General features: G+C 38.9%; 45 non-coding genes and 3 pseudogenes across 45 annotated transcripts; all 48 read right to left on the bottom strand.

The window, feature by feature from the left end:
- Positions 1–194: 194 nt before the first annotated feature.
- Positions 195–268, bottom strand: TRNAN-AUU (transfer RNA asparagine (anticodon AUU)). Its single transcript has one exon. It is a non-coding gene; the product is annotated as a tRNA-Asn (tRNA).
- A 62104-nt stretch (positions 269–62372) lies between these two features.
- On the bottom strand, positions 62373–62535 carry LOC134990620 (U1 spliceosomal RNA). Its single transcript, XR_010195388.1, has one exon. It is a non-coding gene; the product is annotated as a U1 spliceosomal RNA (small nuclear RNA).
- Positions 62536–62687: 152 nt separating this feature from the next.
- Positions 62688–62851, bottom strand: LOC134990581 (U1 spliceosomal RNA). The gene has a single exon (XR_010195354.1). It is a non-coding gene; the product is annotated as a U1 spliceosomal RNA (small nuclear RNA).
- Positions 62852–63522: 671 nt separating this feature from the next.
- On the bottom strand, positions 63523–63685 carry LOC134990602 (U1 spliceosomal RNA). Its single transcript, XR_010195374.1, has one exon. It is a non-coding gene; the product is annotated as a U1 spliceosomal RNA (small nuclear RNA).
- A 152-nt stretch (positions 63686–63837) lies between these two features.
- Positions 63838–64001, bottom strand: LOC134990596 (U1 spliceosomal RNA). The gene has a single exon (XR_010195368.1). It is a non-coding gene; the product is annotated as a U1 spliceosomal RNA (small nuclear RNA).
- Positions 64002–64672: 671 nt separating this feature from the next.
- Positions 64673–64835, bottom strand: LOC134990609 (U1 spliceosomal RNA). The gene has a single exon (XR_010195379.1). It is a non-coding gene; the product is annotated as a U1 spliceosomal RNA (small nuclear RNA).
- A 152-nt stretch (positions 64836–64987) lies between these two features.
- Positions 64988–65151, bottom strand: LOC134990592 (U1 spliceosomal RNA). The gene has a single exon (XR_010195364.1). It is a non-coding gene; the product is annotated as a U1 spliceosomal RNA (small nuclear RNA).
- A 671-nt stretch (positions 65152–65822) lies between these two features.
- LOC134990600 (U1 spliceosomal RNA) lies at positions 65823–65985 on the bottom strand. Its single transcript, XR_010195372.1, has one exon. It is a non-coding gene; the product is annotated as a U1 spliceosomal RNA (small nuclear RNA).
- Positions 65986–66137: 152 nt separating this feature from the next.
- On the bottom strand, positions 66138–66301 carry LOC134990587 (U1 spliceosomal RNA). The gene has a single exon (XR_010195360.1). It is a non-coding gene; the product is annotated as a U1 spliceosomal RNA (small nuclear RNA).
- A 671-nt stretch (positions 66302–66972) lies between these two features.
- LOC134990598 (U1 spliceosomal RNA) lies at positions 66973–67135 on the bottom strand. Its single transcript, XR_010195370.1, has one exon. It is a non-coding gene; the product is annotated as a U1 spliceosomal RNA (small nuclear RNA).
- A 152-nt stretch (positions 67136–67287) lies between these two features.
- Positions 67288–67451, bottom strand: LOC134990590 (U1 spliceosomal RNA). Its single transcript, XR_010195363.1, has one exon. It is a non-coding gene; the product is annotated as a U1 spliceosomal RNA (small nuclear RNA).
- A 671-nt stretch (positions 67452–68122) lies between these two features.
- Positions 68123–68285, bottom strand: LOC134990611 (U1 spliceosomal RNA). Its single transcript, XR_010195381.1, has one exon. It is a non-coding gene; the product is annotated as a U1 spliceosomal RNA (small nuclear RNA).
- A 152-nt stretch (positions 68286–68437) lies between these two features.
- LOC134990586 (U1 spliceosomal RNA) lies at positions 68438–68601 on the bottom strand. The gene has a single exon (XR_010195359.1). It is a non-coding gene; the product is annotated as a U1 spliceosomal RNA (small nuclear RNA).
- A 671-nt stretch (positions 68602–69272) lies between these two features.
- On the bottom strand, positions 69273–69435 carry LOC134990605 (U1 spliceosomal RNA). The gene has a single exon (XR_010195377.1). It is a non-coding gene; the product is annotated as a U1 spliceosomal RNA (small nuclear RNA).
- Positions 69436–69587: 152 nt separating this feature from the next.
- LOC134990580 (U1 spliceosomal RNA) lies at positions 69588–69751 on the bottom strand. The gene has a single exon (XR_010195353.1). It is a non-coding gene; the product is annotated as a U1 spliceosomal RNA (small nuclear RNA).
- A 671-nt stretch (positions 69752–70422) lies between these two features.
- On the bottom strand, positions 70423–70585 carry LOC134990616 (U1 spliceosomal RNA). Its single transcript, XR_010195386.1, has one exon. It is a non-coding gene; the product is annotated as a U1 spliceosomal RNA (small nuclear RNA).
- Positions 70586–70737: 152 nt separating this feature from the next.
- On the bottom strand, positions 70738–70901 carry LOC134990582 (U1 spliceosomal RNA). The gene has a single exon (XR_010195355.1). It is a non-coding gene; the product is annotated as a U1 spliceosomal RNA (small nuclear RNA).
- A 671-nt stretch (positions 70902–71572) lies between these two features.
- On the bottom strand, positions 71573–71735 carry LOC134990610 (U1 spliceosomal RNA). Its single transcript, XR_010195380.1, has one exon. It is a non-coding gene; the product is annotated as a U1 spliceosomal RNA (small nuclear RNA).
- Positions 71736–71887: 152 nt separating this feature from the next.
- On the bottom strand, positions 71888–72051 carry LOC134990585 (U1 spliceosomal RNA). The gene has a single exon (XR_010195358.1). It is a non-coding gene; the product is annotated as a U1 spliceosomal RNA (small nuclear RNA).
- Positions 72052–72722: 671 nt separating this feature from the next.
- Positions 72723–72885, bottom strand: LOC134990604 (U1 spliceosomal RNA). The gene has a single exon (XR_010195376.1). It is a non-coding gene; the product is annotated as a U1 spliceosomal RNA (small nuclear RNA).
- A 152-nt stretch (positions 72886–73037) lies between these two features.
- Positions 73038–73201, bottom strand: LOC134990579 (U1 spliceosomal RNA). The gene has a single exon (XR_010195352.1). It is a non-coding gene; the product is annotated as a U1 spliceosomal RNA (small nuclear RNA).
- Positions 73202–73872: 671 nt separating this feature from the next.
- On the bottom strand, positions 73873–74035 carry LOC134990615 (U1 spliceosomal RNA). The gene has a single exon (XR_010195385.1). It is a non-coding gene; the product is annotated as a U1 spliceosomal RNA (small nuclear RNA).
- A 152-nt stretch (positions 74036–74187) lies between these two features.
- Positions 74188–74351, bottom strand: LOC134990595 (U1 spliceosomal RNA). The gene has a single exon (XR_010195367.1). It is a non-coding gene; the product is annotated as a U1 spliceosomal RNA (small nuclear RNA).
- Positions 74352–75022: 671 nt separating this feature from the next.
- LOC134990599 (U1 spliceosomal RNA) lies at positions 75023–75185 on the bottom strand. Its single transcript, XR_010195371.1, has one exon. It is a non-coding gene; the product is annotated as a U1 spliceosomal RNA (small nuclear RNA).
- A 152-nt stretch (positions 75186–75337) lies between these two features.
- LOC134990584 (U1 spliceosomal RNA) lies at positions 75338–75501 on the bottom strand. Its single transcript, XR_010195357.1, has one exon. It is a non-coding gene; the product is annotated as a U1 spliceosomal RNA (small nuclear RNA).
- A 671-nt stretch (positions 75502–76172) lies between these two features.
- On the bottom strand, positions 76173–76335 carry LOC134990597 (U1 spliceosomal RNA). The gene has a single exon (XR_010195369.1). It is a non-coding gene; the product is annotated as a U1 spliceosomal RNA (small nuclear RNA).
- Positions 76336–76487: 152 nt separating this feature from the next.
- Positions 76488–76651, bottom strand: LOC134990583 (U1 spliceosomal RNA). Its single transcript, XR_010195356.1, has one exon. It is a non-coding gene; the product is annotated as a U1 spliceosomal RNA (small nuclear RNA).
- A 670-nt stretch (positions 76652–77321) lies between these two features.
- Positions 77322–77484, bottom strand: LOC134990614 (U1 spliceosomal RNA). The gene has a single exon (XR_010195384.1). It is a non-coding gene; the product is annotated as a U1 spliceosomal RNA (small nuclear RNA).
- Positions 77485–77636: 152 nt separating this feature from the next.
- LOC134990593 (U1 spliceosomal RNA) lies at positions 77637–77800 on the bottom strand. Its single transcript, XR_010195365.1, has one exon. It is a non-coding gene; the product is annotated as a U1 spliceosomal RNA (small nuclear RNA).
- A 646-nt stretch (positions 77801–78446) lies between these two features.
- On the bottom strand, positions 78447–78609 carry LOC134990603 (U1 spliceosomal RNA). The gene has a single exon (XR_010195375.1). It is a non-coding gene; the product is annotated as a U1 spliceosomal RNA (small nuclear RNA).
- A 152-nt stretch (positions 78610–78761) lies between these two features.
- Positions 78762–78925, bottom strand: LOC134990621 (U1 spliceosomal RNA). The gene has a single exon (XR_010195389.1). It is a non-coding gene; the product is annotated as a U1 spliceosomal RNA (small nuclear RNA).
- Positions 78926–79623: 698 nt separating this feature from the next.
- LOC134990608 (U1 spliceosomal RNA) lies at positions 79624–79759 on the bottom strand (annotated as a pseudogene).
- A 152-nt stretch (positions 79760–79911) lies between these two features.
- On the bottom strand, positions 79912–80075 carry LOC134990578 (U1 spliceosomal RNA). The gene has a single exon (XR_010195351.1). It is a non-coding gene; the product is annotated as a U1 spliceosomal RNA (small nuclear RNA).
- Positions 80076–80767: 692 nt separating this feature from the next.
- LOC134990619 (U1 spliceosomal RNA) lies at positions 80768–80909 on the bottom strand (annotated as a pseudogene).
- Positions 80910–81061: 152 nt separating this feature from the next.
- LOC134990588 (U1 spliceosomal RNA) lies at positions 81062–81225 on the bottom strand. Its single transcript, XR_010195361.1, has one exon. It is a non-coding gene; the product is annotated as a U1 spliceosomal RNA (small nuclear RNA).
- Positions 81226–81897: 672 nt separating this feature from the next.
- LOC134990617 (U1 spliceosomal RNA) lies at positions 81898–82060 on the bottom strand. Its single transcript, XR_010195387.1, has one exon. It is a non-coding gene; the product is annotated as a U1 spliceosomal RNA (small nuclear RNA).
- A 152-nt stretch (positions 82061–82212) lies between these two features.
- LOC134990613 (U1 spliceosomal RNA) lies at positions 82213–82376 on the bottom strand. Its single transcript, XR_010195383.1, has one exon. It is a non-coding gene; the product is annotated as a U1 spliceosomal RNA (small nuclear RNA).
- Positions 82377–83047: 671 nt separating this feature from the next.
- Positions 83048–83210, bottom strand: LOC134990606 (U1 spliceosomal RNA). Its single transcript, XR_010195378.1, has one exon. It is a non-coding gene; the product is annotated as a U1 spliceosomal RNA (small nuclear RNA).
- Positions 83211–83362: 152 nt separating this feature from the next.
- On the bottom strand, positions 83363–83526 carry LOC134990601 (U1 spliceosomal RNA). Its single transcript, XR_010195373.1, has one exon. It is a non-coding gene; the product is annotated as a U1 spliceosomal RNA (small nuclear RNA).
- Positions 83527–84191: 665 nt separating this feature from the next.
- On the bottom strand, positions 84192–84354 carry LOC134990612 (U1 spliceosomal RNA). Its single transcript, XR_010195382.1, has one exon. It is a non-coding gene; the product is annotated as a U1 spliceosomal RNA (small nuclear RNA).
- Positions 84355–84506: 152 nt separating this feature from the next.
- Positions 84507–84670, bottom strand: LOC134990589 (U1 spliceosomal RNA). Its single transcript, XR_010195362.1, has one exon. It is a non-coding gene; the product is annotated as a U1 spliceosomal RNA (small nuclear RNA).
- A 692-nt stretch (positions 84671–85362) lies between these two features.
- Positions 85363–85504, bottom strand: LOC134990618 (U1 spliceosomal RNA; annotated as a pseudogene).
- Positions 85505–85656: 152 nt separating this feature from the next.
- Positions 85657–85820, bottom strand: LOC134990594 (U1 spliceosomal RNA). Its single transcript, XR_010195366.1, has one exon. It is a non-coding gene; the product is annotated as a U1 spliceosomal RNA (small nuclear RNA).
- A 6983-nt stretch (positions 85821–92803) lies between these two features.
- TRNAN-AUU (transfer RNA asparagine (anticodon AUU)) lies at positions 92804–92877 on the bottom strand. The gene has a single exon. It is a non-coding gene; the product is annotated as a tRNA-Asn (tRNA).
- Positions 92878–95141: 2264 nt separating this feature from the next.
- Positions 95142–95215, bottom strand: TRNAN-AUU (transfer RNA asparagine (anticodon AUU)). Its single transcript has one exon. It is a non-coding gene; the product is annotated as a tRNA-Asn (tRNA).
- A 9282-nt stretch (positions 95216–104497) lies between these two features.
- Positions 104498–104571, bottom strand: TRNAN-AUU (transfer RNA asparagine (anticodon AUU)). Its single transcript has one exon. It is a non-coding gene; the product is annotated as a tRNA-Asn (tRNA).
- Positions 104572–108002: 3431 nt separating this feature from the next.
- Positions 108003–108076, bottom strand: TRNAN-GUU (transfer RNA asparagine (anticodon GUU)). Its single transcript has one exon. It is a non-coding gene; the product is annotated as a tRNA-Asn (tRNA).
- A 10436-nt stretch (positions 108077–118512) lies between these two features.
- On the bottom strand, positions 118513–118586 carry TRNAN-GUU (transfer RNA asparagine (anticodon GUU)). The gene has a single exon. It is a non-coding gene; the product is annotated as a tRNA-Asn (tRNA).
- Positions 118587–142128: the final 23542 nt, after the last annotated feature.

Here is a 142128-nt window from a genome sequence, read left to right as displayed (position 1 = left end):
CTGCCAGCATATTTTTTTTTCTCTGCAACCCACTGCTAAATTGTGCTTCCTAGCTGTTTTTTTTATAAAATAACTGAATAAAATCTAACTCTGATTACATCAGAGAAGGCCATGTACCCTACACCATAAGAGGGGGTTTGAAATTTTGACTTGTCTACTTAAATATCACCAAAATCTGATCACAAGTTTAATTACATCCCTGGGTGGGATTGAACCACCAACCTTTCGGTTAATAGCCGAACACACTAACCGATTGCGCCACAGAGACACTTTGCAAAAAGTGCATACTGACAAAGGCTAATAAGCATAAATCTAGAACGTTTCCTAGAAAAACATTAAAAAATCAATAATCTGGAGAGTTTTTGTAAGATGTTTCTTCCATCAACCAACGAATAAACACATTGGTACTTTCCCATGATGAGTGAGTGCTTCAGGATCTCTTGCACTTACATGTGCAGCAGAGTACAGCAATGGAAGCATGCTGGACCCATAACCCAGAGGTAGGCAGATTGAAACTATCCTTTGCTATATGCATTTTTTTTTGTTAATTTAAGTAATCAAAACTGGGATTGATATTTTTGCTCTTTTATTTTTACTTAAAGTACAATAACTTTTACCATTTTAATTTGTTTTAATAGTATATTGACAGTATAGTTTTCTTTCAAAAATCCACTTAATTTTCTTTACCCTGTTATTAAAATGGTAATTGAAAAAAAAACTACATTGTCACCAGAAGAGCAATACAAAATGTACAAGTGATATATTAAAATCTTCTTTCCAGCTTGAATTTCAATGATGCATTGGGGCAACAATTTTGTGAGAAACATCTTCACCCTTAAATAAAGATTTTCGGAATTCCTTACCTGTGTGCTACTTAGATATCACCTTGTTTTCACATTAAACAGACTTCCACATGAGAAAGCAGCAAGGATGCAGTGGCGTTAATGTTTCCTGGTGTCAACCTGTATTATTTCAGTAGACATTGAAATGAGGATGCATCTTGCTGCCTTTCCAATGAAGCAAGTATAATTTAGTAATAGGTGAAAAACCATCCTTACAAAGGTGTTAATCAGAGACTTGGCTTTGTGGACACTTTTCAGAGAACAAATTTGTTAGCATAAAAATAAAGCCAGAAAATGAAGAGCTGTTTAATCACTCAATTGGATTTTTCTGCCAGCATATTTTTTTTCTCTGCAAACCACTGCTAAATTGTGCTTCCTAGCTGTTTTTATAAAATCAATGAATCAAATCTAACTCTGATTACATCAGAGAAGGCCAGGTACCCTACACCATAAGAGGCGGTTTGAAATTTTGACTTGTCTACTTAAAGATCACCAAAATCTGATAACAAGATCAATTACATCCCTGGGTGGGATTGAACCACCAACCTTTTAGTTAACAGCCGTACACACTAACTGATTGCGCCACAGAGACACTTTGCGAAAGTGCATACTGACAAAGGCTAATAAGCATTCATCTAAAACGTTTCCTAGAAAAACTTTAAAAAGTCAATAATCTGGAGAGTTTTATAAGATGTGTCGAATACTGTGACAGAGGCAACCTGCTGAAGGCCTAACAGTTATGTGTGTGCACTACGGGATAGTACGTATATTATGTATACATCCAATAAGCAAAGGGTTCTCATATTCACTAGTATAATATGAAAGCATAACAGAATCCATTTTGATTCTAGCTAGATGATATAGCAAATTCATCTTGAACTTTTTACACACCCTGAGAGAAAAACAACTTTGTTGGCTAAGTATTGTTTCCACATACGCACTTTCTAAAAGCTCATAGAGACCAGATGTAATTCCTAATATGGACACAGTTGAAGCTCACGAGTATCTTTTTAGTATTCTTGACAATTGTCCCAATATTGCATAACTCTATTGCCTAACATTGTATTCCTGGGGTATGAAATCATATGGGAGGAATATACAAAAGGGGTGTAACTGTGTATTATATAAAACTCATTGTTGATACGTGTATGTTGTTGTTAAATGATTTGACACAGGACGAGAGAATGCTACTTCTCCCCTGTATACGGGCGTGGCCCTTTGAATAAATAATAATTGATTTTTATAAATCCATTTTCAATTCATTCTTTTACCTAACAACCCAAACAGCAACAAGATGGTTAATTTAGTTAATCCAAGAGAATTCAACAGATGGGGGCTATGTCCTTGGAACTATAGATCTCGATCTCTTCATCAAATTCTCAAAGGGGTGTGCCAGCCAGCCAGCAGCTGATGATGGAAGGAACATCCCAAGTCATAACAGCACTGGTAAGTATAGAATACCATGGTATGTGCTGTATTCCAGTACATGCTGTTTCTATACCTGCCAGCTGTCTGTGTGATTGTATTTTTTATAATATGAGAATGAGAAGTGGAGAGATTGAAAAAAAACTAGTAAAATAACTCAGGGACCTGTTTGTTGTTGCTTGTTTGTAAAATGAATACCAAAATTATGTCCAAATCGGTTGAAGGACCAAGTAACTCGGAAATGATGATTGACAGATGCTGTTGCATGTAAATAAGAATACCAAAATTAATTCAAAGATTTGAGCAAAGAAACAGTGACCTGTGTTTTTCACTCTATGAATGATTGCATGAATAAGTGCTTTGGACCAAGAGCCAAATAAAGTAAATAGCACATAGATCACCTCCACTTGTTAGTCAGCTACACGTGTATAAGAAGGGTACATTAGAAAAAAATAGAGTGAACAACCCGAGGTTATAGGGATTATATGTAACTGAGTGTAAGTATATATTGCAATACTGAGCTGCTAAGAGCTGCTGGTTGTTTTAAGCATAACCTAAGCATGTTGCTTTGTGATTGTAGTTGTGATAAGAGGATCTACTGCAGCTTCCCAGTTGACAGACGTGTCGCGTGTGTGAAAAATTGCAGGGATTGCGAATTTTTCCAGCCTATGGGAAGGGCAGGGAGGATTAACCCTAAGTGTGCATATCATGTATGGAAGAAATATTCCATAGAAGCACAAATTTTGTATAGTACTGTGACAAAGGGTACAGTATATGTTTTGCATTTCAATCATGCTGTATAATATTGGCCTGATCAACCAATACTAAGCGTATTTTGAAATCGGCAAACTGTTGAAATCTGCAAGAAATTGAAGTTTGCAAACTGTATTTAAATTTGTGTGTTATGGTTTTGTGTGTGGGACATAATGTTCAGTTAAGTATATTCTCAGATCTGTGTCTAATGGAAACCTTCTGTCTGTGATTGGCATGGTTACAAGTTTTGAAATAATAAGGTTTGTGGTACCGAAACCGGACGGTTCGGTGAGACCCATTTTAAATTTTAAATCTTTGAACACGTATATAAAACGGTTCAAGTTCAAGATGGAATCGCTCAGGGCGGTTATCTCAAGCCTGGAGGAAGGGGATTACATGGTATCACTGGACATCAAGGATGCTTACCTGCATGTCCCCATTTACTCTCCTCACCAGGAGTACCTCAGATTTGTGGTACAGGACTGTCATTACCAATTCCAGACGCTGCCGTTTGGTCTGTCCACGGCACCGAGGGTGTTTACCAAGGTAATGGCCGAGATGATGATACTCCTGCGAAAAAAGGGAGTTATAATTATCCCGTACTTGGACGATCTCCTGATAAAGGCGAGGTCCAAGGAACAGTTGTTGATCGGAGTAGCACTAGAATTAAAATTTTAAAGCCTCCTGTTAGGCCATCATCTACACGACATAGCCCTGAATTTTCCAATGCGCAGCTCTTTGCAAAAGAGAGATATTGGCAAGGAAAAGCTGTCTTGTACCTTTGCATTTTTCTCCCAAACGAAGGACACTAGAAAGAAAATTTTAAAGCCTCCTATTAGGCCATCATCTACACGACATAGCCCTGAATTTTCCAATGTGCAGCTCTTTGCAAAAGAGAGATATTGGCAAGGAAAAGCTGTCTTGTACCATTGCATTTTTCTCCCAAACGAAGGACACTAGAAAGAAAATTTTAAAGCCTCCTGTTACGCCATCATCTACACGACATAGCCCTGAATTTTCCAATGCGCAGCTCTTTGCAAAAGAGAGATATTGGCAAGGAAAAGCTGTCTTGTACCTTTGCATTTTTCTCCCAAACGAAGGTCACTAGAAAGAAAATTTTAAAGCCTCCTGTTAGGCCATCATCTACACGACATAGCCCTGAATTTTCCAATGCGCAGCTCTTTGCAAAAGAGAGATATTGGCAAGGAAAAGCTGTCTTGTACCTTTGCATTTTTCTCCCAAACGAAGGTCACTAGAAAGAAATTTTTAAAGCCTCCTGTTAGGCCATCATCTACACGACATAGCCCTGAATTTTCCAATACGTAGCTCTTTGCAAAAGAGAGATATTGGCAAGGAAAAGCTGTCTTGTACCTTTGCATTTTTCTCCCAAACGAAGGACACTAGAAAGAAAATTTTAAAGCCTCCTGTTAGGCCATCATCTACACGACATAGCCCTGAATTTTCCAATGCGCAGCTCTTTGCAAAAGAGAGATATTGGCAAGGAAAAGCTGTCTTGTACCTTTGCATTTTTCTCCCAAACGAAGGACACTAGAATAAAAATTTTAAAGCCTCCTGTTAGGCCATCATCTACACGACATAGCCCTGAATTTTCCAATGCGCAGCTCTTTGCAAAAGAGAGATATTGGCAAGGAAAAGCTGTCTTGTACCTTTGCATTTTTCTCCCAAACGAAGGTCACTAGAAAGAAAATTTTAAAGCCTCCTGTTAGGCCATCATCTACACGACATAGCCCTGAATTTTCCAATGCGTAGCTCTTTGCAAAAGAGAGATATTGGCAAGGAAAAGCTGTCTTGTACCTTTGCATTTTTCTCCCAAACGAAGGACACTAGAAAGAAAATTTTAAAGCCTCCTGTTAGGCCATCATCTACACGACATAGCCCTGAATTTTCCAATGCGCAGCTCTTTGCAAAAGAGAGATATTGGCAAGGAAAAGCTGTCTTGTACCTTTGCATTTTTCTCCCAAACGAAGGACACTAGAAAGAAAATTTTAAAGCCTCCTGTTAGGCCATCATCTACACGACATAGCCCTGAATTTTCCAATGCGCAGCTCTTTGCAAAAGAGAGATATTGGCAAGGAAAAGCTGTCTTGTACCATTGCATTTTTCTCCCAAACGAAGGACACTAGAAAGAAAATTTTAAAGCCTCCTGTTAGGCCATCATCTACACGACATAGCCCTGAATTTTCCAATGCGCAGCTCTTTGCAAAAGAGAGATATTGGCAAGTAAAAGCTGTCTTGTACCATTGCATTTTTCTCCCAAACGACGGACACTAGAAAGAAAATTATAAAGCCTCCTGTTAGGCCATCATCTACACGACATAGCCCTGAATTTTCCAATGCGCAGCTCTTTGCAAAAGAGAGATATTGGCAAGGAAAAGCTGTCTTGTACCTTTGCATTTTTCTCCCAAACGAAGGTCACTAGAAAGAAAATTTTAAAGCCTCCTGTTAGGCCATCATCTACACGACATAGCCCTGAATTTTCCAATGCGCAGCTCTTTGCAAAAGAGAGATATTGGCAAGGAAAAGCTGTCTTGTACCTTTGCATTTTTCTCCCAAACGAAGGTCACTAGAAAGAAATTTTTAAAGCCTCCTGTTAGGCCATCATCTACACGACATAGCCCTGAATTTTCCAATGCGTAGCTCTTTGCAAAAGAGAGATATTGGCAAGGAAAAGCTGTCTTGTACCTTTGCATTTTTCTCCCAAACGAAGGACACTAGAAAGAAAATTTTAAAGCCTCCTGTTAGGCCATCATCTACACGACATAGCCCTGAATTTTCCAATGCGCAGCTCTTTGCAAAATAGAGATATTGGCAAGGTAAAGCTGTCTTGTACCTTTGCATTTTTCTCCCAAACGAAGGACACTAGAATTAAAATTTTAAAGCCTCCTGTTAGGCCATCATCTACACGACATAGCCCTGAATTTTCCAATGCGCAGCTCTTTGCAAAAGAGAGATATTGGCAAGGAAAAGCTGTCTTGTACCTTTGCATTTTTCTCCCAAACGAAGGACACTAGAAAGATAATTTTAAAGCCTCCTGTTAGGCCATCATCTACACGACATGGCCCTGAATTTTCCAATGCGCAGCTCTTTGCAAAAGAGAGATATTGGCAAGGAAAAGCTGTCTTGTACCTTTGCATTTTTCTCCCAAACGAAGGACACTAGAATTAAAATTTTAAAGCCTCCTATTAGTGCTTCATCTAAACGGCATAGCCCTGAATTTTCCAATGCGTAGCTCTTTGCAATAGAGAGATATTGGCAAGGAAAAGCTGTCTTGTACCTTTGCATTTTTCTCCCAAACGAAGGACACTAGAATTAAAATTTTAAAGCCTCCTGTTAGGCCATCATCTACACGACATAGCCCTGAATTTTCCAATGCGCAGCTCTTTGCAAAAGAGAGATATTGGCAAGGAAAAGCTGTCTTGTACCTTTGCATTTTTCTCCCAAACGAAGGACACTAGAAAGAAAATTTTAAAGCCTCCTGTTAGGCCATCATCTACACGACATAGCCCTGAATTTTCCAATGCGCAGCTCTTTGCAAAAGAGAGATATTGGCAAGGAAAAGCTGTCTTGTACCATTGCATTTTTCTCCCAAACGAAGGACACTAGAAAGAAAATTTTAAAGCCTCCTGTTAGGCCATCATCTGCACGACATAGCCCTGAATTTTCCAATGCGCAGCTCTTTGCAAAAGAGAGATATTGGCAAGGAAAAGCTGTCTTGTACCTTTGCATTTTTCTCCCAAACGAAGGTCACTAGAAAGAAAATTTTAAAGCCTCCTGTTAGGCCATCATCTACACGACATAGCCCTGAATTTTCCAATGCGCAGCTCTTTGCAAAAGAGAGACATTGGCAAGGAAAAGCTGTCTTGTACCTTTGCATTTTTCTCCCAAACGAAGGTCACTAGAAAGAAAATTTTAAAGCCTCCTGTTAGGCCATCATCTACACGACATAGCCCTGAATTTTCCAATGCGCAGCTCTTTGCAAAAGAGAGATATTGGCAAGGAAAAGCTGTCTTGTACCTTTGCATTTTTCTCCCAAACGAAGGACACTAGAAAGAAAATGTTAAAGCCTCCTGTTAGGCCATCATCTACACGACATAGCCCTGAATTTTCCAATGCGTAGCTCTTTGCAAAAGAGAGATATTGGCAAGGAAAAGCTGTCTTGTACCATTGCATTTTTCTCCCAAACGAAGGACACTAGAAAGAAAATTTTAAAGCCTCCTGTTAGTGCTTCATCTACACGGTATAGCCCTGAATTTTCCAATGCGCAGCTCTTTGCAAAAGAGAGATATTGGCAAGGAAAAGCTGTCTTGTACCTTTGCATTTTTCTCCCAAACGAAGGACACTAGAATGAAAATTTTAAAGCCTCCTGTTAGTGCTTCAGCTACACGGCATAGCCCTGAATTTTCTAATGCGTAGCTCTTTGCAAAAGAGAGATATTGGCAAGGAAAAGCTGTCTTGTACCTTTGCATTTTTCTCCCAAACGAAGGACACTAGAAAGAAAATTTTAAAGCCTCCTGTTAGGCCATCATCTATACGACATAGCCCTGAATTTTCCAATGCGTAGCTCTTTGCAAAAGAGAGATATTGGCAAGGAAAAGCTGTCTTGTACCTTTGCATTTTTCTCCCAAACGAAGGACACTAGAAAGAAAATTTTAAAGCCTCCTGTTAGGCCATCATCTACACGGCATAGCCCTGAATTTTCCAATGCGCAGCTCTTTGCAAAAGAGAGATATTGGCAAGGAAAAGCTGTCTTTACCTTTGCATTTTTCTCCCAAACGAAGGTCACTAGAAAGAAATTTTTAAAGCCTCCTGTTAGTGCTTCAGCTACACGGCATAGCCCTGAATTTTCTAATGCGTAGCTCTTTGCAAAAGAGAGATATTGGCAAGGAAAAGCTGTCTTGTACCTTTGCATTTTTCTCCCAAACGAAGGACACTAGAAAGAAAATTTTAAAGCCTCCTGTTAGGCCATCATCTATATGACATAGCCCTGAATTTTCCAATGCGTAGCTCTTTGCAAAAGAGAGATATTGGCAAGGAAAAGCTGTCTTGTACCTTTGCATTTTTCTCCCAAACGAAGGACACTAGAAAGAAAATTTGAAAGCCTCCTGTTAGGCCATCATCTACACGGCATAGCCCTGAATTTTCCAATGCGCAGCTCTTTGCAAAAGAGAGATATTGGCAAGGAAAAGCTGTCTTTACCTTTGCATTTTTCTCCCAAACGAAGGACACTAGAAAGATAATTTTAAAGCCTCCTGTTAGGCCATCATCTACACGACATAGCCCTGAATTTTCCAATGCGTAGCTCTTTGCAAAAGAGAGATATTGGCAAGGAAAAGCTGTCTTGTACCTTTGCATTTTTCTCCCAAACGAAGGACACTAGAATTAAAATTTTAAAGCCTCCTGTTAGTGCTTCATCTAAACGGCATAGCCCTGAATTTTCCAATGCGTAGCTCTTTGCAATAGAGAGATATTGGCAAGGAAAAGCTGTCTTGTACCTTTGCATTTTTCTCCCAAACGAAGGACACTAGAATTAAAATTTTAAAGCCTCCTGTTAGGCCATCATCTACACGACATAGCCCTGAATTTTCCAATGCGCAGCTCTTTGCAAAAGAGAGATATTGGCAAGGAAAAGCTGTCTTGTACCTTTGCATTTTTCTCCCAAACGAAGGACACTAGAAAGAAAATTTTAAAGCCTCCTGTTAGGCCATCATCTACACGACATAGCCCTGAATTTTCCAATGCGCAGCTCTTTGCAAAAGAGAGATATTGGCAAGGAAAAGCTGTCTTGTACCATTGCATTTTTCTCCCAAACGAAGGACACTAGAAAGAAAATTTTAAAGCCTCCTGTTAGGCCATCATCTACACGACATAGCCCTGAATTTTCCAATGCGCAGCTCTTTGCAAAAGAGAGATATTGGCAAGGAAAAGCTGTCTTGTACCTTTGCATTTTTCTCCCAAACGAAGGTCACTAGAAAGAAAATTTTAAAGCCTCCTGTTAGGCCATCATCTACACGACATAGCCCTGAATTTTCCAATGCGCAGCTCTTTGCAAAAGAGAGATATTGGCAAGGAAAAGCTGTCTTGTACCTTTGCATTTTTCTCCCAAACGAAGGTCACTAGAAATAAAATTTTAAAGCCTCCTGTTAGGCCATCATCTACACGACATAGCCCTGAATTTTCCAATGCGCAGCTCTTTGCAAAAGAGGGATATTGGCAAGGAAAAGCTGTCTTGTACCTTTGCATTTTTCTCCCAAACGAAGGACACTAGAAAGAAAATGTTAAAGCCTCCTGTTAGGCCATCATCTACACGACATAGCCCTGAATTTTCCAATGCGTAGCTCTTTGCAAAAGAGAGATATTGGCAAGGAAAAGCTGTCTTGTACCATTGCATTTTTCTCCCAAACGAAGGACACTAGAAAGAAAATTTTAAAGCCTCCTGTTAGTGCTTCATCTACACGGTATAGCCCTGAATTTTCCAATGCGCAGCTCTTTGCAAAAGAGAGATATTGGCAAGGAAAAGCTGTCTTGTACCTTTGCATTTTTCTCCCAAACGAAGGACACTAGAATGAAAATTTTAAAGCCTCCTGTTAGTGCTTCAGCTACACGGCATAGCCTGAATTTTCTAATGCGTAGCTCTTTGCAAAAGAGAGATATTGGCAAGGAAAAGCTGTCTTGTACCTTTGCATTTTTCTCCCAAACGAAGGACACTAGAAAGAAAATTTTAAAGCCTCCTGTTAGGCCATCATCTATACGACATAGCCCTGAATTTTCCAATGCGTAGCTCTTTGCAAAAGAGAGATATTGGCAAGGAAAAGCTGTCTTGTACCTTTGCATTTTTCTCCCAAACGAAGGACACTAGAAAGAAAGTTTTAAAGCCTACTGTTAGGCCATCATCTACTAGACATAGCCCTGAATTTTCCAATGCGTAGCTCTTTGCAAAAGAGAGATATTGGCAAGGAAAAGCTGTCTTGTACCTTGCATTTTTCTCCCAAACGAAGGACACTAGAAAGAAAATTTTAAAGCCTACTGTTAGGCCATCATCTACAAGACATAGCCCTGAATTTTCCAATGCGTAGCTCTTTGCAAAAGAGAGATATTGGCAAGGAAAAGCTGTCTTGTACCTTTGCATTTTTCTCCCAAACGAAGGACACTAGAAAGATAATTTTAAAGCCTCCTGTTAGGCCATCATCTACACGACATAGCCCTGAATTTTCCAATGCGCAGCTCTTTGCAAAAGAGAGATATTGGCAAGGAAAAGCTGTCTTGTACCTTTGCATTTTTCTCCCAAACGTAGGACACTAGAAAGAAAATTTTAAAGCCTCCTGTTAGGCCATCATCTACACGGCATAGCCCTGAATTTTCCAATGCGCAGCTCTTTGCAAAAGAGAGATATTGGCAAGGAAAAGCTGTCTTTACCTTTGCATTTTTCTCCCAAACGAAGGACACTAGAAAGATAATTTTAAAGCCTCCTGTTAGGCCATCATCTACACGACATAGCCCTGAATTTTCCAATGCGTAGCTCTTTGCAAAAGAGAGATATTGGCAAGGAAAAGCTGTCTTGTACCTTTGCATTTTTCTCCCAAACGAAGGACACTAGAAAGATAATTTTAAAGCCTCCTGTTAGGCCGTCATCTACACGACATAGCCCTGAATTTTCCAATGCGCAGCTCTTTGCAAAAGAGAGATATTGGCAAGGAAAAGCTGTCTTGTACCTTTGCATTTTTCTCCCAAACGAAGGACACTAGAAAGATAATTTTAAAGCCTCCTGTTAGTGCTTCATCTACACGGCATAGCCCTGAATTTTCCAATGCGTAGCTCTTTGCAATAGAGAGATATTGGCAAGGAAAAGCTGTCTTGTACCTTTGCATTTTTCTCCCAAACGAAGGACACTAGAAAGATAATTTTAAAGCCTCCTGTTAGTGCTTCCTCTACACGGCATAGCCCTGAATTTTCCAATGCGTAGCTCTTTGCAATAGAGAGATATTGGCAAGGAAAAGCTGTCTTGTACCTTTGCATTTTTCTCCCAAACGAAGGACACTAGAAAGATAATTTTAAAGCCTCCTGTTAGTGCTTCATCTACACGGCATAGCCCTGAATTTTCCAATGCGTAGCTCTTTGCAAAAGAGAGATATTGGCAAGGAAAAGCTGTCTTGTACCTTTGCATTTTTCTCCCAAACGAAGGACACTAGAAAGATAATTTTAAAGCCTCCTGTTAGGCCATCATCTACACGACATAGCCCTGAATTTTCCAATGCGCAGCTCTTTGCAAAAGAGAGATATTGGCAAGAAAAGCTGTCTTGTACCTTTGCATTTTTCTCCCAAACGAAGGACACTAGAAAGATAATTTTAAAGCCTCCTGTTAGGCCATCATCTACACGACATAGCCCTGAATTTTCCAATGCGCAGCTCTTTGCAAAAGAGAGATATTGGCAAGGAAAAGCTGTCTTGTACCTTTGCATTTTTCTCCCAAACGAAGGACACTAGAAAGATAATTTTAAAGCCTCCTGTTAGGCCATCATCTACACGACATAGCCCTGAATTTTCCAATGCGCAGCTCTTTGCAAAAGAGAGATATTGGCAAGAAAAGCTGTCTTGTACCTTTGCATTTTTCTCCCAAACGAAGGACACTAGAAAGATAATTTTAAAGCCTCCTGTTAGGCCATCATCTACACGACATAGCCCTGAATTTTCCAATGCGCAGCTCTTTGCAAAAGAGAGATATTGGCAAGGAAAAGCTGTCTTGTACCTTTGCATTTTTCTCCCAAACGAAGGACACTAGAAAGAAAATTTTAAAGCCTCCTGTTAGGCCATCATCTACACGGCATAGCCCTGAATTTTCCAATGCGCAGCTCTTTGCAAAAGAGAGATATTGGCAAGGAAAAGCTGTCTTGTACCTTTGCATTTTTCTCCCATACGAAGGACACTAGAAAGAAAATTTTAAAGCCTCCTGTTATTCCATCATCTACACGACATAGCCCTGAATTTTCCAATGCGCAGCTCTTTGCAAAAGAGAGATATTGGCAAGGAAAAGCTGTCTTGTACCATTGCATTTTTCTCCCAAACGAAGGACACTAGAAAGAAAATGTTAAAGCCTCCTGTTAGGCCATCATCTACACGACATAGCCCTGAATTTTCCAATGCGTAGCTCTTTGCAAAAGAGAGATATTGGCAAGGAAAAGCTGTCTTGTACCTTTGCATTTTTCTCCCAAACGAAGGACACTAGAAAGATAATTTTAAAGCCTCCTGTTAGGCCATCATCTACACGACATAGCCCTGAATTTTCCAATGCGCAGCTCTTTGCAAAAGAGAGATATTGGCAAGGAAAAGCTGTCTTGTACCTTTGCATTTTTCTCCCAAAAGAAGGACACTAGAAAGAAAATTTTAAAGCCTACTGTTAGGCCATCATCTACAAGACATAGCCCTGAATTTTCCAATGCGTAGCTCTTTGCAAAAGAGAGATATTGGCAAGGAAAAGCTGTCTTGTACCTTTGCATTTTTCTCCCAAACGAAGGACACTAGAAAGAAAATTTTAAAGCCTACTATTAGGCCATCATCTACAAGACATAGCCCTGAATTTTCCAATGCGTTGCTCTTTGCAAAAGAGAGATATTGGCAAGGAAAAGCTGTCTTGTACCTTTGCATTTTTCTCCCAAACGAAGGACACTAGAAAGATAATTTTAAAGCCTCCTGTTAGGCCATCATCTACACGACATAGCCCTGATTTTTCCAATGCGCAGCTCTTTGCAAAAGAGAGATATTGGCAAGGAAAAGCTGTCTTGTACCTTTGCATTTTTCTCCCAAACGAAGGACACTAGAAAGATAATTTTAAAGCCTCCTGTTAGGCCATCATCTACACGACATAGCCCTGAATTTTCCAATGCACAGCTCTTTGCAAAAGAGAGATATTGGCAAGGAAAAGCTGTCTTGTACCTTTGCATTTTTCTCCCAAACGAAGGACACTAGAAAGAAAATTTTAAAGCTTCCTGTTAGGCCATCATCTACACGGCATAGCCCTGAATTTTCCAATGCGCAGCTCTTTGCAAAGGAGAGATATTGGCAAGGAAAAGCTGTCTTGTACCTTTGCATTTTTCTCCCAAACGAAGGACACTAGAATGAAAATTTTAAAGCCTCCTGATAGTGCTTCATCTACACGGTATAGCCCTGAATTTTCCAATGCGCAGCTCTTTGCAAAAGAGAGATATTGGCAAGGAAAAGCTGTCTTGTACCTTTGCATTTTTCTCCCAAACGAAGGACACTAGAAAGATAATTTTAAAGCCTCCTGTTAGGCCATCATCTACACGACATAGCCCTGAATTTTCCAATGCGCAGCTCTTTGCAAAAGAGAGATATTGGCAAGGAAAAGCTGTCTTGTACCTTTGCATTTTTCTCCCAAACGAAGGACACTAGAAAGAAAATTTTAAAGCCTCCTGTTAGGCCATCATCTACACGACATAGCCCTGAATTTTCCAATGCGCAGCTCTTTGCAAAAGAGAGATATTGGCAAGGAAAAGCTGTCTTGTACCTTTGCATTTTTCTCCCAAACGAAGGTCACTAGAAAGAAAATTTTAAAGCCTCCTGTTAGGCCATCATCTACACGACATAGCCCTGAATTTTCCAATGCGCAGCTCTTTGCAAAAGAGAGATATTGGCAAGGAAAAGCTGTCTTGTACCTTTGCATTTTTCTCCCAAACGAAGGACACTAGAAAGAAAATTTTTAAGCCTCCTGTTAGGCCATCATCTACACGGCATAGCCCTGAATTTTCCAATGCGCAGCTCTTTGCAAAAGAGAGATATTGGCAAGGAAAAGCTGTCTTGTACCTTTGCATTTTTCTCCCAAACGAAGGACACTAGAAAGAAAATTTTAAAGCCTCCTGTTAGTGCTTCATCTACACGGTATAGCCCTGAATTTTCCAATGCCCAGCTCTTTGCAAAAGAGAGATATTGGCAAGGAAAAGCTGTCTTGTACCTTTGCATTTTTCTCCCAAACGAAGGACACTAGAAAGATAATTTTAAAGCCTCCTGTTAGGCCATCATCTACACGACATAGCCCTGAATTTTCCAATGCGCAGCTCTTTGCAAAAGAGAGATATTGGCAAGGAAAAGCTGTCTTGTACCTTTGCATTTTTCTCCCAAACGAAGGACACTAGAAAGATAATTTTAAAGCCTCCTGTTAGGCCATCATCTACACGACATAGCCCTGAATTTTCCAATGCGCAGCTCTTTGCAAAAGAGAGATATTGGCAAGGAAAAGCTGTCTTGTACCTTTGCATTTTTCTCCCAAACGAAGGTCACTAGAAAGAAAATTTTAAAGCCTCCTGTTAGGCCATCATCTACACGACATAGCCCTGAATTTTCCAATGCGCAGCTCTTTGCAAAAGAGAGATATTGGCAAGGAAAAGTTGTCTTGTACCTTTGCATTTTTCTCCCAAACGAAGGACACTAGAAAGAAAATTTTAAAGCCTCCTGTTAGGCCATCATCTACACGACATAGCCCTGAATTTTCCAATGCGCAGCTCTTTGCAAAAGAGAGATATTGGCAAGGAAAAGCTGTCTTGTACCTTTGCATTTTTCTCCCAAACGAAGGACACTAGAAAGAAAATGTTAAAGCCTCCTGACAGGCCATCATCTACACGACATAGCCCTGAATTTTCCAATGCGCAGCTCTTTGCAAAAGAGAGATATTGGCAAGGAAAAGCTGTCTTGTACCTTTGCATTTTTCTCCCAAACGAAGGACACTAGAAAGAAAATTTTAAAGCCTCCTGTTAGGCCATCATCTACACGACATAGCCCTGAATTTTCCAATGCGCAGCTCTTTGCAAAAGAGAGATATTGGCAAGGAAAAGCTGTCTTGTACCTTTGCATTTTTCTCCCAAACGAAGGACACTAGAAAGATAATTTTAAAGCCTCCTGTTAGGCCATCATCTACACGACATAGCCCTGAATTTTCCAATGCGCAGCTCTTTGCAAAAGAGAGATATTGGCAAGGAAAAGCTGTCTTGTACCTTTGCATTTTTCTCCCAAACGAAGGACACTAGAAAGATAATTTTAAAGCCTCCTGTTAGGCCATCATCTACACGACATAGCCCTGAATTTTCCAATGCGCAGCTCTTTGCAAAAGAGAGATATTGGCAAGGAAAAGCTGTCTTGTACCTTTGCATTTTTCTCCCAAACGAAGGTCACTAGAAAGAAAATTTTAAAGCCTCCTGTTAGGCCATCATCTACACGACATAGCCCTGAATTTTCCAATGCGTAGCTCTTTGCAAAAGAGAGATATTGGCAAGGAAAAGCTGTCTTGTACCTTTGCATTTTTCTCCCAAACGAAGGACACTAGAATGAAAATTTTAAAGCCTCCTGATAGTGCTTCATCTACACGACATAGCCCTGAATTTTCCAATGGGCAGCTCTTTGCAAAAGAGAGATATTGGCAAGGAAAAGCTGTCTTGTACCTTTGCATTTTTCTCTTAAACGAAGGACACTAGAAAGATAATTTTAAAGCCTCCTGTTAGGCCATCATCTACACGACATAGCCCTGAATTTTCCAATGCGCAGCTCTTTGCAAAAGAGAGATATTGGCAAGGAAAAGCTGTCTTGCACCTTTGCATTTTTCTCCCAAACGAAGGACAATAGAAAGAAAATTTTAAAGCCTCCTGTTAGGCCATCATCTACACGACATAGCCCTGAATTTTCCAATGCGCAGCTCTTTGCAAAAGAGAGATATTGGCAAGGAAAAGCTGTCTTGTACCTTTGCATTTTTCTCCCAAACGAAGGTCACTAGAAAGATAATTTTAAAGCCGCCTGTTAGGCCATCATCTACACGACATAGCCCTGAATTTTCCAATGCGTAGCTCTTTGCAAAAGAGAGATATTGGCAAGGAAAAGCTGTCTTGTACCTTTGCATTTTTCTCCCAAACGAAGGACACTAGAAAGAAAATTTCAAGCCTCCTGTTAGGCCATCATCTACACGGCATAGCCCTGAATTTTCCAATGCGCAGCTCTTTCCAAAAGAGAGATATTGGCAAGGAAAAGCTGTCTTGTACCTTTGCATTTTTCTCCCAAACGAAGGACACTAGAATGAAAATTTGAAAGCCTCCTGTTAGTGCTTCATCTACACGGCATAGCCCTGAATTTTCCAATGCGTAGCTCTTTGCAAAAGAGAGATATTGGTAAGGAAAAGCTGTCTTGTACCTTTGCATTTTTCTCCCAAACGAAGGACACTAGAAAGAAAATTTTAAAGCCTCCTGTTAGTGCTTCATCTACACGGTATAGCCCTGAATTTTCCAATGCCCAGCTCTTTGCAAAAGAGAGATATTGGCAAGGAAAAGCTGTCTTGTACCTTTGCATTTTTCTCCCATACGAAGGACACTAGAAAGAAAATTTTAAAGCCTCCTGTTAGGCCATCATCTACACGACATAGCCCTGAATTTTCCAATGCGCAGCTCTTTGCAAAAGAGAGATATTGGCAAGGAAAAGCTGTCTTGTACCTTTGCATTTTTCTCCCAAACGAAGGACACTAGAAAGATAATTTTAAAGCCTCCTGTTAGGCCATCATCTACACGACATAGCCCTGATTTTTCCAATGCGCAGCTCTTTGCAAAAGAGAGATATTGGCAAGGAAAAGCTGTCTTGTACCTTTGCATTTTTCTCCCAAACGAAGGACACTAGAAAGATAATTTTAAAGCCTCCTGTTAGGCCATCATCTACACAACATAGTCCTGAATTTTCCAATGCGCAGCTCTTTGCAAAAGAGAGATATTGGCAAGGAAAAGCTGTCTTGTACCTTTGCATTTTTCTCCCAAACGAAGGTCACTAGAAAGAAAATTTTAAAGCCTCCTGTTAGGCCATCATCTACACGACATAGCCCTGAATTTTCCAATGCGCAGCTCTTTGCAAAAGAGAGATATTGGCAAGGAAAAGCTGTCTTGTACCTTTGCATTTTTCTCCCAAACGAAGGACACTAGAAAGAAAATTTTAAAGCCTCCTGTTAGGCCATCATCTACACGACATAGCCCTGAATTTTCCAATGCGCAGCTCTTTGCAAAAGAGAGATATTGGCAAGGAAAAGCTGTCTTGTACCATTGCATTTTTCTCCCAAACGAAGGACACTAGAAAGAAAATTTTAAAGCCTCCTGTTAGACCATCATCTACACGGCATAGCCATGAATTTTCCAATGCGCAGCTCTTTGCAAAAGAGAGATATTGGCAAGGAAAAGCTGTCTTGTACCTTTGCATTTTTCTCCCAAACGAAGGACACTAGAATTAAAATTTTAAAGCCTCCTGTTAGACCATCATCTACACGGCATAGCCATGAATAATCAGAGTTAGATTTGATTCAGTGATTTTATAAAAACATCTAGGAAGCACAATTTAGCAGTGGGTTGCAGAGAAAAAGAAATATGCTGGCAAAAAAATCAAATTGCGTGATTAAACAGCTCTTCATTTTCTGGCTTTATTTTTATGCTAACAAATTTGTTCTCTGAAAAGTGTCCACAAAGCCAAGTCTCTGATTAACACCTTTGTAGGGATGGTTTTTCACCTATTACTAAAATAAACTTGCTTCATTGGAAAGGCAGCAAGATGTATCCTCATTTCAATGTCTACTGAAATAATACAAGTTGACACCAGGAAACATTAACGCCACTGCTTCCTTGCTGCTTTCTCATGTGGAAGTCTGTTTAATGTGAAAACAAGGTGATATCTAATTAGCACACAGGTAAGGAATTAAGAAAATCTTTATTTAAGGGTGAAGATGTTTCTCACAAAATTGTTGACCCAATGCATCATTGAAATTCAAGCTGGAAAGATGATTTTAATATATCACTTGTACATTTTATATTGCTCTTCTGATGACAATGTAGTTTGTTTTTGTCAATTACCATTTTAATAATAGGGTAAAGAAAATGAAGTGGATTTTTGAAAGAAAACAATACTGTCAATATACTATTAAAACAAATTAAAATGGTAAAAGTTATTGTACTTTAAGTAAAAATAAAAGAGCCAAAATATCAATCCCAGTTTTGGATTACTTTAATTAACAAAAAAAAATGCATATAGCAGAGGATAGTTTCAATCTGCCTACCTCTGGGTTATGGGCCCAGCATGCTTCCATTGCTGTACTCTGCTGCACATGTAAGTGCAAGAGATCCTGAAGCACTCACTCATCATGGGAAAGTACCAATGTGTTTCTTCGTTGGTTGATAGAAGAAACATCTTACAAAAACGCTCCAGATTATTGACTTTTTTAAGTTTTTCTAGGAAACGTTTTAGATGAATGCTTATTAGCCTTTGTCAGTATGGACTTTTGCAAAGTGTCTCTGTGGCGCAATCAGTTAGTATGTACGGCTATTAACCATAAGGTTGGTGGTTCAATCCCACCCAGGGACCTAATTGACCTTGTTATCAGATTTTGGTGATCTTTAAGTAGACAAGTCAAAATTTCAAACCCCCTGTTACGGTGTAGGGTACCTGGCCTTCTCTGATGTAATCAGAGTTAGATTTGATTCAGTGATTTTATAAAAACAGCTAGGAAGCACAATTTAGCAGTGGGTTGCAGAGAAAAAAAATATGCTGGCAGTAAAATCCAATTGAGTGATTAAACAGCTCTTCATTTTCTGGCTTTATTTTTATGCTAACAAATTTGTTCTCTGAAAAGTGTCCACAAAGCCAAGTCTCTGATTAACACCTTTGTAAGGATGGTTTTTCACCTATTACTAAATTAAACTTGCTTCATTGGAAAGGCAGCAAGATGCATCCTCATTTCAATGTCTACTGAAATAATACAAGTTGACACCAGGAAACATTAACGCCACTGCATCCTTGCTGCTTTCTCATGTGGAAGTCTGTTTAATATGAAAACAAGGTGATATCTAATTAGCACACAGGTAAGGAATTAAGAAAATCTTTATTTAAGGGTGAAGATGTTTCTCACAAAATCGTTGCCCCAATGCATCATTGAAATTCAAGCTGGAAATATGATTTTAATATATCACTTGTACATTTTGTATTGCTCTTCTGGTGACAATGTAGTTTGTTTTTGTCAATTACCATTTTAATAATAGGGTAAAGAAAATGAAGTGGATTTTTGAAAGAAAACAATACTGTCAATATACTATTAAAACAAATTAAAATGGTAAAAGTTGTTGTACTTTAAGTAAAAATAAAAGAGCCAAAATATCAATCCCAGTTTTGGATTACTTTAATTAACAAAAAAAAATGCATATAGCAGAAGATAGTTTCAATCTGCCTACCTCTGGGTTATGGGCCCAGCATGCTTCCATTGCTGTACTCTGCTGCACATGTAAGTGCAAGAGATCCTGAAGCACTCACTCATCATGGGAAAGTACCAATGTGTTTCTTCGTTGGTTGATGGAAGAAACATCTTACAAAAACTCTCCAGATTATTGACTTTTTAAAGTTTTTCTAGGAAACGTTTTAGATGAATGCTTATTAGCCTTTGTCAGTATGTACTTTTGCAAAGTGTCTCTGTGGCGCAATCAGTTAGTATGTACGGCTATTAACCAAAAGGTTGGTGGTTCAATCCCACCCAGGGACCTAATTGACCTTGTTATCAGATTTTGGTGATCTTTAAGTAGACAAGTCAAAATTTCAAACCCCCTGTTATGGTGTAGGGTACCTTGCCTTCTCTGATGTAATCAGAGTTAGATTTGATTCAGTGATTTTATAAAAACATCTAGGAAGCACAATTTAGCAGTGGGTTGCAGAGAAAAAGAAATATGCTGGCAAAAAAATCAAATTGCGTGATTAAACAGCTCTTCATTTTCTGGCTTTATTTTTATGCTAACAAATTTGTTCTCTGAAAAGTGTCCACAAAGCCAAGTCTCTGATTAACACCTTTGTAGGGATGGTTTTTCACCTATTACTAAATTAAACTTGCTTCATTGGAAAGGCAGCAAGATGTATCCTCATTTCAATGTCTACTGAAATAATACAGGTTGACACCAGGAAACATTAACGCCACTGCATCCTTGCTGCTTTCTCATGTGGAAGTCTGTTTAATGTTAAAACAAGGTGATATCTAATTAGCACACAGGTAAGGAATTAAGAAAATCTTTATTTAAGGGTGAAGATGTTTCTCACAAAATTGTTGACCCAATGCATCATTGAAATTCAAGCTGGAAAGATGATTTTAATATATCACTTGTACATTTTGTATTGCTCTTCTGGTGACAATGTAGTTTGTTTTTGTCAATTACCATTTTAATAATAGGGTAAAGAAAATGAAGTGGATTTTTGAAAGAAAACAATACTGTCAATATACTATTAAAACAAATTAAAATGGTAAAAGTTATTGTACTTTAAGTAAAAATAAAAGAGACAAAATATCAATCCCAGTTTTGGATTACTTTAATTAACAAAAAAAAATGCATATAGCAGAGGATAGTTTCAATCTGCCTACCTCTGGGTTATGGGCCCAGCATGCTTCCATTGCAGTACTCTGCTGCACATGTAAGTGCAAGAGATCCTGAAGCACTCACTCATCATGGGAAAGTACCAATGTGTTTCTTCGTTGGTTGATGGAAGAAACATCTTACAAAAACTCTCCAGATTATTGACTTTTTAAAGTTTTTCTAGGAAACGTTTTAGATGAATGCTTATTAGCCTTTGTCAGTATGGACTTTTGCAAAGTGTCTCTGTGGCGCAATCAGTTAGTATGTACAGCTATTAACCATAAGGTTGGTGGTTCAATCCCACCCAGGGACCTAATTGACCTTGTTATCAGATTTTGGTGATCTTTAAGTAGACAAGTCAAAATTTCAAACCCCCTGTTATGGTGTAGGGTACCTGGCCTTCTCTGATGTAATCAGAGTTAGATTTGATTCAGTGATTTTATAAAAACAGCTAGAAAGCACAATTTAGCAGTGGGTTGCAGAGAAAAAAAATATGCTGGCAGAAAAATCCAATTGAGTGATTAAACAGCTCTTCATTTTCTGGCTTTATTTTTAAGCTAACAAATTTGTTCTCTGAAAAGTGTCCACAAAGCCAAGTCTCTGATTAACACCTTTGTAAGGATGGTTTTTCACCTATTACTAAATTAAACTTGCTTCATTGGAAAGGGGTGTACGGAGAGAAATAATCCCATTAGACAGCGGACTCCCATCTAAGCCATGCATGGTGACACACCTACCCAAAGGTAACTGAGGAATGCCTAAGGCCTTAGCCCAAGTTAAATCCATAAAGTTTCCTGCAGCTCCACTGTCAACAAAAGCCGACACCAAAGAACTGAGGCTGCCAAAGGAAACTTTAACTGGGACTAAAAGGGAGTTATTCGAGGAGATAAGCTGCAGACCTAGGTGAACCCCCTCACAATTCACCTGGTCAAAGCGTTTCCCGACTTGTTCGGACAATTACGAGCAAAATGTCCCTTACCCCCACAGTACAGACAAAGACCAGAATTTTGCCTTCTGGCTCTTTCTTCAGGAGACAGCCGGGAGAGACCCATCTGCATGGTCTCCTCTACGTCTTCAGGAATGGAATATACACACGGACTTGTCCTTACAGGTGCTCCTTTTTCAGCCCTCCGCTCTCTGAGACGACGATCAATCTTAATAGAAAGCTCCATGAGTTTATCGAGAGTCTCAGGAGCAGGGTACTGAAGGAGACTGTCTTTTATAGACTCTGATAAGCCGAGGCGAAACTGACTGCGCAGGGCTGGGTCATTCCAGCCACAGTCGTTCGACCAACGGCGAAACTCCGTACAATAAACCTCTGCAGGATTTCTACCCTGTCTGAGAGGGCGCAACTGACTTTCAGCGGACGCCTCTCTATCAGGGTCATCATACAAGAGCCCTAAAGACTCAAAAAAAGCGTCAATTGACAACAATGCCGGATCCTCTGCTCTTAAACCAAATGCCCAGGTCTGAGGATCCCCCTGGAGCAAAGAAATAATAAACCCGACCCGCTGAGATTCAGTACCCGAGGAAGTCGGTCTTAAACGAAAATAAAGTTTACAGGATTCTTTAAAATTAAAAAACTCTTTTCTATCACCAGAAAAACGGTCAGGCAAATGCATCTTTGGTTCAGGGACTACCCTTGGGGAAGCTCGCAAAAGATCTTCCTGCGACTTCACCCGAAGAGAAAGATCCTGAACCATCTGAGTAAGTTCTTGAATCTGGCTGACTAAGAGCTGACCAGGATTTGGCCCTAAACCTGTTGGATTCATGAGGCCGATAAACTCTCACAAAACTGAATGAGAAAAAATTAAACCCCGTTTAATTTTAAGTTTTGGTATGGCCGGTAATAATGTTATGATTCCAGCACTCTGGTCAGAGAAGATCTTATGGCAAGGACTGGAGCACTGGAACGGAATGCTGGGGAAGGGAGCAGGACAGGAAAATAGCCCCTGGCGCCCTAACTCTGTTGTCTCACCCGTGTTGTCAGAAATCCCCTGCAAGACTATGGTTTCTTGAGCCCTTGGCAGCCGCGTTTGAAGGGCGGATTATGTCTGCCCAACTTCGATGCCCCCCCGGTCTTAATGAGAGACAAAGGGAAACCTGAGACAGGGTGATAACAAGAGGCCCTCTAACTAAACAACCAGGCCAGGGGCTAAGCAAACTCAAAACTATAATATGTGCGGAGAAACCGCCAGGAAACAGGACAACCAAAATATCCACTTGTCCAATTCTCCTACCCGGCACCGCCAAGTACCAGAGAGGACTTGTGGAAGCGGAACCATCCGCAAATGCTCCAAACACAAAATATAAAAGGTAAAGCGGCTTAGCCGCAACACACGGCAGAGCCGCAACTCACGAACACCACTGGATATAAAACGGTGATCAGTCAGGACTCCAGGGAACCAAACGACCTCTTGGGATGAGATGACAACTCCCGAATACCGGACTTCTGCGGACTGGAATGACCGGATACAGCAGGACTGGAAACAGACTCTCAGCAAACAAAGGCAGCATGCAGGAAGCTATTACCGGCGTCTGTGAGAAGCCCTGGGAGTGTATTTAACAAGGAGTCCTCCAATCAGCTGCTAAAGGCTGATTAGAATAAATGCCGTGCAGCTGCCTTGCTGCACGGCCAGAGAGCAGGTGAATATCTTAATTTCCTAAAGCCTAGCAACGGGGAACGCGGTCCGCCAGTGGCGTCCCCGTTGCTAGGGTCCGTGCGGCTCAGCGCGCCCGGCGTCTAGCGTTGCTAGGGAGCCGGCGGCTGTACGTGCACGGCGTCTCTAGTTGCTAGGCGCCGGGCCGCGCAGACCATCAAGCGGACCCCGGCGCCTAACAGTATGACTCCCAAAAACAACAACCGCATCATTGGGACCAACTGCGATTTTGGCAAGTTTAGGAGCCAACCATGTTGTTGAAGAACTGTCAGGGAGAGTGCAATGTTTTGCACCAACTGGTCCCTGGATCTCGCCTTTATCAGGAAATCATCCAAGTACGGGATAATTGTGACTCCTTGCTTGCGAAGGAGAACCATAATTTCCGCCATCACCCTGGTGAAAATCCTCGGAGCCGTGGACAGACCAAACGGCAATGTCTGAAATTGGTAATGACAATCCTGAATTGCAAACCTTAGGTAGCTTGAGGCAGTGGCTAAATGGGAACATGTAAGTAGGCATCCTTTATGTCTACCAAAACCATGAAATCTCCGTCCTCCGGACTGGAGATCACTGCCCTGAGAAATTCCATCTTGAAATTTAATTTCTTTAGGAAGAAATTGAGGGATTTCAGATTCAAGATTGGTCTGACTGAGCCGTCCGGCTTCGGGACCACGAAGAGGCTTGAATAAAAACCTTCTCCCTGCTGACTAAGGCCAATTTGAACAATCGGTGAGGGGGAACGTCTTGAAACCCCAGTTTGTACCCTTGGGACACTATTTGTAAAACCCACGAGTCCAGGTCCGAATGAATCCAGAACTGACTGAAGAGTTTTAGACGTGCCCCCACTGGTGTGGGCTCCTGCAAGAAAGCCCCAGTGTCATGCAGTGGATTTGGCAGAAGCAGAGGACAATCTCTGGTCCTGCGATCTTGAAGAGGCTACAGACCTCTTCCTTTTCCTTCCTCTACCTGCAAAGAAAGGGGAATCTAAACTTCTTGCATATCTATTGGGCCAAAATGACTGCGGTAGATAATGATGCGTCTTCATCCGTTGACAGGGAACATAGGGCAAGAAGGTTGACTTACCATTGAAATGAGGATGCATCTTGCTGCCTTTCCAATGAAGCAAGTTTAATTTAGTAATAGGTGAAAAACCATCCTTACAAAGGTGTTAATCAGAGACTTGGCTTTGTAGACACTTTTCAGAGAACAAATTTGTTAGCATAAAAATAAAGCCAGAAAATGAAGAGCTGTTTAATCACTCAATTGGATTTTTCTGCCAGTATATTTTTTTTCTCTGCAACCCACTGCTAAATTGTGCTTCCTAGCTGTTTTTATAAAATCACTGAATCAAATCTAACTCTGATTACATCAGAGAAGGCCAGGTACCCTACACCATAACAGGGGGTTTGAAATTTTGACTTGTCTACTTAAAGATCACCAAAATCTGATAACAAGGTCAATTAGGTCCCTGGGTGGGATTGAACCACCAACCTTATGGTTAATAGCCGTACATACTAACTGATTGCGCCACAGAGACACTTTGCGAAAGACCATACTGACAAAGGCTAATAAGCATTCATCTAAAACGTTTCCTAGAAAAACTTTAAAAAGTCAATAATCTGGAGAGTTTTTGTAAGATGTTTCTTCCATCAACCAACGAAGAAACACATTGGTACTTTCCCATGATGAGTGAGTGCTTCAGGATCTCTTGCACTTACATGTGCAGCAGAGTACTGCAATGGAAGCATGCTGGGCCCATAACCCAGAGGTAGGCAGATTGAAACTATCCTCTGCTATATGCATTTTTTTTTGTTAATTAAAGTAATCCAAAACTGGGATTGATATTTTGGCTCTTTTATTTTTACTTAAAGTACAATAACTTTTACCATTTTAATTTGTTTTAATAGTATATTGACAGTATTGTTTTCTTTCAAAAATCCACTTCATTTTCTTTACCCTATTATTAAAATGGTAATTGACAAAAACAAACTACATTGTCACCAGAAGAGCAATACAAAATATACAAGTGATATATTAAAATCATCTTTCCAGCTTGAATTTCAATGATGCATTGGGGCAACGATTTTGTGAGAAACATCTTCACCCTTAAATAAAGATTTTCTTAATTCCTTACCTGTGTGCTAATTAGATATCACCTTGTTTTCACATTAAACAGACTTCCACATGAGAAAGCAGCAAGGATGCAGTGGCGTTAATGTTTCCTGGTGTCAACCTGTATTATTTCAGTAGACATTGAAATGAGGATGCATCTTGCTGCCTTTCCAATGAAGCAAGTTTAATTTAGTAATAGGTGAAAAACCATCCTTACAAAGGTGTTAATCAGAGACTTGGCTTTGTGGACACTTTTCAGAGAACAAATTTGTTAGCATAAAAATAAAGCCAGAAAATAAAGAGCTGTTTAATCACTCAATTGGATTTTTCTGCCAGCATATTTTTTTTCTCTGCAAACCACTGCTAAATTGTGCTTCCTAGCTGTTTTTATAATATCACTGAATCAAATCTAACTCTGATTACATCAGAGAAGGCCAGGTACCCTACACCATAACAGGGGGTTTGAAATTTTGACTTGTCTACTTAAAGATCACCAAAATCTGATAACAAGGTCAATTAGGTCCCTGGGAGGGATTGAACCACCAACCTTTTGGTTAATAGCCGTACATACTAACTGATTGCGCCACAGAGACACTTTGCAAAAGTCCATACTGACAAAGGCTAATAAGCATTCATCTAAAACGTTTCCTAGAAAAACTTTAAAAAGTCAATAATCTGGAGAGTTTTTGTAAGATGTTTCTTCCATCAACCAACGAAGAAACACATTGGTACTTTCCCATGATGAGTGAGTGCTTCAGGATCTCTTGCACTTACATGTGCAGCAGAGTACAGCAATGGAAGCATGCTGGGCCCATAACCCAGAGGTAGGCAGATTGAAACTATCCTCTGCTATATGCATTTTTTTGTTTGTTAATTAAAGTAATCCAAAACTGGGATTGATATTTTGGCTCTTTTATTTTTACTTAAAGTACAACAACTTTTACCATTTTAATTTATTTTAATAGTATATTGACAGTATTGTTTTCTTTCAAAAATCCACTTCATTTTCTTTACCCTATTATTAAAATGGTAATTGACAAAAACAAACTACATTGTCACCAGAAGAGCAATACAAAATGTACAAGTGATATATTAAAATCATATTTCCAGCTTGAATTTCAATGATGCATTGGGGCAACGATTTTGTGAGAAACATCTTCACCCTTAAATAAAGATTTTCTTAATTCCTTACCCGTGTGCTAATTAGATATCACCTTGTTTTCATATTAAACAGACTTCCACATGAGAAAGCAGCAAGGATGCAGTGGCGTTAATGTTTCCTGGTGTCAACTTGTATTATTTCAGTAGACATTGAAATGAGGATGCATCTTGCTGCCTTTCCAATGAAGCAAGTTTAATTTAGTAATAGGTGAAAAACCATCCTTACAAAGGTGTTAATCAGAGACTTGGCTTTGTGGACACTTTTCAGAGAACAAATTTGTTAGCATAAAAATAAAGCCAGAAAATGAAGAGCTGTTTAATCACTCAATTGGATTTTTCTGCCAGCATATTTTTTTTCTCTGCAACCCACTGCTAAATTGTGCTTCCTAGCTGTTTTTATAAAATCACTGAATCAAATCTAACTCTGATTACATCAGAGAAGGCCAGGTACCCTACACCGTAACAGGGGGTTTGAAATTTTGACTTGTCTACTTAAAGATCACCAAAATCTGATAACAAGGGAAATTAGGTCCCTGGGTGGGATTGAACCACCAACCTTATGGTAAATAGCCGTACATACTAACTGATTGCGCCACAGAGACACTTTGCAAAAGTCCTTACTGACAAAGGCTAATAAGCATTCATCTAAAACGTTTCCTAGAAAAACTTTAAAAATGTCAATAATCTGGAGAGTTTTTGTAAGATGTTTCTTCCATCAACCAATGAAGAAACACATTGGTACTTTCCCATGATGAGTGAGTGCTTCAGGATCTCTTGCACTTACATGTGCAGCAGAGTACTGCAATGGAAGCATGCTGGGCCCATAACCCAGAGGTAGGCAGATTGAAACTATCCTCTGCTATATGCATTTTTTTTTGTTAATTAAAGTAATCCAAAACTGGGACTGATATTTTGTCTTTTATTTTTACTTAAAGTACAATAACTTTTACCATTTTAATTTGTTTTAATAGTATATTGACAGTATTGTTTTCTTTCAAAAATCCACTTCATTTTCTTTACCCTATTATTAAAATGGTAATTGACAAAAACAAACTACATTGTCACCAGAAGAGCAATACAAAATGTACAAGTGATATATTAAAATCATCTTTCCAGCTTGAATTTCAATGATGCATTGGGGCAACGATTTTGTGAGAAAACATCTTCACCCTTAAATAAAGATTTTCTTAATTCCTTACCTGTGTGCTAATTAGATATCACCTTGTTTTCACATTAAACAGACTTCCACATGAGAAAGCAGCAAGGATGCAGTGGCGTTAATGTTTCCTGGTGTCAACCTGTATTATTTCAGTAGACATTGAAATGAGGATACATCTTGCTGCCTTTCCAATGAAGCAAGTTTAATTTAGTAATAGGTGAAAAACCATCCCTACAAAGGTGTTAATCAGAGACTTGGCTTTGTGGACACTTTTCAGAGAACAAATTTGTTAGCATAAAAATAAAGCCAGAAAATGAAGAGCTGTTGAATCACGCAATTTGATTTTTTTGCCAGCATATTTCTTTTTCTCTGCAACCCACTGCTAAATTGTGCTTCCTAGCTGTTTTTATAAAATCACTGAATCAAATCTAACTCTGATTACATCAGAGAAGGCCAGGTACCCTACACCATAACAGGGGGTATGAAATTTGACTTGTCTACTTAAAGATCACCAAAATCTGATAACAAGGTCAATTAGGTCCCTGGGTGGGATTGAACCACCAACCTTTTGGTTAATAGCCGTACACACTAACTGATTGCGCCACAGAGACACTTTTCAAAAGTACATACTGACAAATGCTAATAAGCATTCATCTAAAACGTTTCCTAGAAAAACTTAAAAAAGTCAATAATCTGGAGCGTTTTTGTAAGATGTTTCTTCTATCAACCAACGAAGAAACACATTGGTACTTTCCCATGATGAGTGAGTGATTCAGGATCTCTTGCACTTACATGTGCAGCAGAGTACAGCAATGGAAGCATGCTGGGCCCATAACCCAGAGGTAGGCAGATTGAAACTATCCTCTGCTATATGCATTTTTTTTTGTTAATTAAAGTAATCCAAAACTGGGATTGATATTTTGGCTCTTTTATTTTTACTTAAAGTACAATAACTTTTACCATTTTAATTTGTTTTAATAGTATATTGACAGTATTGTTTTCTTTCAAAAATCCACTTCATTTTCTTTACCCTATTATTAAAATGGTAATTGACAAAAACAAACTACATTGTCACCAGAAGAGCAATACAAAATGTACAAGTGATATATTAAAATCATCTTTCCAGCTTGAATTTCAATGATGCATTGGGTCAACAAATTTGTGAGAAACATCTTCACCCTTAAATAAAGATTTTCTTAATTCCTTACCTGTGTGCTAATTAGATATCACCTTGTTTTCACATTAAACAGACTTCCACATGAGAAAGCAGCAAGGAAGCAGTGGCGTTAATGTTTCCTGGTATCAACTTGTATTATTTCAGTAGACATTGAAATGAGGATGCATCTTGCTGCCTTTCCAATGAAGCAAGTTTAATTTAGTAATAGGTGAAAAACCATCCTTACAAAGGTGTTAATCAGAGACTTGGCTTTGTGGACACTTTTCAGAGAACAAATTTGTTAGCATAAAAATAAAGCCATAAAATGAAGAGCTGTTTAATCACTGGATTGGATTTTTCTGCCAGCATATTTTTTTTCTCTGCAACCCACTGCTAAATTGTGCTTCCTAGCTGTTTTTTTATAAAATCACTGAATAAAATCTAACTCTGATTACATCAGAGAAGGCCATGTACCCTACACCATAAGAGGGGGTTTGAAATTTTGACTTGTCTACTTAAATATCACCAAAATCTGATCACAAGTTTAATTACGTCCCTAGGTGGGATTGAACCACCAACCTTTCGGTTAATAGCCAAACACACTAACCGATTGCGCCACAGAGACACTTTGCAAAAAGTGCATACTGACAAAGGCTAATAAGCATACATCTAGAACGTTTCCTAGAAAAACATTAAAAAATCAATAATCTGGAGAGTTTTTGTAAGATGTTTCTTCTATCAACCAACGAAGAAACACATTGGTACTTTCCCATGATGAGTGAGTGCTTCAGGATCTCTTGCACTTACATGTGCAGCAGAGTACAGCAATGGAAGCATGCTGGGCCCATAACCCAGAGGTAGGCAGATTGAAACTATCCTCTGCTATATGCATTTTTTTTGTTAATTAAAGTAATCCAAAACTGGGATTGATATTTTGGCTCTTTTATTTTTACTTAAAGTACAATAACTTTTACCATTTTAATTTGTTTTAATAGTATATTGACAGTATTGTTTTCTTTCAAAAATCCACTTAATTTTCTTTACCCTATTATTAAAATGGTAATTGACAAAAACAAACTACATTGTCACCAGAAGAGCAATACAAAATGTACAAGTGATATATTAAAATCATCTTTCCAGCTTGAATTTCAATGATGCATTGGGGAAACGATTTTGTGAGAAACATCTTCACCCTTAAATAAAGATTTCTTAATTCCTTACCTGTGTGATAATTAGATATCACCTTGTTTTCGCATTAAACAGACTTCCACATGAGAAAGCAGCAAGGATGCAGTGGCGTTAATGTTTCCTGGTGTCAACTTGTATTATTTCAGTAGACATTGAAATGAGGATGCATCTTGCTGCCTTTCCAATGAAGCAAGTTTAATTTAGTAATAGGTGAAAAACCATCCTTACAAAGGTGTTAATCAGAGACTTGGCTTTGTGGACACTTTTCAGAGAACAAATTTGTTAGCATAAAAATAAAGCCAGAAAATGAAGAGCTGTTTAATCACTCAATTGGATTTTTCTGCCAGCATATTTTTTTTCTCTGCAAACCACTGCTAAATTGTGCTTCCTAGCTGTTTTTATAAAATCAATGAATCAAATCTAACTCTGATTACATCAGAGAAGGCCAGGTACCCTACACCATAAGAGGGGGTTTGAAATTTTGACTTGTCAATTTAAAGATCACCAAAATCTGATAACAAGATCAATTACATCCCTGGGTGGGATTTAACCACCAACCTTTTAGTTAATAGCCGTACACACTAACTGATTGTGCCACAGAGACACTTTGCGAAAGTGCATACTGACAAAGGCTAATAAGCATTCATCTAAAACGTTTCCTAGAAAAACTTTAAAAAGTCAATAATCTGGAGAGTTTTTGTAAGATGTTTCTTCCATCAACCAACGAAGAAACACATTGGTACTTTCCCATGATGAGTGAGTGCTTCAGGATCTCTTGCACTTACATGTGCAGCAGAGTACAGCAATGGAAGCATGCTGGGCTCATAACCCAGAGGTAGGCAGATTGAAACTATCCTCTGCTGTATGCTTTTTTTTTTTAATTAAAGTAATCCAAAACTGGGATTGATATTTTGGCTCTTTTATTTTTACTTAAAGTACAATAACTTTTACCATTTTAATTTGTTTTAATAGTATATTGACAGTATTGTTTTCTTTCAAAAATACACTTAATTTTCTTTACCCTATTATTAAAATGGTAATTGACAAAAACAAACTACATTGTCACCAGAAGAGCAATACAAAATGTACAAGTGATATATTAAAATCATCTTTCCAGCTTGAATTTCAATGATGCATTGGGGCAACGATTTTGTGAGAAACATCTTCACCCTTAAATAAAGATTTTCTTAATTCCTTACCTGTGTGCTAATTAGATATCACCTTGTTTTCGCATTAAACAGACTTCCACATGAGAAAGCAGCAAGGATGCAGTGGCGTTAATGTTTCCTGGTGTCAACTTGTATTATTTCAGTAGACATTGAAATGAGGATGCATCTTGCTGCCTTTCCAATGAAGCAAGTTTAATTTAGTAATAGGTGAAAAACCATCCCTACAAAGGTGTTAATCAGAGACTTGGCTTTGTGGACACTTTTCAGAGAACAAATTTGTTAGCATAAAAATAAAGCCAGAAAATGAAGAGCTGTTTAATCACTCAATTGGATTTGTTTTGCCAGCATATTTTTTTTCTCTGCAACCCACTGCTAAATTGTGCTTCCTAGCTGTTTTTTATAAAATCACTGAATCAAATCTAACTCTGATTACATCAGAGAAGGCCAGGTACCCTACACAATAAGAGGGGGTTTGAAATTTTGACTTGTCTACTTAAATATCACCAAAATCTGATCACAAGGTCAATTACGTTCCTGGGTGGGATTGAACCACCAACCTTTTGGTTATTAGCCTTACACACTAACCAATTGCACCACAGAGACACATTGCAAGAAGTACATACTGACAAAGGCTAATAAGCATTCATCAAGAACGTTTCCTAGAAAAACTTTAAAAAGTCAATAATCTGGAGAGTTTTTGTAAGATGTTTCTTCCATCAACCAATGAAGAAACACATTGGTACTTTCCCATGATGAGTGAGTGCTTCAGGATCTCTTGCACTTACATGTGCAGCAGAGTACTGCAATGGAAGCATGCTGGGCCCATAACCAAGAGATAGGCAGATTGAAACTATCCTCTGCTATATGCATTTTTTTTTGTTAATTAAAGTAATCCAAAACTGGGATTGATATTTTGTCTCTTTTATTTTTACTTAAAGTACAATAACTTTTACCATTTTAATTTGTTTTAATAGTATATTGACAGTATTGTTTTCTTTCAAAAATCCACTTCATTTTCTTTACCCTATTATTAAAATGGTAATTGACAAAAACAAACTACATTGTCACCAGAAGAGCAATACAAAATGTACAAGTGATATATTAAATTCATCTTTCCAGCATGAATTTCAATGATGCATTGGGTCAACAATTTTGTGAGAAACATCTTCACCCTTAAATAAAGATTTTCTTAATTCCTTACCTGTGTGCTAATTAGATATCACCTTGTTTTCACATTAAACAGACTTCCACATGAGAAAGCAGCAAGGATGCAGTGGCGTTAATGTTTCCTGGTGTCAACTTGTATTATTTCAGTAGACATTGAAATGAGGATGCATCTTGCTGCCTTTCCAATGAAGCAAGTTTAATTTAGTAATAGGTGAAAAACCATCCTTACAAAGGTGTTAATCAGAGACTTGGCTTTGTGGACACTTTTCAGAGAACAAATTTGTTAGCATAAAAATAAAGCCAGAAAATGAAGAGCTGTTTAATCACTCAATTGGATTTTTCTGCCAGCATATTTTTTTTCTCTGCAACCCACTGCTAAATTGTGCTTCCTAGCTGTTTTTTATAAAATCACTGAATCAAATCTAACTCTGATTACATCAGAGAAGGCCAGGTACCCTACACAATAAGAGGGGGTTTGAAATTTTGACTTGTCTACTTAAATATCACCAAAATCTGACCACAAGGTCAATTACGTCCCTGGGTGGGATTGAACCACCAACCTTTTGGTTAATAGCCGAACACACTAACCGATTGCGCCACAGAGACACTTTGCGAAAAGTTCATACTGACAAAGGCTAATAAGCATACATCTAGAACGTTTCCTAGAAAAACATTAAAAAATCAATAATCTGGAGAGTTTTTGTAAGATGTTTCTTCCATCAACCAACAAATAAACACATTGGTACTTTCCCATGATGAGTGAGTGCTTCAGGATCTCTTGCACTTACATGTGCAGCAGAGTACTGCAATGGAAGCATGCTGGACCCATAACCCAGAGGTAGGCAGATTGAAACTATTCTTTGCTATATGCATTTTTTTTTGTTAATTTAAGTAATCAAAACTGGGATTGATATTTTTGCTCTTTTATTTTTACTTAAAGTACAATAACTTTTACCATTTTAATTTGTTTTAATAGTATATTGACAGTATAGTTTTCTTTCAAAAATCCACTTAATTTTCTTTACCCTATTATTAAAATGGTAATTGACAAAAAAAACTACATTGTCACCAGAAGAGCAATACAAAATGTACAAGTGATATATTAAAATCATCTTTCCAGCTTGAATTTCAATGATGCATTGGGGCAACAATTTTGTGAGAAACATCTTCACCCTTAAATAAAGATTTTCGTAATTCCTTACCTGTGTGCTAATTAGATATCACCTTGTTTTCACATTAAACAGACTTCCACATGAGAAAGCAGCAAGGATGCAGTGGCGTTAATGTTTCCTGGTTTCAACCTGTATTATTTCAGTAGACATTGAAATGAGGATGCATCTTGCTGCCTTTCCAATGAAGCAAGTTTAATTTAGTAATAGGTGAAAAACCATCCCTACAAAGGTGTTAATCAGAGACTTGGCTTTGTGGACATTTTTCAGAGAACAAATTTGTTAGCATAAAAATAAAGCCAGAAAATGAAGAGCTGTTTAATCACGCAATTTGATTTTTTTGCCAGCATATTTCTTTTTCTCTGCAACCCACTGCTAAATTGTGCTTCCTAGATGTTTTTATAAAATCACTGAATCAAATCTAACTCTGATTACATCTGAGAAGGCCAGGTACCCTACACAATAACAGGGGGTATGAAATTTGACTTGTCTACTTAAAGATCACCAAAATCTGATAACAAGGTCAATTACGTCCCTGGGTGGGATTGAACCACCAACCTTTTGGTTAATAGCCGTACACACTAACTGATTGCGCCACAGATACACTTTGCAAAAGTGCATACTGACAAATGCTAATAAGCATTCATCTAAAACGTTTCCTAGAAAAACTTAAAAAAGTCAATAATCTGGAGAGTTTTTGTAAGATGTTTCTTCTATCAACCAACGAAGAAACACATTGGTACTTTCCCATGATGAGTGAGTGCTTCAGGATCTCTTGCACTTACATGTGCAGCAGAGTACAGCAATGGAAGCATGCTGGGCCCATAACCCAGAGGTAGGCAGATTGAAACTATCCTCTGCTATATGCATTTTTTTTTGTTAATTAAAGTAATCCAAAACTGGGATTGATATTTTGGCTCTTTTATTTTTACTTAAAGTACAATAACTTTTACCATTTTAATTTGTTTTAATAGTATATTGACAGTATTGTTTTCTTTCAAAAATCCACTTCATTTTCTTTACCCTATTATTAAAATGGTAATTGACAAAAACAAACTACATTGTCACCAGAAGAGCAATACAAAATGTACAAGTGATATATTAAATTCATCTTTCCAGCATGAATTTCAATGATGCATTGGGTCAACAATTTTGTGAGAAACATCTTCACCCTTAAATAAAGATTTTCTTAATTCCTTACCCGTGTGCTAATTAGATATCACCTTGTTTTCACATTAAACAGACTTCCACATGAGAAAGCAGCAAGGATGCAGTGGCGTTAATGTTTCCTGGTGTCAACTTGTATTATTTCAGTAGACATTGAAATGAGGATGCATCTTGCTGCCTTTCCAATGAAGCAAGTTTAATTTAGTAATAGGTGAAAAACCATCCTTACAAAGGTGTTAATCAGAGACTTGGCTTTGTGCACACTTTTCAGAGAACAAATTTGTTAGCATAAAAATAAAGCCAGAAAATGAAGAGCTGTTTAATCACTCAATTGGATTTTTCTGCCAGCATATTTTTTTTCTCTGCAACCCACTGCTAAATTGTGCTTCCTAGCTGTTTTTTATAAAATCACTGAATCAAATCTAACTCTGATTACATCAGAGAAGGCCAGGTACCCTACACAATAAGAGGGGGTTTGAAATTTGACTTGTCTACTTAAATATCACCAAAATCTGACCACAAGGTCAATTACATCCCTGGGTGGGATTGAACCACCAACCTTTTGGTTAATAGCCGAACACACTAACCGATTGCGCCACAGAGACACTTTGCGAAAAGTACATACTGACAAAGGCTAATAAGCATACATCTAAAACGTTTCCTAGAAAAACTTTAAAAAGTCAATAATCTGGAGAGTTTTTGTAAGATGTTTCTTCCATCAACCAACGAAGAAACACATTGGTACTTTCCCATGATGAGTGAGTGCTTCAGGATCTCTTGCACTTACATGTGCAGCAGAGTACAGCAATGGAAGCATGCTGGGCTCATAACCCAGAGGTAGGCAGATTGAAACTATCCTCTGCTGTATGCTTTTTTTTTTTAATTTAAGTAATCCAAAACTGGGATTGATATTTTGGCTCTTTTATTTTTACTTAAAGTACAATAACTTTTACCATTTTAATTTGTTTTAATAGTATATTGACAGTATTGTTTTCTTTCAAAAATCCACTTAATTTTCTTTACCCTATTATTAAAATGGTAATTGACAAAAACAAACTACATTGTCACCAGAAGAGCAATACAAAATGTACAAGTGATATATTAAAATCATCTTTCCAGCTTGAATTTCAATGATGCATTGGGGCAACGATTTTGTGAGAAACATCTTCACCCTTAAATAAAGATTTTCTTAATTCCTTACCTGTGTGCTAATTAGATATCACCTTGTTTTCGCATTAAACAGACTTCCACATGAGAAAGCAGTAAGGATGCAGTGGCGTTAATGTTTCCTGGTGTCAACCTGTATTATTTCAGTAGACATTGAAATGAGGATGCATCTTGCTGCCTTTCCAATGAAGCAAGTTTAATTTAGTAATAGGTGAAAAACCATCCCTACAAAGGTGTTAATCAGAGACTTGGCTTTGTGGACACTTTTCAGAGAACAAATTTGTTAGCATAAAAATAAACCAGAAAATGAAGAGCTGTTTAATCACTCAATTGGATTTTTTTGCCAGCATATTTTTTTCTCTGCAACCCACTGCTAAATTGTGCTTCCTAGCTGTTTTTTATAAAATCACTGAATCAAATCTAACTCTGATAACATCAGAGAAGGCCAGGTACCCTACACAATAAGAGGGGGTTTGAAATTTTGACTTGTCTACTTAAAGATCACCAAAATCTGAACACAAGGTCAATTACGTCCCTGGGTGGGATTGAACCACCAACCTTTTGGTTAATAGCCTTACACACTAACCAATTGCGCCACAGAGACACTTTGCAAAATTACATACTGACAAAATCTAATAAGCATTCATCTAGAACGTTTCCTAGAAAAACTTTAAAAAGTCAATAATCTGGAGAGTTTTTGTAAGATGTTTCTTCCATCAACCAATGAAGAAACACATTGGTACTTTCCCATGATGAGTGAGTGCTTCAGGATCTTTTGCACTTACATGTGCAGCAGAGTACTGCAATGGAAGCATGCTGGGCCCATAACCCAGAGGTAGGCAGATTGAAACTATCCTTTGCTTAATGCATTTTTTTTGTTAAAGTAATCCAAAACTGGGATTGATATTTTGGCTCTTTTATTTTTACTTAAAGTACAATAACTTTTACCATTTTAATTTGTTTTGATAGTATATTGACAGTATTGTTTTCTTTCAAAAATCCACTTAATTTTCTTTACCCTATTATTAAAATGGTAATTGACAAAAACAAACTACATTGTCACCAGAAGAGCAATACAAAATGTACAAGTGATATATTAAAATCATCTTTCCAGCTTGAATTTCAATGATGCATTGGGGCAACGATTTTGTGAGAAACATCTTCACCCTTAAATAAAGATTTTCTTAATTCCTTACCTGTGTGATAATTAGATATCACCTTGTTTTCACATTAAACAGACTTCCACATGAGAAAGCAGCAAGGATGCAGTGGCGTTAATGTTTCCTGGTGTCAACCTGTATTATTTCAGTAGACATTGAAATGAGGATGCATCTTGCTGCCTTTCCAATGAAGCAAGTTTAATTTAGTAATAGGTGAAAAACCATCCCTACAAAGGTGTTAATCAGAGACTTGGCTTTGTGGACACTTTTCAGAGAACAAATTTGTTAGCATAAAAATAAAGCCAGAAAATGAAGAGCTGTTTAATCACTCAATTGTATTTTTTTGCCAGCATATTTTTTTTATCTGCAACCCACTGCTAAATTGTGCTTCCTAGCTGTTTTTTTATAAAATCACTGAATCAAATCTAACTCTGATTACATCAGAGAAGGCCAGGTACCCTACACAATAAGAGGGGGTTTGAAATTTTGACTTGTCTACTTAAATATCACCAAAATCTGATCACAAGGTCAATTACATTCCTGGGTGGGATTGAACCACCAACCTTTTGTTAATAGCCTTACACACTAACCAATTGCGCCACAGAGACACTTTGCAAAAGTACATACTGACAAAGGCTAATAAGCATTCATCTAGAACGTTTCCTAGAAAAACTTTAAAAAGTCAATAATCTGGAGAGTTTTTGTAAGATGTTTCTTCCATCAACCAACGAAGAAACACATTGGTACTTTCCCATGATGAGTGAGTGCTTCAGGATCTTTTGCACTTACATGTGCAGCAGAGTACTGCAATGGAAGCATGCTGGGCTCATAACCCAGAGGTAGGCAGATTGAAATTATCCTTTGCTATATGCATTTTTTTTTGTTAATTAAAGTAATCCAAAACTGGGATTGATATTTTTGCTCTTTTATTTTTACTTAAAGTACAATAACTTTTACCATTTTAATTTGTTTTAATAGTATATTGACAGTATTGTTTTCTTTCAAAAATCCACTTAATTTTCTTTACCCTATTATTAAAATGGTAATTGACAAAAACAAACTACATTGTCACCAGAAGAGCAATACAAAATGTACAAGTGATATATTAAAATCATCTTTCCAGCTTGAATTTCAATGATGCATTGGGGCAACGATTTTGTGAGAAACATCTTCACCCTTAAATAAAGATTTTCTTAATTCCTTACCTGTGTGCTAATTAGATATCACCTTGTTTTCACATTAAACAGACTTCCACATGAGAAAGCAGCAAGGATGCAGTGGCGTTAATGTTTCCTGGTGTCAACCTGTATTATTTCAGTAGACATTGAAATGAGGATGCATCTTGCTGCCTTTCCAATGAAGCAAGTTTAATTTAGTAATAGGTGAAAAACCATCCTTACAAAGGTGTTAATCAGAGACTTGGCTTTGTGGACACTTTTCAGAGAACAAATTTGTTAGCATAAAAATAAAGCCAGAAAATGAAGATCTGTTTAATCACTCAATTGGATTTTTCTGCCAGCATATTTTTTTTCTCTACAAACCACTGCTAAATTGTGCTTCCTAGCTGTTTTTATAAAATCAATGAATCAAATCTAACTCTGATTACATCAGAGAAGGCCAGGTACCCTACACAATAAGATGGGGTTTGAAATTTTGACTTGTCTACTTAAATATCACCAAAATCTGATCACAAGGTCAATTACGTCCCTGGGTGGGATTGAACCACCAACCTTTTGGTTAATAGCCTTACACACTAACCAATTGCGCCACAGAGACACTTTGCAAAAGTACATACTGACAAAGGCTAATAAGCATTCATCTAGAACGTTTCCTAGAAAAACTTTAAAAAGTCAATAATCTGGAGAGTTTTTGTAAGATGTTTCTTCCATCAACCAATGAAGAAACACATTGGTACTTTCCCATGATGAGTGAGTGCTTCAGGATCTCTTGCACTTACATGTGCAGCAGAGTACTGCAATGGAAGCATGCTGGGCCCATAACCCAGAGGTAGGCAGATTGAAACTATCCTTTGCTATATGCATTTTTTTTGTTAATTAAAGTAATCCAAAACTGGGATTGATATTTTGGCTCTTTTATTTTTACTTAAAGTACAATAACTTTTACCATTTTAATTTGTTTTGATAGTATATTGACAGTATTGTTTTCTTTCAAAAATCCACTTCATTTTCTTTACCCTATTATTAAAATGGTAATTGACAAAAACAAACTACATTGTCACCAGAAGAGCAATACAAAATGTACAAGTGATATATTAAAATCATCTTTCCAGCTTGAATTTCAATGATGCATTGGGGCAACGATTTTGTGAGAAACATCTTCACCCTTAAATAAAGATTTTCTTAATTCCTTACCTGTGTGCTAATTAGATATCACCTTGTTTTCACATTAAACAGACTTCCACATGAGAAAGCAGCAAGGATGCAGTGGCGTTAATGTTTCCTGGTGTCAACCTGTATTATTTCAGTAGACATTGAAATGAGGATGCATCTTGCTGCCTTTCCAATGAAGCAAGTTTAATTTAGTAATAGGTGAAAAACCATCCCTACAAAGGTGTTAATCAGAGACTTGGCTTTGTGGACACTTTTCAGAGAACAAATTTGTTAGCATAAAAATAAAGCCAGAAAATGAAGAGCTGTTTAATCACTCAATTGTATTTTTTTGCCAGCATATTTTTTTTATCTGCAACCCACTGCTAAATTGTGCTTCCTAGCTGTTTTTTTATAAAATCACTGAATCAAATCTAACTCTGATTACATCAGAGAAGGCCAGGTACCCTACACAATAAGAGGGGGTTTGAAATTTTGACTTGTCTACTTAAATATCACCAAAATCTGATCACAAGGTCAATTACATTCCTGGGTGGGATTGAACCACCAACCTTTTGTTAATAGCCTTACACACTAACCAATTGCGCCACAGAGACACTTTGCAAAAGTACATACTGACAAAGGCTAATAAGCATTCATCTAGAACGTTTCCTAGAAAAACTTTAAAAAGTCAATAATCTGGAGAGTTTTTGTAAGATGTTTCTTCCATCAACCAACGAAGAAACACATTGGTACTTTCCCATGATGAGTGAGTGCTTCAGGATCTTTTGCACTTACATGTGCAGCAGAGTACTGCAATGGAAGCATGCTGGGCTCATAACCCAGAGGTAGGCAGATTGAAATTATCCTTTGCTATATGCATTTTTTTTTGTTAATTAAAGTAATCCAAAACTGGGATTGATATTTTTGCTCTTTTATTTTTACTTAAAGTACAATAACTTTTACCATTTTAATTTGTTTTAATAGTATATTGACAGTATTGTTTTCTTTCAAAAATCCACTTAATTTTCTTTACCCTATTATTAAAATGGTAATTGACAAAAACAAACTACATTGTCACCAGAAGAGCAATACAAAATGTACAAGTGATATATTAAAATCATCTTTCCAGCTTGAATTTCAATGATGCATTGGGGCAACGATTTTGTGAGAAACATCTTCACCCTTAAATAAAGATTTTCTTAATTCCTTACCTGTGTGCTAATTAGATATCACCTTGTTTTCACATTAAACAGACTTCCACATGAGAAAGCAGCAAGGATGCAGTGGCGTTAATGTTTCCTGGTGTCAACCTGTATTATTTCAGTAGACATTGAAATGAGGATGCATCTTGCTGCCTTTCCAATGAAGCAAGTTTAATTTAGTAATAGGTGAAAAACCATCCTTACAAAGGTGTTAATCAGAGACTTGGCTTTGTGGACACCTTTCAGAGAACAAATTTGTTAGCATAAAAATAAAGCCAGAAAATGAAGATCTGTTTAATCACTCAATTGGATTTTTCTGCCAGCATATTTTTTTTCTCTGCAAACCACTGCTAAATTGTGCTTCCTAGCTGTTTTTATAAAATCAATGAATCAAATCTAACTCTGAGTACATCAGAGAAGGCCAGGTACCCTACACAATAAGATGGGGTTTGAAATTTTGACTTGTCTACTTAAATATCACCAAAATCTGATCACAAGGTCAATTACGTCCCTGGGTGGGATTGAACCACCAACCTTTTGGTTAATAGCCTTACACACTAACCAATTGCGCCACAGAGACACTTTGCAAAAGTACATACTGACAAAGGCTAATAAGCATTCATCTAGAACGTTTCCTAGAAAAACTTTAAAAAGTCAATAATCTGGAGAGTTTTTGTAAGATGTTTCTTCCATCAACCAATGAAGAAACACATTGGTACTTTCCCATGATGAGTGAGTGCTTCAGGATCTCTTGCACTTACATGTGCAGCAGAGTACTGCAATGGAAGCATGCTGGGCCCATAACCCAGAGGTAGGCAGATTGAAACTATCCTTTGCTATATGCATTTTTTTTGTTAATTAAAGTAATCCAAAACTGGGATTGATATTTTGGCTCTTTTATTTTTACTTAAAGTACAATAACTTTTACCATTTTAATTTGTTTTGATAGTATATTGACAGTATTGTTTTCTTTCAAAAATCCACTTAATTTTCTTTACCCTATTATTAAAATGGTAATTGACAAAAACAAACTACATTGTCACCAGAAGAGCAATACAAAATGTACAAGTGATATATTAAAATCATCTTTCCAGCTTGAATTTCAATGATGCATTGGGGCAACGATTTTGTGAGAAACATCTTCACCCTTAAATAAAGATTTTCTTAATTCCTTACCTGTGTGCTAATTAGATATCACCTTGTTTTCACATTAAACAGACTTCCACATGAGAAAGCAGCAAGGATGCAGTGGCGTTAATGTTTCCTGGTGTCAACCTGTATTATATCAGTAGACATTGAAATGAGGATGCATCTTGCTGCCTTTCCAATGAAGCAAGTTTAATTTAGTAATAGGTGAAAAACCATCCCTACAAAGGTGTTAATCAGAGACTTGGCTTTGTGGACACTTTTCAGAGAACAAATTTGTTAGCATAAAAATAAAGCCAGAAAATGAAGAGCTGTTTAATCACTCAATTGTATTTTTTTGCCAGCATATTTTTTTTATCTGCAACCCACTGCTAAATTGTGCTTCCTAGCTGTTTTTTATAAAATCACTGAATCAAATCTAACTCTGATTACATCAGAGAAGGCCAGGTACCCTACACAATAAGAGGGGGTTTGAAATTTTGACTTGTCTACTTAAATATCACCAAAATCTGATCACAAGGTCAATTACATTCCTGGGTGGGATTGAACCACCAACCTTTTGTTAATAGCCTTACACACTAACCAATTGCGCCACAGAGACACTTTGCAAAAGTACATACTGACAAAGGCTAATAAGCATTCATCTAGAACGTTTCCTAGAAAAACTTTAAAAAGTCAATAATCTGGAGAGTTTTTGTAAGATGTTTCTTCCATCAACCAACGAAGAAACACATTGGTACTTTCCCATGATGAGTGAGTGCTTCAGGATCTCTTGCACTTACATGTGCAGCAGAGTACTGCAATGGAAGCATGCTGGGCTCATAACCCAGAGGTAGGCAGATTGAAATTATCCTTTGCTATATGCATTTTTTTTTGTTAATTAAAGTAAACCAAAACTGGGATTGATATTTTTGCTCTTTTATTTTTACTTAAAGTACAATAACTTTTACCATTTTAATTTGTTTTAATAGTATATTGACAGTATTGTTTTCTTTCAAAAATCCACTTAATTTTCTTTACCCTATTATTAAAATGGTAATTGACAAAAACAAACTACATTGTCACCAGAAGAGCAATACAAAATGTACAAGTGATATATTAAAATCATCTTTCCAGCTTGAATTTCAATGATGCATTGGGGCAACGATTTTGTGAGAAACATCTTCACCCTTAAATAAAGATTTTCTTAATTCCTTACCTGTGTGCTAATTAGATATCACCTTGTTTTCACATTAAACAGACTTCCACATGAGAAAGCAGCAAGGATGCAGTGGCGTTAATGTTTCCTGGTGTCAACCTGTATTATTTCAGTAGACATTGAAATGAGGATGCATCTTGCTGCCTTTCCAATGAAGCAAGTTTAATTTAGTAATAGGTGAAAAACCATCCCTACAAAGGTGTTAATCAGAGACTTGGCTTTGTGGACACTTTTCAGAGAACAAATTTGTTAGCATAAAAATAAACCAGAAAATGAAGAGCTGTTTAATCACTCAATTGGATTTTTTTGCCAGCATATTTTTTTTCTCTGCAACCCACTGCTAAATTGTGCTTCCTAGCTGTTTTTTATAAAACCACTGAATCAAATCTAACTCTGATAACATCAGAGAAGGCCAGGTACCCTACACAATAAGATGGGGTTTGAAATTTTGACTTGTCTACTTAAATATCACCAAAATCTGATCACAAGGTCAATTACGTCCCTGCGTGGGATTGAACCACCAACCTTTTGGTTAATAGCCTTACACACTAACCGATTGCGCCACAGAGACACTTTGTGAAAAGTACATACTGACAAAGGCTAATAAGCATACATCTAGAACGTTTCCTAGAAAAACATTAAAAAATCTATAATCTGGAGAGTTTTTGTAAGATGTTTCTTCCATCAACCAACAAATAAACACATTGGTACTTTCCCATGATGAGTGAGTGCTTCAGGATCTCTTGCACTTACATGTGCAGCAGAGTACTGCAATGGAAGCATGCTGGACCCATAACCCAGAGGTAGGCAGATTGAAACTATTCTTTGCTATATGCATTTTTTTTTGTTAATTTAAGTAATCAAAACTGGGATTGATATTTTTGCTCTTTTATTTTTACTTAAAGTACAATAACTTTTACCATTTTAATTTGTTTTAATAGTATATTGACAGTATTGTTTTCTTTCAAAAATCCACTTCATTTTCTTTACCCTATTATTAAAATGGTAATTGACAAAAACAAACTACATTGTCACCAGAAGAGCAATACAAAATGTACAAGTGATATATTAAAATCATCTTTCCAGGTTGAATTTCAATGATGCATTGGGGCAACGATTTTGTGAGAAACATCTTCACCCTTAAATAAAGATTTTCTTAATTGCTTACCTGTGTGCTAATTAGATATCACCTTGTTTTCACATTAAACAGACTTCCACATGAGAAAGCAGCAAGGATGCAGTGGCGTTAATGTTTCCTGGTGTCAACTTGTATTATTTCAGTAGACATTGAAATGAGGATGCATCTTGCTGCCTTTCCAATGAAGCAAGTTTAATTTAGTAATAGGTGAAAAACCATCCCTACAAAGGTGTTAATCAGAGACTTTGCTTTGTGGACACTTTTCAGAGAACAAATTTGTTAGCATAAAAATAAAGCCAGAAAATGAAGAGCTGTTTAATCACTCAATTGGATTTTTCTGCCAGCATATTTTTTTTATCTGCAACCCACTGCTAAATTGTGCTTCCTAGCTGTTTTTTATAAAATCACTGAATCAAATCTAACTCTGATTACATCAGAGAAGGCCAGGTACCCTACACAATAAGAGGGGGTTTGAAATTTTGACTTGTCTACTTAAATATCACCAAAATCTGATCACAAGGTCAATTACATTCCTGGGTGAGATTGAACCACCAACCTTGTGATTAATAGCCTTACACACTACTAATTGCGCCACAGAGACACTTTGCAAAAGTACATACTGACAAAGGCTAATAAGCATTCATCTAGAACGTTTCCTAGAAAAACTTTAAAAAGTCAATAATCTGGAGAGTTTTTGTAAGATGTTTCTTCCATCAACCAACGAAGAAACACATTGGTACTTTCCCATGATGAGTGAGTGCTTCAGGATCTCTTGCACTTACATGTGCAGCAGAGTACTACAATGGAAGCATGCTGGGCCCATAACCCAGAGGTAGGCAGATTGAAACTATCCTTTGCTATATGCATTTTTTTTGTTAATTAAAGTAATCCAAAACTGGGATTGATATTTTTGCTCTTTTATTTTTACTTAAAGTACAATAACTTTTACCATTTTAATTTGTTTTAATAGTATATTGACAGTATTGTTTTCTTTCAAAAATCCACTTAATTTTCTTTACCCTATTATTAAAATGGTAATTGACAAAAACAAACTACATTGTCACCAGAAGAGCAATACAAAATGTACAAGTGATATATTAAAATCATCTTTCCAGCTTGAATTTCAATGATGCATTGGGGCAACGATTTTGTGAGAAACATCTTCACCCTTAAATAAAGATTTTCTTAATTCCTTACCTGTGTGCTAATTAGATATCACCTTGTTTTCACATTAAACAGACTTCCACATGAGAAAGCAGCAAGGATGCAGTGGCGTTAATGTTTCCTGGTGTCAACCTGTATTATTTCAGTAGACATTGAAATGAGGATGCATCTTGCTGCCTTTCCAATGAAGCAAGTTTAATTTAGTAATAGGTGAAAAACCATCCCTACAAAGGTGTTAATCAGAGACATGGCTTTGTGGACACTTTTCAGAGAACAAATTTGTTAGCATAAAAATAAAGCCAGAAAATGAAGAGCTGTTTAATCACTCAATTGGATTTTTCTGCCAGCATATTTTTTTTATCTGCAACCCACTGCTAAATTGTGCTTCCTAGCTGTTTTTTATAAAATCACTGAATCAAATCTAACTCTGATTACATCAGAGAAGGCCAGGTACCCTACACAATAAGAGGGGGTTTGAAATTTTGACTTGTCTACTTAAATATCACCAAAATCTGATCACAAGGTCAATTACATTCCTGGGTGAGATTGAACCACCAACCTTTTGATTAATAGCCTTACACACTAACTAATTGCGCCACAGAGACACTTTGCAAAAGTACATACTGACAAAGGCTAATAAGCATTCATCTAGAACGTTTCCTAGAAAAACTTTAAAAAGTCAATAATCTGGAGAGTTTTTGTAAGATGTTTCTTCCATCAACCAACGAAGAAACACATTGGTACTTTCCCATGATGAGTGAGTGCTTCAGGATCTCTTGCACTTACATGTGCAGCAGAGTACTACAATGGAAGCATGCTGGGCCCATAACCCAGAGGTAGGCAGATTGAAACTATCCTTTGCTATATGCATTTTTTTTTGTTAATTAAAGTAATCCAAAACTGGGATTGATATTTTTGCTCTTTTATTTTTACTTAAAGTACAATAACTTTTACCATTTTAATTTGTTTTAATAGTATATTGACAGTATTGTTTTCTTTCAAAAATCCACTTAATTTTCTTTACCCTATTATTAAAATGGTAATTGACAAAAACAAACTACATTGTCACCAGAAGAGCAATACAAAATGTACAAGTGATATATTAAAATCATCTTTCCAGCTTGAATTTCAATGATGCATTGGGGCAACGATTTTGTGAGAAACATCTTCACCCTTAAATAAAGATTTTCTTAATTCCTTACCTGTGTGCTAATTAGATATCACCTTGTTTTCACATTAAACAGACTTCCACATGAGAAAGCAGCAAGGATGCAGTGGCGTTAATGTTTCCTGGTGTCAACCTGTATTATTTCAGTAGACATTGAAATGAGGATGCATCTTGCTGCCTTTCCAATGAAGCAAGTTTAATTTAGTAATAGGTGAAAAACCATCCCTACAAAGGTGTTAATCAGAGACATGGCTTTGTGGACACTTTTCAGAGAACAAATTTGTTAGCATAAAAATAAAGCCAGAAAATGAAGAGCTGTTTAATCACTCAATTGGATTTTTCTGCCAGCATATTTTTTTTATCTGCAACCCACTGCTAAATTGTGCTTCCTAGCTGTTTTTTATAAAATCACTGAATCAAATCTAACTCTGATTACATCAGAGAAGGCCAGGTACCCTACACAATAAGAGGGGGTTTGAAATTTTGACTTGTCTACTTAAATATCACCAAAATCTGATCACAAGGTCAATTACATTCCTGGGTGAGATTGAACCACCAACCTTTTGATTAATAGCCTTACACACTAACTAATTGCGCCACAGAGACACTTTGCAAAAGTACATACTGACAAAGGCTAATAAGCATTCATCTAGAACGTTTCCTAGAAAAACTTTAAAAAGTCAATAATCTGGAGAGTTTTTGTAAGATGTTTCTTCCATCAACCAACGAAGAAACACATTGGTACTTTCCCATGATGAGTGAGTGCTTCAGGATCTCTTGCACTTACATGTGCAGCAGAGTACTACAATGGAAGCATGCTGGGCCCATAACCCAGAGGTAGGCAGATTGAAACTATCCTTTGCTATATGCATTTTTTTTTGTTAATTAAAGTAATCCAAAACTGGGATTGATATTTTTGCTCTTTTATTTTTACTTAAAGTACAATAACTTTTACCATTTTAATTTGTTTTAATAGTATATTGACAGTATTGTTTTCTTTCAAAAATCCACTTAATTTTCTTTACCCTATTATTAAAATGGTAATTGACAAAAACAAACTACATTGTCACCAGAAGAGCAATACAAAATGTACAAGTGATATATTAAAATCATCTTTCCAGCTTGAATTTCAATGATGCATTGGGGCAACGATTTTGTGAGAAACATCTTCACCCTTAAATAAAGATTTTCTTAATTCCTTACCTGTGTGCTAATTAGATATCACCTTGTTTTCACATTAAACAGACTTCCACATGAGAAAGCAGCAAGGATGCAGTGGCGTTAATGTTTCCTGGTGTCAACTTGTATTATTTCAGTAGACATTGAAATGAGGATGCATCTTGCTGCCTTTCCAATGAAGCAAGTTTAATTTAGTAATATGTGAAAAACCATCCCTACAAAGGTGTTAATCAGAGACTTGGCTTTGTGGACACTTTTCAGAGAACAAATTTGTTAGCATAAAAATAAAGCTAGAAATGAAGAGCTGTTTAATCACTCAATTGGATTTTTCTGCCAGCATATTTTTTTTCTCTGCAACCCACTGCTAAATTGTGCTTCCTAGCTGTTTTTTATAAAATCACTGAATCAAATCTAACTCTGATTACATCAGAGAAGGCCAGGTACCCTACACAATAAGAGGGGGTTTGAAATTTTGACTTGTCTACTTAAATATCACCAAAATCTGACCACAAGGTCAATTACGTCCCTGGGTGGGATTGAACCACCAACCTTTTGGTTAATAGCCGAACACACTAACCGATTGCGCCACAGAGACACTTTGCAAAAAGTTCATACTGACAAAGGCTAATAAGCATACATCTAGAACGTTTCCTAGAAAAACATTAAAAAATCAATAATCTGGAGAGTTTTTGTAAGATGTTTCTTCCATCAACCAACAAATAAACACATTGGTACTTTCCCATGATGAGTGAGTGCTTCAGGATCTCTTGCACTTACATGTGCAGCAGAGTACTGCAATGGAAGCATGCTGGACCCATAACCCAGAGGTAGGCAGATTGAAACTATTCTTTGCTATATGCATTTTTTTTGTTAATTTAAGTAATCAAAACTGGGATTGATATTTTTGCTCTTATTTTTACTTAAAGTACAATAACTTTTACCATTTTAATTTGTTTTAATAGTATATTGACAGTATAGTTTTCTTTCAAAAATCCACTTAATTTTCTTTACCCTATTATTAAAATGGTAATTGACAAAAAAAACTACATTGTCACCAGAAGAGCAATACAAAATGTACAAGTGATATATTAAAATCATCTTTCCAGCTTGAATTTCAATGATGCATTGGGGCAACAATTTTGTGAGAAACATCTTCACCCTTAAATAAAGATTTTCGTAATTCCTTACCTGTGTGCTAATTAGATATCACCTTGTTTTCACATTAAACAGACTTCCACATGAGAAAGCAGCAAGGATGCAGTGGCGTTAATGTTTCCTGGTTTCAACCTGTATTATTTCAGTAGACATTGAAATGAGGATGCATCTTGCTGCCTTTCCAATGAAGCAAGTTTAATTTAGTAATAGGTGAAAAACCATCCCTACAAAGGTGTTAATCAGAGACTTGGCTTTGTGGACATTTTTCAGAGAACAAGTTTGTTAGCATAAAAATAAAGCCAGAAAATGAAGAGCTGTTTAATCACGCAATTTGATTTTTTTGCCAGCATATTTCTTTTTCTCTGCAACCCACTGCTAAATTGTGCTTCCTAGATGTTTTTATAAAATCACTGAATCAAATCTAACTCTGATTACATCTGAGAAGGCCAGGTACCCTACACAATAACAGGGGGTATGAAATTTGACTTGTCTACTTAAAGATCACCAAAATCTGATAACAAGGTCAATTACGTCCCTGGGTGGGATTGAACCACCAACCTTTTGGTTAATAGCCGTACACACTAACTGATTGCGCCACAGATACACTTTGCAAAAGTACATACTGACAAATGCTAATAAGCATTCATCTAAAACGTTTCCTAGAAAAACTTAAAAAAGTCAATAATCTGGAGAGTTTTTGTAAGATGTTTCTTCTATCAACCAACGAAGAAACACATTGGTACTTTCCCATGATGAGTGAGTGCTTCAGGATCTCTTGCACTTACATGTGCAGCAGAGTACTGCAATGGAAGCATGCTGGACCCATAACCCAGAGGTAGGCAGATTGAAACTATTCTTTGCTATATGCATTTTTTTTTGTTAATTTAAGTAATCAAAACTGGGATTGATATTTTTGCTCTTTTATTTTTACTTAAAGTACAATAACTTTTACCATTTTAATTTGTTTTAATAGTATATTGACAGTATTGTTTTCTTTCAAAAATCCACTTCATTTTCTTTACCCTATTATTAAAATGGTAATTGACAAAAACAAACTACATTGTCACCAGAAGAGCAATACAAAATGTACAAGTGATATATTAAAATCATCTTTCCAGGTTGAATTTCAATGATGCATTGGGGCAACGATTTTGTGAGAAACATCTTCACCCTTAAATAAAGATTTTCTTAATTGCTTACCTGTGTGCTAATTAGATATCACCTTGTTTTCACATTAAACAGACTTCCACATGAGAAAGCAGCAAGGATGCAGTGGCGTTAATGTTTCCTGGTGTCAACTTGTATTATTTCAGTAGACATTGAAATGAGGATGCATCTTGCTGCCTTTCCAATGAAGCAAGTTTAATTTAGTAATAGGTGAAAAACCATCCCTACAAAGGTGTTAATCAGAGACTTTGCTTTGTGGACACTTTTCAGAGAACAAATTTGTTAGCATAAAAATAAAGCCAGAAAATGAAGAGCTGTTTAATCACTTAATTGGATTTTCTGCCAGCATATTTTTTTTCTCTGCAAACCACTGCTAAATTGTGCTTCCTAGCTGTTTTTATAAAATCAATGAATCAAATCTAACTCTGATTACATCAGAGAAGGCCAGGTACCCTACACCATAAGAGGGGGTTTGAAATTTTGACTTGTCTACTGAAAGATCACCAAAATCTGATAACAAGATCAATTACATCTCTGGGTGGGATTGAACCACCAACCTTTTAGTTAATAGCCGTACACACTAACTGATTGCGCCACAGAGACACTTTGCGAAAGCGCATACTGACAAAGGCTAATAAACATTCATCTAAAACGTTTCCTAGAAAAACTTTAAAAAGTCAATAATCTGGAGAGTTTTTGTAAGATGTTTCTTCCATCAACCAACGAAGAAACACATTGGTACTTTCCCATGATGAGTGAGTGCTTCAGGATCTCTTGCACTTACATGTGCAGCAGAGTACTGCAATGGAAGCATGCTGGGCCCATAACCCAGAGGTAGGCAGATTGAAACTATCCTCTGCTGTATGCTTTTTTTTTTAATTTAAGTAATCCAAAACTGGGATTGATATTTTGGCTCTTTTATTTTTACTTAAAGTACAATAACTTTTACCATTTTAATTTGTTTTAATAGTATATTGACAGTATTGTTTTCTTTCAAAAATCCACTTAATTTTCTTTACCCTATTATTAAAATGGTAATTGACAAAAACAAACTACATTGTCACCAGAAGAGCAATACAAAATGTACAAGTGATATATTAAAATCATCTTTCCAGCTTGAATTTCAATGATGCATTGGGGCAACGATTTTGTGAGAAACATCTTCACCCTTAAATAAAGATTTTCTTAATTCCTTACCTGTGTGCTAATTAGATATCACCTTGTTTTCGCATTAAACAGACTTCCACATGAGAAAGCAGTAAGGATGCAGTGGCGTTAATGTTTCCTGGTGTCAACCTGTATTATTTCAGTAGACATTGAAATGAGGATGCATCTTGCTGCCTTTCCAATGAAGCAAGTTTAATTTAGTAATAGGTGAAAAACCATCCCTACAAAGGTGTTAATCAGAGACTTGGCTTTGTGGACACTTTTCAGAGAACAAATTTGTTAGCATAAAAATAAACCAGAAAATGAAGAGCTGTTTAATCACTCAACTGGATTTTTTTGCCAGCATATTTTTTTCTCTGCAACCCACTGCTAAATTGTGCTTCCTAGCTGTTTTTTATAAAATCACTGAATCAAATCTAACTCTGATAACATCAGAGAAGGCCAGGTACCCTACACAATAAGAGGGGGTTTGAAATTTTGACTTGTCTACTTAAAGATCACCAAAATCTGAACACAAGGTCAATTACGTCCCTGGGTGGGATTGAACCACCAACCTTTTGGTTAATAGCCTTACACACTAACCAATTGCGCCACAGAGACACTTTGCAAAAGTACATACTGACAAAATCTAATAAGCATTCATCTAGAACGTTTCCTAGAAAAACTTTAAAAAGTCAATAATCTGGAGAGTTTTTGTAAGATGTTTCTTCCATCAACCAATGAAGAAACACATTGGTACTTTCCCATGATGAGTGAGTGCTTCAGGATCTTTTGCACTTACATGTGCAGCAGAGTACTGCAATGGAAGCATGCTGGGCCCATAACCCAGAGGTAGGCAGATTGAAACTATCCTTTGCTTAATGCATTTTTTTTGTTAATTAAAGTAATCCAAAACTGGGATTGATATTTTGGCTCTTTTATTTTTACTTAAAGTACAATAACTTTTACCATTTTAATTTGTTTTGATAGTATATTGACAGTATTGTTTTCTTTCAAAAATCCACTTAATTTTCTTTACCCTATTATTAAAATGGTAATTGACAAAAACAAACTACATTGTCACCAGAAGAGCAATACAAAATGTACAAGTGATATATTAAAATCATCTTTCCAGCTTGAATTTCAATGATGCATTAGGGCAACGATTTTGTGAGAAACATCTTCACCCTTAAATAAAGATTTTCTTAATTCCTTACCTGTGTGATAATTAGATATCACCTTGTTTTCGCATTAAACAGACTTCCACATGAGAAAGCAGCAAGGATGCAGTGGCGTTAATGTTTCCTGGTGTCAACTTGTATTATTTCAGTAGACATTGAAATGAGGATGCATCTTGCTGCCTTTCCAATGAAGCAAGTTTAATTTAGTAATAGGTGAAAAACCATCCTTACAAAGGTGTTAATCAGAGACTTGGCTTTGTGGACACTTTTCAGAGAACAAATTTGTTAGCATAAAAATAAAGCCAGAAAATGAAGAGCTGTTTAATCACTCAATTGGATTTTTCTGCCAGCATATTTTTTTTCTCTGCAAACCACTGCTAAATTGTGCTTCCTAGCTGTTTTTTATAAAATCACTGAATCAAATCTAACTCTGATAACATCAGAGAAGGCCAGGTACCCTACACAATAAGAGGGGGTTTGAAATTTTGACTTGTCTACTTAAAGATCACCAAAATCTGAACACAAGGTCAATTACGTCCCTGGGTGGGATTGAACCACCAACCTTTTGGTTAATAGCCTTACACACTAACCAATTGCGCCACAGAGACACTTTGCAAAAGTACATACTGACAAAATCTAATAAGCATTCATCTAGAACGTTTCCTAGAAAAACTTTAAAAAGTCAATAATCTGGAGAGTTTTTGTAAGATGTTTCTTCCATCAACCAATGAAGAAACACATTGGTACTTTCCCATGATGAGTGAGTGCTTCAGGATCTTTTGCACTTACATGTGCAGCAGAGTACTGCAATGGAAGCATGCTGGGCCCATAACCCAGAGGTAGGCAGATTGAAACTATCCTTTGCTTAATGCATTTTTTTTGTTAATTAAAGTAATCCAAAACTGGGATTGATATTTTGGCTCTTTTATTTTTACTTAAAGTACAATAACTTTTACCATTTTAATTTGTTTTGATAGTATATTGACAGTATTGTTTTCTTTCAAAAATCCACTTAATTTTCTTTACCCTATTATTAAAATGGTAATTGACAAAAACAAACTACATTGTCACCAGAAGAGCAATACAAAATGTACAAGTGATATATTAAAATCATCTTTCCAGCTTGAATTTCAATGATGCATTAGGGCAACGATTTTGTGAGAAACATCTTCACCCTTAAATAAAGATTTTCTTAATTCCTTACCTGTGTGATAATTAGATATCACCTTGTTTTCGCATTAAACAGACTTCCACATGAGAAAGCAGCAAGGATGCAGTGGCGTTAATGTTTCCTGGTGTCAACTTGTATTATTTCAGTAGACATTGAAATGAGGATGCATCTTGCTGCCTTTCCAATGAAGCAAGTTTAATTTAGTAATAGGTGAAAAACCATCCTTACAAAGGTGTTAATCAGAGACTTGGCTTTGTGGACACTTTTCAGAGAACAAATTTGTTAGCATAAAAATAAAGCCAGAAAATGAAGAGCTGTTTAATCACTCAATTGGATTTTTCTGCCAGCATATTTTTTTTCTCTGCAAACCACTGCTAAATTGTGCTTCCTAGCTGTTTTTATAAAATCAATGAATCAAATCTAACTCTGATTACATCAGAGAAGGCCAGGTACCCTACACAATAAGATGGGGTTTGAAATTTTGACTTGTCTACTTAAATATCACCAAAATCTGATCACAAGGTCAATTACGTCCCTGGGTGGGATTGAACCACCAACCTTTTGGTTAATAGCCTTACACACTAACCAATTGCGCCACAGAGACACTTTGCAAAAGTACATACTGACAAAGGCTAATAAGCATTCATCTAGAACGTTTCCTAGAAAAACTTTAAAAAGTCAATAATCTGGAGAGTTTTTGTAAGATGTTTCTTCCATCAACCAATGAAGAAACACATTGGTACTTTCCCATGATGAGTGAGTGCTTCAGGATCTCTTGCACTTACATGTGCAGCAGAGTACTGCAATGGAAGCATGCTGGGCCCATAACCCAGAGGTAGGCAGATTGAAACTATCCTTTGCTATATGCATTTTTTTTGTTAATTAAAGTAATCCAAAACTGGGATTGATATTTTGGCTCTTTTATTTTTACTTAAAGTACAATAACTTTTACCATTTTAATTTGTTTTAATAGTATATTGACAGTATTGTTTTCTTTCAAAAATCCACTTAATTTTCTTTACCCTATTATTAAAATGGTAATTGACAAAAACAAACTACATTGTCACCAGAAGAGCAATACAAAATGTACAAGTGATATATTAAAATCATCTTTCCAGCTTGAATTTCAATGATGCATTGGGGCAACGATTTTGTGAGAAACATCTTCACCCTTAAATAAAGATTTTCTTAATTCCTTACCTGTGTGCTAATTAGATATCACCTTGTTTTCACATTAAACAGACTTCCACATGAGAAAGCAGCAAGGATGCAGTGGCGTTAATGTTTCCTGGTGTCAACCTGTATTATTTCAGTAGACATTGAAATGAGGATGCATCTTGCTGCCTTTCCAATGAAGCAAGTTTAATTTAGTAATAGGTGAAAAACCATCCCTACAAAGGTGTTAATCAGAGACTTGGCTTTGTGGACACTTTTCAGAGAACAAATTTGTTAGCATAAAAATAAAGCCAGAAAATGAAGAGCTGTTTAATCACTCAATTGTATTTTTTTGCCAGCATATTTTTTTTATCTGCAACCCACTGCTAAATTGTGCTTCCTAGCTGTTTTTTTATAAAATCACTGAATCAAATCTAACTCTGATTACATCAGAGAAGGCCAGGTACCCTACACAATAAGAGGGGGTTTGAAATTTTGACTTGTCTACTTAAATATCACCAAAATCTGATCACAAGGTCAATTACATTCCTGGGTGGGATTGAACCACCAACCTTTTGTTAATAGCCTTACACACTAACCAATTGCGCCACAGAGACACTTTGCAAAAGTACATACTGACAAAGGCTAATAAGCATTCATCTAGAACGTTTCCTAGAAAAACTTTAAAAAGTCAATAATCTGGAGAGTTTTTGTAAGATGTTTCTTCCATCAACCAACGAAGAAACACATTGGTACTTTCCCATGATGAGTGAGTGCTTCAGGATCTCTTGCACTTACATGTGCAGCAGAGTACTGCAATGGAAGCATGCTGGGCTCATAACCCAGAGGTAGGCAGATTGAAATTATCCTTTGCTATATGCATTTTTTTTTGTTAATTAAAGTAATCCAAAACTGGGATTGATATTTTTGCTCTTTTATTTTTACTTAAAGTACAATAACTTTTACCATTTTAATTTGTTTTAATAGTATATTGACAGTATTGTTTTCTTTCAAAAATCCACTTAATTTTCTTTACCCTATTATTAAAATGGTAATTGACAAAAACAAACTACATTGTCACCAGAAGAGCAATACAAAATGTACAAGTGATATATTAAAATCATCTTTCCAGCTTGAATTTCAATGATGCATTGGGGCAACGATTTTGTGAGAAACATCTTCACCCTTAAATAAAGATTTTCTTAATTCCTTACCTGTGTGCTAATTAGATATCACCTTGTTTTCACATTAAACAGACTTCCACATGAGAAAGCAGCAAGGATGCAGTGGCGTTAATGTTTCCTGGTGTCAACCTGTATTATTTCAGTAGACATTGAAATGAGGATGCATCTTGCTGCCTTTCCAATGAAGCAAGTTTAATTTAGTAATAGGTGAAAAACCATCCTTACAAAGGTGTTAATCAGAGACTTGGCTTTGTGGACACTTTTCAGAGAACAAATTTGTTAGCATAAAAATAAAGCCAGAAAATGAAGATCTGTTTAATCACTCAATTGGATTTTTCTGCCAGCATATTTTTTTTCTCTGCAAACCACTGCTAAATTGTGCTTCCTAGCTGTTTTTATAAAATCAATGAATCAAATCTAACTCTGATTACATCAGAGAAGGCCAGGTACCCTACACAATAAGATGGGGTTTGAAATTTTGACTTGTCTACTTAAATATCACCAAAATCTGATCACAAGGTCAATTACGTCCCTGGGTGGGATTGAACCACCAACCTTTTGGTTAATAGCCTTACACACTAACCAATTGCGCCACAGAGACACTTTGCAAAAGTACATACTGACAAAGGCTAATAAGCATTCATCTAGAACGTTTCCTAGAAAAACTTTAAAAAGTCAATAATCTGGAGAGTTTTTGTAAGATGTTTCTTCCATCAACCAATGAAGAAACACATTGGTACTTTCCCATGATGAGTGAGTGCTTCAGGATCTCTTGCACTTACATGTGCAGCAGAGTACTGCAATGGAAGCATGCTGGGCCCATAACCCAGAGGTAGGCAGATTGAAACTATCCTTTGCTATATGCATTTTTTTTGTTAATTAAAGTAATCCAAAACTGGGATTGATATTTTGGCTCTTTTATTTTTACTTAAAGTACAATAACTTTTACCATTTTAATTTGTTTTGATAGTATATTGACAGTATTGTTTTCTTTCAAAAATCCACTTAATTTTCTTTACCCTATTATTAAAATGGTAATTGACAAAAACAAACTACATTGTCACCAGAAGAGCAATACAAAATGTACAAGTGATATATTAAAATCATCTTTCCAGCTTGAATTTCAATGATGCATTGGGGCAACGATTTTGTGAGAAACATCTTCACCCTTAAATAAAGATTTTCTTAATTCCAGACCTGTGTGCTAATTAGATATCACCTTGTTTTCACATTAAACAGACTTCCACATGAGAAAGCAGCAAGGATGCAGTGGCGTTAATGTTTCCTGGTGTCAACCTGTATTATATCAGTAGACATTGAAATGAGGATGCATCTTGCTGCCTTTCCAATGAAGCAAGTTTAATTTAGTAATAGGTGAAAAACCATCCCTACAAAGGTGTTAATCAGAGACTTGGCTTTGTGGACACTTTTCAGAGAACAAATTTGTTAGCATAAAAATAAAGCCAGAAAATGAAGAGCTGTTTAATCACTCAATTGTATTTTTTTGCCAGCATATTTTTTTTATCTGCAACCCACTGCTAAATTGTGCTTCCTAGCTGTTTTTTATAAAATCACTGAATCAAATCTAACTCTGATTACATCAGAGAAGGCCAGGTACCCTACACAATAAGAGGGGGTTTGAAATTTTGACTTGTCTACTTAAATATCACCAAAATCTGATCACAAGGTCAATTACATTCCTGGGTGGGATTGAACCACCAACCTTTTGTTAATAGCCTTACACACTAACCAATTGCGCCACAGAGACACTTTGCAAAAGTACATACTGACAAAGGCTAATAAGCATTCATCTAGAACGTTTCCTAGAAAAACTTTAAAAAGTCAATAATCTGGAGAGTTTTTGTAAGATGTTTCTTCCATCAACCAACGAAGAAACACATTGGTACTTTCCCATGATGAGTGAGTGCTTCAGGATCTCTTGCACTTACATGTGCAGCAGAGTACTGCAATGGAAGCATGCTGGGCTCATAACCCAGAGGTAGGCAGATTGAAATTATCCTTTGCTATATGCATTTTTTTTTGTTAATTAAAGTAATCCAAAACTGGGATTGATATTTTTGCTCTTTTATTTTTACTTAAAGTACAATAACTTTTACCATTTTAATTTGTTTTAATAGTATATTGACAGTATTGTTTTCTTTCAAAAATCCACTTAATTTTCTTTACCCTATTATTAAAATGGTAATTGACAAAAGCAAACTACATTGTCACCAGAAGAGCAATACAAAATGTACAAGTGATATATTAAAATCATCTTTCCAGCTTGAATTTCAATGATGCATTGGGGCAACGATTTTGTGAGAAACATCTTCACCCTTAAATAAAGATTTTCTTAATTCCTTACCTGTGTGCTAATTAGATATCACCTTGTTTTCACATTAAACAGACTTCCACATGAGAAAGCAGCAAGGATGCAGTGGCGTTAATGTTTCCTGGTGTCAACCTGTATTATTTCAGTAGACATTGAAATGAGGATGCATCTTGCTGCCTTTCCAATGAAGCAAGTTTAATTTAGTAATAGGTGAAAAACCATCCCTACAAAGGTGTTAATCAGAGACTTGGCTTTGTGGACACTTTTCAGAGAACAAATTTGTTAGCATAAAAATAAACCAGAAAATGAAGAGCTGTTTAATCACTCAATTGGATTTTTTTGCCAGCATATTTTTTTTCTCTGCAACCCACTGCTAAATTGTGCTTCCTAGCTGTTTTTTATAAAACCACTGAATCAAATCTAACTCTGATAACATCAGAGAAGGCCAGGTACCCTACACAATAAGATGGGGTTTGAAATTTTGACTTGTCTACTTAAATATCACCAAAATCTGATCACAAGGTCAATTACATCCCTGGGTGGGATTGAACCACCAACCTTTTGGTTAATAGCCTTACACACTAACCAATTGCGCCACAGAGACACTTTGCAAAAGTCCATACTGACAAAGGCTAATAAGCATTCATCTAGAACGTTTCCTAGAAAAACTTTAAAAAGTCAATAATCTGGAGAGTTTTTGTAAGATGTTTCTTCCATCAACCAATGAAGAAACACATTGGTACTTTCCCATGATGAGTGAGTGCTTCAGGATCTCTTGAACTTACATGTGCAGCAGAGTACTGCAATGGAAGCATGCTGGGCCCATAACCCAGAGGTAGGCAGATTGAAACTATCCTTTGCTATATGCATTTTTTTTGTTAATTAAAGTAATCCAAAACTGGGATTGATATTTTTGCTCTTTTATTTTTACTTAAAGTACAATAACTTTTACCATTTTAATTTGTTTTAATAGTATATTGACAGTATTGTTTTCTTTCAAAAATCCACTTAATTTTCTTTACCCTATTATTAAAATGGTAATTGACAAAAACAAACTACATTGTCACCAGAAGAGCAATACAAAATGTACAAGTGATATATTAAAATCATCTTTCCAGCTTGAATTTCAATGATGCATTGGGGCAACGATTTTGTGAGAAACATCTTCACCCTTAAATAAAGATTTTCTTAATTCCTTACCTGTGTGCTAATTAGATATCACCTTGTTTTCACATTAAACAGACTTCCACATGAGAAAGCAGCAAGGATGCAGTGGCGTTAATGTTTCCTGGTGTCAACCTGTATTATTTCAGTAGACATTGAAATGAGGATGCATCTTGCTGCCTTTCCAATGAAGCAAGTTTAATTTAGTAATAGGTGAAAAACCATCCCTACAAAGGTGTTAATCAGAGACATGGCTTTGTGGACACTTTTCAGAGAACAAATTTGTTAGCATAAAAATAAAGCCAGAAAATGAAGAGCTGTTTAATCACTCAATTGGATTTTTCTGCCAGCATATTTTTTTTATCTGCAACCCACTGCTAAATTGTGCTTCCTAGCTGTTTTTTATAAAATCACTGAATCAAATCTAACTCTGATTACATCAGAGAAGGCCAGGTACCCTACACAATAAGAGGGGGTTTGAAATTTTGACTTGTCTACTTAAATATCACCAAAATCTGATCACAAGGTCAATTACATTCCTGGGTGAGATTGAACCACCAACCTTTTGATTAATAGCCTTACACACTAACTAATTGCGCCACAGAGACACTTTGCAAAAGTACATACTGACAAAGGCTAATAAGCATTCATCTAGAACGTTTCCTAGAAAAACTTTAAAAAGTCAATAATCTGGAGAGTTTTTGTAAGATGTTTCTTCCATCAACCAACGAAGAAACACATTGGTACTTTCCCATGATGAGTGAGTGCTTCAGGATCTCTTGCACTTACATGTGCAGCAGAGTACTGCAATGGAAGCATGCTGGGCCCATAACCCAGAGGTAGGCAGATTGAAACTATCCTTTGCTATATGCATTTTTTTTTGTTAATTAAAGTAATCCAAAACTGGGATTGATATTTTTGCTCTTTTATTTTTACTTAAAGTACAATAACTTTTACCATTTTAATTTGTTTTAATAGTATATTGACAGTATTGTTTTCTTTCAAAAATCCACTTAATTTTCTTTACCCTATTATTAAAATGGTAATTGACAAAAACAAACTACATTGTCACCAGAAGAGCAATACAAAATGTACAAGTGATATATTAAAATCATCTTTCCAGCTTGAATTTCAATGATGCATTGGGGCAACGATTTTGTGAGAAACATCTTCACCCTTAAATAAAGATTTTCTTAATTCCTTACCTGTGTGCTAATTAGATATCACCTTGTTTTCACATTAAACAGACTTCCACATGAGAAAGCAGCAAGGATGCAGTGGCGTTAATGTTTCCTGGTGTCAACTTGTATTATTTCAGTAGACATTGAAATGAGGATGCATCTTGCTGCCTTTCCAATGAAGCAAGTTTAATTTAGTAATATGTGAAAAACCATCCCTACAAAGGTGTTAATCAGAGACTTGGCTTTGTGGACACTTTTCAGAGAACAAATTTGTTAGCATAAAAATAAAGCCAGAAATGAAGAGCTGTTTAATCACTCAATTGGATTTTTTTGCCAGCATATTTCTTTTTCTCTGCAACCCACTGCTAAATTGTGCTTCCTAGCTGTTTTTATAAAATCACTGAATCAAATCTAACTCTGATTACATCAGAGAAGGCTAGGTACCCTACACAATAAGAGGGGGTTTGAAATTTTGACTTGTCTACTTAAATATCACCAAAATCTGATCACAAGGTCAATTACGTCCCTGGGTAGGATTTAACCACCAACCTTTTGGTTAATAGCCGTACACACTAACCAATTGCGCCACAGAGACTCTTTGCAAAAAGTACATACTGACAAAGGCTAATAAGCATTCATCTAGAACGTTTCCTAGAAAAACTTTAAAAAGTCAATAATCTGGAGAGTTTTTGTAAGATGTTTCTTCCATCAACCAACAAAGAAACACATTGGTACTTTCCCATGATGAGTGAGTGCTTCAGGATCTCTTGCACTTACATGTGCAGCAGAGTACTGCAATGGAAGCATGCTGGGCCCATAACCCAGAGGTAGGCAGATTGAAACTATCCTTTGCTATATGCATTTTTTTTGTTAATTAAAGTAATCCAAAACTGGGATGGATATTTTTGCTCTTTTATTTTTACTTAAAGTACAATAACTTTTACCATTTTAATTTGTTTTAATAGTATATTGACAGTATTGTTTTCTTTCAAAAATCCACTTAATTTTCTTTACCCTATTATTAAAATGGTAATTGACAAAAACAAACTACATTGTCACCAGAAGAGCAATACAAAATGTACAAGTGATATATTAAAATCATCTTTCCAGGTTGAATTTCAATGATGCATTGGGGCAACGATTTTGTGAGAAACATCTTCACCCTTAAATAAAGATTTTCTTAATTGCTTACCTGTGTGCTAATTAGATATCACCTTGTTTTCACATTAAACAGACTTCCACATGAGAAAGCAGCAAGGATGCAGTGCCGTTAATGTTTCCTGGTGTCAACCTGTATTATTTCAGTAGACATTGAAATGAGGATGCATCTTGCTGCCTTTCCAATGAAGCAAGTTTAATTTAGTAATAGGTGAAAAACCATCCTTACAAAGGTGTTAATCAGAGACTTGGCTTTGTGGACACTTTTCAGAGAACAAATTTGTTAGCATAAAAATAAAGCCAGAAAATGAAGAGCTGTTTATTCACTCAATTGGATTTTTCTGCCAGCATATTTTTTTTTTCTCTGCAACCTACTGCTAAATTGTGCTTCCTAGCTGTTTTTATAAAATCACTGAATCAAATCTAACTCTGATTACATCAGGGAAGGCCAGGTACCCACACCATAACAGGGGGTTTGAAATTTTGACTTGTCTACTTAAAGATCACCAAAATCTGATCACAAGGTAAATTACGTCCCTGGGTTGGATTGAACCACCAACCTTTTAGATAATAACCGAACACGCTAACTGATTGCGCCACAGAGACACTTTGCAAACTTACATTTTGACAAACGCTAATAAGCATTCATCTAGAACGTTTCCTAGAAAAACTTTAAAAAGTCAATAATCTGGAGAGTTTTTGTAAGATGTTTCTTCCATCAATCAACGAAGAACATTCATGCTGATTTCTTGCAGCAGCTGGGCACTGTAACAGCTCCAGAGCTGCTCTGTAAGGCAACTAAAAGGGTGTGGGCCCTGCAGCACTACCTGTAGTTCGCATTGTGCGTTGGAAGGCACAAAGTAAGCAGACGGGAGAAGTCAGGATAGTGCGCAAGGGCATAGAAGGGAGCGGCTCAAGAAAAGAGAAGTGGAAACAGACAGCAAACTAGGCTGGAGAGAGACCTGAGACAAAGAGATCTGAATTATACGAGAGCCGACCAGGGGAAACACAAATTATGCAGTCGAGTTTCCCACATTTGGGGAAATAGCTGGAGCAGCACACACAGAGTGCAATGGGTGAGCCTTGCCCTGGGAGAAGCACCTTCATGATCATAGTATCTCACCTGGCAGGTAAGTAGGAGTTGGGCAAGAGCTGAGGAGGGTCGCTGCTCGGGCACCCCCCTGTCAAGTGAAGGAGATCCAACTGAGGCAGCACAAGAGAACTCTCGAAAGAAGAACAAGGCTAGAGGAAGATCTGAGACACAGAAATCTGGCTTTTACCAGAGCTGACCAGAGGAAAGCACAAACACAGTCCCCCACTACCACAAATAATGCAGTCGAGTTTCCCACATTTGGGGAAATCACAGGGGTCAGCATACCCAGAATGCAATGAATGAACCTCACCCTGGGAGAACAATCTTCATGACCATGGTATCTCCTATGCAAAATAAGTATGATTTGGGATAGGGCTGGGGAGGGCCGCTGCTCAGGCACATCTCTGTCAAGTAAAGGAGATTCAACTGAGGCAGCACAAGGGAACTCTCATCTGGGGACAACAACTGCAGGGAGAACACATATTTTCAGATGAACATGGGAGGGCAGAAGGCTGCCTAATACTGAAGCACCCCCAAACAACAAACCAAATGCAACAACTAGTGCAAGCATTCCTGGGGGAAGGCCTGCAGCAGATGGATTTGCATATGGTGATGTCATCCAAGCAGTGGGTCAAAGTTGGCTTCAACCCTCGTCTGCATATGAAAAGAAAAAAGGGATGTGCAGGGCATGGCGGCCTTTTGCGGCGCTTGCATGACCCCTAATTCGCATTAAACACCTCCACCCTCCTTAGGTGTGGGGCTCATGTTGGCTATGCCCCAGCACCTGAAGCATTCAAGCTGATTTCTTGCAGCAGCTGGGCACTGTAACAGCTCCAGAGCTGCTCTGTAAGGCAAGTAAAAGGGTGTGGGCCCTGCAGCACTACCTGTAGTTCGCATTGTGCGTTGGAAGGCACAAAGTAAGCAGACGGGAGAAGTCAGGATAGTGCGCAAGGGCATAGAAGGGAGCGGCTCAAGAAAAGAGAAGTGGAAACAGACAGCAAACTAGGCTGGAGAGAGACCTGAGACAAAGAGATCTGAATTATACGAGAGCCGACCAGAGGAAACACAAATTATGCAGTCAAGTGTCCCACATTTGGGGAAATCGTAGGAGCAGCACACCCAGAGTGCAATGGGTGAGCCTTGCCCTGGGAGAAGCACCTTCCTGATCATAGTATCTCACCTGGCAGGTAAGTAGGAGTTGGGCTAGAGCTGGGGAGGGTCGCTGCTCGGGCACCCCCCTGTCAAGTGAAGGAGATCCAACTGAGGCAGCACAAGGGAACTCTCGAAAGAAGAACAAGGCTAGAGGAAGATCTGAGACAAAGAAATCTGACTTTTACCAGAGTTGACCAGAAGAAAGCACAAACACAGTCCCCCACTACCACAAATAATGCAGTCGAGTTTCCCACATTTGGGGAAATCACAGGGGTCATCATACCCAGAATGCAATGAATGAACCTCACCCTGGGAGAACAATCTTCATGACCATGATATCTCCTATGCAAAATAAGTATGATTTGGGATAGGGCTGGGGAGGGCCGCTGCTCAGGCACATCTCTGTCAAGTAAAGGCGATTCAACTGAGGCAGCACAAGGGAACTCTCATCTGGGGACAACAACTGCAGGGAGAACACATATTTTCAGATGAACATGGGAGGGCAGAAGGCTGCCTAATACTGAAGCACCCCCAAACAACAAACCAAATGCAACAACTAGTGCAAGCATTCCTGGGGGAAGGCCTGCAGCAGATGGATTTGCATATGGTGATGTCATCCAAGCAGTGGGTCAAAGTTGGCTTCAACCCTCGTCTGCATATGAAAAGAAAAAAGGGATGTGCAGGGCATGGCGGCCTTTTTCGGCGCTTGCATGACCCCTAATTCGCATTAAACACCTCCACCCTCCTTCGGTGTGGGGCTCATGTTGGCTATGCCCCAGCACCTGAAGCATTCAAGCTGATTTCTTGCAGCAGCTGGGCACTGTAACAGCTCCAGAGCTGCTCTGTAAGGCAACTAAAAGGGTGTGGGCCCTGCAGCACTACCTGTAGTTCGCATTGTGCGTTGGAAGGCACAAAGTAAGCAGACGGGAGAAGTCAGGATAGTGCGCAAGGGCATAGAAGGGAGCGGTTCAAGAAAAGAGAAGTGGAAACAGACAGCAAACTAGGCTGGAGAGAGACCTGAGACAAAGAGATCTGAATTATACGAGAGCCGACCAGAGGAAACACAAATTATGCAGTCAAGTGTCCCACATTTGGGGAAATCGCAGGAGCAGCACACCCAGAGTGCAATGGGTGAGCCCTGCCCTGGGAGAAGGACCTTCCTGATCATAGTATCTCACCTGGCAGGTAAGTAGGAGTTGGGCTAGAGCTGGGGAGGGTCGCTGCTTGGGCACCCCCCTGTCAAGTGAAGGAGATCCAACTGAGGCAGCACAAGGGAACTCTCGAAAGAAGAACAAGGCTAGAGGAAGATCTGAGACAAAGAAATCTGACTTTTACCAGAGCTGACCAGAGGAAAGCACAAACACAGTCCCCCTCTACCACAAATAATGCAGTCGAGTTTCCCACATTTGGGGAAATCACAGGGGTCATCATACCCAGAATGCAATGAATGAACCTCACCCTGGGAGAACAATCTTCATGACCATGATATCTCCTATGCAAAATAAGTATGATTTGGGATAGGGCTGGGGAGGGCCGCTGCTCAGGCACATCTCTGTCAAGTAAAGGCGATTCAACTGAGGCAGCACAAGGGAACTCTCATCTGGGGACAACAACTGCAGGGAGAACACATATTTTCAGATGAACATGGGAGGGCAGAAGGCTGCCTAATACTGAAGCACCCCCAAACAACAAACCAAATGCAACAACTAGTGCAAGCATTCCTGGGGGAAGGCCTGCAGCAGATGGATTTGCATATGGTGATGTCATCCAAGCAGTGGGTCAAAGTTGGCTTCAACCCTCGTCTGCATATGAAAAGAAAAAAGGGATGTGCAGGGCATGGCGGCCTTTTTCGGCGCTTGCATGACCCCTAATTCGCATTAAACACCTCCACCCTCCTTAGGTGTGGGGCTCATGTTGGCTATGCCCCAGCACCTGAAGCATTCAAGCTGATTTCTTGCAGCAGCTGGGCACTGTAACAGCTCCAGAGCTGCTCTGTAAGGCAACTAAAAGGGTGTGGGCCCTGCAGCACTACCTGTAGTTCGCATTGTGCGTTGGAAGGCACAAAGTAAGCAGACAGGAGAAGTCAGGATAGTGCGCAAGGGCATAGAAGGGAGCGGCTCAAGAAAAGAGAAGTGGAAACAGACAGCAAACTAGGCTGGAGAGAGACCTGAGACAAAGAGATCTGAATTATACGAGAGCCGACCAGAGGAAACACAAATTATGCAGTCAAGTGTCCCACATTTGGGGAAATCGCAGGAGCAGCACACCCAGAGTGCAATGGGTGAGCCTTGCCCTGGGAGAAGCACCTTCCTGATCATAGTATCTCACCTGGCAGGTAAGTAGGAGTTGGGCTAGAGCTGGGGAGGGTCGCTGCTCGGGCACCCCCCTGTCAAGTGAAGGAGATCCAACTGAGGCAGCACAAGGGAACTCTCGAAAGAAGAACAAGGCTAGAGGAAGATCTGAGACAAAGAAATCTGACTTTTACCAGAGTGGACCAGAAGAAAGCACAAACACAGTCCCCCACTACCACAAATAATGCAGTCGAGTTTCCCACATTTGGGGAAATCACAGGGGTCAGCATACCCAGAATGCAATGAATGAACCTCACCCTGGGAGAACAATCTTCATGACCATGGTATCTCCTATGCAAAATAAGTATGATTTGGGATAGGGCTGGGGAGGGCCGCTGCTCAGGCACATCTCTGTCAAGTAAAGGAGATTCAACTGAGGCAGCACAAGGGAACTCTCATCTGGGGACAACAACTGCAGGGAGAACACATATTTTCAGATGAACATGGGAGGGCAGAAGGCTGCCTAATACTGAAGCACCCCCAAACAACAAACCAAATGCAACAACTAGTGTAAGCATTCCTGGGGGAAGGCCTGCAGCAGATGGATTTGCATATGGTGATGTCATCCAAGCAATGGGTCAAAGTTGGCTTCAACCCTCGTCTGCATATGAAAAGAAAAAAGGGATGTGCAGGGCATGGCGTCCTTTTGTGGCGCTTGGATGACCCTTAATTCGCATTAAACATCTCCACCCTCCTTCGGTGTGGGGCTCATGTAGGCTATGCCCCAGCCCCTGAAGCATTCAAGATGATTTCTTGCAGCAGCTGGGCACTGTAACAGCTCCAGAGCTGTTCTTTAAAGCATGTAAAAGGGTGTGGGCCCTGCAGCACTACCTGTAGTATGCATTGTGCGTTGGAAGGCACAAAGTAAGCAGACGGGAGAGGTCAGGATAGTGCGCAAGGGCATAGAAGGGAGCGGCTCAAGAAAAGAGAAGTGGAAACAGACAGCAAACTAGGCTGGAGAAAGACCTGAGACAAAGAGATCTGAATTATACGAGAGCCGACCAGAGGAAACACAAATTATGCAGTCAAGTTTCCCACATTTGGGGAAATCGCAGGAGCAGCACACCCAGAGTGCAATGGGTGAGCCTTGCCCTGGGAGAAGCACCTTCCTGATCATAGTATCTCACCTGGCAGGTAAGTAGGAGTTGGGCTAGAGCTGGGGAGGGTCGCTGCTCGGGCACCCCCCTGTCAAGTGAAGGAGATCCAACTGAGGCAGCACAAGGGAACTCTCGAAAGAAGAACAAGGCTAGAGGAAGATCTGAGACAAAGAAGTCTGACTTTTACCAGAGCTGACCAGAGGAAAGCACAAACACAGTCCCCCTCTACCACAAATAATGCAGTCGAGTTTCCCACATTTGGGGAAATCACAGGGGTCATCATACCCAGAATGCAATGAATGAACCTCACCCTGGGAGAACAATCTTCATGACCATGATATCTCCTATGCAAAATAAGTATGATTTGGGATAGGGCTGGGGAGGGCCGCTGCTCAGGCACATCTCTGTCAAGTAAAGGCGATTCAACTGAGGCAGCACAAGGGAACTCTCATCTGGGGACAACAACTGCAGGGAGAACACATATTTTCAGATGAACATGGGAGGGCAGAAGGCTGCCTAATACTGAAGCACCCCCAAACAACAAACCAAATGCAACAACTAGTGCAAGCATTCCTGGGGGAAGGCCTGCAGCAGATGGATTTGCATATGGTGATGTCATCCAAGCAGTGGGTCAAAGTTGGCTTCAACCCTCGTCTGCATATGAAAAGAAAAAAGGGAAGTGCAGGGCATGGCGGCCTTTTGCGGCGCTTGCATGACCCCTAATTCGCATTAAACACCTCCACCCTCCTTAGGTGTGGGGCTCATGTTGGCTATGCCCCAGCACCTGAAGCATTCAAGCTGATTTCTTGCAGCAGCTGGGCACTGTAACAGCTCCAGAGCTGCTCTGTAAGGCAACTAAAAGGGTGTGGGCCCTGCAGCACTACCTGTAGTTCGCATTGTGCGTTGGAAGGCACAAAGTAAGCAGACAGGAGAAGTCAGGATAGTGTGCAAGGGCATAGAAGGGAGCGGCTCAAGAAAAGAGAAGTGGAAACAGACAGCAAACTAGGCTGGAGAGAGACCTGAGACAAAGAGATCTGAATTATACGAGAGCCGACCAGAGGAAACACAAATTATGCAGTCAAGTGTCCCACATTTGGGGAAATCGCAGGAGCAGCACACCCAGAGTGCAATGGGTGAGCCTTGCCCTGGGAGAAGCACCTTCCTGATCATAGTATCTCACCTGGCAGATAAGTAGGAGTTGGGCTAGAGCTGGGGAGGGTCGCTGCTCGGGCACCCCCCTGTCAAGTGAAGGAGATCCAACTGAGGCAGCACAAGGGAACTCTCGAAAGAAGAACAAGGCTAGAGGAAGATCTGAGACAAAGAAATCTGACTTTTACCAGAGTTGACCAGAAGAAAGCACAAACACAGTCCCCCACTACCACAAATAATGCAGTCGAGTTTCCCACATTTGGGGAAATCACAGGGGTCAGCATACCCAGAATGCAATGAATGAACCTCACCCTGGGAGAACAATCTTCATGACCATGGTATCTCCTATGCAAAATAAGTATGATTTGGGATAGGGCTGGGGAGGGCCGCTGCTCAGGCACATCTCTGTCAAGTAAAGGAGATTCAACTGAGGCAGCACAAGGGAACTCTCATCTGGGGACAACAACTGCAGGGAGAACACATATTTTCAGATGAACATGGGAGGGCAGAAGGCTGCCTAATACTGAAGCACCCCCAAACAACAAACCAAATGCAACAACTAGTGTAAGCATTCCTGGGGGAAGGCCTGCAGCAGATGGATTTGCATATGGTGATGTCATCCAAGCAATGGGTCAAAGTTGGCTTCAACCCTCGTCTGCATATGAAAAGAAAAAAGGGATGTGCAGGGCATGGCGTCCTTTTGTGGCGCTTGGATGACCCTTAATTCGCATTAAACATCTCCACCCTCCTTCGGTGTGGGGCTCATGTTGGCTATGCCCCAGCCCCTGAAGCATTCAAGATGATTTCTTGCAGCAGCTGGGCACTGTAACAGCTCCAGAGCTGTTCTTTAAAGCATGTAAAAGGGTGTGGGCCCTGCAGCACTACCTGTAGTATGCATTGTGCGTTGGAAGGCACAAAGTAAGCAGACGGGAGAGGTCAGGATAGTGCGCAAGGGCATAGAAGGGAGCGGCTCAAGAAAAGAGAAGTGGAAACAGACAGCAAACTAGGCTGGAGAAAGACCTGAGACAAAGAGATCTGAATTATACGAGAGCCGACCAGAGGAAACACAAATTATGCAGTCAAGTTTCCCACATTTGGGGAAATCGCAGTAGCAGCACACCCAGAGTGCAATGGGTGAGCCTTGCCCTGGGAGAAGCACCTTCCTGATCATAGTATCTCACCTGGCAGGTAAGTAGGAGTTGGGCTAGAGCTGGGGAGGGTCGCTGCTCGGGCACCCCCCTGTCAAGTGAAGGAGATCCAACTGAGGCAGCACAAGGGAACTCTCGAAAGAAGAACAAGGCTAGAGGAAGATCTGAGACAAAGAAATCTGACTTTTACCAGAGCTGAGCAGAGGAAAGCACAAACACAGTCCCCCACTACCACAAATAATGCAGTCGAGTTTCCCACATTTGGGGAAATCACAGGGGTCAGCATACCCAGAATGCAATGAATGAACCTCACCCTGGGAGAACAATCTTCATGACCATGGTATCTCCTATGCAAAATAAGTATGATTTGGGATAGGGCTGGGGAGGGCCGCTGCTCAGGCACATCTCTGTCAAGTAAAGGAGATTCAACTGAGGCAGCACAAGGGAACTCTCATCTGGGGACAACAACTGCAGGGAGAACACATATTTTCAGATGAACATGGGAGGGCAGAAGGCTGCCTAATACCGAAGCACCCCCAAACAACAAACCAAATGCAACAACTAGTGCAAGCATTCCTGGGGGAAGGCCTGCAGCAGATTGATTTGCATATGGTAATGCCATCCAAGCAGTGGGTCAAAGTTGGCTTCAACCCTCGTCTGCATATGAAAAGAGAAAAGGGGCGTGCAGGGCATGGCGGCCTTTTGCGGCGCTTGGGTGACCCTTAGTTCGCATTAAACACCTCCACCCTCCTTCGGTGTGGGGCTCATGTTGGCAATGCCCCAGCCCCTGAAGCATTCAAGCTGATTTCTTGCAGCAGCTGGGTACTGTAACAGCTCCAGAGCTGCTCTGTGAGGCAAGTAAATGGGTGTGGGCCCTGCAGCACTACCTGTAGTTTGCATTGTGTGTTGGAAGGCACAAAGTAAGCAGACGGGAGAAGTCAGGATAGTGCGCAAGGGCATAGAAGGGAGCGGCTCAAGAAAAGAGAAGTGGAAACAGACAGCAAACTAGGCTGGAGAGAGACCTGAGACAAAGAGATCTGAATTATACGAGAGACGACCAGGGGAAACACAAATTATGCAGTCAAGTTTCCCACATTTGGGGAAATCACAGGGGCAGCACACCCAGAGTGCAATGGGTGAGCCTTGCCCTGGGAGAAGCACCTACATGATCATAGTATCTCACCTGGCAGGTAAGTAGGAGTTGGGCTAGAGCTGGGGAGGGTCGCTGCTCGGGTACCCCCCTGTCAAGTGAAGGAGATCCAACTGAGGCAGCACAAGGGAACTCTCGAAAGAGGAACAAGGCTAGAGGAAGATCTGAGACAAAGAAATCTGATTTTTACCAGAGTTGACCAGAAGAAAGCACAAACACAGTCCCCCACTACCACAAATAATGCAGTCGAGTTTCCCACATTTGGGGAAATCACAGGGGTCAGCATACTCAGAATGCAATGAATGAACCTCACCCTGGGAGAACAATCTTCATGACCATGGTATCTCCTATGCAAAATAAGTATGATTTGGGATAGGGCTGGGGAGGGCCGCTGCTCAGGCACATCTCTGTCAAGTAAAGGAGATTCAACTGAGGCAGCACAAGGGAACTCTCATCTGGGGACAACAACTGCAGGGAGAACACATATTTTCAGATGAACATGGGAGGGCAGAAGGCTGCCTAATACTGAAGCACCCCCAAACAACAAACCAAATGCAACAACTAGTGCAAGCATTCCTGGGGGAAGGCCTGCAGCAGATGGATTTGCATATGGTGATGTCATCCAAGCAGTGGGTCAAAGTTGGCTTCAACCCTCGTCTGCATATGAAAAGAAAAAAGGGAAGTGCAGGGCATGGCGGCCTTTTGCGGCGCTTGCATGACCCCTAATTCGCATTAAACACCTCCACCCTCCTTAGGTGTGGGGCTCATGTTGGCTATGCCCCAGCACCTGAAGCATTCAAGCTGATTTCTTGCAGCAGCTGGGCACTGTAACAGCTCCAGAGCTGCTCTGTAAGGCAACTAAAAGGGTGTGGGCCCTGCAGCACTACCTGTAGTTCGCATTGTGCGTTGGAAGGCACAAAGTAAGCAGACAGGAGAAGTCAGGATAGTGTGCAAGGGCATAGAAGGGAGCGGCTCAAGAAAAGAGAAGTGGAAACAGACAGCAAACTAGGCTGGAGAGAGACCTGAGACAAAGAGATCTGAATTATACGAGAGCCGACCAGAGGAAACACAAATTATGCAGTCAAGTGTCCCACATTTGGGGAAATCGCAGGAGCAGCACACCCAGAGTGCAATGGGTGAGCCTTGCCCTGGGAGAAGCACCTTCCTGATCATAGTATCTCACCTGGCAGATAAGTAGGAGTTGGGCTAGAGCTGGGGAGGGTCGCTGCTCGGGCACCCCCCTGTCAAGTAAAGGAGATCCAACTGAGGCAGCACAAGGGAACTCTCGAAAGAAGAACAAGGCTAGAGGAAGATCTGAGACAAAGAAATCTGACTTTTACCAGAGTTGACCAGAAGAAAGCACAAACACAGTCCCCCACTACCACAAATAATGCAGTCGAGTTTCCCACATTTGGGGAAATCACAGGGGTCAGCATACCCAGAATGCAATGAATGAACCTCACCCTGGGAGAACAATCTTCATGACCATGGTATCTCCTATGCAAAATAAGTATGATTTGGGATAGGGCTGGGGAGGGCCGCTGCTCAGGCACATCTCTGTCAAGTAAAGGAGATTCAACTGAGGCAGCACAAGGGAACTCTCATCTGGGGACAACAACTGCAGGGAGAACACATATTTTCAGATGAACATGGGAGGGCAGAAGGCTGCCTAATACTGAAGCACCCCCAAACAACAAACCAAATGCAACAACTAGTGTAAGCATTCCTGGGGGAAGGCCTGCAGCAGATGGATTTGCATATGGTGATGTCATCCAAGCAATGGGTCAAAGTTGGCTTCAACCCTCGTCTGCATATGAAAAGAAAAAAGGGATGTGCAGGGCATGGCGTCCTTTTGTGGCGCTTGGATGACCCTTAATTCGCATTAAACATCTCCACCCTCCTTCGGTGTGGGGCTCATGTTGGCTATGCCCCAGCCCCTGAAGCATTCAAGATGATTTCTTGCAGCAGCTGGGCACTGTAACAGCTCCAGAGCTGTTCTTTAAAGCATGTAAAAGGGTGTGGGCCCTGCAGCACTACCTGTAGTATGCATTGTGCGTTGGAAGGCACAAAGTAAGCAGACGGGAGAGGTCAGGATAGTGCGCAAGGGCATAGAAGGGAGCGGCTCAAGAAAAGAGAAGTGGAAACAGACAGCAAACTAGGCTGGAGAAAGACCTGAGACAAAGAGATCTGAATTATACGAGAGCCGACCAGAGGAAACACAAATTATGCAGTCAAGTTTCCCACATTTGGGGAAATCGCAGTAGCAGCACACCCAGAGTGCAATGGGTGAGCCTTGCCCTGGGAGAAGCACCTTCCTGATCATAGTATCTCACCTGGCAGGTAAGTAGGAGTTGGGCTAGAGCTGGGGAGGGTCGCTGCTCGGGCACCCCCCTGTCAAGTGAAGGAGATCCAACTGAGGCAGCACAAGGGAACTCTCGAAAGAAGAACAAGGCTAGAGGAAGATCTGAGACAAAGAAATCTGACTTTTACCAGAGCTGAGCAGAGGAAAGCACAAACACAGTCCCCCACTACCACAAATAATGCAGTCGAGTTTCCCACATTTGGGGAAATCACAGGGGTCAGCATACCCAGAATGCAATGAATGAACCTCACCCTGGGAGAACAATCTTCATGACCATGGTATCTCCTATGCAAAATAAGTATGATTTGGGATAGGGCTGGGGAGGGCCGCTGCTCAGGCACATCTCTGTCAAGTAAAGGAGATTCAACTGAGGCAGCACAAGGGAACTCTCATCTGGGGACAACAACTGCAGGGAGAACACATATTTTCAGATGAACATGGGAGGGCAGAAGGCTGCCTAATACCGAAGCACCCCCAAACAACAAACCAAATGCAACAACTAGTGCAAGCATTCCTGGGGGAAGGCCTGCAGCAGATTGATTTGCATATGGTAATGCCATCCAAGCAGTGGGTCAAAGTTGGCTTCAACCCTCGTCTGCATATGAAAAGAGAAAAGGGGCGTGCAGGGCATGGCGGCCTTTTGCGGCGCTTGGGTGACCCTTAGTTCGCATTAAACACCTCCACCCTCCTTCGGTGTGGGGCTCATGTTGGCAATGCCCCAGCCCCTGAAGCATTCAAGCTGATTTCTTGCAGCAGCTGGGTACTGTAACAGCTCCAGAGCTGCTCTGTGAGGCAAGTAAATGGGTGTGGGCCCTGCAGCACTACCTGTAGTTTGCATTGTGTGTTGGAAGGCACAAAGTAAGCAGACGGGAGAAGTCAGGATAGTGCGCAAGGGCATAGAAGGGAGCGGCTCAAGAAAAGAGAAGTGGAAACAGACAGCAAACTAGGCTGGAGAGAGACCTGAGACAAAGAGATCTGAATTATACGAGAGACGACCAGGGGAAACACAAATTATGCAGTCAAGTTTCCCACATTTGGGGAAATCACAGGGGCAGCACACCCAGAGTGCAATGGGTGAGCCTTGCCCTGGGAGAAGCACCTACATGATCATAGTATCTCACCTGGCAGGTAAGTAGGAGTTGGGCTAGAGCTGGGGAGGGTCGCTGCTCGGGTACCCCCCTGTCAAGTGAAGGAGATCCAACTGAGGCAGCACAAGGGAACTCTCGAAAGAGGAACAAGGCTAGAGGAAGATCTGAGACAAAGAAATCTGATTTTTACCAGAGTTGACCAGAAGAAAGCACAAACACAGTCCCCCACTACCACAAATAATGCAGTCGAGTTTCCCACATTTGGGGAAATCACAGGGGTCATCATACCCAGAATGCAATGAATGAACCTCACCCTGGGAGAACAATCTTCATGACCATGATATCTCCTATGCAAAATAAGTATGATTTGGGATAGGGCTGGGGAGGGCCGCTGCTCAGGCACATCTCTGTCAAGTAAAGGCGATTCAACTGAGGCAGCACAAGGGAACTCTCATCTGGGGACAACAACTGCAGGGAGAACACATATTTTCAGATGAACATGGGAGGGCAGAAGGCTGCCTAATACTGAAGCACCCCCAAACAACAAACCAAATGCAACAACTAGTGCAAGCATTCCTGGGGGAAGGCCTGCAGCAGATGGATTTGCATATGGTGATGTCATCCAAGCAGTGGGTCAAAGTTGGCTTCAACCCTCGTCTGCATATGAAAAGAAAAAAGGGATGTGCAGGGCATGGCGGCCTTTTTCGGCGCTTGCATGACCCCTAATTCGCATTAAACACCTCCACCCTCCTTAGGTGTGGGGCTCATGTTGGCTATGCCCCAGCACCTGAAGCATTCAAGCTGATTTCTTGCAGCAGCTGGGCACTGTAACAGCTCCAGAGCTGCTCTGTAAGGCAACTAAAAGGGTGTGGGCCCTGCAGCACTACCTGTAGTTCGCATTGTGCGTTGGAAGGCACAAAGTAAGCAGACGGGAGAAGTCAGGATAGTGCGCAAGGGCATAGAAGGGAGCGGCTCAAGAAAAGAGAAGTGGAAACAGACAGCAAACTAGGCTGGAGAGAGACCTGAGACAAAGAGATCTGAATTATACGAGAGCCGACCAGAGGAAACACAAATTATGCAGTCAAGTGTCCCACATTTGGGGAAATCGCAGGAGCAGCACACCCAGAGTGCAATGGGTGAGCCTTGCCCTGGGAGAAGCACCTTCCTGATCATAGTATCTCACCTGGCAGGTAAGTAGGAGTTGGGCTAGAGCTGGGGAGGGTCGCTGCTCGGGCACCCCCCTGTCAAGTGAAGGAGATCCAACTGAGGCAGCACAAGGGAACTCTCGAAAGAAGAACAAGGCTAGAGGAAGATCTGAGACAAAGAAATCTGACTTTTACCAGAGTTGACCAGAAGAAAGCACAAACACAGTCCCCCACTACCACAAATAATGCAGTCGAGTTTCCCACATTTGGGGAAATCACAGGGGTCAGCATACCCAGAATGCAATGAATGAACCTCACCCTGGGAGAACAATCTTCATGACCATGGTATCTCCTATGCAAAATAAGTATGATTTGGGATAGGGCTGGGGAGGGCCGCTGCTCAGGCACAGCTCTGTCAAGTAAAGGAGATTCAACTGAGGAAGCACAAGGGAACTCTCATCTGGGGACAACAACTGCAGGTAGAACACATATTTTCAGATGAACATGGGAGGGCAGAAGGCTGCCTAATACTGAAGCACCCCCAAACAACAAACCAAATGCAACAACTAGTGTAAGCATTCCTGGGGGAAGGCCTGCAGCAGATGGATTTGCATATGGTGATGTCATCCAAGCAGTGGGTCAAAGTTGGCTTCAACCCTCGTCTGCATATGAAAAGAAAAAAGGGATGTGCAGGGCATGGCGTCCTTTTGTGGCGCTTGGATGACCCTTAATTCGCATTAAACATCTCCACCCTCCTTCGGTGTGGGGCTCATGTTGGCTATGCCCCAGCCCCTGAAGCATTCAAGATGATTTCTTGCAGCAGCTGGGCACTGTAACAGCTCCAGAGCTGTTCTGTAAAGCATGTAAAAGGGTGTGGGCCCTGCAGCACTACCTGTAGTATGCATTGTGCGTTGGAAGGCACAAAGTAAGCAGACGGGAGAGGTCAGGATAGTGCGCAAGGGCATAGAAGGGAGCGGCTCAAGAAAAGAGAAGTGGAAACAGACAGCAAACTAGGCTGGAGAAAGACCTGAGACAAAGAGATCTGAATTATACGAGAGCCGACCAGAGGAAACACAAATTATGCAGTCAAGTTTCCCACATTTGGGGAAATCGCAGGAGCAGCACACCCAGAGTGCAATGGGTGAGCCTTGCCCTGGGAGAAGCACCTTCCTGATCATAGTATCTCACCTGGCAGGTAAGTAGGAGTTGGGCTAGAGCTGGGGAGGGTCGCTGCTCGGGCACCCCCCTGTCAAGTGAAGGAGATCCAACTGAGGCAGCACAAGGGAACTCTCGAAAGAAGAACAAGGCTAGAGGAAGATCTGAGACAAAGAAATCTGACTTTTACCAGAGCTGAGCAGAGGAAAGCACAAACACAGTCCCCCACTACCACAAATAATGCAGTCGAGTTTCCCACATTTGGGGAAACCACAGGGGTCAGCATACCCAGAATGCAATGAATGAACCTCACCCTGGGAGAACAATCTTCATGACCATGGTATCTCCTATGCAAAATAAGTATGATTTGGGATAGGGCTGGGAGGGCCGCTGCTCAGGCACATCTCTGTCAAGTAAAGGAGATTCAACTGAGGCAGCACAAGGGAACTCTCATCTGGGGACAACAACTGCAGGGAGAACACATATTTTCAGATGAACATGGGAGGGCAGAAGGCTGCCTAATACCGAAGCACCCCCAAACAACAAACCAAATGCAACAACTAGTGCAAGCATTCCTGGGGGAAGGCCTGCAGCAGATTGATTTGCATATGGTAATGCCATCCAAGCAGTGGGTCAAAGTTGGCTTCAACCCTCGTCTGCATATGAAAAGAGAAAAGGGGCGTGCAGGGCATGGCGGCCTTTTGCGGCGCTTGGGTGACCCTTAGTTCGCATTAAACACCTCCACCCTCCTTCGGTGTGGGGCTCATGTTGGCAATGCCCCTGCCCCTGAAGCATTCAAGCTGATTTCTTGCAGCAGCTGGGTACTGTAACAGCTCCAGAGCTGCTCTGTGAGGCAAGTAAAAGGGTGTGGGCCCTGCAGCACTACCTGTAGTTTGCATTGTGTTTTGGAAGGCACAAAGTAAGCAGACGGGAGAAGTCAGGATAGTGCGCAAGGGCATAGAAGGGAGCGGCTCAAGAAAAGAGAAGTGGAAACAGACAGCAAACTAGGCTGGAGAGAGACCTGAGACAAAGAGATCTGAATTATACGAGAGACGACCAGGGGAAACACAAATTATGCAGTCAAGTTTCCCACATTTGGGGAAATCACAGGGGCAGCACACCCAGAGTGCAATGGGTGAGCCTTGCCCTGGGAGAAGCACCTACATGATCATAGTATCTCACCTGGCAGGTAAGTAGGAGTTGGGCTAGAGCTGGGGAGGGTCGCTGCTCGGGTACCCCCCTGTCAAGTGAAGGAGATCCAACTGAGGCAGCACAAGGGAAATCTCGAAAGAGGAACAAGGCTAGAGGAAGATCTGAGACAAAGAAATCTGATTTTTACCAGAGTTGACCAGAAGAAAGCACAAACACAGTCCCCCACTACCACAAATAATGCAGTCGAGTTTCCCACATTTGGGGAAATCACAGGGGTCAGCAGACCCAGAATGCAATGAATGAACCTCACCCTGGGAGATCAATCTTCATGACCATGGTATCTCCTATGCAAAATAAGTATGATTTGGGATAGGGCTGGGGAGGGCCGCTGCTCAGGCACATCTCTGTCAAGTAAAGGAGATTCAACTGAGGCAGCACAAGGGAACTCTCATCTGGGGACAACAACTGCAGGGAGAACACATATTTTCAGATGAACATGGGAGGGCAGAAGGCTGCCTAATACTGAAGCACCCCCAAACAACAAACCAAATGCAATAACTAGTGCAAGCATTCCTGGGGGAAGGCCTGCAGCAGATGGATTTGCATATGGTGATGTCATCCAAGCAGTGGGTCAAAGTTGGCTTCAACCCTCGTCTGCATATGAAAAGAAAAAAGGGATGTGCAGGGCATGGTGTCCTTTTGTGGCGCTTGGATGACCCCTTCTTCGGTGTGGGGCTCATGTTGGCTATGCCCCAGCCCCTGAAGCATTCAAGATGATTTCTTGCAGCAGCTGGGCACTGTAACAGCTCCAGAGTTGCTCTGTAAAGCATGTAAAAGGGTGTGGGCCCTGCAGCACTACCTGTAGTATGCATTGTGCGTTGGAAGGCACAAAGTAAGCAGACGGGAGAGGTCAGGATAGTGCGCAACTGCATAGAAGGGAGCGGCTCAAGAAAAGAGAAGTGGAAACAGACAGCAAACTAGGCTGGAGAAAGACCTTAGACAAAGAGATCTGAATTATATGAGAGCCGACCAGAGGAAACACAAATTATGCAGTCAAGTGTCCCACATTTGGGGAAATCGCAGGAGCAGCACACCCAGAGTGCAATGGGTGAGCCTTGCCCTGGGAGAAGCACCTTCCTGATCATGGTATCTCACCTGGCAGGTAAATAGGAGTTGGGCTAGAGCTGGGGAGGGTCGCTGCTCGTGCACCCCCCTGTCAAGTGAAGGAGATCCAACTGAGGCAGCACAAGGGAACTCTCGAAAGAAGAACAAGGCTAGAGGAAGATCTGAGACAAAGAAATCTGACTTTTACCAGAGCTGACCAGAGGAAAGCACAAACACAGTCCCCCACTACCACAAATAATGCAGTCGAGTTTCCCACATTTGGGGAAATCACAGGGGTCAGCATACCCAGAATGCAATGAATGAACCTCACCCTGGGAGAACAATCTTCATGACCATGGTATCTCCTATGCAAAATAAGTATGATTTGGGATAGGGCTGGGGAGGGCCGCTGCTCAGGCACATCTCTGTCAAGTAAAGGAGATTCAACTGAGGCAGCACAAGGGAACTCTCATCTGGGGACAACAACTGCAGGGAGAACACATATTTTCAGATGAACATGGGAGGGCAGAAGGCTGCCTAATACTGAAGCACCCCCAAACAACAAACCAAATGCAACAACTAGTGCAAGCATTCCTGGGGGAAGGCCTGCAGCAGATTGATTTGCATATGGTAATGCCATCCAAGCAGTGGGTCAAAGTTGGCTTCAACCCTCGTCTGCATATGAAAAGAGAAAAGGGGCGTGCAGGGCATGGCGGCCTTTTGCGGCACTTGGATGACCCTTAGTTCGCATTAAACACCTCCACCCTCCTTCGGTGTGGGGCTCATGTTGGCTATGCCTCAGCCCCTGAAGCATTCAAGCTGATTTCTTGCAGCAGCTGGGCACTGTAACAGCTCCAGAGCTGCTCTGTAAGGCAAGTAAAAGGGTGTGGGCCCTGCAGCACTACCTGTAGTTTGCATTGTGCATTGTAAGGCACAAAGTAAGCAGACGGGAGAAGTCAGGATAGTGCGCAAGGGCATAGAAGGGAGCGGCTCAAGAAAAGAGAAGTGGAAACAGACAGCAAACTAGGCTGGAGAGAGACCTGAGACAAAGAGATCTGAATTATACGAGAGCCGACAAGGGGAAACACAAATTATGCAGTCAAGTGTCCCACATTTGGGGAAATTGCAGGAGCAGCACACCCAGAGTGCAATGGGTGAGCCTTGCCCTGGGAGAAGCACCTTCATGATCATAGTATCTCACCTGGCAGGTAAGTAGGAGTTGGGCTAGAGCTGGGGAGGGTCGCTGCTCGGGAACCCCCCTGTCAAGTGAAGGAGATCCAACTGAGGCAGCACAAGGGAACTCTCGAAAGAGGAACAAGGCTAGAGGAAGATCTGAGACAAAGAAATCTGACTTTTACCAGAGCTGACCAGAGGAAAGCACAAACACAGTCCCCCACTACCACAAATAATGCAGTCGAGTTTCCCACATTTGGGGAAATCACAGGGGTCAGCATACTCAGAATGCAATGAATGAACCTCACCCTGGGAGAACAATCTTCATGACCATGGTATCTCCTATGCAAAATAAGTATGATTTGGGATAGGGCTGGGGAGGGCCGCTGCTCAGGCACATCTCTGTCAAGTAAAGGAGATTCAACTGAGGCAGCACAAGGGAACTCTCATCTGGGGACAACAACTGCAGGGAGAACACATATTTTCAGATGAACATGGGAGGGCAGAAGGCAGCCTAATACTGAAGCACCCCCAAACAACAAACCAAATGCAACTACTAGTACAAGCATTCCTGGGGGAAGGCCTGCAGCAGATGGATTTGCATATGGTGATGTCATCCAAGCAGTGGGTCAAAGTTGGCTTCAACCCTCATCTGCATATGAAAAGAGAAAAGGGGCGTGCAGGGCATGGCGGCCTTTTGCGGCGCTTGGATGACCCCTAGTTCGCATTAAACACCTCCACCCTCCTTCGGTGTGGGGCTCATGTTGGCAATGCCCCAGCCCCTGAAGCATTCAAGCTGATTTCTTGCAGCAGCTGGGCACTGTAACAGCTCCAGAGCTGCTCTGTAAGGCAAGTAAAAGGGTGTGGGCCCTGCAGCACTACCTGTAGTTCGCATTGTGCGTTGGAAGGCACAAAGTAAGCAGATAGGAGAAGTCAGGATAGTGCGCAAGGGCATAGAAGGGAGCGGCTCAAGAAAAGAGAAGTGGAAACAGACAGCAAACTAGGCTGAAGAGAGACCTGAGACAAAGAGATCTGAATTATATGAGAGCCGACCAGGGGAAACACAAATTATGCAGTCAAGTTTCCCACATTTGGGGAAATCAAAGGGGCAGCACACCCAGAGTGCAATGGGTGAGCCTTGCCCTGGGAGAAGCACCTACATGATCATAGTATCTCACCTGGCAGGTAAGTAGGAGTTGGGCTAGAGCTGGGGAGGGTCGCTGCTCGGGCACCCCCCTGTCAAGTGAAGGAGATCCAACTGAGGCAGCACAAGGGAACTCTCGAAAGAAGAACAAGGCTAGAGGAAGATCTGAGACAAAGAAATCTGACTTTTACCAGAGCTGACCAGAGGAAAGCACAAACACAGTCCCCCACTACCACAAATAATGCAGTCGAGTTTCCCACATTTGGGGAAATCACAGGGGTCATCATACCCAGAATGCAATGAATGAACCTCACCCTGGGAGAACAATCTTCATGACCATGATATCTCCTATGCAAAATAAGTATGATTTGGTATAGGGCTGGGGAGGGCCGCTGCTCAGGCACATCTCTGTCAAGTAAAGGAGATTCAACTGAGGCAGCACAAGGGAACTCTCATCTGGGGACAACAACTGCAGGGAGAACACATATTTTCAGATGAACATGGGAGGGCAGAAGGCTGCCTAATACTGAAGCACCCAAAAAACAACAAACCAAATGCAACAACTAGTGCAAGCATTCCTGGGGGAAGGCCTGCAGCAGATGGATTTGCATATGGTGATGTCATCCAAGCAGTGGGTCAAAGTTGGCTTCAACCCTCGTCTGCATATGAAAAGAAAAAAGGGATGTGCAGGGCATGGCGGCCTTTTGCGGCGCTTGCATGACCCCTAATTCGCATTAAACACCTCCACCCTCCTTCGGTGTGGGGCTCATGTTGGCTATGCCCCAGCACCTGAAGCATTCAAGCTGATTTCTTGCAGCAGCTGGGCACTGTAACAGCTCCAGAGCTGCTCTGTAAGGCAAGTAAAAGGGTGTGGGCCCTGCAGCACTACCTGTAGTTCGCATTGTGCGTTGGAAGGCACAAAGTAAGCAGACGGGAGAAGTCAGGATAGTGCGCAAGGGCATAGAAGGGAGCGGCTCAAGAAAAGAGAAGTGGAAACAGACAGCAAACTAGGCTGGAGAGAGACCTGAGACAAAGAGATCTGAATTATACGAGAGCCGACCAGAGGAAACACAAATTATGCAGTCAAGTGCCCCACATTTGGGGAAATCGCAGGAGCAGCACACCCAGAGTGCAATGGGTGAGCCTTGCCCTGGGAGAAGCACCTTCCAGATCATAATATCTCACCAGGCAGGTAAGTAGGAGTTGGGCTAGAGCTGGGGAGGGTCGCTGCTCGGGCACCCCCCTGTCAAGTGAAGGAGATCCAACTGAGGCAGCACAAGGGAACTCTCGAAAGAAGAACAAGGCTAGAGGAAGATCTGAGACAAAGAAATCTGACTTTTACCAGAGCTGAGCAGAGGAAAGCACAAACACAGTCCCCCACTACCACAAATAATGCAGTCGAGTTTCCCACATTTGGGGAAATCACAGGGGTCAGCATACCCAGAATGCAATGAATGAACCTCACCCTGGGAGAACAATCTTCATGACCATGGTATCTCCTATGCAAAATAAGTATGATTTGGGATAGGGCTGGGGAGGGCCGCTGCTCAGGCATATATCTGTCAAGTAAAGGAGATTCATCTGAGGCAGCACAAGGGAACTCTCATCTGGGGACAACAACTGCAGGGAGAACACATATTTTCAAATGAACATGGGAGGGCAGAAGGCTGCCTAATACTGAAGCACCCCCAAACAACAAACCAAATGCAACAACTAGTACAAGCATTCCTGGGGGAAGGTCTGCAGAAGACGGATTTGCATACAGTGATGTCATCCAAGCAGTGGGCCAAAGTTGGCTGGAACCCTCATCTGCATATGAAAAGAGAAAAGGGGTATGCAGGGCATGGCGGCCTTTTGCGGCGCTTGGATGACCCTTAGTTCGCATTAAACACCCCCACCCTCCTTCGGTGTGGGGCTCATGTTGGCAATGCCCCAGCCCCTGAAGCATTCCAGCTGATTTCTTGCAGCAGCTGGGCACTGTAACAGCTCCAGAGCTGCTCTGTAAGGCAACTAAAAGGGTGTGGGCCCTGCAGCACTACCTGTAGTTCGCATTGTGCGTTGGAAGGCACAAAGTAAGCAGACGGGAGAAGTCAGGATAGTGCGCAAGGGCATAGAAGGGAGCGGCTCAAGAAAAGAGAAGTGGAAACAGACAGCAAACTAGGCTGGAGAGAGACCTGAGACAAAGAGATCTGAATTATACGAGAGCCGACCAGAGGAAACACAAATTATGCAGTCAAGTGTCCCACATTTGGGGAAATCGCAGGAGCAGCACACCCAGAGTGCAATGGGTGAGCCTTGCCATGGGAGAAGCACCTTCCTGATCATAGTATCTCACCTGGCAGGTAAGTAGGAGTTGGGCTAGAGCTGGGGAGGGTCGCTGCTCGGGCACCCCCCTGTCAAGTGAAGGAGATCCAACTGAGGCAGCACAAGGGAACTCTCGAAAGAAGAACAAGGCTAGAGGAAGATCTGAGACAAAGAAATCTGACTTTTACCAGAGCTGACCAGAGGAAAGCACAAACACAGTCCCCCACTACCACAAATAATGCAGTCGAGTTTCCCACATTTGGGGAAATCACAGGGGTCAGCATACCCAGAATGCAATGAATGAACCTCACCCTGGGAGAACAATCTTCATGACCATGGTATCTCCTATGCAAAATAAGTATGATTTGGGATAGGGCTGGGGAGGGCCGCTGCTCAGGCATATCTCTGTCAAGTAAAGGAGATTCAACTGAGGCAGCACAAGGGAACTCTCATCTGGGGACAACAACTGCAGGGAGAACACATATTTTCAAATGAACATGGGAGGGCAGAAGGCTGCCTAATACTGAAGCACCCCCAAACAACAAACCAAATGCAACAACTAGTACAAGCATTCCTGGGGGAAGGTCTGCAGAAGACGGATTTGCATACAGTGATGTCATCCAAGCAGTGGGCCAAAGTTGGCTGGAACCCTCATCTGCATATGAAAAGAGAAAAGGGGTATGCAGGGCATGGCGGCCTTTTGCGGCGCTTGGATGACCCTTAGTTCGCATTAAACACCCCCACCCTCCTTCGGTGTGGGGCTCATATTGGCAATGCCACAGCATTCAAGCTGATTTCTTGCAGCAGCTTGGCACTGTAACAGCTCCAGAGCTGCTCTGTAAGGCAAGTAAAAGGTTGTGGGCCCTGCAGCACTACCTGTAGTTTGCATTGTGCATTGGAAGGCACAAAGTAAGCAGACAGGAGTAGAAGTCAGGATAGTGCACAAGGGTATAGAAGGGAGGGGCTCAAAAAAAAAGAAGTGGAAACAGACAGCAAACTAGGCTGGAGAGAGACCTGAGACAAAGAGATCTGAATTATATGAAAGCCGACCAGTGGAAACACAAATTATGCAGTCAAGTTTCCCACATTTGGGGAAATCACAGGAGCAGCACACCCAGAGTGCAATGGATGAGCCTTGCCCTGGGAGAAGCACCTTCATGATCATAGTATCTCACCTGGCAGGTAAGTAGGAGTTGGGCTAGAGCTGGGGAGGGTCGCTGCTCGGGCACCCCCCTGTCAAGTGAAGGAGATCCAACTGAGGCAGCACAAGGGAACTCTCGAAAGAAGAACAAGGCTAGAGGAAGATCTGAGACAAAGAAATCTGACTTTTACCAGAGCTGACCAGAGGAAAGCACAAACACAGTCCCCCACTACCACAAATAATGCAGTCGAGTTTCCCACATTTGGGGAAATCACAGGGGTCAGCATACCCAGAATGCAATGAATGAACCTCACCCTGGGAGAACAATCTTCATGACCATGGTATCTCCTATGCAAAATAAGTATGATTTGGGATAGGGCTGGGGAGGGCCGCTGCTCAGGCACATCTCTGTCAAGTAAAGGAGATTCAACTGAGGCAGCACAAGGGAACTCTCATCTGGGGACAACAACTGCAGGGAGAACACATATTTTCAGATGAACATGGGAGGGCAGAAGGCTGCCTAATACTGAAGCACCCCCAAACAACAAACCAAATGCAACAACTAGTGCAAGCATTCCTGGGGGAAGGCCTGCAGCAGATGGATTTGCATATGGTGATGTCATCCAAGCAGTGGGTCAAAGTTGGCTTCAACCCTCGTCTGCATATGAAAAGAGAAAAGGGGCATGCAGGGCATGGCGGCCTTTTGCGGCGCTTGGATGACCCCTAGTTCGCATTAAACACCTCCACCCTCCTTCGGTGTGGGGCTCATGTTGGCTATGCCCCAGCCCCTGAAGCATTCAAGCTGATTTCTTGCAGCAGCTGGGCACTGTAACAGCTCCAGAGCTGCTCTGTAAGGCAAGTAAAAGGGTGTGGGCCCTGCAGCACTACCTGTAGTTCGCATTGTGCGTTGGAAGGCACAAAGTAAGCAGATGGGAGAAGTCAGGATAGTGTGCAAGGGCATAGAAGGGAGCGGCTCAAGAAAAGAGAAGTGGAAACAGACAGCAAACTAGGCTGAAGAGAGACCTGAGACAAAGAGATCTGAATTATATGAGAGCCGACCAGGGGAAACACAAATTATGCAGTCAAGTGTCCCACATTTGGGGAAATCAAAGGGGCAGCACACCCAGAGTGCAATGGGTGAGCCTTGCCCTGGGAGAAGCACCTTCCTGATCATAGTATCTCACCTGGCAGGTAAGTAGGAGTTGGGCTAGAGCTGGGGAGGGTCGCTGCTCGGGCACCCCCCTGTCAAGTGAAGGAGATCCAACTGAGGCAGCACAAGGGAACTCTCGAAAGAAGAACAAGGCTAGAGGAAGATCTGAGACAAAGAAATCTGACTTTTACCAGAGCTGACCAGAGGAAAGCACAAACACAGTCCCCCACTACCACAAATAATGCAGTCGAGTTTCCCATATTTGGGGAAATCACAGGGGTCATCATACCCAGAATGCAATGAATGAACCTCACCCTGGGAGAACAATCTTCATGACCATGATATCTCCTATGCAAAATAAGTATGATTTGGGATAGGGCTGGGGAGGGCCGCTGCTCAGGCACATCTCTGTCAAGTAAAGGCGATTCAACTGAGGCAGCACAAGGGAACTCTCATCTGGGGACAACAACTGCAGGGAGAACACATATTTTCAAATGAACATGGGAGGGCAGAAGGCTGCCTAATACTGAAGCACCCCCAAACAACAAACCAAATGCAACAACTAGTACAAGCATTCCTGGGGGAAGGTCTGCAGAAGACGGATTTGCATACAGTGATGCTGGGCCCATAACCCAGAGGTAGGCAGATTGAAACTATCCTCTGCTATATGCATTTTTTTTGTGTTAATTAAAGTAATCCAAAACTGGGATTGATATTTTGTCTCTTTTATTTTTACTTAAAGTACAATAACTTTTACCATTTTAATTTGTTTTAATAGTATATTGACAGTATTGTTTTCTTTCAAAAATCCACTTCATTTTCTTTACCCTATTATTAAAATGGTAATTGACAAAAACAAACTACATTGTCACCAGAAGAGCAATACAAAATGTACAAGTGATATATTAAAATCATCTTTCCAGCTTGAATTTCAATGATGCATTGGGGCAACGATTTTGTGAGAAACATCTTCACCCTTAAATAAAGATTTTCTTAATTCCTTACCTGTGTGCTAATTAGATATCACCTTGTTTTCACATTAAACAGACTTCCACATGAGAAAGCAGCAAGGATGCAGTGGCGTTAATGTTTCCTGGTGTCAACCTGTATTATTTCAGTAGACATTGAAATGAGGATGCATCTTGCTGCCTTTCCAATGAAGCAAGTTTAATTTAGTAATAGGTGAAAAACCATCCTTACAAAGGTGTTAATCAGAGACTTGGCTTTGTGGACACTTTTCAGAGAACAAATTTGTTAGCATAAAAATAAAGCCAGAAAATAAAGAGCTGTTTAATCACTCAATTGGATTTTTCTGCCAGCATATTTTTTTTCTCTGCAACCCACTGCTAAATTGTGCTTCCTAGCTGTTTTCATAAAATCACTGAATCAAATCTAACTCTGATTACATCAGAGAAGGCCAGGTACCCTACACCATAAAAGGGGGTATGAAATTTTGACTGTCTACTTAAAGATCACCAAAATCTGATAACAAGGTCAATTAGGTCCCTGGGTGGGATTGAACCACCAACCTTTTGGTTAATAGCCGTATATACTAACTGATTGCGCCACAGAGACACTTTGCAAAAGTCCATACTGACAAAGGCTAATAAGCATTCATCTAAAACGTTTCCTAGAAAAACTTTAAAAAGTCAATAATCTGGAAAGTTTTTGTAAGATGTTTCTTCCATCAACCAACGAAGAAACACATTGGTACTTTCCCATGATGAGTGAGTGCTTCAGGATCTCTTGAACTTACATGTGCAGCAGAGTACTGCAATGGAAGCATGCTGGGCCCATAACCCAGAGGTAGGCAGATTGAAACTATCCTCTGCTATATGCATTTTTTTGTTTGTTAATTAAAGTAATCCAAAACTGGGATTGATATTTTGTCTGTTTTATTTTTACTTAAAGTACAATAACTTTTACCATTTTAATTTGTTTTAATAGTATATTGACAGTATTGTTTTCTTTCAAAAATCCACTTCATTTTCTTTACCCTATTATTAAAATGGTAATTGACAAAAACAAACTACATTGTCACCAGAAGAGCAATACAAAATGTACAAGTGATATATTAAAATCATCTTTCCAGCTTGAATTTCAATGATGCATTGGGTCAACAATTTTGTGAGAAACATCTTCACCCTTAAATAAAGATTTTCTTAATTCCTTACCTGTGTGCTAATTAGATATCACCTTGTTTTCACATTAAACAGACTTCCACATGAGAAAGCAGCAAGGATGCAGTGGCGTTAATGTTTCCTGGTGTCAACCTGTATTATTTCAGTAGACATTGAAATGAGGATACATCTTGCTGCCTTTCCAATGAAGCAAGTTTAATTTAGTAATAGGTGAAAAACCATCCCTACAAAGGTGTTAATCAGAGACTTGGCTTTGTGGACACTTTTCAGAGAACAAATTTGTTAGCATAAAAATAAAGCCAGAAAATGAAGAGCTGTTTAATCACGCAATTTGATTTTTTTGCCAGCATATTTCTTTTTCTCTGCAACCCACTGCTAAATTGTGCTTCCTAGATGTTTTTATAAAATCACTGAATCAAATCTAACTCTGATTACATCAGAGAAGGCCAGGTACCCTACACCATAACAGGGGGTATGAAATTTGACTTGTCTACTTAAAGATCACCAAAATCTGATAACAAGGTCAATTACGTCCCTGGGTGGGATTGAACCACCAACCTTTTGGTTAATTGCCGTACACACTAACTGATTGCGCCACAGAGACACTTTGCAAAAGAACATACTGACAAATGCTAATAAGCATTCATCTAAAACGTTTCCTAGAAAAACTTAAAAAAGTCAATAATCTGGAGAGTTTTTGTAAGATGTTTCTTCTATCAACCAACGAAGAAACACATTGGTACTTTTCCATGATGAGTGAGTGCTTCAGGATCTCTTGCACTTACATGTGCAGCAGAGTACAGCAATGGAAGCATGCTGGGCCCATAACCCAGAGGTAGGCAGATTGAAACTATCCTCTGCTATATGCATTTTTTTGTTTGTTAATTAAAGTAATCCAAAACTGGGATTGATATTTTGGCTCTTTTATTTTTACTTAAAGTACAATAACTTTTACCATTTTAATTTGTTTTAATAGTATATTGACAGTATTGTTTTCTTTCAAAAATCCACTTAATTTTCTTTACCCTATAATAAAATGGTAATTGACAAAAACAAACTACATTGTCACCAGAAGAGCAATACAAAATGTACAAGTGATATATTAAAATCATCTTTCCAGCTTGAATTTCAATGATGCATGGGGGCAACGATTTTGTGAGAAACATCTTCACCCTTAAATAAAGATTTTCTTAATTCCTTACCTGTGTGCTAATTAGATATCACCTTGTTTTCACATTAAACAGACTTCCACATGAGAAAGCAGCAAGGATGCAGTGGCGTTAATGTTTCCTGGTGTCAACCTGTATTATTTCAGTAGACATTGAAATGAGGATGCATCTTGCTGCCTTTCCAATGAAGCAAGTTTAATTTAGTAATAGGTGAAAAACCATCCTTACAAAGGTGTTAATCAGAGACTTGGCTTTGTGGACACTTTTCAGAGAACAAATTTGTTAGCATAAAAATAAAGCCAGAAAATAAAGAGCTGTTTAATCACTCAATTGGATTTTTCTGCCAGCATATTTTTTTTCTCTGCAACCCACTGCTAAATTGTGCTTCCTAGCTGTTTTTATAAAATCACTGAATCAAATCTAACTCTGATTACATCAGAGAAGGCCAGGTACCCTACACCATAACAGGGGGTTTGAAATTTTGACTTGTCTACTTAAAGATCACCAAAATCTGATAACAAGGTCAATTAGGTCCCTGGGTGGGATTGAACCACCAACCTTTTGGTTAATAGCCGTACATACTAACTGATTGCGCCACAGAGACACTTTGCAAAAGTCCATACTGACAAAGGCTAATAAGCATTCATCTAAAACGTTTCCTAGAAAAACTTTAAAAAGTCAATAATCTGGAGAGTTTTTGTAAGATGTTTCTTCCATCAACCAACGAAGAAACACATTGGTACTTTCCCATGATGAGTGAGTGCTTCAGGATCTCTTGAACTTACATGTGCAGCAGAGTACTGCAATGGAAGCATGCTGGGCCCATAACCCAGAGGTAGGCAGATTGAAACTATCCTCTGCTATATGCATTTTTTTTTTGTTAATTAAAGTAATCCAAAACTGGGATTGATATTTTGTCTCTTTTATTTTTACTTAAAGTACAATAACTTTTACCATTTTAATTTGTTTTAATAGTATATTGACAGTATTGTTTTCTTTCAAAAATCCACTTCATTTTCTTTACCCTATTATTAAAATGGTAATTGACAAAAACAAACTACATTGTCACCAGAAGAGCAATACAAAATGTACAAGTGATATATTAAAATCACATTTCCAGCTTGAATTTCAATGATGCATTGGGGCAACGATTTTGTGAGAAACATCTTCACCCTTAAATAAAGATTTTCTTAATTCCTTACCTGTGTGCTAATTAGATATCACCTTGTTTTCATATTAAACAGACTTCCACATGAGAAAGCAGCAAGGATGCAGTGGCGTTAATGTTTCCTGGTGTCAACTTGTATTATTTTAGTAGACATTGAAATGAGGATGCATCTTGCTGCCTTTCCAATGAAGCAAGTTTAATTTAGTAATAGGTGAAAAACCATCCTTACAAAGGTGTTAATCAGAGACTTGGCTTTGTGGACACTTTTCAGAGAACAAATTTGTTAGCATAAAAATAAAGCCAGAAAATGAAGAGCTGTTTAATCACTCAATTGGATTTTTCTGCCAGCATATTTTTTTTCTCTGCAACCAACTGCTAAATTGTGCTTCCTAGCTGTTTTTATAAAATCACTGAATCAAATCTAACTCTGATTACATCAGAGAAGGCCAGGTACCGTACACCATAACAGGGGGTTTGAAATTTTGACTTGTCTACTTAAAGATCACCAAAATCTGATAACAAGGTCAATTAGGTCCCTGGGTGGGATTGAACCACCAACCTTATGGTTAATAGCCGTACATACTAACTGATTGCGCCACAGAGACACTTTGCAAAAGTCCATACTGACAAAGGCTAATAAGCATTCATCTAAAACGTTTCCTAGAAAAACTTTCAAAAGTCTATAATCTGGAGAGTTTTTGTAAGATGTTTCTTCCATCAACCAACGAAGAAACACATTGGTACTTTCCCATGATGAGTGAGTGCTTCAGGATCTCTTGCACTTACATGTGCAGCAGAGTACTGCAATGGAAGCATGCTGGGCCCATAACCCAGAGGTAGGCAGATTGAAACTATCCTCTGCTATATGCATTTTTTTTTTGTTAATTAAAGTAATCCAAAACTGGGATTGATATTTTGTCTCTTTTATTTTTACTTAAAGTACAATAACTTTTACCATTTTAATTTGTTTTAATAGTATATTGACAGTATTGTTTTTTTTCAAAAATCCACTTCATTTTCTTTACCCTATTATTAAAATGGTAATTGACAAAAACAAACTACATTGTCACCAGAAGAGCAATACAAAATGTACAAGTGATATATTAAAATCATCTTTCCAGCTTGAATTTCAATGTTGCATTGGGTCAACAATTTTGTGAGAAACATCTTCACCCTTAAATAAAGATTTTCTTAATTCCTTACCTGTGTGCTAATTAGATATCACCTTGTTTTCACATTAAACAGACTTCCACATGAGAAAGCAGCAAGGATGCAGTGGCGTTAATGTTTCCTGGTGTCAACCTGTATTATTTCAGTAGACATTGAAATGAGGATACATCTTGCTGCCTTTCCAATGAAGCAAGTTTAATTTAGTAATAGGTGAAAAACCATCCCTACAAAGGTGTTAATCAGAGACTTGGCTTTGTGGACACTTTTCAGAGAACAAATTTGTTAGCATAAAAATAAAGCCAGAAAATGAAGAGCTGTTTAATCACGCAATTTGATTTTTTTGCCAGCATATTTCTTTTTCTCTGCAACCCACTGCTAAATTGTGCTTCCTAGATGTTTTTATAAAATCACTGAATCAAATCTAACTCTGATTACATCAGAGAAGGCCAGGTACCCTACACCATAACAGGGGGTATGAAATTTGACTTGTCTACTTAAAGATCACCAAAATCTGATAACAAGGTCAATTACGTCCCTGGGTGGGATTGAACCACCAACCTTTTGGTTAATAGCCGTACACACTAACTGATTGCGCCACAGAGACACTTTGCAAAAGTACATACTGACAAATGCTAATAAGCATTCATCTAAAACGTTTCCTAGAAAAACTTAAAAAAGTCAATAATCTGGAGAGTTTTTGTAAGATGTTTCTTCTATCAACCAACGAAGAAACACATTGGTACTTTCCCATGATGAGTGAGTGCTTCAGGATCTCTTGCACTTACATGTGCAGCAGAGTACAGCAATGGAAGCATGCTGGGCCCATAACCTAGAGGTAGGCAGATTGAAACTATCCTCTGCTATATGCATTTTTTTGTTTGTTAATTAAAGTAATCCAAAACTGGGATTGATATTTTGGCTCTTTTATTTTTACTTAAAGTACAATAACTTTTACCATTTTCATTTGTTTTAATAGTATATTGACAGTATTGTTTTCTTTCAAAAATCCACTTAATTTTCTTTACCCTATTATTAAAATGGTAATTGACAAAAACAAACTACATTGTCACCAGAAGAGCAATACAAAATGTACAAGTGATATATTAAAATCATCTTTCCAGCTTGAATTTCAATGATGCATTGGGGCAACGATTTTGTGAGAAACATCTTCACCCTTAAATAAAGATTTTCTTAATTCCTTACCTGTGTGCTAATTAGATATCACCTTGTTTTCACATTAAACAGACTTCCACAAGAGAAAGCAGCAAGGATGCAGTGGCGTTAATGTTTCCTGGTGTCAACCTGTATTAATTCAGTAGACATTGAAATGAGGATGCATCTTGCTGCCTTTCCAATGAAGCAAGTTTAATTTAGTAATAGGTGAAAAACCATCCTTACAAAGGTGTTAATCAGAGACTTGGCTTTGTGGACACTTTTCAGAGAACAAATTTGTTAGCATAAAAATAAAGCCAGAAAATAAAGAGCTGTTTAATCACTCAATTGGATTTTTCTGCCAGCATATTTTTTTTCTCTGCAACCCACTGCTAAATTGTGCTTCCTAGCTGTTTTTATAAAATCACTGAATCAAATCTAACTCTGATTACATCAGAGAAGGCCAGGTACCCTACACCATAAGAGGAGGTTTGAAATTTTGACTTGTCTACTTAAATATCACCAAAATCTGATCACAAGGTTAATTACGTCCCTGGGTGGGATTGAACCACCAACCTTTTGGTTAATAGCCAAACACACTAACCGATTGCGCCACAGAGACACTTTGCAAAAGTCCATACTGACAAAGGCTAATAAGCATTCATCTAAAACGTTTCCTAGAAAAACTTTAAAAAGTCAATAATCTGGAGAGTTTTTGTAAGATGTTTCTTCCATCAACCAACGAAGAAACACATTGGTACTTTCCCATGATAAGTGAGTGCTTCAGGATCTTTTGCACTTACATGTGCAGCAGAGTACTGCAATGGAAGCATGCTGGGCCCATAACCCAGAGGTAGGCAGATTGAAACTATCCTCTGCTATATGCATTTTTTTGTTTGTTAATTAAAGTAATCCAAAACTGGGATTGATATTTTGTCTCTTTTATTTTTACTTAAAGTACAATAACTTTTACCATTTTAATTTGTTTTAATAGTATATTGACAGTATAGTTTTCTTTCAAAAATCCACTTAATTTTCTTTACCCTGTTATTAAAATGGTAATTGACAAAAAAACTACATTGTCACCAGAAGAGCAATACAAAATGTACAAGTGATATATTAAAATCATCTTTCCAGCTTGAATTTCAATGATGCATTGGGGCAACAATTTTGTGAGAAACATCTTCACCCTTAAATAAAGATTTTCGTAATTCCTTACCTGTGTGCTAATTAGATATCACCTTGTTTTCACATTAAACAGACTTCCACATGAGAAAGCAGCAAGGATGCAGTGGCTTTAATGTTTCCTGGTGTCAACCTGTATTATTTCAGTAGACATTGAAATGAGGATGCATCTTGCTGCCTTTCCAATGAAGCAAGTTTAATTTAGTAATAGGTGAAAAACCATCCTTACAAAGGTGTTAATCAGAGACTTGGCTTTGTGGACACTTTTCAGAGAACAAATTTGTTAGCATAAAAATAAATTCCAGAAAATGAAGAGCTGTTTAATCACTCAATTGGATTTTTCTGCCAGCATATTTTTTTTCTCTGCAACCCACTGCTAAATTGTGCTTCCTAGCTGTTTTTTTATAAAATCACTGAATCAAATCTAACTCTGATTACATCAGAGAAGGCCAGGTACCCTACACAATAAGAGGGGGTTTGAAATTTTGACTTGTCTACTTAAATATCACCAAAATCTGATCACAAGGTCAATTACGTCCCTGGGTGGGATTGAACCACCAACCTTTTGGTTAATAGCCAAACACACTAACCGATTGCGCCACCGAGACACTTTGCAAACAGTACATACTGACAAAGGCTAATAAGCATACATCTAGAACGTTTCCTAGAAAAATATTAAAAAATCAATAATCTGGAGAGTTTTTGTAAGATGTTTCTTCCATCAACCAATGAATAAACACATTGGTACTTTCCCATGATGAGTGAGTGCTTCAGGATCTCTTGCACTTACATGTGCAGCAGAGTACTGCAATGGAAGCATGCTGGACCCATAACCCAGAGGTAGGCAGATTGAAACTATCCTTTGCTATATGCATTTTTTTTTGTTAATTTAAGTAATCAAAACTGGGATTGATATTTTTGCTCTTTTATTTTTACTTAAAGTACAATAACTTTTACCATTTTAATTTGTTTTAATAGTATATTGACAGTATAGTTTTCTTTCAAAAATCCACTTAATTTTCTTTACCCTATTATTAAAATGGTAATTGACAAAAAAAACTACATTGTCACCAGAAGAGCAATACAAAATGTACAAGTGATATATTAAAATCATCTTTCCAGCTTGAATTTCAATGATGCATTGGGGCAACAATTTTGTGAGAAACATCTTCACCCTTAAATAAAGATTTTCTTAATTCCTTACCTGTGTGCTAATTAGATATCACCTTGTTTTCACATTAAACAGACTTCCACAAGAGAAAGCAGCAAGGATGCAGTGGCGTTAATGTTTCCTGGTGTCAACCTGTATTAATTCAGTAGACATTGAAATGAGGATGCATCTTGCTGCCTTTCCAATGAAGCAAGTTTAATTTAGTAATAGGTGAAAAACCATCCTTACAAAGGTGTTAATCAGAGACTTGGCTTTGTGGACACTTTTCAGAGAACAAATTTGTTAGCATAAAAATAAAGCCAGAAAATAAAGAGCTGTTTAATCACTCAATTGGATTTTTCTGCCAGCATATTTTTTTTCTCTGCAACCCACTGCTAAATTGTGCTTCCTAGCTGTTTTTATAAAATCACTGAATCAAATCTAACTCTGATTACATCAGAGAAGGCCAGGTACCCTACACCATAAGAGGAGGTTTGAAATTTTGACTTGTCAATTTAAAGATCACCAAAATCTGATCACAAGGTTAATTACGTCCCTGGGTGGGATTGAACCACCAACCTTTTGGTTAATAGCCAAACACACTAACCGATTGCGCCACAGAGACACTTTGCAAAAGTCCATACTGACAAAGGCTAATAAGCATTCATCTAAAACGTTTCCTAGAAAAACTTTAAAAAGTCAAAAATCTGGAGAGTTTTTGTAAGATGTTTCTTCCATCAACCAACGAAGAAACACATTGGTACTTTCCCATGATAAGTGAGTGCTTCAGGATCTCTTGCACTTACATGTGCAGCAGAGTACTGCAATGGAAGCATGCTGGGCCCATAACCCAGAGGTAGGCAGATTGAAACTATCCTCTGCTATATGCATTTTTTTGTTTGTTAATTAAAGTAATCCAAAACTGGGATTGATATTTTGTCTCTTTTATTTTTACTTAAAGTACAATAACTTTTACCATTTTAATTTGTTTTAATAGTATATTGACAGTATAGTTTTCTTTCAAAAATCCACTTAATTTTCTTTACCCTGTTATTAAAATGGTAATTGACAAAAAAACTACATTGTCACCAGAAGAGCAATACAAAATGTACAAGTGATATATTAAAATCATCTTTCCAGCTTGAATTTCAATGATGCATTGGGGCAACAATTTTGTGAGAAACATCTTCACCCTTAAATAAAGATTTTCGTAATTCCTTACCTGTGTGCTAATTAGATATCACCTTGTTTTCACATTAAACAGACTTCCACATGAGAAAGCAGCAAGGATGCAGTGGCTTTAATGTTTCCTGGTGTCAACCTGTATTATTTCAGTAGACATTGAAATGAGGATGCATCTTGCTGCCTTTCCAATGAAGCAAGTTTAATTTAGTAATAGGTGAAAAACCATCCTTACAAAGGTGTTAATCAGAGACTTGGCTTTGTGGACACTTTTCAGAGAACAAATTTGTTAGCATAAAAATAAATTCCAGAAAATGAAGAGCTGTTTAATCACTCAATTGGATTTTTCTGCCAGCATATTTTTTTTCTCTGCAACCCACTGCTAAATTGTGCTTCCTAGCTGTTTTTTTATAAAATCACTGAATCAAATCTAACTCTGATTACATCAGAGAAGGCCAGGTACCCTACACAATAAGAGGGGGTTTGAAATTTTGACTTGTCTACTTAAATATCACCAAAATCTGATCACAAGGTCAATTACGTCCCTGGGTGGGATTGAACCACCAACCTTTTGGTTAATAGCCAAACACACTAACCGATTGCGCCACCGAGACACTTTGCAAACAGTACATACTGACAAAGGCTAATAAGCATACATCTAGAACGTTTCCTAGAAAAATATTAAAAAATCAATAATCTGGAGAGTTTTTGTAAGATGTTTCTTCCATCAACCAATGAATAAACACATTGGTACTTTCCCATGATGAGTGAGTGCTTCAGGATCTCTTGCACTTACATGTGCAGCAGAGTACTGCAATGGAAGCATGCTGGACCCATAACCCAGAGGTAGGCAGATTGAAACTATCCTTTGCTATATGCATTTTTTTTTGTTAATTTAAGTAATCAAAACTGGGATTGATATTTTTGCTCTTTTATTTTTACTTAAAGTACAATAACTTTTACCATTTTAATTTGTTTTAATAGTATATTGACAGTATAGTTTTCTTTCAAAAATCCACTTAATTTTCTTTACCCTATTATTAAAATGGTAATTGACAAAAAAAACTACATTGTCACCAGAAGAGCAATACAAAATGTACAAGTGATATATTAAAATCATCTTTCCAGCTTGAATTTCAATGATGCATTGGGGCAACAATTTTGTGAGAAACATCTTCACCCTTAAATAAAGATTTTCGTAATTTCTTACCTGTGTGCTAATTAGATATCACCTTGTTTTCACATTAAACAGACTTCCACATGAGAAAGCAGCAAGGATGCAGTGGCTTTAATGTTTCCTGGTGTCAACCTGTATTATTTCAGTAGACATTGAAATGAGGATGCATCTTGCTGCCTTTCCAAGGAAGCAAGTTTAATTTAGTAATAGGTGAAAAACCATCCTTACAAAGGTGTTAATCAGAGACTTGGCTTTGTGGACACTTTTCAGAGAACAAATTTGTTAGCATAAAAATAAATTCCAGAAAATGAAGAGCTGTTTAATCACTCAATTGGATTTTTCTGCCAGCATATTTTTTTTCTCTGCAACCCACTGCTAAATTGTGCTTCCTAGCTGTTTTTTTATAAAATCACTGAATCAAATCTAACTCTGATTACATCAGAGAAGGCCAGGTACCCTACACAATAAGAGGGGGTTTGAAATTTTGACTTGTCTACTTAAATATCACCAAAATCTGATCACAAGGTCAATTACGTCCCTGGGTGGGATTGAACCACCAACCTTTTGGTTAATAGCCAAACACACTAACCGATTGCGCCACCGAGACACTTTGCAAACAGTACATACTGACAAAGGCTAATAAGCATACATCTAGAACGTTTCCTAGAAAAATATTAAAAAATCAATAATCTGGAGAGTTTTTGTAAGATGTTTCTTCCATCAACCAATGAATAAACACATTGGTACTTTCCCATGATGAGTGAGTGCTTCAGGATCTCTTGCACTTACATGTGCAGCAGAGTACTGCAATGGAAGCATGCTGGACCCATAACCCAGAGGTAGGCAGATTGAAACTATCCTTTGCTATATGCATTTTTTTTTGTTAATTTAAGTAATCAAAACTGGGATTGATATTTTTGCTCTTTTATTTTTACTTAAAGTACAATAACTTTTACCATTTTAATTTGTTTTAATAGTATATTGACAGTATAGTTTTCTTTCAAAAATCCACTTAATTTTCTTTACCCTATTATTAAAATGGTAATTGACAAAAAAAACTACATTGTCACCAGAAGAGCAATACAAAATGTACAAGTGATATATTAAAATCATCTTTCCAGCTTGAATTTCAATGATGCATTGGGGCAACAATTTTGTGAGAAACATCTTCACCCTTAAATAAAGATTTTCGTAATTTCTTACCTGTGTGCTAATTAGATATCACCTTGTTTTCACATTAAACAGACTTCCACATGAGAAAGCAGCAAGGATGCAGTGGCGTTAATGTTTCCTGGTGTCAACCTGTATTATTTCAGTAGACATTGAAATGAGGATGCATCTTGCTGCCTTTCCAATGAAGCAAGTTTAATTTAGTAATAGGTGAAAAACCATCCCTACAAAGGTGTTAATCAGAGACTTGGCTTTGTGGACACTTTTCAGAGAACAAATTTGTTAGCATAAAAATAAAGCTAGAAAATGAAGAGCTGTTTAATCACGCAATTTGATTTTTTTGCCAGCATATTTCTTTTTCTCTGCAACCCACTGCTAAATTGTGCTTCCTAGATGTTTTTATAAAATCACTGAATCAAATCTAACTCTGATTACATCAGAGAAGGCCAGGTACCCTACACCATAACAGGGGGATATGAAATTTGACTTGTCTACTTAAAGATCACCAAAATCTGATAACAAGGTCAATTAGGTCCCTGGGTGGGATTGAACCACCAACCTTTTGGTTAATAGCCGTACATACTAACTGATTGCGCCACAGAGACACTTTGCAAAAGTTCATACTGACAAAGGCTAATAAGCATTCATCTAAAACGTTTCCTAGAAAAACTTTAAAAAGTCAATAATCTGGAGAGTTTTTGTAAGATGTTTCTTCCATCAACCAACGAAGAAACACATTGGTACTTTCCCATGATGAGTGAGTGCTTCAGGATCTCTTGCACTTACATGTGCAGCAGAATACTGCAATGGAAGCATGCTGGACCCATAACCCAGAGGTAGGCAGATTGAAACTATCCTCTGCTGTATGCTTTTTTTTTTTTTGTTAATTAAAGTAATCCAAAACTGGGATTGATATTTTGGCTCTTTTATTTTTACTTATAGTACAATAACTTTTACCATTTTAATTTGTTTTAATAGTATATTGACAGTATTGTTTTCTTTCAAAAATCCACTTCATTTTCTTTACCCTATTATTAAAATGGTAATTGACAAAAACAAACTACATTGTCACCAGAAGAGCAATACAAAATGTACAAGTGATATATTAAAATCATCTTTCCAGCTTGAATTTCAATGATGCATTGGGGCAACGATTTTGTGAGAAACATCTTCACCCTTAAATAAAGATTTTCTTAATTCCTTACCTGTGTGCTAATAAGATATCACCTTGTTTTCACATTAAACAGACTTCCACATGAGAAAGCAGCAAGGATGCAGTGGCGTTAATGTTTCCTGGTGTCAACCTGTATTATTTCAGTAGACATTGAAATGAGGATGCATCTTGCTGCCTTTCCAATGAAGCAAGTTTAATTTAGTAATAGGTGAAAAACCATCCCTACAAAGGTGTTAATCAGAGACTTGGCTTTGTGGACACTTTTCAGAGAACAAATTTGTTAGCATAAAAATAAAGCCAGAAAATGAAGAGCTGTTTAATCACGCAATTTGATTTTTTTGCCAGCATATTTCTTTTTCTCTGCAACCCACTGCTAAATTGTGCTTCCTAGATGTTTTTATAAAATCACTGAATCAAATCTAACTCTGATTACATCAGAGAAGGCCAGGTACCCTACACCATAACAGTGGGTATGAAATTTGACTTGTCTACTTAAAGATCACCAAAATATGATAACAAGGTCAATTAGGTCCCTGGGTGGGATTGAACCACCAACCTTTTGGTTAATAGCCGTACATACTAACTGATTGCGCCACAGAGACACTTTGCAAAAGTTCATACTGACAAAGGCTAATAAGCATTCATCTAAAACGTTTCCTAGAAAAACTTTAAAAAGTCAATAATCTGGAGAGTTTTTGTAAGATGTTTCTTCCATCAACCAACGAAGAAACACATTGGTACTTTCCCATGATGAGTGAGTGCTTCAGGATCTCTTGAACTTACATGTGCAGCAGAGTACTGCAATGGAAGCATGCTGGGCCCATAACCCAGAGGTAGGCAGATTGAAACTATCCTCTGCTATATGCATTTTTTTTTGTTAATTAAAGTAATCAAAAACTGGGATTGATATTTTGTCTCTTTTATTTTTACTTAAAGTACAATAACTTTTACCATTTTAATTTGTTTTAATAGTATATTGACAGTATTGTTTTCTTTCAAAAATCCACTTCATTTTCTTTACCCTATTATTAAAATGGTAATTGACAAAAACAAACTACATTGTCACCAGAAGAGCAATACAAAATGTACAAGTGATATATTAAAATCATCTTTCCAGCTTGAATTTCAATGATGCATTGGGTCAACAATTTTGTGAGAAACATCTTCACCCTTAAATAAAGATTTTCTTAATTCCTTACCTGTGTGCTAATTAGATATCACCTTGTTTTCACATTAAACAGACTTCCACATGAGAAAGCAGCAAGGATGCAGTGGCGTTAATGTTTCCTGGTGTCAACTTGTATTATTTCAGTAGACATTGAAATGAGGATGCATCTTGCTGCCTTTCCAATGAAGCAAGTTTAATTTAGTAATAGGTGAAAAACCATCCTTACAAAGGTGTTAATCAGAGACTTGGCTTTGTGGACACTTTTCAGAGAACAAATTTGTTAGCATAAAAATAAAGCCAGAAAATGAAGAGCTGTTTAATCACGCGATTGGATTTTTCTGCCAGCATATTTTTTTTCTCTGCAACCCACTGCTAAATTGTGCTTCCTAGCTGTTTTTTATAAAATCACTGAATCAAATCTAACTCTGATTTCATCAGAGAAGGCCATGTACCCTACACCATAAGAGGAGGTTTGAAATTTTGACTTGTCTACTTAAATATCACCAAAATCTGATCACAAGGTTAATTACGTCCCTGGGTGGGATTGAACCACCAACCTTTTGGTTAATAGCCGAACACACTAACCGATTGCGCCACAGAGACACTTTGCAAACAGTACATACTGACAAAGGCTAATAAGCATACATCTAGAACGTTTCCTAGAAAAACATTAAAAAATCAATAATCTGGAGAGTTTTTGTAAGATGTTTCTTCCATCAACCAATGAATAAACACATTGGTACTTTCCCATGATGAGTGAGTGCTTCAGGATCTCTTGCACTTACATGTGCAGCAGAGTACTGCAATGGAAGCATGCTAGGCCCACAACCCAGAGGTAGGCAGATTGAAACTATCCTCTGCTATATGCATTTTTTTTGTTAATTAAAGTAATCCAAAACTGGGATTGATATTTTGGCTCTTTTATTTTTACTTAAAGTACAATAACTTTTACCATTTTAATTTGTTTTAATAGTATATTGACAGTATTGTTTTCTTTCAAAAATCCACTTAATTTTCTTTACCCTATTATTAAAATGGTAATTGACAAAAACAAACTACATTGTCACCAGAAGAGCAATACAAAATGTACAAGTGATATATTAAAATCACCTTTCCAGCTTGAATTTCATTGATGCATTGGGGCAACGATTTTGTGAGAAACATCTTCACCCTTAAATAAAGATTTTCTTAATTCCTTACCTGTGTGCTAATTAGATATCACCTTGTTTTCACATTAAACAGACTTCCACATGAGAAAGCAGCAAGGATGCAGTGGCGTTAATGTTTCCTGGTGTCAACCTGTATTATTTCAGTAGACATTGAAATGAGGATGCATCTTGCTGCCTTTCCAATGAAGCAAGTTTAATTTAGTAATAGGTGAAAAACCATCCTTACAAAGGTGTTAATCAGAGACTTGGCTTTGTGGACACTTTTCAGAGAACAAATTTGTTAGCATAAAAATAAAGCCAGAAAATAAAGAGCTGTTTAATCACTCAATTGGATTTTTCTGCCAGCATATTTTTTTTCTCTGCAACCCACTGCTAAATTGTGCTTCCTAGCTGTTTTTATAAAATCACTGAATCAAATCTAACTCTGATTACATCAGAGAAGGCCAGGTACCCTACACCATAACAGGGGGTTTGAAATTTTGACTTGTCTACTTAAAGATCACCAAAATCTGATAACAAGGTCAATTAGGTCCCTGGGTGGGATTGAACCACCAACCTTTTGGTTAATATCCGTACATACTAACTGATTGCGCCACAGAGACACTTTGCAAAAGTCCATACTGACAAAGGCTAATAAGCATTCATCTAAAACGTTTCCTAGAAAAACTTTAAAAAGTCAATAATCTGGAGAGTTTTTGTAAGATGTTTCTTCCATCAACCAACGAAGAAACACATTGGTACTTTCCCATGATGAGTGAGTGCTTCAGGATCTCTTGAACTTACATGTGCAGCAGAGTACTGCAATGGAAGCATGCTGGGCCCATAACCCAGAGGTAGGCAGATTGAAACTATCCTCTGCTATATGCATTTTTTTTTGTTAATTAAAGTAATCCAAAACTGGGATTGATATTTTGTCTCTTTTATTTTTACTTAAAGTACAATAACTTTTACCATTTTAATTTGTTTTAATAGTATATTGACAGTATTGTTTTCTTTCAAAAATCCACTTCATTTTCTTTACCCTATTATTAAAATGGTAATTGACAAAAACAAACTACATTGTCACCAGAAGAGCAATACAAAATGTACAAGTGATATATTAAAATCATCTTTCCAGCTTGAATTTCAATGATGCATTGGGGCAACGATTTTGTGAGAAACATCTTCACCCTTAAATAAAGATTTTCTTAATTCCTTACCTGTGTGCTAATTAGATATCACCTTGTTTTCACATTAAACAGACTTCCACATGAGAAAGCAGCAAGGATGCAGTGGCGTTAATGTTTCCTGGTGTCAACCTGTATTATTTCAGTAGACATTGAAATGAGGATACATCTTGCTGCCTTTCCAATGAAGCAAGTTTAATTTAGTAATAGGTGAAAAACCATCCCTACAAAGGTGTTAATCAGAGACTTGGCTTTGTGGACACTTTTCAGAGAACAAATTTGTTAGCATAAAAATAAAGCCAGAAAATAAAGAGCTGTTTAATCACTCAATTGGATTTTTCTGCCAGCATATTTTTTTTCTCTGCAACCCACTGCTAAATTGTGCTTCCTAGCTGTTTTTATAAAATCACTGAATCAAATCTAACTCTGATTACATCAGAGAAGGCCAGGTACCCTACACCATAACAGGGGGTTTGAAATTTTGACTTGTCTACTTAAAGATCACCAAAATCTGATAACAAGGTCAATTAGGTCCCTGGGTGGGATTGAACCACCAACCTTTTGGTTAATAGCCGTACATACTAACTGATTGCGCCACAGAGACACTTTGCAAAAGTCCATACTGACAAAGGCTAATAAGCATTCATCTAAAACGTTTCCTAGAAAAACTTTAAAAAGTCAATAATCTGGAGAGTTTTTGTAAGATGTTTCTTCCATCAACCAACGAAGAAACACATTGGTACTTTCCCATGATGAGTGAGTGCTTCAGGATCTCTTGAACTTACATGTGCAGCAGTGTACTGCAATGGAAGCATGCTGGGCCCATAACCCAGAGGTAGGCAGATTGAAACTATCCTCTGCTATATGCATTTTTTTTTTGTTAATTAAAGTAATCCAAAACTGGGATTGATATTTTGTCTCTTTTATTTTTACTTAAAGTACAATAACTTTTACCATTTTAATTTGTTTTAATAGTATATTGACAGTATTGTTTTCTTTCAAAAATCCACTTCATTTTCTTTACCCTATTATTAAAATGGTAATTGACAAAAACAAACTACATTGTCACCAGAAGAGCAATACAAAATGTACAAGTGATATATTAAAATCATCTTTCCAGCTTGAATTTCAATGTTGCATTGGGTCAACAATTTTGTGAGAAACATCTTCACCCTTAAATAAAGATTTTCTTAATTCCTTACCTGTGTGCTAATTAGATATCACCTTGTTTTCACATTAAACAGACTTCCACATGAGAAAGCAGCAAGGATGCAGTGGCGTTAATGTTTCCTGGTGTCAACTTGTATTATTTCAGTAGACATTGAAATGAGGATGCATCTTGCTGCCTTTCCAATGAAGCAAGTTTAATTTAGTAATAGGTGAAAAACCATCCTTACAAAGGTGTTAATCAGAGACTTGGCTTTGTGGACACTTTTCAGAGAACAAATTTGTTAGCATAAAAATAAAGCCAGAAAATGAAGAGCTGTTTAATCACTCGATTGGATTTTTCTGCCAGCATATTTTTTTTCTCTGCAACCCACTGCTAAATTGTGCTTCCTAGCTGTTTTTTTATAAAATCACTGAATCAAATCTAACTCTGATTACATCAGAGAAGGCCATGTACCCTACACCATAAGATGAGGTTTGAAATTTTGACTTGTCTACTTAAATATCACCAAAATCTGATCACAAGGTTAATTATGTCCCTGGGTGGGATTGAACCACCAACCTTTTGGTTAATAGCCAAACACACTAACCGATTGCACCACAGAGACACTTTGCAAAAGTCCTTACTGACAAAGGCTAATAAGCATTCATCTAAAACGTTTCCTAGAAAAACTTTAAAAAGTCAATAATCTGGAGAGTTTTTGTAAGATGTTTCTTCCATCAACCAACGAAGAAACACATTGGTACTTTCCCATGATGAGTGAGTGCTTCAGGATCTCTTGCACTTACATGTGCAGCAGAGTACTGCAATGGAAGCATGCTGGGCCCATAACCCAGAGGTAGGCAGATTGAAACTATCCTCTGCTATATGCATTTTTTTGTTTGTTAATTAAAGTAATCCAAAACTGGGATTGATATTTTGGCTCTTTTATTTTTACTTAAAGTACAATAACTTTTACCATTTTAATTTGTTTTAATAGTATATTGACAGTATAGTTTTCTATCAAAAATCCACTTAATTTTCTTTACCCTGTTATTAAAATGGTAATTGACAAAAAAACTACATTGTCACCAGAAGAGCAATACAAAATGTACAAGTGATATATTAAAATCATCTTTCCAGCTTGAATTTCAATGATGCATTGGGGCAACAATTTTGTGAGAAACATCTTCACCCTTAAATAAAGATTTTCGTAATTCCTTACCTGTGTGCTAATTAGATACCACCTTGTTTTCACATTAAACAGACTTCCACATGAGAAAGCAGCAAGGATGCAGTGGCGTTAATGTTTCCTGGTGTCAACCTGTATTATTTCAGTAGACATTGAAATGAGGATACATCTTGCTGCCTTTCCAATGAAGCAAGTTTAATTTAGTAATAGGTGAAAAACCATCCCTACAAAGGTGTTTATCAGAGACTTGGCTTTGTGGACACTTTTCAGAGAACAAATTTGTTAGCATAAAAATAAAGCCAGAAAATGAAGAGCTGTTTAATCACGCAATTTGATTTTTTTGCCAGCATATTTCTTTTTCTCTGCAACCCACTGCTAAATTGTGCTTCCTAGATGTTTTTATAAAATCACTGAATCAAATCTAACTCTGATTACATCAGAGAAGGCCAGGTGCCCTACACCATAACAGGGGGTATGAAATTTGACTTGTCTACTTAAAGATAACCAAAATCTGATAACAAGGTCAATTAGGTCCCTGGGTGGAATTGAACCACCAACCTTTTGGTTAATAGCCGTACACACTACCTGATTGCGCCACAGAGACACTTTGCAAAAGTCCATACTGACAAAGGCTAATAAGCATTCATCTAAAACGTTTCCTAAAAAAACTTTAAAAAGTCAATAATCTGGAGAGTTTTTGTAAGATGTTTCTTCCATCAACCAACGAAGAAACACATTGGTACTTTCCCATGATGAGTGAGTGCTTCAGGATCTCTTGAACTTACATGTGCAGCAGAGTACTGCAATGGAAGCATGCTGGGCCCATAACCCAGAGGTAGGCAGATTGAAACTATCCTCTGCTATATGCATTTTTTTTTGTTAATTAAAGTAATCCAAAACTGGGATTGATATTTTGTCTCTTTTATTTTTACTTAAAGTACAATAACTTTTACCATTTTAATTTGTTTTAATAGTATATTGACAGTATTGTTTTCTTTCAAAAATCCACTTCATTTTCTTTACCCTATTATTAAAATGGTAATTGACAAAAACAAACTACATTGTCACCAGAAGAGCAATACAAAATGTACAAGTGATATATTAAAATCATCTTTCCAGCTTGAATTTCAATGATGCATTGGGTCAACAATTTTGTGAGAAACATCTTCACCCTTAAATAAAGATTTTCTTAATTCCTTACCTGTGTGCTAATTAGATATCACCTTGTTTTCACATTAAACAGACTTCCACATGAGAAAGCAGCAAGGATGCAGTGGCGTTAATGTTTCCTGGTGTCAACTTGTATTATTTCAGTAGACATTGAAATGAGGATGCATCTTGCTGCCTTTCCAATGAAGCAAGTTTAATTTAGTAATAGGTGAAAAACCATCCTTACAAAGGTGTTAATCAGAGACTTGGCTTTGTGGACACTTTTCAGAGAACAAATTTGTTAGCATAAAAATAAAGCCAGAAAATGAAGAGCTGTTTAATCACTCGATTGGATTTTTCTGCCAGCATATTTTTTTTCTCTGCAACCCACTGCTAAATTGTGCTTCCTAGCTGTTTTTTATAAAATCACTGAATCAAATCTAACTCTGATTACATCAGAGAAGGCCATGTACCCTACACCATAAGAGGAGGTTTGAAATTTTGACTTGTCTACTTAAATATCACCAAAATCTGATCACAAGGTTAATTACGTCCCTGGGTGGGATTGAACCACCAACCTTTTGGTTAATAGCCGAACACACTAACCGATTGCGCCACAGAGACACTTTGCAAACAGTACATACTGACAAAGGCTAATAAGCATACATCTAGAACGTTTCCTAGAAAAACATTAAAAAATCAATAATCTGGAGAGTTTTTGTAAGATGTTTCTTCCATCAACCAATGAATAAACACATTGGTACTTTCCCATGATGAGTGAGTGCTTCAGGATCTCTTGCACTTACATGTGCAGCAGAGTACTGCAATGGAAGCATGCTGGACCCATAACCCAGAGGTAGGCAGATTGAAACTATCCTTTGTTATATGCATTTTTTTTTGTTAATTTAAGTAATCAAAACTGGGATTGATATTTTTGCTCTTTTATTTTTACTTAAAGTACAATAACTTTTACCATTTTAATTTGTTTTAATAGTATATTGACAGTATAGTTTTCTTTCAAAAATCCGCTTAATTTTCTTTACCCTATTATTAAAATGGTAATTGACAAAAAAAACTACATTGTCACCAGAAGAGCAATACAAAATGTACAAGTGATATATTAAAATCATCTTTCCAGCTTGAATTTCAATGATGCATTGGGTCAACAATTTTGTGAGAAACATCTTCACCCTTAAATAAAGATTTTCTTAATTCCTTACCTGTGTGCTAATTAGATATCACCTTGTTTTCACATTAAACAGACTTCCACATGAGAAAGCAGCAAGGATGCAGTGGCGTTAATGTTTACTGGTGTCAACTTGTATTATTTCAGTAGACATTGAAATGAGGATGCATCTTGCTGCCTTTCCAATGAAGCAAGTTTAATTTAGTAATAGGTGAAAAACCATCCTTACAAAGGTGTTAATCAGAGACTTGGCTTTGTGGACACTTTTCAGAGAACAAATTTGTTAGCATAAAAATAAAGCCAGAAAATGAAGAGCTGTTTAATCACTCGATTGGATTTTTCTGCCAGCATATTTTTTTTCTCTGCAACCCACTGCTAAATTGTGCTTCCTAGCTGTTTTTTATAAAATCACTGAATCAAATCTAACTCTGATTACATCAGAGAAGGCCATGTACCCTACACCATAAGAGGAGGTTTGAAATTTTGACTTGTCTACTTAAATATCACCAAAATCTGATCACAAGGTTAATTACGTCCCTGGGTGGGATTGAACCACCAACCTTTTGGTTAACAGCCAAACACACTAACCGATTGCGCCACAGAGACACTTTGCAAAAAGTACATTCTGACAAAGGCTAATAAGCATACATCTAGAACGTTTCCTAGAAAAACATTAAAAAATCAATAATCTGGAGAGTTTTTGTAAGATGTTTCTTCCATCAACCAACGAATAAACACATTGGTACTTTCCCATGATGAGTGAGTGCTTCAGGATCTCTTGCACTTACATGGGCAGCAGAGTACTGCAATGGAAGCATGCTGGACCCATAACCCAGAGGTAGGCAGATTGAAACTATCCTTTGCTATATGCATTTTTTTTGTTAATTTAAGTAATCAAAACTGGGATTGATATTTTTGCTCTTTTATTTTTACTTAAAGTACAATAACTTTTACCATTTTAATTTGTTTTAATAGTATATTGACAGTATAGTTTTCTTTCAAAAATCCACTTAATTTTCTTTACCCTGTTATTAAAATGGTAATTGACAAAAAAACTACATTGTCACCAGAAGAGCAATACAAAATGTACAAGTGATATATTAAAATCATCTTTCCAGCTTGAATTTCAATGATGCATTGGGGCAACAATTTTGTGAGAAACATCTTCACCCTTAAATAAAGATTTTCGTAATTCCTTACCTGTGTGCTAATTAGATATCACCTTGTTTTCACATTAAACAGACTTCCATGTGAGAAAGCAGCAAAGATGCAGTGGCGTTAATGTTTCCTGGTGTCAACCTGTATTATTTCAGTAGACATTGAAATGAGGATGCATCTTGCTGCCTTTCCAATGAAGCAAGTTTAATTTAGTAATAGGTGAAAAACCATCCTTACAAAGGTGTTAATCAGAGACTTGGCTTTGTGGACACTTTTCAGAGAACAAATTTGTTAGCATAAAAATAAATTCCAGAAAATGAAGAGCTGTTTAATCACTCAATTGGATTTTTCTGCCAGCATATTTTTTTTCTCTGCAACCCACTGCTAAATTGTGCTTCCTAGCTGTTTTTTATAAAATCACTGAATCAAATCTAACTCTGATTACATCAGAGAAGGCCAGGTACCCTACACAATAAGAGGGGGTTTGAAATTTTGACTTGTCTACTTAAATATCACCAAAATCTGATCACAAGGTCAATTACGTCCCTGGGTGGGATTGAACCACCGACCTTTTGGTTAATAGCCGAACACACTAACCGATTGCGCCACCAAGACACTTTGCAAACAGTACATACTAACAAAGGCTAATAAGCATACATCTAGAACGTTTCCTAGAAAAATATTAAAAAATCAATAATCTGGAGAGTTTTTGTAAGATGTTTCTTCCATCAACCAATGAATAAACACATTGGTACTTTCCCATGATGAGGGAGTGCTTCAGGATCTCTTGCACTTACATGTGCAGCAGAGTACTGCAATGGAAGCATGCTGGACCCATAACCCAGAGGTAGGCAGATTGAAACTATCCTTTGCTATATGCATTTTTTTTTGTTAATTTAAGTAATCAAAACTGGGATTGATATTTTTGCTCTTTTATTTTTACTTAAAGTACAATAACTTTTACCATTTTAATTTGTTTTAATAGTATATTGACAGTATAGTTTTCTTTCAAAAATCCACTTAATTTTCTTTACCCTATTATTAAAATGGTAATTGACAAAAAAAACTACATTGTCACCAGAAGAGCAATACAAAATGTACAAGTGATATATTAAAATCATCTTTCCAGCTTGAATTTCAATGATGCATTGGGGCAACAATTTTGTGAGAAACATATTCACCCTTAAATAAAGATTTTCGTAATTTCTTACCTGTGTGCTAATTAGATATCACCTTGTTTTCACATTAAACAGACTTCCACATGAGAAAGCAGCAAGGATGCAGTGGCGTTAATGTTTCCTGGTGTCAACCTGTATTATTTCAGTAGACATTGAAATGAGGATGCATCTTGCTGCCTTTCCAATGAAGCAAGTTTAATTTAGTAATAGGTGAAAAACCATCCCTACAAAGGTGTTAATCAGAGACTTGGCTTTGTGGACACTTTTCAGAGAACAAATTTGTTAGCATAAAAATAAAGCCAGAAAATGAAGAGCTGTTTAATCACGCAATTTGATTTTTTTTGCCAGCATATTTCTTTTTCTCTGCAACCCACTGCTAAATTGTGCTTCCTAGATGTTTTTATAAAATCACTGAATCAAATCTAACTCTGATTACATCAGAGAAGGCAAGGTACCCTACACCATAACAGGGGGTATGAAATTTGACTTGTCTACTTAAAGATCACCAAAATCTGATAACAAGGTCAATTAGGTCCCTGGGTGGGATTGAACCACCAACCTTTTGGTTAATAGCCGTACATACTAACTGATTGCGCCACAGAGACACTTTGCAAAAGTTCATACTGACAAAGGCTAATAAGCATTCATCTAAAACGTTTCCTAGAAAAACTTTAAAAAGTCAATAATCTGGAGAGTTTTTGTAAGATGTTTCTTCCATCAACCAACGAAGAAACACATTGGTACTTTCCCATGATGAGTGAGTGCTTCAGGATCTCTTGCACTTACATGTGCAGCAGAGTACTGCAATGGAAGCATGCTGGGCCCATAACCCAGAGGTAGGCAGATTGAAACTATCCTCTGCTATATGCATTTTTTTTTGTTAATTAAAGTAATCCAAAACTGGGATTGATATTTTGGCTCTTTTATTTTTACTTAAAGTACAATAACTTTTACCATTTTAATTTGTTTTAATAGTATATTGACAGTATTGTTTTCTTTCAAAAATCCACTTCATTTTCTTTACCCTATTATTAAAATGGTAATTGACAAAAACAAACTACATTGTCACCAGAAGAGCAATACAAAATGTACAAGTGATATATTAAAATCATCTTTCCAGCTTGAATTTCAATGATGCATTGGGGCAACGATTTTGTGAGAAACATCTTCACCCTTAAATAAAGATTTTCTTAATTCCTTACCTGTGTGCTAATTAGATATCACCTTGTTTTCATATTAAACAGACTTTTACATGAGAAAGCAGCAAGGATGCAGTGGCGTTAATGTTTCCTGGTGTCAACCTGTATTATTTCAGTAGACATTGAAATGAGGATGCATCTTGCTGCCTTTCCAATGAAGCAAGTTTAATTTAGTAATAGGTGAAAAACCATCCTTACAAAGGTGTTAATCAGAGACTTGGCTTTGTGGACACTTTTCAGAGAACAAATTTGTTAGCATAAAAATAAAGCCAGAAAATAAAGAGCTGTTTAATCACTCAATTGGATTTTTCTGCCAGCATATTTTTTTTCTCTGCAACCCACTGCTAAATTGTGCTTCCTAGCTGTTTTTATAAAATCACTGAATCAAATCTAACTCTGATTACATCAGAGAAGGCCAAGTACCCTACACCATAACAGGGGGTTTGAAATTTTGACTTGTCTACTTAAAGATCACCAAAATCTGATAACAAGGTCAATTAGGTCCCTAGGTGGGATTAAACCACCAACCTTTTGGTTAAAAGCCGTACATACTAACTGATTGCGCCACAGAGACACTTTGCAAATTTCCATACTGACAAAGGCTAATAAGCATACATCTAGAACGTTTCCTAGAAAAACATTAAAAAATCAATAATCTGGAGAGTTTTTGTAAGATGTTTCTTCCATCAACCAATGAATAAACACATTGGTACTTTCCCATGATGAGTGAGTGCTTCAGGATCTCTTGCACTTACATGTGCAGCAGAGTACTGCAATGGAAGCATGCTGGACCCATAACCCAGAGGTAGGCAGATTGAAACTATCCTTTGTTATATGCATTTTTTTTTGTTAATTTAAGTAATCAAAACTGGGATTGATATTTTTGCTCTTTTATTTTTACTTAAAGTACAATAACTTTTACCATTTTAATTTGTTTTAATAGTATATTGACAGTATAGTTTTCTTTCAAAAATCCGCTTAATTTTCTTTACCCTATTATTAAAATGGTAATTGACAAAAAAAACTACATTGTCACCAGAAGAGCAATACAAAATGTACAAGTGATTTATTAAAATCATCTTTCCAGCTTGAATTTCAAAGATGCATTGGGGCAACAATTTTGTGAGAAACATCTTCACCCTTAAATAAAGATTTTCGGAATTTCTTACCTGTGTGCTAATTAGATATCACCTTGTTTTCACATTAAACAGACTTCCACATGAGAAAGCAGCAAGGATGCAGTGACGTTAATGTTTCCTGGTGTCAACCGGTATTATTTCAGTAGACATTGAAATGAGGATGCATCTTGCTGCCTTTCCAATGAAGCAAGTTTAATTTAGTAATAGGTGAAAAACCATCCCTACAAAGGTGTTAATCAGAGACTTGGCTTTGTGGACACTTTTCAGAGAACAAATTTGTTAGCATAAAAATAAAGCCAGAAAATGAAGAGCTGTTTAATCACGCAATTTGATTTTTTTGCCAGCATATTTCTTTTTCTCTGCAACCCACTGCTAAATTGTGCTTCCTAGATGTTTTTATAAAATCACTGAATCAAATCTAACTCTGATTACATCAGAGAAGGCCAGGTACCCTACACCATAACAGGGGGTATGAAATTTGACTTGTCTACTTAAATATCACCAAAATCTGATAACAAGGTCAATTAGGTCCCTGGGTGGGATTGAACCACCAACCTTTTGGTTAATATCCATACATACTAACTGATTGCGCCACAGAGACACTTTGCAAAAGTTCATACTGACAAAGGCTAATAAGCATTCATCTAAAACGTTTCCTAGAAAAACTTTAAAATGTCAATTATCTGGAGAGTTTTTGTAAGATGTTTCTTCCATCAACCAACGAAGAAACACATTGGTACTTTCCCATGATGAGTGAGTGCTTCAGGATCTCTTGCACTTACATGTGCAGCAGAGTACTGCAATGGAAGCATGCTGGGCCCATAACCCAGAGGTAGGCAGATTGAAACTATCCTCTGCTATATGCATTTTTTTTTGTTAATTAAAGTAATCCAAAACTGGGATTGATATTTTGTCTCTTTTATTTTTACTTAAAGTACAATAACTTTTACCATTTTAATTTGTTTTAATAGTATATTGACAGTATTGTTTTCTTTCAAAAATCCACTTCATTTTCTTTACCCTATTATTAAAATGGTAATTGACAAAAACAAACTACATTGTCACCAGAAGAGCAATACAAAATGTACAAGTGATATATTAAAATCATCTTTCCAGCTTGAATTTCAATGATGCATTGGGTCAACAATTTTGTGAGAAACATCTTCACCCTTAAATAAAGATTTTCTTAATTCCTTACCTGTGTGCTAATTAGATATCACCTTGTTTTCACATTAAACAGACTTCCACATGAGAAAGCAGCAAGGATGCAGTGGCGTTAATGTTTCCTGGTGTCAACTTGTATTATTTCAGTAGACATTGAAATGAGGATGCATCTTGCTGCCTTTCCAATGAAGCAAGTTTAATTTAGTAATAGGTGAAAAACCATCCTTACAAAGGTGTTAATCAGAGACTTGGCTTTGTGGACACTTTTCAGAGAACAAATTTGTTAGCATAAAAATAAAGCAAGAAAATGAAGAGCTGTTTAATCACTCGATTGGATTTTTCTGCCAGCATATTTTTTTTCTCTGCAACCCACTGCTAAATTGTGCTTCCTAGCTGTTTTTTATAAAATCACTGAATCAAATCTAACTCTGATTACATCAGAGAAGGCCATGTACCCTACACCATAAGAGGAGGTTTGAAATTTTGACTTGTCTACTTAAATATCACCAAAATCTGATCACAAGGTTAATTACATCCCTGGGTGGGATTGAACCACCAACCTTTTGGTTAACAGCCAAACACACTAACCGATTGCGCCACAGAGACACTTTGCAAAAAGTACATACTGACAAAGGCTAATAAGCATACATCTAGAACGTTTCCTAGAAAAACATTAAAAAATCAATAATCTGGAGAGTTTTTGTAAGATGTTTCTTCCATCAACCAACGAATAAACACATTGGTACTTTCCCATGATGAGTGAGTGCTTCAGGATCTCTTGCACTTACATGGGCAGCAGAGTACTGCAATGGAAGCATGCTGGACCCATAACCCAGAGGTAGGCAGATTGAAACTATCCTTTGCTATATGCATTTTTTTTGTTAATTTAAGTAATCAAAACTGGGATTGATATTTTTGCTCTTTTATTTTTACTTAAAGTACAATAACTTTTACCATTTTAATTTGTTTTAATAGTATATTGACAGTATAGTTTTCTTTCAAAAATCCACTTAATTTTCTTTACCCTGTTATTAAAATGGTAATTGACAAAAAAACTACATTGTCACCAGAAGAGCAATACAAAATGTACAAGTGATATATTAAAATCATCTTTCCAGCTTGAATTTCAATGATGCATTGGGGCAACAATTTTGTGAGAAACATCTTCACCCTTAAATAAAGATTTTCGTAATTCCTTACCTGTGTGCTAATTAGATATCACCTTGTTTTCACATTAAACAGACTTCCATGTGAGAAAGCAGCAAAGATGCAGTGGCGTTAATGTTTCCTGGTGTCAACCTGTATTATTTCAGTAGACATTGAAATGAGGATGCATCTTGCTGCCTTTCCAATGAAGCAAGTTTAATTTAGTAATAGGTGAAAAACCATCCTTACAAAGGTGTTAATCAGAGACTTGGCTTTGTGGACACTTTTCAGAGAACAAATTTGTTAGCATAAAAATAAATTCCAGAAAATGAAGAGCTGTTTAATCACTCAATTGGATTTTTCTGCCAGCATATTTTTTTTCTCTGCAACCCACTGCTAAATTGTGCTTCCTAGCTGTTTTTTATAAAATCACTGAATCAAATCTAACTCTGATTACATCAGAGAAGGCCAGGTACCCTACACAATAAGAGGGGGTTTGAAATTTTGACTTGTCTACTTAAATATCACCAAAATCTGATCACAAGGTCAATTACGTCCCTGGGTGGGATTGAACCACCAACCTTTTGGTTAATAGCCGAACACACTAACCGATTGCGCCACCGAGACACTTTGCAAACAGTACATACTGACAAAGGCTAATAAGCATACATCTAGAACGTTTCCTAGAAAAATATTAAAAAATCAATAATCTGGAGAGTTTTTGTAAGATGTTTCTTCCATCAACCAATGAATAAACACATTGGTACTTTCCCATGATGAGGGAGTGCTTCAGGATCTCTTGCACTTACATGTGCAGCAGAGTACTGCAATGGAAGCATGCTGGACCCATAACCCAGAGGTAGGCAGATTGAAACTATCCTTTGCTATATGCATTTTTTTTGGTTAATTTAAGTAATCAAAACTGGGATTGATATTTTTGCTCTTTTATTTTTACTTAAAGTACAATAACTTTTACCATTTTAATTTGTTTTAATAGTATATTGACAGTATAGTTTTCTTTCAAAAATCCACTTAATTTTCTTTACCCTATTATTAAAATGGTAATTGACAAAAAAAAACTACATTGTCACCAGAAGAGCAATACAAAATGTACAAGTGATATATTAAAATCATCTTTCCAGCTTGAATTTCAATGATGCATTGGGGCAACAATTTTGTGAGAAACATCTTCACCCTTAAATAAAGATTTTCGTAATTTCTTACCTGTGTGCTAATTAGATATCACCTTGTTTTCACATTAAACAGACTTCCACATGAGAAAGCAGCAAGGATGCAGTGGCGTTAATGTTTCCTGGTGTCAACCTGTATTATTTCAGTAGACATTGAAATGAGGATGCATCTTGCTGCCTTTCCAATGAAGCAAGTTTAATTTAGTAATAGGTGAAAAACCATCCCTACAAAGGTGTTAATCAGAGACTTGGCTTTGTGGACACTTTTCAGAGAACAAATTTGTTAGCATAAAAATAAAGCCAGAAAATGAAGAGCTGTTTAATCACGCAATTTGATTTTTTTGCCAGCATATTTCTTTTTCTCTGCAACCCACTGCTAAATTGTGCTTCCTAGATGTTTTTATAAAATCACTGAATCAAATCTAACTCTGATTACATCAGAGAAGGCCAGGTGCCCTACACCATAACAGGGGGTATGAAATTTGACTTGTCTACTTAAAGATAACCAAAATCTGATAACAAGGTCAATTAGGTCCCTGGGTGGAATTGAACCACCAACCTTTTGGTTAATAGCCGTACACACTAACTGATTGCGCCACAGAGACACTTTGCAAAAGTCCATACTGACAAAGGCTAATAAGCATTCATCTAAAACGTTTCCTAAAAAAACTTTAAAAAGTCAATAATCTGGAGAGTTTTTGTAAGATGTTTCTTCCATCAACCAACGAAGAAACACATTGGTACTTTCCCATGATGAGTGAGTGCTTCAGGATCTCTTGAACTTACATGTGCAGCAGAGTACTGCAATGGAAGCATGCTGGGCCCATAACCCAGAGGTAGGCAGATTGAAACTATCCTCTGCTATATGCATTTTTTTTTGTTAATTAAAGTAATCCAAAACTGGGATTGATATTTTGTCTCTTTTATTTTTACTTAAAGTACAATAACTTTTACCATTTTAATTTGTTTTAATAGTATATTGACAGTATTGTTTTCTTTCAAAAATCCACTTCATTTTCTTTACCCTATTATTAAAATGGTAATTGACAAAAACAAACTACATTGTCACCAGAAGAGCAATACAAAATGTACAAGTGATATATTAAAATCATCTTTCCAGCTTGAATTTCAATGATGCATTGGGTCAACAATTTTGTGAGAAACATCTTCACCCTTAAATAAAGATTTTCTTAATTCCTTACCTGTGTGCTAATTAGATATCACCTTGTTTTCACATTAAACAGACTTCCACATGAGAAAGCAGCAAGGATGCAGTGGCGTTAATGTTTCCTGGTGTCAACTTGTATTATTTCAGTAGACATTGAAATGAGGATGCATCTTGCTGCCTTTCCAATGAAGCAAGTTTAATTTAGTAATAGGTGAAAAACCATCCTTACAAAGGTGTTAATCAGAGACTTGGCTTTGTGGACACTTTTCAGAGAACAAATTTGTTAGCATAAAAATAAAGCCAGAAAATGAAGAGCTGTTTAATCACTCGATTGGATTTTTCTGCCAGCATATTTTTTTTCTCTGCAACCCACTGCTAAATTGTGCTTCCTAGCTGTTTTTTATAAAATCACTGAATCAAATCTAACTCTGATTACATCAGAGAAGGCCATGTACCCTACACCATAAGAGGAGGTTTGAAATTTTGACTTGTCTACTTAAATATCACCAAAATCTGATCACAAGGTTAATTACGTCCCTGGGTGGGATTGAACCACCAACCTTTTGGTTAATAGCCGAACACACTAACCGATTGCGCCACAGAGACACTTTGCAAACAGTACATACTGACAAAGGCTAATAAGCATACATCTAGAACGTTTCCTAGAAAAACATTAAAAAATCAATAATCTGGAGAGTTTTTGTAAGATGTTTCTTCCATCAACCAATGAATAAACACATTGGTACTTTCCCATGATGAGTGAGTGCTTCAGGATCTCTTGCACTTACATGTGCAGCAGAGTACTGCAATGGAAGCATGCTGGACCCATAACCCAGAGGTAGGCAGATTGAAACTATCCTTTGTTATATGCATTTTTTTTTGTTAATTTAAGTAATCAAAACTGGGATTGATATTTTTGCTCTTTTATTTTTACTTAAAGTACAATAACTTTTACCATTTTAATTTGTTTTAATAGTATATTGACAGTATAGTTTTCTTTCAAAAATCCGCTTAATTTTCTTTACCCTATTATTAAAATGGTAATTGACAAAAAAAACTACATTGTCACCAGAAGAGCAATACAAAATGTACAAGTGATATATTAAAATCATCTTTCCAGCTTGAATTTCAATGATGCATTGGGTCAACAATTTTGTGAGAAACATCTTCACCCTTAAATAAAGATTTTCTTAATTCCTTACCTGTGTGCTAATTAGATATCACCTTGTTTTCACATTAAACAGACTTCCACATGAGAAAGCAGCAAGGATGCAGTGGCGTTAATGTTTACTGGTGTCAACTTGTATTATTTCAGTAGACATTGAAATGAGGATGCATCTTGCTGCCTTTCCAATGAAGCAAGTTTAATTTAGTAATAGGTGAAAAACCATCCTTACAAAGGTGTTAATCAGAGACTTGGCTTTGTGGACACTTTTCAGAGAACAAATTTGTTAGCATAAAAATAAAGCCAGAAAATGAAGAGCTGTTTAATCACTCGATTGGATTTTTCTGCCAGCATATTTTTTTTCTCTGCAACCCACTGCTAAATTGTGCTTCCTAGCTGTTTTTTATAAAATCACTGAATCAAATCTAACTCTGATTACATCAGAGAAGGCCATGTACCCTACACCATAAGAGGAGGTTTGAAATTTTGACTTGTCTACTTAAATATCACCAAAATCTGATCACAAGGTTAATTACGTCCCTGGGTGGGATTGAACCACCAACCTTTTGGTTAACAGCCAAACACACTAACCGATTGCGCCACAGAGACACTTTGCAAAAAGTACATTCTGACAAAGGCTAATAAGCATACATCTAGAACGTTTCCTAGAAAAACATTAAAAAATCAATAATCTGGAGAGTTTTTGTAAGATGTTTCTTCCATCAACCAACGAATAAACACATTGGTACTTTCCCATGATGAGTGAGTGCTTCAGGATCTCTTGCACTTACATGGGCAGCAGAGTACTGCAATGGAAGCATGCTGGACCCATAACCCAGAGGTAGGCAGATTGAAACTATCCTTTGCTATATGCATTTTTTTTGTTAATTTAAGTAATCAAAACTGGGATTGATATTTTTGCTCTTTTATTTTTACTTAAAGTACAATAACTTTTACCATTTTAATTTGTTTTAATAGTATATTGACAGTATAGTTTTCTTTCAAAAATCCACTTAATTTTCTTTACCCTGTTATTAAAATGGTAATTGACAAAAAAACTACATTGTCACCAGAAGAGCAATACAAAATGTACAAGTGATATATTAAAATCATCTTTCCAGCTTGAATTTCAATGATGCATTGGGGCAACAATTTTGTGAGAAACATCTTCACCCTTAAATAAAGATTTTCGTAATTCCTTACCTGTGTGCTAATTAGATATCACCTTGTTTTCACATTAAACAGACTTCCATGTGAGAAAGCAGCAAAGATGCAGTGGCGTTAATGTTTCCTGGTGTCAACCTGTATTATTTCAGTAGACATTGAAATGAGGATGCATCTTGCTGCCTTTCCAATGAAGCAAGTTTAATTTAGTAATAGGTGAAAAACCATCCTTACAAAGGTGTTAATCAGAGACTTGGCTTTGTGGACACTTTTCAGAGAACAAATTTGTTAGCATAAAAATAAATTCCAGAAAATGAAGAGCTGTTTAATCACTCAATTGGATTTTTCTGCCAGCATATTTTTTTTCTCTGCAACCCACTGCTAAATTGTGCTTCCTAGCTGTTTTTTATAAAATCACTGAATCAAATCTAACTCTGATTACATCAGAGAAGGCCAGGTACCCTACACAATAAGAGGGGGTTTGAAATTTTGACTTGTCTACTTAAATATCACCAAAATCTGATCACAAGGTCAATTACGTCCCTGGGTGGGATTGAACCACCGACCTTTTGGTTAATAGCCGAACACACTAACCGATTGCGCCACCAAGACACTTTGCAAACAGTACATACTAACAAAGGCTAATAAGCATACATCTAGAACGTTTCCTAGAAAAATATTAAAAAATCAATAATCTGGAGAGTTTTTGTAAGATGTTTCTTCCATCAACCAATGAATAAACACATTGGTACTTTCCCATGATGAGGGAGTGCTTCAGGATCTCTTGCACTTACATGTGCAGCAGAGTACTGCAATGGAAGCATGCTGGACCCATAACCCAGAGGTAGGCAGATTGAAACTATCCTTTGCTATATGCATTTTTTTTTGTTAATTTAAGTAATCAAAACTGGGATTGATATTTTTGCTCTTTTATTTTTACTTAAAGTACAATAACTTTTACCATTTTAATTTGTTTTAATAGTATATTGACAGTATAGTTTTCTTTCAAAAATCCACTTAATTTTCTTTACCCTATTATTAAAATGGTAATTGACAAAAAAAACTACATTGTCACCAGAAGAGCAATACAAAATGTACAAGTGATATATTAAAATCATCTTTCCAGCTTGAATTTCAATGATGCATTGGGGCAACAATTTTGTGAGAAACATATTCACCCTTAAATAAAGATTTTCGTAATTTCTTACCTGTGTGCTAATTAGATATCACCTTGTTTTCACATTAAACAGACTTCCACATGAGAAAGCAGCAAGGATGCAGTGGCGTTAATGTTTCCTGGTGTCAACCTGTATTATTTCAGTAGACATTGAAATGAGGATGCATCTTGCTGCCTTTCCAATGAAGCAAGTTTAATTTAGTAATAGGTGAAAAACCATCCCTACAAAGGTGTTAATCAGAGACTTGGCTTTGTGGACACTTTTCAGAGAACAAATTTGTTAGCATAAAAATAAAGCCAGAAAATGAAGAGCTGTTTAATCACGCAATTTGATTTTTTTTGCCAGCATATTTCTTTTTCTCTGCAACCCACTGCTAAATTGTGCTTCCTAGATGTTTTTATAAAATCACTGAATCAAATCTAACTCTGATTACATCAGAGAAGGCAAGGTACCCTACACCATAACAGGGGGTATGAAATTTGACTTGTCTACTTAAAGATCACCAAAATCTGATAACAAGGTCAATTAGGTCCCTGGGTGGGATTGAACCACCAACCTTTTGGTTAATAGCCGTACATACTAACTGATTGCGCCACAGAGACACTTTGCAAAAGTTCATACTGACAAAGGCTAATAAGCATTCATCTAAAACGTTTCCTAGAAAAACTTTAAAAAGTCAATAATCTGGAGAGTTTTTGTAAGATGTTTCTTCCATCAACCAACGAAGAAACACATTGGTACTTTCCCATGATGAGTGAGTGCTTCAGGATCTCTTGCACTTACATGTGCAGCAGAGTACTGCAATGGAAGCATGCTGGGCCCATAACCCAGAGGTAGGCAGATTGAAACTATCCTCTGCTATATGCATTTTTTTTTGTTAATTAAAGTAATCCAAAACTGGGATTGATATTTTGGCTCTTTTATTTTTACTTAAAGTACAATAACTTTTACCATTTTAATTTGTTTTAATAGTATATTGACAGTATTGTTTTCTTTCAAAAATCCACTTCATTTTCTTTACCCTATTATTAAAATGGTAATTGACAAAAACAAACTACATTGTCACCAGAAGAGCAATACAAAATGTACAAGTGATATATTAAAATCATCTTTCCAGCTTGAATTTCAATGATGCATTGGGGCAACGATTTTGTGAGAAACATCTTCACCCTTAAATAAAGATTTTCTTAATTCCTTACCTGTGTGCTAATTAGATATCACCTTGTTTTCATATTAAACAGACTTTTACATGAGAAAGCAGCAAGGATGCAGTGGCGTTAATGTTTCCTGGTGTCAACCTGTATTATTTCAGTAGACATTGAAATGAGGATGCATCTTGCTGCCTTTCCAATGAAGCAAGTTTAATTTAGTAATAGGTGAAAAACCATCCTTACAAAGGTGTTAATCAGAGACTTGGCTTTGTGGACACTTTTCAGAGAACAAATTTGTTAGCATAAAAATAAAGCCAGAAAATAAAGAGCTGTTTAATCACTCAATTGGATTTTTCTGCCAGCATATTTTTTTTCTCTGCAACCCACTGCTAAATTGTGCTTCCTAGCTGTTTTTATAAAATCACTGAATCAAATCTAACTCTGATTACATCAGAGAAGGCCAAGTACCCTACACCATAACAGGGGGTTTGAAATTTTGACTTGTCTACTTAAAGATCACCAAAATCTGATAACAAGGTCAATTAGGTCCCTAGGTGGGATTAAACCACCAACCTTTTGGTTAAAAGCCGTACATACTAACTGATTGCGCCACAGAGACACTTTGCAAATTTCCATACTGACAAAGGCTAATAAGCATACATCTAGAACGTTTCCTAGAAAAACATTAAAAAATCAATAATCTGGAGAGTTTTTGTAAGATGTTTCTTCCATCAACCAATGAATAAACACATTGGTACTTTCCCATGATGAGTGAGTGCTTCAGGATCTCTTGCACTTACATGTGCAGCAGAGTACTGCAATGGAAGCATGCTGGACCCATAACCCAGAGGTAGGCAGATTGAAACTATCCTTTGTTATATGCATTTTTTTTTGTTAATTTAAGTAATCAAAACTGGGATTGATATTTTTGCTCTTTTATTTTTACTTAAAGTACAATAACTTTTACCATTTTAATTTGTTTTAATAGTATATTGACAGTATAGTTTTCTTTCAAAAATCCGCTTAATTTTCTTTACCCTATTATTAAAATGGTAATTGACAAAAAAAACTACATTGTCACCAGAAGAGCAATACAAAATGTACAAGTGATTTATTAAAATCATCTTTCCAGCTTGAATTTCAAAGATGCATTGGGGCAACAATTTTGTGAGAAACATCTTCACCCTTAAATAAAGATTTTCGGAATTTCTTACCTGTGTGCTAATTAGATATCACCTTGTTTTCACATTAAACAGACTTCCACATGAGAAAGCAGCAAGGATGCAGTGACGTTAATGTTTCCTGGTGTCAACCGGTATTATTTCAGTAGACATTGAAATGAGGATGCATCTTGCTGCCTTTCCAATGAAGCAAGTTTAATTTAGTAATAGGTGAAAAACCATCCCTACAAAGGTGTTAATCAGAGACTTGGCTTTGTGGACACTTTTCAGAGAACAAATTTGTTAGCATAAAAATAAAGCCAGAAAATGAAGAGCTGTTTAATCACGCAATTTGATTTTTTTGCCAGCATATTTCTTTTTCTCTGCAACCCACTGCTAAATTGTGCTTCCTAGATGTTTTTATAAAATCACTGAATCAAATCTAACTCTGATTACATCAGAGAAGGCCAGGTACCCTACACCATAACAGGGGGTATGAAATTTGACTTGTCTACTTAAATATCACCAAAATCTGATAACAAGGTCAATTAGGTCCCTGGGTGGGATTGAACCACCAACCTTTTGGTTAATATCCATACATACTAACTGATTGCGCCACAGAGACACTTTGCAAAAGTTCATACTGACAAAGGCTAATAAGCATTCATCTAAAACGTTTCCTAGAAAAACTTTAAAATGTCAATTATCTGGAGAGTTTTTGTAAGATGTTTCTTCCATCAACCAACGAAGAAACACATTGGTACTTTCCCATGATGAGTGAGTGCTTCAGGATCTCTTGCACTTACATGTGCAGCAGAGTACTGCAATGGAAGCATGCTGGGCCCATAACCCAGAGGTAGGCAGATTGAAACTATCCTCTGCTATATGCATTTTTTTTTGTTAATTAAAGTAATCCAAAACTGGGATTGATATTTTGTCTCTTTTATTTTTACTTAAAGTACAATAACTTTTACCATTTTAATTTGTTTTAATAGTATATTGACAGTATTGTTTTCTTTCAAAAATCCACTTCATTTTCTTTACCCTATTATTAAAATGGTAATTGACAAAAACAAACTACATTGTCACCAGAAGAGCAATACAAAATGTACAAGTGATATATTAAAATCATCTTTCCAGCTTGAATTTCAATGATGCATTGGGTCAACAATTTTGTGAGAAACATCTTCACCCTTAAATAAAGATTTTCTTAATTCCTTACCTGTGTGCTAATTAGATATCACCTTGTTTTCACATTAAACAGACTTCCACATGAGAAAGCAGCAAGGATGCAGTGGCGTTAATGTTTCCTGGTGTCAACTTGTATTATTTCAGTAGACATTGAAATGAGGATGCATCTTGCTGCCTTTCCAATGAAGCAAGTTTAATTTAGTAATAGGTGAAAAACCATCCTTACAAAGGTGTTAATCAGAGACTTGGCTTTGTGGACACTTTTCAGAGAACAAATTTGTTAGCATAAAAATAAAGCAAGAAAATGAAGAGCTGTTTAATCACTCGATTGGATTTTTCTGCCAGCATATTTTTTTTCTCTGCAACCCACTGCTAAATTGTGCTTCCTAGCTGTTTTTTATAAAATCACTGAATCAAATCTAACTCTGATTACATCAGAGAAGGCCATGTACCCTACACCATAAGAGGAGGTTTGAAATTTTGACTTGTCTACTTAAATATCACCAAAATCTGATCACAAGGTTAATTACATCCCTGGGTGGGATTGAACCACCAACCTTTTGGTTAACAGCCAAACACACTAACCGATTGCGCCACAGAGACACTTTGCAAAAAGTACATACTGACAAAGGCTAATAAGCATACATCTAGAACGTTTCCTAGAAAAACATTAAAAAATCAATAATCTGGAGAGTTTTTGTAAGATGTTTCTTCCATCAACCAACGAATAAACACATTGGTACTTTCCCATGATGAGTGAGTGCTTCAGGATCTCTTGCACTTACATGGGCAGCAGAGTACTGCAATGGAAGCATGCTGGACCCATAACCCAGAGGTAGGCAGATTGAAACTATCCTTTGCTATATGCATTTTTTTTGTTAATTTAAGTAATCAAAACTGGGATTGATATTTTTGCTCTTTTATTTTTACTTAAAGTACAATAACTTTTACCATTTTAATTTGTTTTAATAGTATATTGACAGTATAGTTTTCTTTCAAAAATCCACTTAATTTTCTTTACCCTGTTATTAAAATGGTAATTGACAAAAAAACTACATTGTCACCAGAAGAGCAATACAAAATGTACAAGTGATATATTAAAATCATCTTTCCAGCTTGAATTTCAATGATGCATTGGGGCAACAATTTTGTGAGAAACATCTTCACCCTTAAATAAAGATTTTCGTAATTCCTTACCTGTGTGCTAATTAGATATCACCTTGTTTTCACATTAAACAGACTTCCATGTGAGAAAGCAGCAAAGATGCAGTGGCGTTAATGTTTCCTGGTGTCAACCTGTATTATTTCAGTAGACATTGAAATGAGGATGCATCTTGCTGCCTTTCCAATGAAGCAAGTTTAATTTAGTAATAGGTGAAAAACCATCCTTACAAAGGTGTTAATCAGAGACTTGGCTTTGTGGACACTTTTCAGAGAACAAATTTGTTAGCATAAAAATAAATTCCAGAAAATGAAGAGCTGTTTAATCACTCAATTGGATTTTTCTGCCAGCATATTTTTTTTCTCTGCAACCCACTGCTAAATTGTGCTTCCTAGCTGTTTTTTATAAAATCACTGAATCAAATCTAACTCTGATTACATCAGAGAAGGCCAGGTACCCTACACAATAAGAGGGGGTTTGAAATTTTGACTTGTCTACTTAAATATCACCAAAATCTGATCACAAGGTCAATTACGTCCCTGGGTGGGATTGAACCACCAACCTTTTGGTTAATAGCCGAACACACTAACCGATTGCGCCACCGAGACACTTTGCAAACAGTACATACTGACAAAGGCTAATAAGCATACATCTAGAACGTTTCCTAGAAAAATATTAAAAAATCAATAATCTGGAGAGTTTTTGTAAGATGTTTCTTCCATCAACCAATGAATAAACACATTGGTACTTTCCCATGATGAGGGAGTGCTTCAGGATCTCTTGCACTTACATGTGCAGCAGAGTACTGCAATGGAAGCATGCTGGACCCATAACCCAGAGGTAGGCAGATTGAAACTATCCTTTGCTATATGCATTTTTTTTGGTTAATTTAAGTAATCAAAACTGGGATTGATATTTTTGCTCTTTTATTTTTACTTAAAGTACAATAACTTTTACCATTTTAATTTGTTTTAATAGTATATTGACAGTATAGTTTTCTTTCAAAAATCCACTTAATTTTCTTTACCCTATTATTAAAATGGTAATTGACAAAAAAAACTACATTGTCACCAGAAGAGCAATACAAAATGTACAAGTGATATATTAAAATCATCTTTCCAGCTTGAATTTCAATGATGCATTGGGGCAACAATTTTGTGAGAAACATCTTCACCCTTAAATAAAGATTTTCGTAATTTCTTACCTGTGTGCTAATTAGATATCACCTTGTTTTCACATTAAACAGACTTCCACATGAGAAAGCAGCAAGGATGCAGTGGCGTTAATGTTTCCTGGTGTCAACCTGTATTATTTCAGTAGACATTGAAATGAGGATGCATCTTGCTGCCTTTCCAATGAAGCAAGTTTAATTTAGTAATAGGTGAAAAACCATCCCTACAAAGGTGTTAATCAGAGACTTGGCTTTGTGGACACTTTTCAGAGAACAAATTTGTTAGCATAAAAATAAAGCCAGAAAATGAAGAGCTGTTTAATCACGCAATTTGATTTTTTTGCCAGCATATTTCTTTTTCTCTGCAACCCACTGCTAAATTGTGCTTCCTAGATGTTTTTATAAAATCACTGAATCAAATCTAACTCTGATTACATCAGAGAAGGCCAGGTACCCTACACCATAACAGGGGGTATGAAATTTGACTTGTCTACTTAAAGATCACCAAAATCTGATAACAAGGTCAATTAGGTCCCTGGGTGGGATTGAACCACCAACCTTTTGGTTAATAGCCGTACATACTAACTGATTGCGCCACAGAGACACTTTGCAAAAGTTCATACTGACAAAGGCTAATAAGCATTCATCTAAAACGTTTCCTAGAAAAACTTTAAAAAGTCAATAATCTGGAGAGTTTTTGTAAGATGTTTCTTCCATCAACCAACGAAGAAACACATTGGTACTTTCCCATGATGAGTGAGTGCTTCAGGATCTCTTGCACTTACATGTGCAGCAGAGTACTGCAATGGAAGCATGCTGGGCCCATAACCCAGAGGTAGGCAGATTGAAACTATCCTCTGCTATATGCATTTTTTTGTTTGTTAATTAAAGTAATCCAAAACTGGGATTGATATTTTGTCTCTTTTATTTTTACTTAAAGTACAATAACTTTTACCATTTTAATTTGTTTTAATAGTATATTGACAGTATTGTTTTCTTTCAAAAATCCACTTCATTTTCTTTACCCTATTATTAAAATGGTAATTGACAAAAACAAACTACATTGTCACCAGAAGAGCAATACAAAATGTACAAGTGATATATTAAAATCATCTTTCCAGCTATAATTTCAATGATGCATTGGGGCAACGATTTTGTGAGAAACATCTTCACCCTTAAATAAAGATTTTCTTAATTCCTTACCTGTGTGCTAATTAGATATCACCTTGTTTTCACATTAAACAGACTTCCACATGAGAAAGCAGCAAGGATGCAGTGGCGTTAATGTTTCCTGGTGTCAACCTGTATTATTTCAGTAGACATTGAAATGAGGATGCATCTTGCTGCCTTTCCAATGAAGCAAGTTTAATTTAGTAATAGGTGAAAAACCATCCTTACAAAGGTGTTAATCAGAGACTTGGCTTTGTGGACACTTTTCAGAGAACAAATTTGTTAGCATAAAAATAAAGCCAGAAAATAAAAAACTGTTTAATCACTCAATTGGATTTTTCTGCCAGCATATTTTTTTTCTCTGCAACCCACTGCTAAATTGTGCTTCCTAGCTGTTTTTATAAAATCACTGAATCAAATCTAACTCTGATTACATCAGAGAAGGCCAAGTACCCTACACCATAACAGGGGGTTTGAAATTTTGACTTGTCTACTTAAAGATCACCAAAATCTGATAACAAGGTCAATTAGGTCCCTGGGTGGGATTGAACCACCAACCTTTTGGTTAATAGCCGTACATACTAACTGATTGCGCCACAGAGACACTTTGCAAAAGTCCATACTGACAAAGGCTAATAAGCATTCATCTAAAACGTTTCCTAGCAAAACTTTAAAAAGTCAATAATCTGGAGAGTTTTTGTAAGATGTTTCTTCCATCAACCAACGAAGAAACACATTGGTACTTTCCCATGATGAGTGAGTGCTTCAGGATCTCTTGCACTTACATGTGCAGCAGAGTACTGCAATGGAAGCATGCTGGACCCATAACCCAGAGGTAGGCAGATTGAAACTATCCTCTGCTGTATGCTTTTTTTTTTGTTAATTAAAGTAATCCAAAACTGGGATTGATATTTTGGCTCTTTTATTTTTACTTAAAGTACAATAACTTTTACCATTTTAATTTGTTTTAATAGTATATTGACAGTATTGTTTTCTTTCAAAAATCCACTTCATTTTCTTTACCCTATTATTAAAATGGTAATTGACAAAAACAAACTACATTGTCACCAGAAGAGCAATACAAAATGTACAAGTGATATATTAAAATCATCTTTCCAGCTTGAATTTCAATGATGCATTGGGTCAACAATTTTGTGAGAAACATCTTCACCCTTAAATAAAGATTTTCTTAATTCCTTACCTGTGTGCTAATTAGATATCACCTTGTTTTCACATTAAACAGACTTCCACATGAGAAAGCAGCAAGGATGCAGTGGCGTTAATGTTTCCTGGTGTCAACTTGTATTATTTCAGTAGACATTGAAATGAGGATGCATCTTGCTGCCTTTCCAATGAAGCAAGTTTAATTTAGTAATAGGTGAAAAACCATCCTTACAAAGGTGTTAATCAGAGACTTGGCTTTGTGGACACTTTTCAGAGAACAAATTTGTTAGCATAAAAATAAAGCCAGAAAATGAAGAGCTGTTTAATCACTCGATTGGATTTTTCTGCCAGCATATTTTTTTTCTCTGCAACCCACTGCTAAATTGTGCTTCCTAGCTGTTTTTTATAAAATCACTGAATCAAATCTAACTCTGATTACATCAGAGAAGGCCATGTACCCTACACCATAAGAGGAGGTTTGAAATTTTGACTTGTCTACTTAAATATCACCAAAATCTGATCACAAGGTTAATTACATCCCTGGGTGGGATTGAACCACCAACCTTTTGGTTAACAGCCAAACACACTAACCGATTGCGCCACAGAGACACTTTGCAAAAAGTACGTACTGACAAAGGCTAATAAGCATACATCTAGAACGTTTCCTAGAAAAACATTAAAAAATCAATAACCTGGAGAGTTTTTGTAAGATGTTTCTTCCATCAACCAACGAATAAACACATTGGTACTTTCCCATGATGAGTGAGTGCTTCAGGATCTCTTGCACTTACATGGGCAGCAGAGTACTGCAATGGAAGCATGCTGGACCCATAACCCAGAGGTAGGCAGATTGAAACTATCCTTTGCTATATGCATTTTTTTTGTTAATTTAAGTAATCAAAACTGGGATTGATATTTTTGCTCTTTTATTTTTACTTAAAGTACAATAACTTTTACCATTTTAATTTGTTTTAATAGTATATTGACAGTATAGTTTTCTTTCAAAAATCCACTTAATTTTCTTTACCCTGTTATTAAAATGGTAATTGACAAAAAAACTACATTGTCACCAGAAGAGCAATACAAAATGTACAAGTGATATATTAAAATCATCTTTCCAGCTTGAATTTCAATGATGCATTGGGGCAACAATTTTGTGAGAAACATCTTCACCCTTAAATAAAGATTTTCGTAATTCCTTACCTGTGTGCTAATTAGATATCACCTTGTTTTCACATTAAACAGACTTCCATGTGAGAAAGCAGCAAAGATGCAGTGGCGTTAATGTTTCCTGGTGTCAACCTGTATTATTTCAGTAGACATTGAAATGAGGATGCATCTTGCTGCCTTTCCAATGAAGCAAGTTTAATTTAGTAATAGGTGAAAAACCATCCTTACAAAGGTGTTAATCAGAGACTTGGCTTTGTGGACACTTTTCAGAGAACAAATTTGTTAGCATAAAAATAAATTCCAGAAAATGAAGAGCTGTTTAATCACTCAATTGGATTTTTCTGCCAGCATATTTTTTTTCTCTGCAACCCACTGCTAAATTGTGCTTCCTAGCTGTTTTTTATAAAATCACTGAATCAAATCTAACTCTGATTACATCAGAGAAGGCCAGGTACCCTACACAATAAGAGGGGGTTTGAAATTTTGACTTGTCTACTTAAATATCACCAAAATCTGATCACAAGGTCAATTACGTCCCTGGGTGGGATTGAACCACCAACCTTTTGGTTAATAGCCGAACACACTAACCGATTGCGCCACCGAGACACTTTGCAAACAGTACATACTGACAAAGGCTAATAAGCATACATCTAGAACGTTTCCTAGAAAAATATTAAAAAATCAATAATCTGGAGAGTTTTTGTAAGATGTTTCTTCCATCAACCAATGAATAAACACATTGGTACTTTCCCATGATGAGGGAGTGCTTCAGGATCTCTTGCACTTACATGTGCAGCAGAGTACTGCAATGGAAGCATGCTGGACCCATAACCCAGAGGTAGGCAGATTGAAACTATCCTTTGCTATATGCATTTTTTTTGGTTAATTTAAGTAATCAAAACTGGGATTGATATTTTTGCTCTTTTATTTTTACTTAAAGTACAATAACTTTTACCATTTTAATTTGTTTTAATAGTATATTGACAGTATAGTTTTCTTTCAAAAATCCACTTAATTTTCTTTACCCTATTATTAAAATGGTAATTGACAAAAAAAACTACATTGTCACCAGAAGAGCAATACAAAATGTACAAGTGATATATTAAAATCATCTTTCCAGCTTGAATTTCAATGATGCATTGGGGCAACAATTTTGTGAGAAACATCTTCACCCTTAAATAAAGATTTTCGTAATTTCTTACCTGTGTGCTAATTAGATATCACCTTGTTTTCACATTAAACAGACTTCCACATGAGAAAGCAGCAAGGATGCAGTGGCGTTAATGTTTCCTGGTGTCAACCTGTATTATTTCAGTAGACATTGAAATGAGGATGCATCTTGCTGCCTTTCCAATGAAGCAAGTTTAATTTAGTAATAGGTGAAAAACCATCCCTACAAAGGTGTTAATCAGAGACTTGGCTTTGTGGACACTTTTCAGAGAACAAATTTGTTAGCATAAAAATAAAGCCAGAAAATGAAGAGCTGTTTAATCACGCAATTTGATTTTTTTGCCAGCATATTTCTTTTTCTCTGCAACCCACTGCTAAATTGTGCTTCCTAGATGTTTTTATAAAATCACTGAATCAAATCTAACTCTGATTACATCAGAGAAGGCTAGGTACCCTACACCATAACAGGGGGTATGAAATTTGACTTGTCTACTTAAAGATCACCAAAATCTGATAACAAGGTCAATTAGGTCCCTGGGTGGGATTGAACCACCAACCTTTTGGTTAATAGCCGTACATACTAACTGATTGCGCCACAGAGACACTTTGCAAAAGTTCATACTGACAAAGGCTAATAAGCATTCATCTAAAACGTTTCCTATAAAAACTTTAAAAAGTCAATAATCTGGAGAGTTTTTGTAAGCTGTTTCTTCCATCAACCAACGAAGAAACACATTGGTACTTTCCCATGATGAGTCAGTGCTTCAGGATCTCTTGCACTTACATGTGCAGCAGAGTACTGCAATGGAAGCATGCTGGGCCCATAACCCAGAGGTAGGCAGATTGAAACTATCCTCTGCTATATGCATTTTTTTGTTTGTTAATTAAAGTAATCCAAAACTGGGATTGATATTTTGTCTCTTTTATTTTTACTTAAAGTACAATAACTTTTACCATTTTAATTTGTTTTAATAGTATATTGACAGTATTGTTTTCTTTCAAAAATCCACTTCATTTTCTTTACCCTATTATTAAAATGGTAATTGACAAAAACAAACTACATTGTCACCAGAAGAGCAATACAAAATGTACAAGTGATATATTAAAATCATCTTTCCAGCTATAATTTCAATGATGCATTGGGGCAACGATTTTGTGAGAAACATCTTCACCCTTAAATAAAGATTTTCTTAATTCCTTACCTGTGTGCTAATTAGATATCACCTTGTTTTCACATTAAACAGACTTCCACAAGAGAAAGCAGCAAGGATGCAGTGGCGTTAATGTTTCCTGGTGTCAACTTGTATTATTTTAGTAGACATTGAAATGAGGATGCATCTTGCTGCCTTTCCAATGAAGCAAGTTTAATTTAGTAATAGGTGAAAAACCATCCTTACAAAGGTGTTAATCAGAGACTTGGCTTTGTGGACACTTTTCAGAGAACAAATTTGTTAGCATAAAAATAAAGCCAGAAAATAAAGAGCTGTTTAATCACTCAATTGGATTTTTCTGCCAGCATATTTTTTTTCTCTGCAACCCACTGCTAAATTGTGCTTCCTAGCTGTTTTTATAAAATCACTGAATCAAATCTAACTCTGATTACATCAGAGAAGGCCAAGTACCCTACACCATAACAGGGGGTTTGAAATTTTGACTTGTCTACTTAAAGATCACCAAAATCTGATAACAAGGTCAATTAGGTCCCTGGGTGGGATTGAACCACCAACCTTTTGGTTAATAGCCGTACATACTAACTGATTGCGCCACAGAGACACTTTGCAAAAATCCATACTGACAAAGGCTAATAAGCATTCATCTAAAACGTTTCCTAGCAAAACTTTAAAAAGTCAATAATCTGGAGAGTTTTTGTAAGATGTTTCTTCCATCAACCAACGAAGAAACACATTGGTACTTTCCCATGATGAGTGAGTGCTTCAGGATCTCTTGCACTTACATGTGCAGCAGAGTACTGCAATGGAAGCATGCTGGACCCATAACCCAGAGGTAGGCAGATTGAAACTATCCTCTGCTGTATGCTTTTTTTTTTGTTAATTAAAGTAATCCAAAACTGGGATTGATATTTTGGCTCTTTTATTTTTACTTAAAGTACAATAACTTTTACCATTTTAATTTGTTTTAATAGTATATTGACAGTATTGTTTTCTTTCAAAAATCCACTTAATTTTCTTTACCCTATTATTAAAATGGTAATTGACAAAAACAAACTACATTGTCACCAGAAGAGCAATACAAAATGTACAAGTGATATATTAAAATCATCTTTCCAGCTTGAATTTCAATGATGCATTGGGGCAACGATTTTGTGAGAAACATCTTCACCCTTAAATAAAGATTTTCTTAATTCCTTACCTGTGTGCTAATTAGATAATTAGATATCACCTTGTTTTCACATTAAACAGACTTCCACATGAGAAAGCAGCAAGGATGCAGTGGCGTTAATGTTTCCTGGTGTCAACCTGTATTATTTCAGTAGACATTGAAATGAGGATGCATCTTGCTGACAGCCAACATCCCGAAGGCGAGTATTGGAGGGAGGGTTAGGACCGGGGGAGGGGGTGTTAGGGAAGGCACTAGGGGGGGGGTTAGTCCTAGCTGCCACCCCCTGAGGGTTAGCCCTATCCGCCACCCCCCCAGAGGGTTAGGATTAGGTATCATATGACTGCTGGAATCCCGAGCGCCGGATGCCATACCCAACCCCCTTTACTTTTTCAGGCATTTCTATCTCTCCTCTCTCTATGGTGTTCCGATTGCCCACTTTCCCTTGTGCTTTTCTCTCTCTCTCTCTCTCCTTTGTTTAGAGCATCAGTTTCTGTAGTCCACTTTATCCTTATTTTTTCCAGTGTTTCACTATCTCTCTGATGTAATGAGGATGTATGGTCTAGAGGGATCAGTAATGCATTGTACTGTATAGAGGCGTCAGGGATGTAGCGTAGGGTATAGAGGCGTCAGGGATGTAGCGTAGGTTATAGAGGCATCAGGAATGTAGCGTAGGGAATAGAGGCATCAGGGATGTAGCGTAGGGTATAGAGGCGTCAGGGATGTAGCATAGGGAATAGAGGCGTCAGGGATGTAGCGTAGGGAATAGAGGCGTCAGGGATTTAGCTTAGGGAATATAGGCATCAGGGATGTACTAGCAGGTATATAGAGGTCAGTGTACTGTATAGAGGGTAGAGATGAGCGGGTTCGGTTCCTCGGAATCCGAACCCGCCCGAACTTCAGGTTTTTTTACACGGGGCCGAGCGACTCGGATCTTCCCGCCTTGCTCGGTTAACCCGAGCGCGCCCGAACGTCATCATCCCGCTGTCGGATTCTCGCGAGGCTCGTATTCTATCGCGAGACTCGGATTCTATATAAGGAGCCGCGCGTCGCCGCCATTTTCACACGTGCATTGAGATTGATAGGGAGAGGACGTGGCTGGCGTCCTCTCCGTTTAGACTAGAGTACTAGAGAGAGACACAAATTTTGGGGAGCATATTATTAGGAGGAGTACTACTTGCTGCTGATAGTGTGACCAGTGACCACCAGTTTAATTAATCCGTTCTCTGCCTGAAAAAAAACGATACACAGTGTGACACAGTCACATACCATATCTGTGCTCAGCCCAGTGTGCTGCATTATATGTAATACTGTATATCATTATCTGACTGTGCTGAGTGCTCACTGCTCACACAGCTTAATTGTGGGGGAGACTGGGGAGCAGTTATAGCAGGAGTACATATTTTAAGTACAGTGCACACTTTTGCTGCCAGAGTGCCACTGCCAGTGTGACTGACCAGTGACCACTGACCACCAGTATTGTGATTGTCTGCTGACCACCAGTATATTGTGATTGTCTGCCTGAAAAAGTTAAACACTCGTCGTGTGGTGTTTTTATAAACGCATTCTGCAGACAGTGTCCAGCAGGTCCGTCATTACATAATATATACCTGTCCGGCTGCAGTACTAGTGTGATATATATATATATTTTAATTTTATCTCATTATCATCCATTCTATATTAGCAGCAGACACAGTACGGTAGTCCACGGCTGTAGCTACCTCTGTGTCGGCAGTCGCTCGTCCATCCATAATTGTATACCACCTACCCGTGGTTTTTTTTTTCTATCTTCTTGATACTAGTAGCTTACTTTAGGAGTCTGCAGTGCTGAGTCTGACAGACAGTGTCCAGCAGGTCCGTCATTACATAATATATACCTGTCCGGCTGCAGTACTAGTGTGATATATAATATATATATATTTTAATTTTATCTCATTATCATCCAGTCTATATTAGCAGCAGACACAGTACGGTAGTCCACGGCTGTAGCTACCTCTGTGTCGGCAGTCGCTCGTCCATCCATAATTGTATACCACCTACCCGTGTTTTTTCTTTTCTTCTATCTTCTTGATACTAGTAGCTTACTTTAGGAGTCTGCAGTGCTGACAGACAGTGTCCAGCAGGTCCGTCATTACATAATATATACCTGTCCGGCGCCAGTACTAGTGTGATATATATATATATATATATTTTAATTTTATCTCATTATCATCCAGTCTATATTAGCAGCAGACACAGTACGGTAGTCCACGGCTGTAGTAGCTACCTCTGTGTCGGCAGTCGCTCGTCCATCCATAATTGTATACCACCTACCCGTGTTTTTTTTTTTTTTTCTATCTTCTTGATACTAGTAGCTTACTTTAGGAGTCTGCAGTGCTGACAGACAGTGTCCAGCAGGTCCGTCATTACATAATATATACCTGTCCGGCTGCAGTACTAGTGTGATATATATATATATTTTAATTTTATCTCATTATCATCCAGTCTATATTAGCAGCAGACACAGTACGGTAGTCCACGGCTGTAGCTACCTCTGTGTCGGCAGTCGCTCGTCCATCCATAATTGTATACCACCTACCCGTGTTTTTTTTTTTTCTATCTTCTTGATACTAGTAGCTTACTTTAGGAGTCTGCAGTGCTGACAGACAGTGTCCAGCAGGTCCGTCATTACATAATATATACCTGTCCGGCTGCAGTACTAGTGTGATATATATATATATATTTTAATTTTATCTCATTATCATCCAGTCTATATTAGCAGCAGACACAGTACGGTAGTCCACGGCTGTAGTTACCTCTGTGTCGGCAGTCGCTCGTCCATCCATAATTGTATACCACCTACCCGTGGTTTTTTTTTTTCTATCTTCTTGATACTAGTAGCTTACTTTAGGAGTCTGCAGTGCTGACAGACAGTGTCCAGAAGGTCCGTCATTACATAATATATACCTGTCCGGCTGCAGTACTAGTGTGATATATATATATATATTTTAATTTTATCTCATTATCATCCAGTCTATATTAGCAGCAGACACAGTACGGTAGTCCACGGCTGTAGCTACCTCTGTGTCGGCAGTCGCTCGTCATCCATAAGTATACTAGTATCCATCCATCTCCATTGTTTACCTGAGGTGCCTTTTAGTTGTGCCTATTAAAATATGGAGAACAAAAATGTTGAGGTTCCAAAAATAGGGAAAGATCAAGATCGACTTCCACCTCGTGCTGAAGCTGCTGCCACTAGTCATGGCCGAGACGATGAAATGCCAGCAACGTTGTCTGCCAAGGCCGATGCCCAATGTCATAGTACAGAGCATGTAAAATCCAAAACACCAAATATCAGTAAAAAAAGGACTCAAAAATCTAAAATAAAATTGTCGGAGGAGAAGCGTAAACTTGCCAATATGCCATTTACCACACGGAGTGGCAAGGAACGGCTGAGGCCCTGGCCTATGTTCATGGCTAGTGGTTCAGCTTCACATGAGGATGGAAGCACTCAGCCTCTCGCTAGAAAAATGAAAAGACTCAAGCTGGCAAAAGCACAGCAAAGAACTGTGCGTTCTTTGAAATCCCAAATCCACAAGGAGAGTCCAATTGTGTCGGTTGCGATGCCTGACCTTCCCAACACTGGACGTGAAGAGCATGCGCCTTCCACCATTTGCACGCCCCCTGCAAGTGCTGGAAGGAGCACCCGCAGTCCAGTTCCTGATAGTCAGATTGAAGATGTCAGTGTTGAAGTACACCAGGATGAGGAGGATATGGGTGTTGCTGGCGCTGGGGAGGAAATTGACCAGGAGGATTCTGATGGTGAGGTGGTTTGTTTAAGTCAGGCACCCGGGGAGACACCTGTTGTCCGTGGGAGGAATATGGCCATTGACATGCCTGGTGAAAATACCAAAAAAATCAGCTCTTCGGTGTGGAAGTATTTCAACAGAAATGCGGACAACAGGTGTCAAGCCGTGTGTTGCCTTTGTCAAGCTGTAATAAGTAGGGGTAAGGACGTTAACCACCTCGGAACATCCTCCCTTATACGTCACCTGCAGCGCATTCATAATAAGTCAGTGACAAGTTCAAAAACTTTGGGCGACAGCGGAAGCAGTCCACTGACCAGTAAATCCCTTCCTCTTGTAACCAAGCTCACGCAAACCACCCCACCAACTCCCTCAGTGTCAATTTCCTCCTTCCCCAGGAATGCCAATAGTCCTGCAGGCCATGTCACTGGCAATTCTGACGAGTCCTCTCCTGCCTGGGATTCCTCCGATGCATCCTTGCGTGTAACGCCTACTGCTGCTGGCGCTGCTGTTGTTGCTGCTGGGAGTCGATGGTCATCCCAGAGGGGAAGTCGTAAGCCCACTTTTACTACTTCCACCAAGCAATTGACTGTCCAACAGTCCTTTGCGAGGAAGATGAAATATCACAGCAGTCATCCTGTTGCAAAGCGGATAACTGAGGCCTTGACAACTATGTTGGTGTTAGACGTGCGTCCGGTATCCGCCGTTAGTTCACAGGGAACTAGACAATTTCTTGAGGTAGTGTGCCCCCGTTACCAAATACCATCTAGGTTCCACTTCTCTAGGCAGGCGATACCGAGAATGTACACGGACGTCAGAAAAAGACTCACCAGTGTCCTAAAAAATGCAGTTGTACCCAATGTCCATTTAACCACGGACATGTGGACAAGTGGAGCAGGGCAGGGTCAGGACTATATGACTGTGACAGCCCACTGGGTAGATGTATGGACTCCCGCCGCAAGAACAGCAGCGTCGGCACCAGTAGCAGCATCTCGCAAACGCCAACTCTTTCCTAGGCAGGCTACGCTTTGTATCACCGGTTTCCAGAATACGCACACAGCTGAAAACCTCTTTCGGCAACTGAGGAAGATCATCGCGGAATGGCTTACCCCAATTGGACTCTCCTGTGGATTTGTGGCATCGGACAACGCCAGCAATATTGTGTGTGCATTAAATATGGGCAAATTCCAGCACGTCCAATGTTTTGCACATACCTTGAATTAGAGATGAGCGGGTTCGGTTCCTCGGAATCCGAACCCGCCCGAACTTCAGCTTTTTTTACACGGATCCGAGCGACTCGGATCTTCCCGCCTTGCTCGGTTAACCCGAGCGCGCCCGAACGTCATCATGACGCTGTCGGATTCTCGCGAGGCTCGGATTCTATCGCGAGACTCGGATTCTATATAAGGAGCCGCGCGTCGCCGCCATTTTCACACGTGCATTGAGATTGATAGGGAGAGGACGTGGCTGGCGTCCTCTCCATTTAGATTAGGGTTGAGAGAGAGAGAGAGAGATTGACCTGAGGCTGTGATACTGTAGAAGAGAGTGCAGAGTTTAGTGACTGACGACCACAGTGACCACCAGACAGTGCAGTTGTTTGTTTTATTTAATATATCCGTTCTCTGCCTGAAAAAAACGATACACACAGTGACTCAGTCACATACCATATCTGTGTGCACTGCTCAGCCCAGTGTGCTGCATCAATGTATATATATATCTGACTGTGCTCAGCTCACACAGCTTATAATTGTGGGGGAGACTGGGGAGCACTGCAGTGCCAGTTATAGGTTATAGCAGGAGCCAGGAGTACATAATATTATATTAAAATTAAACAGTGCACACTTTTGCTGCAGGAGTGCCACTGCCAGTGTGACTAGTGACCAGTGACCTGACCACCAGTATATATAATATTAGTAGTATACTATCTCTTTATCAACCAGTCTATATTAGCAGCAGACACAGTACAGTGCGGTAGTTCACGGCTGTGGCTACCTCTGTGTCGGCACTCGGCAGCCCGTCCATAATTGTATATACCACCTAACCGTGGTTTTTTTTTCTTTCTTTATAGTCATACTAGTTACGAGTATACTATCTCTTTATCAACCAGTCTATATTAGCAGCAGACACAGTACAGTGCGGTAGTTCACGGCTGTGGCTACCACTGTGTTGGCACTCGGCAGCCCGTCCATAATTGTATATACCACCTAACCGTGGTTTTTTTTTCTTTCTTTATACATACATACTAGTTACGAGTATACTATCTCTTTATCAACCAGTCTATATTAGCAGCAGACACAGTACAGTGCGGTAGTTCATGGCTGTGGCTACCTCTGTGTCGGCACTCGGCAGCCCGTCCATAATTGTATATACCACCTAACCGTGGTTTTTTTTTCTTTCTTTATACATACATACTAGTTACGAGTATACTATCTCTTTATCAACCAGTCTATATATTAGCAGCAGACACAGTACAGTGCGGTAGTTCACGGCTGTGGCTACCTCTGTGTCGGCACTCGGCAGCCCGTCCATAATTGTATATACCACCTAACCGTGGTTTTTTTTTCTTTCTTTATACATACATACTAGTTACGAGTATACTATCTCTTTATCAACCAGTCTATATTAGCAGCAGACACAGTACAGTGCGGTAGTTCACGGCTGTGGCTACCTCTGTGTCGGCACTCGGCAGCCCGTCCATAATTGTATATACCACCTAACCGTGGTTTTTTTTCTTTCTTTATACATACATACTAGTTACGAGTATACTATCTCTTTATCAACCAGTCTATATATTAGCAGCAGACACAGTACAGTGCGGTAGTTCACGGCTGTGGCTACCTCTGTGTCGGCACTCGGCAGCCCGTCCATAATTGTATATACCACCTAACCGTGGTTTTTTTTTCTTTCTTTATACATACATACTAGTTACGAGTATACTATCTCTTTATCAACCAGTCTATATTAGCAGCAGACACAGTACAGTGCGGTAGTTCACGGCTGTGGCTACCTCTGTGTCGGCACTCGGCAGCCCGTCCATAATTGTATATACCACCTAACCGTGTTTTTTTTTTCTTTCTTTATACATACATACTAGTTACGAGTATACTATCTCTTTATCAACCAGTCTATATATTAGCAGCAGACACAGTACAGTGCGGTAGTTCACGGCTGTGGCTACCTCTGTGTCGGCACTCGGCAGCCCGTCCATAATTGTATATACCACCTAACCGTGGTTTTTTTTTCTTTCTTTATAGTCATACTAGTTACGAGTATACTATCTCTTTATCAACCAGTCTATATTAGCAGCAGACACAGTACAGTGCGGTAGTTCACGGCTGTGGCTACCTCTGTGTCGGCACTCGGCAGCCCGTCCATAATTGTATATACCACCTAACCGTGGTTTTTTTTTCTTTCTTTATACATACATACTAGTTACGAGTATACTATCTCTTTATCAACCAGTCTATATTAGCAGCAGACACAGTACAGTACGGTAGTTCACGGCTGTGGCTACCTCTGTGTCTGCACTCGGCAGGCAGTCCATAATTGTATACTAGTATCCATCTCCATTGTTTACCTGAGGTGCCTTTTAGTTGTGCCTATTAAAATATGGAGAACAAAAATGTTGAGGTTCCAAAATTAGGGAAAGATCAAGATCCACTTCCACCTCGTGCTGAAGCTGCTGCCACTAGTCATGGCCGAGACGATGAAATGCCAGCAACGTTGTCTGCCAAGGCCGATGCCCAATGTCATAGTACAGAGCATGTAAAATCCAAAACACCAAATATCAGTAAAAAAAGGACTCAAAAATCTAAAATAAAATTGTCGGAGGAGAAGCGTAAACTTGCCAATATGCCATTTACCACACGGAGTGGCAAGGAACGGCTGAGGCCCTGGCCTATGTTCATGGCTAGTGGTTCAGCTTCACATGAGGATGGAAGCACTCAGCCTCTCGCTAGAAAAATGAAAAGACTCAAGCTGGCAAAAGCACAGCAAAGAACTGTGCGTTCTTTGAAATCCCAAATCCACAAGGAGAGTCCAATTGTGTCGGTTGCGATGCCTGACCTTCCCAACACTGGACGTGAAGAGCATGCGCCTTCCACCATTTGCACGCCCCCTGCAAGTGCTGGAAGGAGCACCCGCAGTCCAGTTCCTGATAGTCAGATTGAAGATGTCAGTGTTGAAGTACACCAGGATGAGGAGGATATGGGTGTTGCTGGCGCTGGGGAGGAAATTGACCAGGAGGATTCTGATGGTGAGGTGGTTTGTTTAAGTCAGGCACCCGGGGAGACACCTGTTGTCCGTGGGAGGAATATGGCCATTGACATGCCTGGTGAAAATACCAAAAAAATCAGCTCTTCGGTGTGGAAGTATTTCAACAGAAATGCGGACAACAGGTGTCAAGCCGTGTGTTGCCTTTGTCAAGCTGTAATAAGTAGGGGTAAGGACGTTAACCACCTCGGAACATCCTCCCTTATACGTCACCTGCAGCGCATTCATAATAAGTCAGTGACAAGTTCAAAAACTTTGGGCGACAGCGGAAGCAGTCCACTGACCAGTAAATCCCTTCCTCTTGTAACCAAGCTCACGCAAACCACCCCACCAACTCCCTCAGTGTCAATTTCCTCCTTCCCCAGGAATGCCAATAGTCCTGCAGGCCATGTCACTGGCAATTCTGACGAGTCCTCTCCTGCCTGGGATTCCTCCGATGCATCCTTGCGTGTAACGCCTACTGCTGCTGGCGCTGCTGTTGTTGCTGCTGGGAGTCGATGGTCATCCCAGAGGGGAAGTCGTAAGCCCACTTTTACTACTTCCACCAAGCAATTGACTGTCCAACAGTCCTTTGCGAGGAAGATGAAATATCACAGCAGTCATCCTGTTGCAAAGCGGATAACTGAGGCCTTGACAACTATGTTGGTGTTAGACGTGCGTCCGGTATCCGCCGTTAGTTCACAGGGAACTAGACAATTTCTTGAGGTAGTGTGCCCCCGTTACCAAATACCATCTAGGTTCCACTTCTCTAGGCAGGCGATACCGAGAATGTACACGGACGTCAGAAAAAGACTCACCAGTGTCCTAAAAAATGCAGTTGTACCCAATGTCCATTTAACCACGGACATGTGGACAAGTGGAGCAGGGCAGGGTCAGGACTATATGACTGTGACAGCCCACTGGGTA

Source organism: Pseudophryne corroboree, unplaced genomic scaffold, assembly GCF_028390025.1.
Source record: "Pseudophryne corroboree isolate aPseCor3 unplaced genomic scaffold, aPseCor3.hap2 scaffold_1184, whole genome shotgun sequence".
NCBI classification, from domain to species: domain Eukaryota; kingdom Metazoa; phylum Chordata; class Amphibia; order Anura; family Myobatrachidae; genus Pseudophryne; species Pseudophryne corroboree.
Note: the sequence above shows the minus strand (reverse complement) of the source record. Positions and strands in the feature narration are given on the sequence as shown.